General features: G+C 41.2%; 2 protein-coding genes across 2 annotated transcripts; both read right to left on the bottom strand.

The window, feature by feature from the left end:
* Window positions 1-2,506: 2,506 nt before the first annotated feature.
* Window positions 2,507-14,402, bottom strand: IYD (iodotyrosine deiodinase). The gene is made up of 5 exons (XM_068184586.1): window positions 14,136-14,402; window positions 7,740-7,934; window positions 6,130-6,289; window positions 4,764-4,920; window positions 2,507-3,075 (listed from the first exon to the last, which is right to left on the bottom strand). Exons 1-5 carry the CDS (start codon window positions 14,314-14,316, stop codon window positions 2,893-2,895), a joined length of 876 nt encoding a protein of 291 aa, XP_068040687.1. The 5' UTR covers window positions 14,317-14,402; the 3' UTR covers window positions 2,507-2,892.
* Window positions 14,403-67,937: 53,535 nt separating this feature from the next.
* Window positions 67,938-119,496, bottom strand: PPP1R14C (protein phosphatase 1 regulatory inhibitor subunit 14C). Its single transcript, XM_068184585.1, has 4 exons — window positions 119,053-119,496; window positions 79,845-79,928; window positions 78,468-78,500; window positions 67,938-69,267 (listed from the first exon to the last, which is right to left on the bottom strand). The coding sequence occupies exons 1-4, from the start codon at window positions 119,335-119,337 to the stop codon at window positions 69,193-69,195; spliced, it is 477 nt and encodes a 158-aa protein (XP_068040686.1). The 5' UTR covers window positions 119,338-119,496; the 3' UTR covers window positions 67,938-69,192.
* Window positions 119,497-120,277: the final 781 nt, after the last annotated feature.

Genomic DNA, 120,277 nt, shown 5'->3' with positions numbered 1-120,277 from the left:
GAAAGGCAAAATTTATTATTATTTAATTGTGTTTTAAGTAAAGACAGTGCACTTATTAAAGAACAGTAGCAATTCCAAGTAGGCTTGTCACAACAGGAGTACTAACATGATTTACAAAGGACTCTGCAGTATCATCAGCAGTAGTAATACTACTGAAGTATTTCCATTTGAATAAGCATTTTTAAGGGAGGGAAAGAAAAAAAAAAGAAGAAAAAAGAAGCTTATTTTACTTATATTTCATGATTCCAGAAATGCTTTTGGATAGAATCTTTCCCATCTAGTAGGTGTGAGGGCTTGAGTTTTAAACTGCTATGTGTATCTTAGTGTCCAGAATGAACACATAGAGGAAAAAATACAATCATTAAGCTTTTTTGGTGTGAAGAGGTATATTGGTATATACCAATGCTTGTTATTGTGAAAATTTTTAATGTATTTTTAGGCTGCTTTAGTTCTTTGTTTTTTAGTTATGAAACAACACTAGAAATAGCCTTATATATGCAACCTCCTGCTGTTTGAAATTGAATTCATTTAGTAAATTTTCTCTGTCATCTATTTTGCAGACTGAGACCAGGCAGAAGCAATTTATTTCTGTAGCTAAGAGTTTATTTCTGTAGGAAAGATTGCAACTTGACAGGGATTCAGTCCTCCCTTTGTCGATGTGAACTCTGAATTAAAACACAGTAGTACCAACAGGTACAAACTGCTTGTGAAGGGGCGTGATGGGGCAGAGCAGCATCTGCACAGAAGGAAAACTCGCAACAGTGACTTTAATATGTATTCCTGACAACTGGGCACCTGAAGCTGATCAGCCTTGGCTTCTTGGCTTGGTTCAGCTCATCCCTATCTCCCTTACTAGATTTTAGACCTTGACAGTGTGTAGATCCAGGAATTCTTCTTCTTTTTTTTTTTTTTTTTCTTTTTAGATTTTGTTTGACTGTAGTTACAAGAGCTGATCTCAGACTAGGCCTGCACAAGAAACTTCCTGCCATAGCTGTACCATTGAGAACATGAAACAGGCTAGTACAACAGATGAAGAGATCACCACATCTGCTAAATACAAGCAAAATGGTCTGTCAAAGAGGAAAACAGTTTTTCCCACTAGGTGACAGAGGCATTGACATGGCCAAAATGTGTACCTCTGCAAAATTTTATCCCCTCCACTTGCTCAGCTGACAAGTGATGGTAAATGGGATTTGACTTGTAGAATCATAGAATAGTTTGAATTGGAAGGAACCTTAAGGATCCTGTACTTTCAGTCCCCCTGCTGAGCCTTCCACTAGACCAGGTTAGACTTCAGATAAGGAGTGAGTTAACTCAGAACACAGAAATATCCTGAGTTAGAAGGGACCCCCAAGCATCATCGAGTCCAGCTTCTGGCCCTGCACAGCACCAAACCCAAGAGTCGCACTGAGTGGCCAAGAGCATTGTCCAAATGCTTCTTGAACTCTTTCAGGCTTGGTGCTGTGACGACTTCCCTGGGGAACCTGTTCCAGTGCCCAGCCATCTTCTGGATGAAGAAGCCCTTTCTAATACCCACCTGAACATCCCTGACACAACTTCAGGCCATTCCCTCAGGTCCTTCCTTCACCATCTTTGTTGCTCCTCCTTTGGATGCTCTCTAACAACTTTTTGTCTTATACTGTGATACCCAAAACTGCCCCAGCACTCGAGGTGAGCCATCCCCAGTGCAGAGCAGAGCAGAGTGGGACAATCCCCTCCCTTGCCCGGCTGGCCATGCTGTGCCTGATGCCAGGACAGGGCTGGCCCTTCTGGCTGCCAGGGCACTGCTGACTCATGTTCAGTTTGCCATTGACCAGGACTCCCAGGTCCCTTTCCGCGGCACTGCTCTCCAGCCTCTTATCCCTCAAGGACGGCTGAAACCAATTTGGCTGAATGTGCCTGACGTTGGATGCAGCAGAGATCGGGGTGGGGAAGCGTTTCCCAGAACAGAGAGCCCTGCAGGAAGGACGCGTGTCTCTGAGCGTTTCCCCTCTCGCTGCTGGTGGAGTCGGCGGGACCCACGGCCCCACGAGGGGACTCTGCCCGCCCGGGCAGCGGCAGCGCCAGCCCTTCCAGCGCGCCGCTCCCAAATTCAGAGACCCTGACACCTCTCGCGTGTCAGGGTCTCTGAAGCAGTTTCAGGGTGTTAAACTGGTATAGTTGTAGGTATGAACAGGATAACCAGAATAGTAGCTTCCAGTGGAAGCAGCAAAGTACCGGGGACACGACTGATAGCTACCACACGATCTAACTGTGCCCGGAACACATACAAATAAATGGTAACGAGCAAATTATTTGTATGCCTTGTTCCCACTAAATTTCCCCCAGCCTACGACACACTCATAGCCGCAATAGTTTAAGAAAGCCTGGTACAGAGAAAGTTTTTGAGATCAATCAAGTAGAGAAATCCTACCATATATGAGGAAAATAGCATCTTTCTACACACAGCTCAACACAGTAAAGGGGAAGGGGCATCTAAACAGCACACACTGACCAAGATAGGAGCTCAGTTCAACTTCTTTGTATCTTTTAATACAACCTTCATTAAAATTCTTAAGTTGAAATAACTGTGTAATGGCAATCACAAAAGTATAAGGAAAATATATATTCCAGTTCAAGAAGAGATACGTCCCTACAATGCATGAGAAAAATCAAGTGATGAGATCATTTAAATGCCATTGTACATACTCAACAATGCCCTGGCCAGATAGGTAACAGCAGCTGTCCAAGGCACAGTGCTTGACTGCTCACTGCTGTTAATAGATTACTAGCACTAAAAGAAATGGAGATGTAAACAGCCAGAGCAATGGCGACATAGGGGGACAATGCACAAAAACAGCAGTGACATCTTCAACTGTCAGCAGGATTGCTCTCCTTCTCCTGGCACTGGGCTCACATGACCACCATGATGTCTTCCAGCGGCTTCCGGCTCAGCGCAGGAACAGTGGCGTCTTTCTTGGGATAGCCAACGGGGAGCAGCAACAGCAGCTTCTCGTTCGCTGGCCGCTGGAGCAGCACCCGGAGCTGGGGGCCGCAGTTCAGGGGTGTGGAGGTCACTGTGTACAGACCCGCGTTCTGCAGCAAGACAGCAACAGTGAGACAGAGGTCTGTGCTCTTTATTTGTAGCGGTTTTTCCCACCACACCTGTACACGTCCTTCTGTCACCTAGTCCAGAAATGCTGCTTCGTTAGACCTGCTGCAGCCTTTAGAACATCTGATTTACTAGCAGCCTCAGTGGCACCATAAAAGATGCCTGCTCTGCTTACAGGGAAGTAGAGCATTTCTCCACCACAGCAACAGCACAGTCTGCCTGCCATGTCTGTGTGCTGTAGAGCCACAGCCTGCCTGCTGTGCCAGTGTGATGGGGAATCCATGGCCACAGGGAAGCTGAGAGGCAGTTGTGGGGATATGATTGGAATGTCATCCCATGGTGCTAGTGGTTGGACTAGATGATCTTGAAACATCCGTTCCAAACCAAGTTATTCCCTGATTCTATGATCTGGCTCATACAGAGAACTATTTCAGTTCTTGCCTCCATACAGCTGGCAGGAAGATGCCTTACAGCGTGTGAACACTTGAGGTCCTCCTCATGAGCTGTACCTTGCAGGGACAGAGGGCACAGGCTCTGCCTCAGAAGTTGTCACAGGAGTCTGTTGGCATCTCTCACAGTGGCCATTGTTACAGATTACATCAGAATCCCAAAATAAGTCTATGTATCACTCTTCCTCTTATTCAACATCTCCCAAAAACTCTAAAAAATCTGGACAAACAATAAGGAGCTGACATCATCCAAGGTGCGATCACACAGCTGAGTCACTTCCCGAGAACTGCACATGTGGATTTCAGTCTCTCTGTCTACGCAATGTAAGCATTTTGGGAGGCTTTGAGATACAAGTCAGCCAGGGAGAGGTGCCCAGGAAATGCACCCATCACGTTAAGTAATCTCTATGAGCTTCTCAAGAGAAGAGCTAATAGTGATGGTGCTGAATGGTGCCTGAGGAGCAGCAATGCACGAAAGAAAGTGTCATTCAAAACAGAATGGAGGAGAAATGGCAGTGCATGGTAGGAAATTGGCCTAATATAAGAGGAGGCACCTTGCTGTTATCTTGCTGACAAGCCAGGTTAACTATCAGAATAGCTTCTCTATTTAACACTTGTGTGAGTACATCAGGTACAAGAAGCAGAACTGAGCACTGAGAAACTACTGAGAAAATCTAACTGGCTGGTGTCAAACATGCTGAGCTTTACAGATCAGTTCACTTTAAGAAATGTCTCAGAAAGACTGATTGAAATAGTACAGCATGTTCTGTGGAATATGTTCCTGATTTTTTTTTTTCAGCATTGTATACTAAAAGTGGTTTGGTGTCAAGCTGTTTTATAGGGATTACTGAAAAGAAGGGGCCAGTGTGGCACCACACAGTCGTGCTTGGGTAGTCTGAAGAGCCTGTCAGCCCTGTTAGCATAAGGCAGAAACCACAGGGGCTGAAGACTGTGCCGAGAAAAGAGTGACAACTCTGAAAGCTACATTATATTTTTCTTCCCGTTAACCAGTACTGAGGATAGGAATCACCTTCTCAGATATAGACCTGTTTAGAATAACATTAAATCTCAAAACTAAGACATATTGCCAGGAATTGGAGTAATCCAGGAGACTGAAACTGTTAAAATCTAAACTAGGTTCCACCCACATTTGGGCAGAACAGTCTTGGTAGATAATCCAAAATAATATATTGACTCACAGTATGCTAGTTCTGTCAACGTACCTGCAGTGCAGCAAGCAGGATACCACAGGCAATGGAAACACTGATTTCATTGTAGTAGTGGGTCTTCTTTTTGCCATTTGGAAGCAGCCCATATACCTGCTTGAAAATGAGGATCAAATACGGAGCAGTGTCCAAGTACTCTTTGATCCAATTTGTTCTGCAAAAGAATGTTTAATACATTTATTTTGCAACCTTTTCACTTTCCTGTAAGTTACATTTACTGTCTGCAAAGGGACACTAATGGTACATGACAATTATAGCAATAGACTAAACCTTAGAACATACTGCAAAGGATTAAATATTATCAGCTTAAATAGAAACATTTCAGAAAGAAAAAAAAGCTTGAATAGAGTTCTCAATTTCAACAGATTTGGCTGAGGAGTTGATGTGCTCACTCTGAAGAGTGGAATTGCATACATATAAGAGATAGTTCTTGACCTCTTATCTATGAACTGGCCTCATGAGCATTTGCCTTTGGGATTATATAATTCCTGGAATTTTGCAGATTTGCCTGTTACCAGAAGTGCCAACTTTTTTCTCATTGCAGGGAAGACTGCTGTCAGAAAAGTTCAAAACTATTTTGTCTAAGGTCTAAACCTAAATATATTTCAATGGCAAAAATTGTTATTCTGTTCCTGGGTATTTAATCCTTGTTACAATTCATTTGGTTCCCAATTTCTTAAATGACAGTCATGATACAGGACTTAGACAAGAAAATGAGTGTTTTCTACTGTTGTCACTCAAAACATAAGAACCTCTGGCATTTAGTTGTTTGCATAGCACATAAATTTGCATAGCACCTAAGCACCTGAAAATAGTAACATAATCAAACAAGTAGGGCAAGTCAACCCTAGAAAACTTTGTGCACATGCTCCATTTGACAAGCCAAGGCTCTGCAGATATCTTCCTATTGTGTGAAGTTAAGCAAGTCAGTCAGACTTCGGAGGGAATTTGGAACAATTAAATATTGCATAATTCAGCACTTGGATAGGGACAGGCCTTGGGGCTTCCTCAGTTGGTAGCAAAGTTTCCAGTGACTTTGGGAGCTTGACTGTTTGGCAAACAACAGAAAAAATCTGGGACAAGAGTTTCAGCCGCAGAGGTTACATAGGAAAATATAATGATGGAGACAAGTGTTTGGAAAACTTTCAAAATAGAGAGCATGTAATCCCTTTTACTGGAAGAAATTTTAGGAACCAGCCACCAAGGCACAGTTCTACATATATTTAGAAGCTTTTGTTTCCAAACATAGATTTTAGAAAAACATTAAAAGTGAGAGGGAGGAAGAAATAGAAAATTATAGAAATCTTTCATCCACTGAAACAACAGCTATCTTCACACCCCTTAGGTAATTGACTTTTCATACCTCAATCTTTTCAGGTCATTAACCCATCTGTCTCCCATCCTTTTTTTGTAGTTGATTTCCTCTTCTTCTTCTACAATTTCACGAATCTTATGTTTTAAATACGGATCTTGCACTACCACAAAGGTCCAGGGCTCAGTGTGTGCTCCACTAGGTGAAGTGCCTTCATACAAAAACAGGGAAAAGTAAAAACCCAGAAAGGAGGGTGGACAATGAGAGGTATCAGCTCTTCCTTGTGAGCTTTTAGGCTGACCACCTAAGCAATGGGAAAGCAAGTGGATGAAATGGGAAGAAAAGGACTAAGTTCTGGCAGACAATCCTATTCATTACTTTCTCAAAGAATGTGAAATCCCACTGAAGAACAGAGGTTAGTCCTTTCATACTGCCATTTTACAGGAAGCCAGAGTAAAGGATTTGTAAAAAATTCCTTTTTTGGTGGTTCTTATGATGAGACAGTAGTATGGTGCAATATTATGAATGCAGTAATGCTATTACAAAGTGTCGTACCAAAAGCAGAGCTCTGTCTGAATACACAGCCAACTCTGACGTGGTTTTAGCTAAAGGGTGAAAATAATGGCCTTCAGGAAAGCAAGGCTGAGTGATCACCAGCAGGAACCTGTCAGTGACTGACAAAGATAAGGAGCTGTACAACACAGACATGTGGCATAGAGCATAAAGGTTTGAGTTTGTTGTCCCAAAGACAGTTGGTGTTCATAGGTGTGCACATATCTATTATATATGTTATATTTACCTTTAATATATATTATATTTGTACTTGCTCACCCACCAACATCACTGGAGAAATATTTTAACTGCCTAGAGGTTAAAAGCCAGAAGCTGAAGAATATATATCTGCACAGGTTCACACATATATCGATTAAGAAGACTGTTTATATCTCTGTCGTCCCTCATACACATTTTAAAATACTTGAAGAACTTGAATGCAATACTTGCATACAATACTAGTACAATACAATACTGGTTTTAGTTCAAGAAACGCTGAATAAGCAGCTTGAACTTTCTTGATATATGAAAATGTTTTTATATTGTGAACCTTGCTTCTCCTCAGGTTTGGGTAAAACCTGATGCCATTCATGCTTCCCTTTGTTTTCTTCTTCTCTACACAGCCCAAGGCTTTCAGGGTTACTAAGTACTTCATCTGCACGCCAGGCTTGTTTGCTTTGCTGCATTTGCCAAAACATGCTCAGTGTTTTAATGATGCCTAGTTAATTAGAGGGACATGGAGACTCTTTACAGTGCAGTAACAAAGCTGCTTACAGTTCTTAAAGGGAAAATAATGCACCTCAGATGTGGAGATTCTTTAGATTATTAACCCTGCTAAAGGCTACTGAACTTTTCTCCAAGGCAGCTTGGGAATATTTTCTATGGTAGCAGCAGCTGGCTCATAGAATAAGAGAAATCATGAGAGTCAATACCGCTCCTGGCTGAAGTCGATGGGTGCTAGTTCATTCCAGCTACAGGTGAATCTAGGAAAACCATAAGCAAAATTCCAGTTCCCCTAACTTTTCCACACCACCTTTTCACAGTTACACAGTTGAACAGCAATGCTGATCCTTTTTATTTCCCCGGACCTTGAACTACTCAGTACCTACCTGCTGTTCTGATGACATTATCGATAACCTCCCTGGGGACTGGCTCATCACTGAGAAACCTGACAGATCGCCTCTTATTTAGAAGCTCATAGAATGTCTGCGACCTCTTAATCATTTCAGCCTCAGAGTAGCGCTCGCCAGTGAAGTGGACATGGGCAACATTTTCTTCAAGTCCTTGCCACTCTTCCTCACCCTCTGCAAGAAAATACAAGTGGTTAGAGATTTTTTTGCTGGAGAATGCTCTTGATATCCTCGGCATTTACACTGTTAAGGCACCTTGTCTTGCACTGGCATACACGGCACTTCTACACCACTGGTAAGGCAAAGTCTGAGGTTCCAGTTGACACAACTCATTGATCCCCAGCCCCAGCTACTGAATAAACACCTTGTTTAAATACCAAGATGCTGGAGGGTCCTGGTGGGCTCTAGTAAGTGTGATCCACAAAGAAGTCATTGCCTTCTCCACTTCAGCCTGCAAGCCTGCCTGCAAAAATGGGTTACAAGCTGAAACAGCATTGAAAAAGTGGACAGGTTTCCAGCCCAATTTTCTCAGCAAGTAAATGTGAACATGTGTGTTCCTTCTTGAGCTGTTCAGTAAGGGAAAAAAATCAATTAAATTACTGAAGTTAAGGAGAGAGCTTAACTACCAATATGTGTAAAATCTCTGAAGAGCTGAATGTCAACTTCTTCAATATTTGTGTTTGATAGCAGAAACATTGCAAGCTTTGGCTCTGCAGAAATGTGACTTTGTGGTCAAGCTCTTTGGTTTCCCAATACTTTCAGCATAAGAGGAAATGGATGTCAGGCATCTATATTTAGGATAACAACATATCAAATGTAGGATATTGTTTTTCTTGGCTTTAATTTAAAAATTCAAAATGATTCTCAATTTCACTGAAATCTGTCTGTTTATATCACAAAATGAATCTTCTGTTGTCTTTGAGGCCTCTTTCTCCCCCATATTCCTAGAATCAGCATGGACAGCATTTTTTTTGCAGCTATGATGTGGAAGTTAAAGCCATTTAAATGCTGCATTTTGACTAGTCAATAATATTGAGCAATCTGCTACAGAGAGCTGAGTCAGGAAAAAATATTCCAGTTCCTTTTCTGTTGCTATTAGGCTATTTTTCCCAAATTATAGCAATCTCCAGCACAAATTCAAACAGCAATTACTTCTGTGTTTTAGTAGTATGCAGTTGCCTTAGAGACCAGGCTGGCTTTTTGTTCATTTTAAAAGCAAGGAAATATTCACAAGTGTGCCTCAGCCTGTGCAAAGGGGAGAAATAAATCCAGTTTCACAAACTGCATCTAAACAGAATGGTTCTGGTCCCCAAACCACACACATTTCATTTTGTGTACAAAGAATTCACCCTGAGAATTTGTTTTGTTTAGCATTTCATGCCTGTGTTAAGCACTCTTGGTCATAGTCTGCAAGGACCTGGCTCCAGGTTAATGGAAAGCCGTGAGCCCTTGTAAAAAATATTTTAGTGATCATCTTGTTCCTGTACAAAAAGTAAAAGGGTGCCTCTTGATAATGTTCCCTTTGTGGTTTTCACTCAGTAAAATAGTGAGTGCTTGCTTGTTTTGGGTTGTGGGGGGGTTTTCCTGTGTAAGTAGAAGAGAAGTGAAGCTGCTGTTTGGTCAAGATAGTTCAACTTAATAATAAGGTGAAAAAAGAAATGTACTTCCAAAGATTTTGAACATGGGACAAAGGCGAGATGGCTAAAGAGAATGGAAAACCTCAATACACTCAATGTGGGAATACTGGCTGAAGCAGAAAAATCTAGAAGTGCAGGAATTGACACACAAAACCAAAACAATCCCGGCAAATTCTTTTTTTTAATAAATTAATCTATTATATATTCTCTTCCACCATGTGTCTACCATTCTTTCTTAGCAGTTAACATTATCCATATGCTAACTTTAAATCATTATCAGCACCATCTGTTTAGTGCATGCTCTCTATATCTCTAATTGCTGTGTTTAGACACAGTCCTGTTTGTACAGTCACGTTATACAATACCACAAGTGTCTTGTTTATATCTCTTTGTATTCCACCACTTGATGGACAACAGACATCCTGCTTGCAAGTCTATTACCTTGTTAGCCACATTCTCAAGATTACCATCAATTCTGTTGCCCATTTACAGTAGTCATCAAGCTTCCTGCTTTTTAAGTAAATCTGGAATGGTTTTGGCTCAGACATCCCAAATGGAATCTCATTTTAAACATACATTTTTCTATCTCTATCAGAAATTCCTCTCTGGATACATTTTAGGATGATAACTATGCTCTTCCCAGCAGTCCATATGGAAGGTTATAATCAGCCTACAAATAATGTAATAAACTTTACCTCAGTTTGAAGCATGAGTTCTTAATTAAAAACTCATACTGAGAACAGTAAGCTGTCATTTCACTTCTGTTGGCCATTTTTTTTACCTATGCTGACACTTCTCTGTGTTGCTAGCTTGCAGTTGTATGTCATTAAGATATTTAACTTTTACTCTCCTCGGTTTTATGCAAAGACCACCAGATAATATTTACAATTGATCCTGAGACTGATCCTTGAGAAACCCTAGTCAAGACTACTGCATTTTCTTTCCAAACAAGTTTCTTCTCTAGAGAATTGTTTCCTGAGCATACAATTCCTCTCTATCTCTCTTTTCCAGTGTAAAGACATGATGCATAGGAAAAAAATTCAATGTATATAAAGAAAGCTTTCACATCTTTAGTATTAAATGCTGGGTAACTGACCCTGTGGGTTCTTTATCTGATTAATGGCAGACTGCTGCAAAATGGGCCACTGCAGGAATCCCAGTAGTGAATGCAGCCCTGAACTGAGTGTGACTAATAGGGAACTAAAAGAGATGGATTACCCTACTAGTGGGTTATAAATAGTGGTTAGCAGGCTGATCCTGGAAGCCTCAAGAGTGGGTCAGGGATCTTAAGCAAAAGAAGTAGCAAGTTGGAGAGGCACAGAACCCGGAAGAAAGAACCCAGCATCAAAATATTGTGAAACTTACCTCAACTGGAATATAATTGCCAAAGCTCTCTTAAGATCATAAGATAAATAGAATGGCTATTGTATAAAGAGAAAACTTATTATAAGGAAAGCTGAGAGGTAATCTGGTTGCTCTCCATAAACCACAGGAGGGTATATACCATGGTTGGAAGAGAATCCTTTAAAATCAAGAGGATGGAACAGATTAAATATATATACAGTAGTATTAAATAAGTTTGGACAGGCAGAAAGGTAGAGAAGGGGTTTTAATCCATAGTAAGAAATTCTGGACCAGCCTTTCAGCAAGGGTAAAGAAAAAGTGTCACAAAAGTCTAGTTTTCATGTTCATTCAGCTGATGACAAAGGCTGGAGATATTTGCAGCAGCAGAAAGATACACATGGTAATGCATTGTGTCCATCTAAGTCTTGTGTTCCTAAATGATACAAAACACAAACTGTCATTGAAAAGGAGGTTTAAATTGCTACTGCCTCATCCATGTCAGTGGTAGTATTACTGAGATATGGGAAGTCTTTGAAACTGGGGAGAGGAGAAATGCTTTTTAGTGGGACAGGTCTATTATAAGGAGTATCACACACAACTAGCAGCACATTTTCAGGAGAAATTGAACATTTGGGACTTTGTGTGTTGTTTTGTAGTCCTTAAGTAGAGTGCATCATCAAGTGTCCTTGCCAAACCACAGCACAACAATCTCTCATTCTGAATCTTATAAATGAAGAAAAAAGTTACAGGATAGATGGGCATGCAAACAAATCTGAAGTACTGCCAGTTAAAGCATTAAACAAATGGACTGAGTGCTTTGCACTTAACAAAAGAATTGGGTTTCTGGCTGCTACGAGAAACCTTCATCTCTTCAGCTGTGGAAAGCACAACACAGACAAACTCAGGAGCACTTGGCCCTCACCATTCTACCCTTCATTGCCAATAAGTGACCCTACTGAGTCTGCCCAAGCAGTTCAGCTACTTACAGTGAATGCTCTGCTGCTCAAAGGTATGTCCTTCTCATGGGAAACAGCCCTGAGGGTTCCACTTCAGGGAAGGCTCATGGGGCTACAAGTGAGGTTGGTGCTATTCTGTTTTTGTAGCTGAGTGATTCACTCTCTCAGCAAATAGACCTTGCTTTGGTCAGGGACATGAATCAAGAGACTTGGGTCTTCAGCTGCCTCTTCCTATTCAGGGGGCTGCTGAAAATTCAGCTTGTTCTTGCGGGGCAGCCCTAGATTCTAGCTTTAGACAAGGCTTTAAGAATGTAACCTTCATGTTACCTAACTCAAATTCTCTTCAGAGGAACTTAATCTTTAAACACAAGCCAGGCAAAGACATTTAAGTAGAACTGAGCTTGTCTGATAAAGCAAGATACATTTATAAAATAACAGAATTTACACAGCAGGTATAGTATTCTTTAGTGTTACAAAAATCTCTTTATACATCCATGTTTCTAATTCAGCATCCATGTTTCCATTTCAGCAGTTTTCATTTACTAGTGCAGTCAGTGAAAATTTTTACACTGACAACAAATTTAACATATTTTGATTTTTAATTAAGGCTCTAGCAAAGTAACAGATCCTTACTAACTCTTTCTTCTCCTTAATACTCTTCTCATTTAGGCTGGGCTGAAGAAAAATTTCCTGGTGAAGAAAAATTTCCCTATGAACGATTAAATTATTTTCATTTTTCTAGAGATAAAGGACACAACTGTTTTACAAAGAAATTAGTTTGAATCCAACACCATTAAGGGAAATATCATTATTTGTTACTAAAAGAAAAATAGCAAGAAAATTTAATATTGGATGACATGGTATATTGATAAAGGTTTTCTTTAAAAGTAAATAAAACTTATCAACAGTACCAACATGTCTACCTGTCAAAAATTTTTTGCAAGCAATTTTTTTGGTAATAAAAATTAGTACAGTTTTGAATTTAGTACCTGAACAACAGGGAAAGCCACTAACACATAAAAGACTAAAATGTTATATATGGAGCTGTGGCAGTGAGGCTCCTTGATAAGAGCTAATAGGTTTGTTTATGCAAAGGATCTAAATTTCTTAAAGATCTTATATAGCTGATGGAAACAGCTATAATCCAAGATGGTAATTCATAGATTATCATTTGAACTACCCACAGGAATTCTAATGTGCAGCAATTTAACTGAAGTCGTAAGTCATTAGTGACAAAGAAATTATGGAATAATTTTATACAGAATCTATTTCGCATTGAACAAAGGAGGATACAACAGGTGAACTGATTTGTAAAGAAATTTTATATATTTAGAAAATAGTCAACAGGGTTTAAACCCTTCTTGGTATCAACTATTTTCAGGAACTGATAAACAACAGTAGCTCAAAGTACACTGAACACTGAGAAAAGAGCTATAATAGTTCTCAGAAAAAGGTCTATATGCAGAAGAACACTAAGTTTTAAGATTCCTAGAAGCAGACTGAGGGAAGTGTTATTATGGGGAAAAAATAACCCAGACAGACCCCTCAAAAAGTCTTTGAAACCAGCATGAGGGAGAAAAAAAAAGACCTGCATTAACTACAACTTTAAGAAATTGATAAGAACAGAACTCTGTAGATTTTTGTTTTACAAAGAAATAAAGTGAGTTTATGGAGGATAGTTAGGAAGTAAGAAGAAGGAAGGTTACATTTTGAGCTTAGACTTTTTTGTCCAAGCTGTGAACCAGAAAAAACTAATGAAAATAAAGGGCATTCTGTATGGGTTAAAATATGCAGCTGAGGGACTAGATTATCACCACCACCACATTTTGCTCTTAAATATTTGATCAACACAGCTCCCATCAAAGCTGCCATTGACATTCTCAGAAACCACAAATGGAGGACCTTTGTAAAAACAGTAATAAACCCATTTGCAATTTTTTAGCTGTGCTGAGACCAAATATGTAGCACTGAGTGATAAAGTGGGATGACCACAGATAGAAACTCTCTGCTCACATTTTCCCTTTGCTCACTCTAATAAGGCCTGGGAAGAGACTGTGGGGAATTCAGCAGGATCTCCTCTCTTTCCTTACACTGTCCATAGAATGTCTCATAGGTCTGAGATCTGCTGTACAGAGTCTCTGAGTATATATATATATATATATATATATATATATATATATATATATATGTGTGTGTGTGTGTGTGTGTGTGTGTGTGTTTTGCACTCTGATCTGTGGTGTCTGGAGGGAATTTGCACCAAGGGTAACACTACATGAGGACTGCCTCCTTCCTGGGAGCTGACAAGCTCAGGGCACAGCAGCAGGGTTGTGCTGATTATTGCTGTCACTGCGGAGAAGTCCAGAAGATTGCACCTCCTTTATTCGTATCAGCAGATAAAATTCAAACAACAAAGGTGTTTAGGATAAGATTTTTCTTACCTTCTTCTTCTAAGGGATGATCAGTGCTATCTTTTAAATCTTCATCCACCCATGGGCGAGATGGATGCTTGCTTTTAGTGTCACGTTTTTCTTTCTCTCCATTTGTCTTCTTCATTATTACCCCAATCAAAACACATATAATGGCTATAAATACTGGTGTGAGGGAAGAAAAGAGTGCCATGACTGTGGAAATGTGGAGCCCTTCTTCCACGTTCAGTAGTTTCTCATGAAAAGGAGAGGCTGAACAGGAAAGAGCCGCAAAGCAATAAGCAAAAAGGGGTGGAGTCAAGGTTCAGTCCTCCATCCTATCTTGCTTCTACTTTTCAGACACCGCCTCCACAATCTCATCTGTGATGGGCTCCTGCTGTTAATAAACAGCTCCTGCAGTTAAAAAAACTCCAGACCCAGGTTTATATATTTCCTGAGAAGAAACATCTTATAAACAGCAAGCAGAGGCATTGACCATACACATAAATGCTGTCCAGTGCAAAATAAAATTAAAAACCCCAAGGTCTTTTCAAACTCCAGACTAAGGCAAAAGACTTCTCCCCTCTTATTTTTATTGTTATGGTCATCCCAGTAATCTTCCTTGTAACAGTGATTATGAGAAGAGCCAAGTGGGAATACAACTTTCAAAAACCAATGGCACCTCTTCATTGTTTAACTCATAAAATTAGCATTTTACATGTATCCCAGGAATTCAGAATATCGCCAATCGCAAATCAATTTGCAGCACCACCCTCGGCTATGTCAACAGGTCAATAGAACAGATAAGTAAAGGGGGCAGCATTGCCTCTCTATAAAGCGTGAGTGAGGCAATTCACAGAGCCCTGTATTCATCCTGGCTGTTCTGGGGGAACTGACAGGAAGAATTCAAGGAGTCAAAGTAAAATTATGTGAAGGCTGCAGTGAATTTAAAAGGCATGTTTCAGCATCTTATTGAAGATTAAAAACCAATAGGATCCTGGTATAATCTAATAATGGTCAATGCCTAAATGCTTAGTCCATTTTTACCTCAGGCAGCTTCTTGGGAACTGAGCCAACACAGCAACACTGATTTGCTGTATTTACCTGGGGCTATTGGGACATACTGGATAATGAAAAGTCAGATAGCAATGGGTGCTGAGGGCTGTGATGGAGAGGGTGCAGGAGTGCTCTCTGTATGCAGTCACCAGTGTCCATCAGCTCTTCTTAGCACCTGCTAAGCACCATCCTTGCCAAGCCTTATCTCATGCCATACAGGGCCATTTCTGATGTCCTGGCATCCATGGCAAGTTAATCACATTTTGAATAAGCCCTCCCAAGGTAAGTGGGGGCAGTTGTGAGTGTAGCTATACCAGGAGATGGTGAGTCCCAAGGCATGTCAGCACTGCAGCTGGCACTTGCAGGGGGTCATTGCAGTCCCCTTTCCTCAACATGAAAACCAGGACACAAAGGGAGAGAGAATTTGGGGTATGCACAGGTTCCATCCTGACAGGTTCTCTGTCCATGCCTTACCACTCATGCCTCTCACCCCACCAGTAATGCAGGGCTGGGCACACCCTTATGGTCCCACTTGACACTGTCACTCCAAGGGCTCCCTACCTTCCAATGCTCCAGAAGATACTGGCAGCTGCCTTGAGGATTGGTCTGTTGGGAAGTGCAGATCAATGACCAGGTTGCTGCACAAGAAGAGGAATGTGTGACCACACTGGTTTGCCTCACACAGTGATAGTCTGGCTGACAGTCCAGACCTATATCCTCTTTTAATACAAGCTCCTTGTGTGAAAAGGGCAAGGTCAAGTGAATTGCTCAGCTGTGCACATATTCTCCGTATGTGCTTAGAGGCAAAATGAAACTGCCTCAAAGCTTGTACCCAGGCTGGGCTTTTTCTCAGCTGCCCAGCTCAGATACAGAATACTTTACTGCTGTTGCACTGCATCCTACTCCAACACACAAGCCCCCAGTTCTTGTAGGTACCAGTCCTTATAGGCAGTATTTGGGATCTGTAGAACCAAGAACCAGCCAAGAACCAGCCAAGGAACTGCGCAAATCCATCAGAGATGTAATAAAGAGAACATGAGAAAGTTGTGCTTAGGTTCCTAATTTAATCTAATACAGTAAAGTTGGCAATAAACTTCCATTTACCTCTAGCTAAAAGGACAATTTTCTTGAAAATCCAAGCCATGAATCTTGTCTTTCCCACTCTCCAGTCAATTTGTGACCTGGGACATATTCTTGGGTCATTGATTTGGGCTGCACGTATAAAAAGCCCCAAAACCAGTATAGAAACAATTATCATGTGGGAGAAAAAGAAAATATGTAAGTTTATCCTCTCTCTCCTTGATTTAGAGTGGATATTTAAACTCATTTGTCCTACCTGCTGGCTGTCCAGTCATGGGAAGAGGTACTTTACCTAATCCCAATTAGAAACATTAAATTAATTAATGAGAATAGAGAAGGAACTGGCAGTTTCATCAGATACGTTTTCAACAGCCTACTCTGTGGCAAGGGAGGAAAACAGAATGTGGTCTGAATGGCACTGACTGTTTCTCCCACAGGGAATGTATTAACCTTGATTATTCACGTGCACATAAATTAGGGTCTGGATTCTTTGCAGAATTCATCCTATGAGGAGACAGGTCTGTGTTGAAAAGCAATATAGAAGGGTGAATGAGGTTGTTTAAAATAACTACCTCTATTTGCAATGCCAGAAACTTTGTAATAGCTCAGTGTTCCAGAATAACTATGACTTCCTTAGAGGTTATATTCATTTTTTCTTTTGTAGAACAAAGAAAGAAAGAAAGTTAAATACAAGTCCCTTTGGTATTAACATAAGCAAATTCTATTTGGTGTTACGTATTGAAAATTGTTAGGTTGCATTTCAAACCCACAGAAACCCCAGCCTACCTTGTTTAATTAAAACCTGAATTGGTTTAAATAACTCTATATTGTAGACACTTAAAACAGAAACATGGTGATGTCTTGAGGAACTATGGGAAAGGGTGGGTGGAAGCAATTAATTTTGTAAGTAGCTTTCAATCAGTTTTTCTAGAAATGTGATTAATATTATCATGGCAAATTCAAGAAAATTGATTACAATTATTTCTTCTGTTCTACAGCAAACCCTAAAAACTAGCAACTGAATTTTTAGGGGTTTTTTGACTCTCAAAAAAGTCAGGGGAACCTTTACAACAAGCCTACTCCTAGAAATTAATGGAGATTTTCTGAAAAACATGGAAAGAAGTTAGAAAATGTTGATAAAAAATACAACAATTGTGAACATGAAAGTACTCCACTATTACTGCAGGAAAAAAATGTAAGCACTCCTAAAAGGTACAGACAATCATACTAAAGGATTCTGGTCCCAAAACACTTTCTTTAATATTTCCCATTAAATTCTGTGGATAGCTGTTGTTGTTCTGAAGGAAAAAGAAAAAAAGTACTCTAGTATCAAATATAGCCTGTATTTTTCTTACTCAAAGTAAAAAAATGCGATGAGGAAATGCCGATAGAGGTTGGACCCATGGTGGGACAGTCACACAACGATCACCCATGGGCATGAGACTGCTGCGTGGTGGGCACTTGCACCATTGTAGGCTGCAAGGACACTTGAAGGTAACAAGTGACACCTGCTCATCACACATTTTTAGTTTCAGAAGTCTCTTTACTGGAGAACTCTTAGGGGTCCTTATTCGGTGCTGCAGAAAATTAGTAAGATCTAGGTGTTCAAAAAGGGATCCAACACATCTATTCAGAATTGATTAACTATCAAAGGCAAAGTATGGTAGTTAAAACACCTAATTTAGGAAGTCTCTGAGGCTTAGGAAAGCATAGGGAAGGAGAGACTATTTCATGCAGTCCTTAGCCTTCTTGTTTTTCCTACATTTGGCCATATACACACAGGCTATAGTATTTGATATCCTCGCATAGCTAGGATTTGCTATGAGAAGTTGTTGTGGTGTAGGAATGGAATTACATAATTTAGTGCTCCCACTAAAATGAAAGCCACAACCCACTCCCCTCCTCCCCCTGCCTCCAGTGAGACAGACGAGGGGCAGGTATCCTTAGTTGAGATACGAAAAATTTACTGGAAACAGCAATGAAATAGAAAACTTTGTTTCCTTCCTGCCTGTTGGTGGGAACACAGTTGGTGTTTTGCTGGTTTTTGACCACATCCACGAGAATGCAACAACATTCATCTTGCCATTTTACTCCAAAGACTTGAATTTCCTGGGCAGGTCCTTTAATCTTAGTTTTATGGCAGAACTGGCCTTCAGGAGGATCTGGGTTATCTTCTCCCCTTTCTCAAAAAATTTCTCTGCCATGTTGCTCCATATGATGATGTCATCAAAGAACTGTAGGTATTCTGAAGCCTCACTGTTTTCCAGTGCAGCCTGGATCTGTCCATGGCAGATAGTGGGGCTGTGCTTCCACCCCTGGAGGAGTCAATTCCAGGTGTACTGTATGCCCCTCTAGGTGAAAGCAAACTGAGACCTGCATTCTGCTGCCAGAGGAGTGGAGAAAAACATATTAGCAACATCAACAAGCCACACCATCCTCCTTGGAAGGGAGAATCCTTTATTTCTCCCTCCCCCGATGAAGTGCATGGCATAGAGTCACAACCTAGACACACACACACAGCTCCAGGCTCTGCCACCTCGTGGCTACAGCTAAAAATTAACCTATCTTTGGCTGAAACTAGGACAGAAGTCTTACTGTAGTCAAAAGCAGATCTGTATTAAAGAGAACAGTAGTAAAAATAGAAGAATGCTCACAGTGAACATACAGAAAGCAGACTAAGATGAAAGAGATACTTGCAATAAATCTGTGAGTCTGTGAGAGAAAACATGGGTTTGGGTGCTGGTTATAATTCCCATTGCAAGTGTCCTTTGCTGAACATTATCAGTTACATACCTACAAGGAACACAAAGTCCCTGTTTGGACCCTCAAGTGATATACCAGTATGAGGTGATGAAAGGGTCCACAAAAAAAATTCTCTGTTTATAGCTAGAAGCAAAAAGAATTCACTACAGGGTATTGTCTAGAGATGCAGTAAAATACTGCATTTGCTTCAGAAGTGAGTTTCACACTGAAGCTTGTATTTTCAAAAAAACTTCCAAAGGCTATTTCAATGCCATCCTTGGTCAGCTCCAAAGGCAGTATACGCCTGCTGTGGACAAGGCAGAACCATGCATGGACTACTTAATCCAATTTCCCAATCAACACATTGAGACAAATGTCTGGGATCAGCTGATTCTTATCTATTAGTATCAGCATTACTAAAAATATCATTAGCTTAATAAGTGTCTGCATCTCTGTGACATATCTAGCAATCCCCTCCTGCCTCTGCCAGTGACCAGCACACAGTGCTTCTGAGCAAGGTGACCCTCACTTTTCTGCTGCCTCTTGCCTCTTCTTGCACTCACACATAGAACTGCCCCTTGCCCCGAGACAGCTATATGATCTCTTTATGACCCCTGGAGATATCACATATCTTGCCCTGGAGCATTAGATTTGATTATCTTTTTCATTAACTTAGCTCAGATTGCCACAAATGTTATTAGTGCTTATGAACTACCCTTTTGAAATCTAACAATACAGTGGGTAATAGAATTACATCCCATAGCAACAAAAGCACAAGACAACAGAGCACCATGCAACAGAACAATTCTTTCCATTTGTCCTCAGTATAGCGCCCTTCAATTGCAAACTCCCTGTGTTTATGTATCACAGGCAGAAGAAATATCCTAACTATAGACGTGATTCACTAGTATCTTTCTAAATAGAATAATCAATTTATTAGGATCTGTCTTATCAGATACACCATTAGTTGTTCTCACAGGACAAAAAAGGGCTCCTAAAAATATTTCTGATTTCAGAAAATAAATTTAACCCAGAGACTAATTTGCCCCCAGATTCATAGAAGAACAAGAAATTTGCTGTTGCTGTACCAACGTTACCACCATGAAGCTGTCGGAGTGAGTTTCCACATGGCAGGAATCTGGTGGACATTAGTAGTGCTACTCACTGAAGTAAAGCTGCATGGCTGAGTTTTCAGAAACTCACTAAAACTCTAACCAAAGATCTGTAAATCACTGAACTTAAATGGAAACTACCAAGGGGCTGCAAATAACACAGAACTTGAAAGATATTTGCCTCAAATTGGGGCAAAATAAATCCAAAATATTGTTTTTCTACAATCACTTTTAGGCACAGACTCAAAATAGGCCATGTTTAAATCTGTTTTATTCTATGAGTAACCTTTGATACCAGCTGATGGGGAAAAGTAAAACCCATTTCTGAATAGCCCCATTCACAGGGGAGCACACAGCCTAATAGGGACTGGTAAAACCTCTTCAGGATAGGGGTGTTTAGGGAACAGGAAGGAGGCGTAGCAATGGTCTCCTCCCAATGGCCAGCAGGCTGAGAATAGCCTCTTTCAGATAAAATATCACAGGAAACATTCTCTGCATATTGGGCCAACGAGGGGAAGGCAGGGGCAAATGCAGAGACAGAAATCCAAAAGGCAGATTCTGTATGACTATACTGTCCAAGGTGTGGGGCTGAAGCATATGTATAGGTAGACTTAAACCAGCTCCATTATCAGAGCCAGCACAGTTACCACCATGCCACAGGCTTACCCAAGACCTGGGCAAAGACTCTGCCAGCTCCTCATGCTGGCACCCCTGCAGCTCCCAGCCTTCATCCCCACACCTGCTCTGCCTGGGCTTCTGACTGCAGCACAGATCTCTCTTCCCCATCAGCCCACGATGCAGGAGAATGAGTGTTTATAACAAATTTACAGTCATGCCCCACATGATCAGACTTTTCAGATCATGATGTCGAGTGAGGTAACAGCAGTAGAGAAATGATAACTAGATGTCCTTTGTAAGAAACATTACTATTGTCTTTTTGATGCTAAGAAGAAATATGGGGAGAAAAAATAGAATAGAAATATAAAGTAAAAGGTAAAAGAGGACAAAAATTATCTCCCCTATTTTTTAGAACTGTTTTTTTATTTCTAATTGCTAATATATCCTTCTTTTTGTATGTTCACTGAGAGGAAAACTGTCTTTTGTTCCATACTGCTATGACAAGACAGCTGAATGGCAGCATGAAGCATTTTAAATCAGCATTTCAAAGCTTCAGCTGTTCCAGGAATAGCTATTCCTATTACTTCACTTCTTATTTGTACCAAATCAAAACACGGCTTAGCTTATTTGAAGAGTTCCTTAGCTGATTACATCTAAGCCTCTAAAACTTTATCTAGAAAAACAGTTTCTAGCTATGAACATGAAGGAAGCCTTGAATTCCTATGTAATCATAAATAGCAATGTTCAAAGGGTTCAGGTTTTTTATGGGTTGCTTGTTTCAATTTTTTTTTTATTTTATTCTCCTTTACATGCTTTGAATGAGTTTCATCTCCTAGCCCCCTGAAGAAATCCATCACAAGTTTGAAGCCCTGTCCTTACTGCCAAGGGCATCCACAGCCTCCTCTCATCATTAAGGTGGGTCTGTCCATCATTAGCTCTACCCTCTCCAATTGCTTTTATTCACAGGAGTCACACTTTGCTGTCTACAGGGTTGGCTTGGATGCTGGAGTTGCCACATAGGCTCCTCACCCAGCCCAACAGAGAGCATCTCCCTAAGGGGACTTTGCAGCCCCCTGGAATTACCTCCAAGTGAAACCCTTCCTCCCTTCCCACAGTAGAATCAGTGGCCAAGGATCAGCTGTCACTGGGACTCTGGTTCCCCTGCATCAAGGATGATGCTGTTCAGTATTTCCCTCTCCCTTGCTCCAGCACTTGTTGCTTATGAAGGGAAGCTGGGAAGTAAATGCCTGTACAATGCACTAAGTCCAGAACAGCACATTTACTGACCCAACTCTCAGGTAAACCACAGAGACATCAGACACCGTGGGAGACATTTGTAGAGTGTCTGATAATGTCAAATATTTTGGTACCCAGGGAGGGTGGGATAGCTGGGTGGTCAGGTCAGCATGTGCCACAGCAGTCCTGAGGCTGGAAAGTCAGCCAAGGAATCCAGAATTGACAGACTTGTTCTTTTCTTGAATTATCTTCTCAAAGAGAAATCCCAAGCACACAGAGAATTTAAACAATATTTCCTGACAAAGATACTTCCACCCTTTTCCCCAAAGCCAGAAAGGAAAACATTTTTCCCACACAAATCACTGACCTAAGAGTTCAGGAGATGCAGATCTCTTGCCCAGCTCTACTGTTACTTTTACCCTATGTGTAAATATTTGCTTATTAACCTGTCACAACAGCAAATCAGTTCTCTTGGGTTGCAATCTGCCACCTGACAGGTTGCCAAGGGGTGATTAATATTCACCATATTCCCTCCTATAGTAAGAAGCTGTAGCTTTCCCTGCCTGGTCCAGAAAAAAAAGCAGCCTTTCTCAGAACGACATTTCAAAATCCCAGCACTGTTCAAACAATTCACTTTACTCAGCTAACACCTTTTTACAGACAATTGCTCTCTGAAATTGAAACTGGATATTATTGGACTTTTTGAAAAATACCACCGTGTGGGACAATTAAACTTCTTGAAATTTGCTATTCTACCAGCCAGTGAACTTGCCATGTGGTTTCTTCCAGTGGGGTCTGATCTGATTTATGCATACAGAGCTTGGAAATGGGCTTATCTGAAATTTTCCTCTGGATCTTTGGGATTTAAGTTCATTGAAAAGATCAAACTACATAGGCAAAACCCACTGTGAAACTCTTCACATCACAGATATATTATGACTGTAGTCATTGGTATGAGGAAGAAGAAACTCAGACTCCACAGAGGTTATGTTACTTAAAAACTTATGAATGGGTATTTCTAGAAAATACAATGTGCACCATAAATGAGTGAACTCAGAGATCCAGGCATTCTGCTAGCATCTTTACCCTCACCTTGCCATGTCACCAATACAGTGACAGAGCAGATTTCTGCCCTGCCTGATGCTCCCAGATTATCTTGCAGCAACAACACAGTCCCTGTTCACTGCACATGGAGTTCATCTTGGGACAGCTCTGCACACCTGGCTGATGCTCTTTTAAAGGTTGCCAAGGTGCTGCCCCAATACCAAGTGTCTTCCCACCAGTGATCAACCATATCTTACCTTGCAATCAGTGCCCTGCAGTCCATTACAGTTAATCAATGCTGGAGCATCTTCTGTGTCCAAAGAGATGAATAAGCTCATTTTTTAGTATTGACTGCAATTGTTTGCTTTTCAGTGTGGTTTCACTCGAAAATAAAAAATAATTAGGACCTATATACAGCTTTCTCTGTGTTACAGATTTGTCCTGCCCCTGCTAACTGTGAGGGAGTCTGTCATCCTGTGCTTTGCCAGCAGGTACACACATACACCGAGGATCCTACTTTAGGGCTTTTTGCAGCATGAGAACCCAATTGCTCATTTTAGTCAGGTTCGTCTCAGTAAAGGAAAAAGCAGCAAAGCTTTATTTATGAAACCAGGCGGGGCTCCTGTCCAAGCCCTGATGTTAATTGAGGTGACCTCTGAGAAGCCTTACCTCCCACCCAAAATCAGCTGCCTTTGAGGTTGTGCTGATAGCAAAAATAGACGAGATATGTGACCAGCACTTGGTTATTTTCCCTTCCTCAGCTAATGCCTTATTATACAAGACTCTGAGGGCTGTGGCTGTACAACTAACAATCTGTGAAAGCATATTTCCCCAGCGGTTCCTTCCGAGCAGCATGAAAGTGTCAGATGAGGACAGAAGATGGCATTATGCTACTGGCATGACTGAATCACAACAGGAGCTCTGTTGTTAACCATTTAACTGTCTAAATATATTGCACAGCACTGTCCTGTCTGGTTTCTGCCCAGCCTTATTCCTATTAGAGAAGGTTCAGGGAGCTAAATGTCCAGCAAAACTGTGTGATGAGCCTCTGAACAGACACCAAACTGACAGATCCAAGCAACTGTTCAGCTGTTCCAGCATCCTGACAATGGTGGCAAAAAAATGCCTCAGATGATGCTAAATCCTCATCTCTTTCAAAACCAGGTGCTTTCATTGCAATGGTTATGGTAGATCACTGTGATCTCTGAAAGTATGTCAGCATTCTCTTCAGAAGGCAAAGGCTTGAATTACCATGACCCTTCTTGTGCTAGTAGGTGGCTTAAGAAAAGGCTTCTTTTCTGTACTCTTCATCACCCTTGTATCAAACCCTCCTGAAGACACTCTGAAGACATGCTGACAACAAGCTGACAAGCTCAGCCATAGCTCAGGGGGAGGCAGTAAGTTCAGGCCTCACAGAGACAAGTCTCTCTTCCCCAGTGTTGGCTTCTGGGAGTTGCTTGGCAGCAAACAGCTCTGCTCATTACCATCAGCCTGATCACCTTCTCCATCCACCCATGCTGTCCTGCTTCATCTTCCTCTCACTTCCCCTTCCTCTTCCCTCTCCTTTTATTTTCCGATGTCCAACTTCATAATGCTCTTCCCTTTTCAGCCTCCATCACAGGTCCAAACTCCCTTTAACAGCACAAATATTGCCTTTCCTTATAATTAGGACATGAGAGTCAGTGAAACCCTAACCCAAGTTGTCTGGGTGCTGGCAGAGGAACTCACCTTCTGCAATCATCTCTCATACTATGATTGCTCTCCAGGATGCACTACAGGTTCCCCAGAGCAGAGCCATCTGGCCTGAGCAAAAGAAAGAAGGCAGCACCAATGACATTCTTTTGTGTCATCACTCCTCCTTAAACCCATGCCCTAACTTGACAGGTTAAATTAAAGGTGACATTTGGGGTGAGATGAAACAAATTTAGGGCAAATTCTCTTTTTACTGTTAACTTGGGGACCTCTATTGGTTTCAGAAGGAATTAGTCTATGATTATACTAACAGTCTGCCAATGAATCTGATAAAAAATGAGTCAAGCTCTCCTTTTTCCATGCTCGTTTACAATTATAAGTGGTCTCTCTATTTTAGTAGTGTTATTGCTTAGTGCACTGCAGTACTTCCAGCCTCAGCAAGATTAAAGGTAGTAAGAATCTTAACCTTACATTTCATTGCTCTTGTCAGATCAAGTTAGCTACACAATGTCATTATGCTTTCATATATAATACAGAAAAAAACAACTTGTACTTCTAGTATTCCTTTTAACTAAATCTATTCCTTTTCTAGGCAGGAGATAGCAAAAATTAATGTCTGCTCTCATAATATTTTATGATCTCAAACATCAAATATTCCCTGGTCGCTGAATCAATTAGGATTCATTGACTCCTATTAACGGTTAACAGGGTACTGTGTTCTTCAAGCAGACAATAATAATAAGGATTTGACTCTGTGAAACCACACTAGATAGCCAGGAAGTCATTTAAGTTACATGCAAGACTTGGTTTGCTGGAATCAAGAAACATGAATAAATTTATTTTCTTCAACACATTGATGCCAGCCAAAGTTCCCACAGCGCAACTTTAAAACATGATGTCTTAGCTTCATCAGTTTTACATAATCCCTTTTATTATTTAGTTGTGTTTCAGGAAGACAGAAAGACAATTTTTCTGATAACTGTCAGACACAAGACATGAGGAAATTCAGGGTCTGTAAATTTTCAAAGAATATTTTTAGGAAATACTGTTCTCTAATATTAGTGTAACAGCCCCATTGGCAATTTAAATTGATACTCTAAGTGATAATAGGGACATCTTCATTTAGAATTATATATTCATCTGCTCATACAGTTATACAGCCTGTCATGAAAAGGTTCTAAACAATTTTGCTTGTATACTTTAAAAACAAAAAACAACTTTGTGCTGAAGCCCATAAAACCATCCTTGAAACGTGATGCTAATAAGGAAATTTTTTGTTTTTCTACTCATAAAGTTTAAGAAGCAAATTAATTTGTCTCACTTGTGAGAACAGCATCACTGGCTCCAGCGGCTGTTAGCAGTGTAAAGCAAATAAGGTTGGGATCCCTGGACACACTGTGCTTCTCAGAAATAATTGCTCTCTTGAAAGAGTTAAGAGCCTCTGCCCTTTCTAAATGTGGCACAGTAAAAACATTGCTCTCACTAACAAGTGTGGTTCAGTAATTAGAAAGTAATTTTAAATTCTAATTCCAAGTAATTTGATTTGCAGGAAATGGCAGTTAATTACTCATGCAAATGCCTCTGTTAGTTGTGGCTGGACTAATGCACAATGCATGGAGCAGGGAGAGCACACAGTTCAATGTGCCTCAGACAGCCTGAGATATCTCTCATAATATCAAGTAGACCAATATTTTTTCCTGCAAATAACTACCTGCTGAAAGTAATTTCCACATAGAAGTTTAAATTAGAGGGGTAGTGCAACATAAGGAATAACTGTACTCTAGCCAGTTTTAACTACTCTTTGCAGTCTCGTGGCCAACATGCCCCTCTGTGACAGTTCCTTTCTGTTGTTTTGTGTTTCACAAGGCTTGGCCCTTTCTGCCATCACAGTTTCATCTCCAGGCCATGAAGAACTTCCAGTGTGTCTAAAGGTAATGTGCCGCAACATAAAGGTATGGGTTTACAACCCTAAGCAGGCCCTAAAGCTCACACACAAAGGGTAAAGTCAGACAAAAAAGGCCCTGTTTGGAAAATCCTGCCTAAGGCAATGTTTTGACAAGGGGAACCAGCACCTTTTCCATGTGGAGAGGTTGATCCTACTGTGCTCAGCCAGGGCTTTCCCACTCCCTCTTCACAACACATTTGTAGCGTGCTAGCCCTCACTCTGTCACACAAGGTTAGCAATGCTCCACTGGTCCCGTAAGTACACTCCCCCACCTATTTTTGGCTCTACTATGGCACAGATTCCAGTAGTAAATAAGGTTCTTGCTATCTGCAGTCTGCTTATCCAACCCTAACCCTGTGAGCTGGGAAAATACCACTACACCCACAGCACATGCAGGGAGAGAGGCAGAGAGAGACTGAGCTGTGGCACAGCAGGACTGAACACCCCACTCCCATGTAAGCACACAGCCTATCCTACCCATCTATGCTTTAATAATTTTTCTTTCTCCGAGCACACAGGTTTTCACTTGAGAACAGTGTGATGTGTCCTGTGTACTGGCCAAGGATGGGGCCAGGACACCAGCAGGGTGCTGAGCTCCTGGAGACCATCTCTTCAGCTCCAGGGTGCATTGCAACATTCAGTCACAGCTGTGGGTCAAAGCGGCAGCAATTCCTAAAAAGTCATCAGAAGCGACATAGGAAAAGTAGCCTGACCTTTCAACCAAGACAATTTGGAGGAATTGTAATAGTGAAAAAAAAAGAGTGGCCAACTAGAGAAGCACAAGCTACTTGGATGATCAGAGTATGAAAAGTTAGTAGGGCTTTTATAATGAGAAGATCTTTCTTGCTCTCCCTGGAGAACTGCAAAGGGATCCACAAATCTGAAGATAAGAGTAATTTGGTTGACACTGACTGCCTTGATTTTCAAAAACATCTTCTAAAGCATTAGAAGAAACCAAGCATCTATGGAAGGTCTTTGCCTGGTTAGGAAACAGAGTAGCAACATTTTCTCAATGAAGAGTAAGCAACAGTTCTAGAGGGGTCTGTGCTGTTCAGTGTATTTATGGAAAATTTAGAAAAGGGTGAAGTAAGAAAACTTATCAAGAACACCAAGTTATTCAGGATAGTAAGGACTAGACCAGATGTGAAAAATTGCGGAGGAATCTTATACAACTGAGCAAGAAAATCCCTCAAAAGCTTTATTGCAGAACTGGCAAATGTTCAGAGGAAGGCAGAAGAGAAGATCAAAGGTAGAGAAAGCTGCTGTACAAGGAACAAATGAGTGAGGTAGGACACATGTAATTTGGTTGACACTGACTGCCTTGATTTTCAAAAACATCTTCTAAAGCATTAGAAGAAACCAAGCATCTATGGAAGGTCTTTGCCTGGTTAGGAAACAGAGTAGCAACATTTTCTCAATGAAGAGTAAGCAACAGTTCTAGAGGGGTCTGTGCTGTTCAGTGTATTTATGGAAAATTTAGAAAAGGGTGAAGTAAGAAAACTTATCAAGAACACCAAGTTATTCAGGATAGTAAGGACTAGACCAGATGTGAAAAATTGCGGAGGAATCTTATACAACTGAGCAAGAAAATCCCTCAAAAGCTTTATTGCAGAACTGGCAAATGTTCAGAGGAAGGCAGAAGAGAAGATCAAAGGTAGAGAAAGCTGCTGTACAAGGAACAAATGAGTGAGGTAGGACACATCAGTCTATGAAAGAGGTGACTTCTGGGTATACAAAAAAAAGTCTGCAAAAAGACTGATTGTCTGCTTCTCTAACAGCACCAGCAATAGGGGGTCATCAGTTGAAGCTTGAAGGAGCCAAAATAACAGCAAAAAGAGCAGCAGGAGCTCCTTGACAAAGGGCACTACAGATGGTACAAGTTTTTGTGGCTTCAAGGGAAGGCTGGACATATTCTTACAGAGGGCAACTGCCTGGAACCTCATCTAGCCATGAAGTCTCTGAGTTCAAAAGCGTGAAGGCTGGGAGAACATCAAGTGTCCCACATACCTGTCTTGCTCAGACTCTTCCATAGTTCTTCACCTATGGATACTGTCAAAAATAACACTCTGGGCTGGGCAAACCTGGGTCGGGGTCTGCATCACCAATGTTATATTCTAAAATAACTAAATTCTCTCTCTTATAAGGAAATTTCAACACCTTTCTTTATGAATTTACTTACCTCTGGGGTTCTGTGTCAAATCTACCATTTTCCTTGGCTCTTTTCCCAAACAATTTTCTAATTCTGCCTGAATTGCATTTTTTTTATTTCATACCAGAGGCAAGCTTGGCTACATCTCCCAGGCTCACAAATAAGAGCACCAACACAAAAGAGCACAAACATAATTTTAATATAACTTACAACTTCTACGCTACTCTCCTGATGATTTCAAGGCTTGCAAAAAGTTTTACTGCTACTGACAAAGTTCAGTTTAAATGAAGAAAGGCCTTCCAACCAGAATATCCAGGCACTGCAAAATTCTGTCTCAAGTATGCAAAAATGCTTGAGAAAGAGCTGTGTGACACATATGAGGACAAGGAAGACATCCATTAGATGATTTGTGAAATATATTTCAGTCATTCTCTTTGTTTAAAGCTTGAAAAGATAAAGAAATTTTTGAAATGGGACACTATTTTACACATGAAGAACTTTGAGATCAGGAGGCAAAAACAATTAGATTCTAGTAGGAGTCCAGTCATGATATAGTGCTGAGCAAAGCCTGTGTGTGCTTAATAATTTTTTTTTTCCACCAGATTGCTGCCTGGATTCTCAAGCAAATCAGTATGCCAGGCAGGGGAGAAAGCATACTGCAGCAAGAAAAGAGGGAAAGGAAAAGAATGCTGTCATTTTCTATTTGCACATTTCTGATGCAAAAGGAGAGATATAGAGGTTATCCCTTAAAGCAGAGCTTGCCTGGTATTTTTGGTTCCCTTCTCACAATACTCACAAGGCAGATAAACAAAGCATCACCAGAGAGAGCTTCTGCAGGAGCAGCTGTAACTGGAAGACATCTTGTTCTTGCTCAGCACCAGCATCCTACCTTCTTGCCCTGAAAAAAACCAAACCAACCTCTGCAAAAAAACCCCAAAACCCCAAGACAAACAAAAAAAAAAAAAAAAAAAAAAAAAAAACCACAAAAAAGAGATCTAAAAAAAAATCCTGATGTAGTTACAGGTTCTGCTTGTGGCCCCAGGTGATCACCATAGCCAGCTGACCAGTGGCCACCACAGGGCCAGCGCAGCGCAGGGTGTCCAAGGAGCACCACACTGAGCTGCAGTGCCCAGGCCTTCCTGGGTGCCTCCTGCTCAGTCCCAGCTGAGCCTTCCCCATCCCACCTGCTCTGCTCTAACAGCCCAGTTTCTTCGTGACATCTTACTTTATGAGCAGAATCAGGGAAGGGGCTGAGGAGGGCTCAAGTAATGCTTTGTATTCTTGAGTGTTGCGCTACATATGAAAACCGTTGATATAAATGCAGAGATTCATTCCTTCTCTCCCTTCACACAGCACTGACAAGTTGTTCCATTCCAACAAGATTAATGAAGCTGGTTTCCTGGTGATTAATGTTCTACATCCCATGCACCCTCCTGATCTCAGCACACCACCTCCACCATGGCGGCCCCCTGGAACCACCCCAAACACCCCTGGCTCTCTCCACATCCCCCCACCTTGTCCTGCTCCCTGTTGGCTGCTGAACTGAGGACAGCACCTGCTGCAAGGGGTTTGAGCCCTATGTAGAAGCTGCATGGAGAAGCTTCTATCCTCCTGCGAGCCTTTTTGTTCTTCCCTTCCGACTAACCACCCTAACAGAACTTGGAACAACTCCATGGCTTTTGAAACCCCATGCTTCCATCAGATCTGCTCAAGCGGCTGGTGGGTTCAAAAATTACACCTGGAGGAGGAGGGATAGGCAGCTTAGAAAGACAGTGTAGCTGCTCAAACTACATTTCCTTTGGGAAGTTTGACTAATCTTTCCACATTCTAGTCTGGAATTTTCATTCAGCTGTTCATCCAATATTTAACACTCTGTGAATTTTTTAAGGCTATTATTCCGCAAACTTGAACATTTTCTGCTTCCATGATGTTTGAATACACTCTGACTGCTGAGTTCAAACAAGGTGACATTTTGGTGAGCAAGATGAAACACTGTAATTGTCCTTGTTTTCCCATTTACTTCCCTTTTTTTAAATCCCAGTAAAAATAGAATTCCCTCAAAGAGGCTTCAAAAAGTACTTGAGGTCCTTTATTATGAAATGAAAGGATCCACAGGAAAAAAGTAAAAGAAAAAAAAAAAGAAAGAAGATATTTTTCATGTAGAAAATGGCACTTATAGAAACATACATGCAAGGCTGTAAGCAATCAAGCCACATGCCCCGAGGGCCATGATTGTGCTGCACCTAACTTCAGCTGAAGCCACTTTACTGGGGTATTTGATTTACTCTAATGACTACTACTTAGCTCAAGTTCTATTAGTAGAAGTCCCATGTAACTGGGGACACTTTTATCTGGAGCTGATGGACTGTGTAATGTTTAACCAAGTATTAAACAAGTGAATAAATTTAATCTCTTTTTGATTGATAGAGGAAGAGAAGATTCACAAAACAAGCACAGGCAGAACGCATTGAATTTCACTTTTACTCTTAGAATTTTCTTAACTCATTTGTTTCACTTTTACTCTCATATTTTTTTAAACCCATTTATATTATTTTCATGACCTTCAGGCTTACTCTATAGGAGTAAGCCTGAAGTATAGGAGGTCAGATTAGATGTTCACATCAAACCCATAGAAACTGAAATCTGCATAATCTCAGAAGACATGATTCTTCCAGCACCCAGGCAGTGATGGGAAGGATCTGCATGCATTTGCAACTCAGAGATTAGGCTGGAATGCCTACACTTCAACATGAAATGGAGAGTACCTGCCACCTTCACTGAAATCCAAGGGCAGGTCAGTGCTTATGTCCCATAAAGCCTCAATTGTGTCTAAGCAGACAACTGCCTTTTAAACCTTGAAAGTTCTGTCTATATCCTAAGGAAACTGGTTTGTAAACTAGGCTAGATCAAAGACAAGCAGGGACAGAGCCTTGAAGGTAGGGGGTAACAAGAGTCAAACCAGGCTGAGGTATAAACACATTATCTAATCACTGTTACAGTATGTGCAACCAGTAACCAAGGGGAAAAAAAACAACACAAATGGGACCTTTTTCCAGATTCGCCACAAGTACTCAGAACATCACTGTGCTTTAAAGGCACAGCTTGCTTCAACCCAGTTCAATCCCTCTCTACTGGAATTGCTCCCTTCTTGTGCCACTGGCGTCTCCAGCAGAGACGGGCCCACGGCCATTCCTGCTGGCTGTAGGCAGGCAGCGGAGCCTGGCAGCCTGTGCCAACCTCCACAGCACAGCCTGCAGCAAGAAGACAGGCAGCACCACTGACTTGGTGTGGAAACAGAGAACACAATCTGTGAGTTTCAAGAAATCCATAAAACCAAGAAAACCAGAAAATTTACTGTGAAATAGAGAAGACTTGATGCATCGTTTTCAGAGAGCACTTGACTGTGCTATCGCAGTAAATGTGAATGGGACAGAAACGCCCCAAGATCTACAGGCATAGATAAGAAAGGTGTTCAAAAGGCAGAATAGCCCTATTTCTAGACTTTTAAGAGTTACATTAAATTAATGATAGTCCTGCAGACCTCCTCAGCTGGGGGGAAAGAAAAAAAAAAGAGAGAAAAAAGTCTTAACGAAGTAACCATTAACATGCTGCACGTTGCCTCTGGAAAAGGCAATTGTAAATGCAGTGCTTGTAATGAGACAGTCTGGACTGAGATCCAAGAGAGCTTTACCCAAGCATACAGGCATGCAGGATGGGTTTGCTGCTGCCAAGAGATCTGTACAGGTCTCTTCCATAAGTTACAATTTACATGCTCCTGAGTAATCACACTCGTATAGGGGTTTTCTTGGAATGAGCAAGGAAATGAAGTGACATATTGATGCTGTGGAAAGATCATATGGACACTGAGGGAATATGTCATTTTATGCTTCTCTACAGCCAAAGGATGTGAAACAATCTACAGGAGAGGTTCACATTGCACTAGAAGTTCTTGAGATGTGAAGCTTGATTTATCAGCTGATAAACTGATAAACAAAATATGTGTTAAGGTAAGATAAGGTAAGGTGGGCAAAGCTGGAGTAGTTGCCAACATCAGAGTCCAGCCAGGACACAAAAAATGAAGGAAGTGCTGGACTGATTCAAAATGTATTTCCTTCTGCATCCGCAATAATTGCACTGAGGCAAATCTCCACAAGATGCTTATAATCAAGGCCTTTGAGGCTCAACCAGATACCTGCAGAACTCAACATCAATATTAAATTCGATGTTGAGAGGTACCAGCTGGACTGATGAGAAGGGAAGTGAGCAAAAAAAATTTTTTATCTGTTCTAATGATTTATTTTTCATCCTGGCTTCAGGTCTTCCTTATTCCTCTACCAAGTGTGCCTACATGGATGCATATATATCAACCTTTTTTTCCTCAAGCACTTCTCTTCAGCTTCCCTTCTGCTTACAGACCATTTTTGTTTCTATTTCTGCTTTCCAGCTTTTTTCCTTCTTTGTTCCAGTTTTCTTCTTTGACTGATTATTCTTCCCTTCTCTCACTGTGCTTTTCTCCCATGGCCTAAAACTCTAATTTGCTCTCCTTTTAACTTTCTAACCTTTCCTGCCTTAGTGTTTCCACCTCCCACACCACACCCTCACCACACACACATAGAGCACCGTAGGAACAGCTTTAACCCTGATGAGCTCCCTCTTGATAAAAGTTTGCAAGGTTTGGACTGACTCTATTTACAATGTGTCTTTCAGATGAGAGAGGGACTTTTTCCTTAAAAATGAAAAAATCCCTTGTTCCTTCATTCTTCTTAGCCTAATCATCCATCAAAGCAGTCAGCCCTTTATAAGATGAGCTGCCATGAGGGGACTCTGTTGGCAGGGAAGCTGCTCTGTCTGGGAAGCTGCCAAAGCCTGTAAAAGCACTGACAAACATGATGAGAGAGAGAAAAGGAAGCCACAGCCAGTGTCTTAGAGACGGGTTAGTATTACAGGCGGGATAAAAGGCACCAAGATGTTTCAGAGTTAGTGTCCCTAGTGCAAAGCCACCACATTTTAGAAAAAGAGTGACTTAGAAATTATTCCTTTTCTCAGCAGTTACCAGTCCAGAGCTAGCACTGCTCCTCTCCCCCACTTCTAGATTCAAATACAACCAGCAGCTGTTCTTCAAATCCTATGATGTTGACAGAGTAATATCTTGTCAACAACCAAATTCTCCCCACTTGGTAAACCTCCTGTTAATGAGTGTTTGCAAAAACAGATGTAAAGAGTCTCCCAGAAGTAACAAATAGAATCTTTATTTTCCTCTAATTCCTTTCATACAAAATTCTACTTGAGTGTCCATCTGATCTGCCACATCATATGAGATCTAGGGAGAAAGTGAGAACAACAAGTTTAAGAGGTGATGTTTGTATGCAAGTATTACAAATCATTCAAAGCCCCTTAATTACATTTGCTTCTGGCCTGCAAATGTACATCTGTTCCCACAGCTACTTTTTCCATTCACGTTTCTCCTTTCTTTTCAGCAGTTTGCTCTGTCCATTCATAGTGTCTTGGCTCCACTAGGCTCTAAACGATTTGGCATTCCCTGCCCAGCACCTGGCAAACTGGGACCCCAGCACTGACAAAAGCCTGGTGTGCTCTAACTGCATAGATAACTGCTTAAACAGAGTGATATTTGTTCATGAAAAGGATGGATCTAAAAGCCAAAACCTGAAAGTAGAACAGTATTTAACCTCACACCCATTTTTTCCCCTTCCCTTTATGTATGTGAAGAAAGAGGTTTGAGTGAAACCCATTTTTAGGCTGCACTCTGGGAATTTTCTGTGCTCTTTACCCCAGCATCACAGAATCAGTGTGAAGTGCTCATCAGTCAAAATGGTCTGCTCATTACCACTAGCAGTATTGAGTCACTTTACCCCAAAGGACGGGATTACAGAGGAAGAGAAGCTGGAGACACTTACTGCAAAGAAAGCTCATTGTAATATTTGGGATTTCCGCTTCTCGGGAAGCTGGTTTGAACAAGCCCAGCATTTGCAGAGGCTACCCACAGAGGCTAAAGGGCTGTAAAACTGATCTGTCTTTAAACTGGAGAAACCTAAATAGTGATTTGGAAAGCATCAGGGTATGAGCCCACTTTTATCTCTACAAATAAACTCAGGAATGTTTCACACACATGCAAAAGAGACCAGGAAAAAGGTCCAGGCCTTTTGCTTCTTCCAAGAATTCACAGAGATAGTGCAGAGCCCTAAAAGAGAGCCCTAACCAGAGAGGAGCACCTCAGGGAGGGACTTCTGGATTTGCCTCATGTCTAATTAGCAGGATGTTCCTGCTAAATACAAACGTAAAGATGCTCTGTCAGTACATCAACATTCATGTGTCCCATTCTTGTAGTGCTGAATATTTTCCCTTTCAGATCTGAAGGATAGAAGTCAGGACTCAGTATGTCACCTCTTTCAGATCTTCCTCTGCTTCTGGAGCCTCTGGCCAAAGACAGCAATGTGAAGAGCTGCAGAAGCTGAGTACTGAGTAAATGTCCTCAGGGCACTTGAATCCCAAACCTGGCAATTTCATTCAGCTACTTGTACTGGAATAAGCTTTCTGCCCTTTCATAAAATATGCTGAGCCTTTTTAAACATCTTCTAATGCAAGTTTCTGAACAAATAATTCATGCTACCCTCTAACAACCTTTCCTTTCTACAAAGACTAACATCCACATTGATTTGTATAATATTTTGACTATTTTTTTTTTCAAAGTTAGTCTGTATTTAAAAGAGATCATTGTGTTTCTACATATTTAATGAATATGACTCATAAAACCTATTTCATCTGAGATTTTTTTTTGTTATTCTTATGTTATATTGATGCTGTTATTTTTCGCTACCAAACAAGACTATTTTGGTGAGGAAAGAGACTCTGAATTTTATGGACCTCACAAACGTTATAAGAAAAGATAGTGCTCATTCAGGTATACATTAATAATTCATAATGCAGCCTCATTTTTAGCACCATAAATTCAACCTATTAATTTGCAAATCCATTTTTGCATTATTCATTTTCTTCTAATTGCAGAAAACCTTAAATAAAGTAGGGAAACACTGCAGTGCTAGGAATTGTTAGAAGTTAGAAACAAATAATATTTTTCCTTTAGAAGTAAACCAAGAACAGAGGCACATTTTCCAATGTGTGATATTTGACTTCAGGGCTAAACACAGCTTGACCTTCTTAGCCTAATTTTTTGTGGAAATACAGCCAGTGCAATCCCAGTGTGTGCGTGTAACGGGTTTCTTAAACCCACAGGCCAAATTCCATGAAATTTCACAAAAGAGCAGAATGCCTTTATGCAGTCTCAGTAATTTTCATCTATTTCAAGTTGTTTGAAAATAGATAATCACAATAAATAGCCACAAAGAAAAGTGATTTTTTTCTTGCTCTGGCTTAACACATGTTTAATTAGAATCTAGGGAAGCCTCATGGAAGGAAGGTAAAAATGCTCCATTTATGAGAAAAGCTCATTCAGCTCTCTTTTTAACTTCAAAGGCTGATGTGTAGCTGAGAAAGAACCATCTATAATGGCAAGCATCAACTTTGAAACACATCTGGTTTTGTGCTACAGTACATCTGTACTGTATTCTCTGGACCAAGGGCAGCTACTACATGTAAAGGTCATGCCTATGACAGACACTTATTGCAGTGATCTTCATCCTCTGAGTTTAGCTGTAAGTAATTCTGTCTAAAGAGCACACAGATCAGCCAGGCAGCTCATATAATTACCCCAATGTCCTGACTCACCAAACCTGGATGTCTCAGGCCACTGCTGCTGAAGGAAAGGCCAGGTAAGCCAGTGGCTTCTTTTAGGTCTCTCTTGCTGGCCATCTACCTTAATACCAGATAGCATAAATTTATTGAGGCAATAAAAAAAAACAAAAGCAAACAAACAAAAAAAAAAAAAAAAAAAAAAAAAAAAAAAAAACAAAAAAAACCAAAAAAAAAAACCAAAAAATTATGTGCTGCTTTGCAAACGATGCAGTGCTCCTGCTCTAAAACATTAGTAAAGTTACTTACCTCTCACAGCACCACCTCAGAATTACTGTGTAGAGACCTTCTGCCCCCCATAAGAAGCCCTACAGGAAACCCACAAGCAGAGCACTGGGAAGTTTTGAAGAACTCCAATAACTGTTTGCAAGAGAGTGGATAAATACTAGTTTGACTCTTGCAACAGCTCATGACTTATTTAGCATCTCAGAGGCTGCAAGATGTGTGTCCAGATTAAAACAGGGCTGTGACTGCATTCAGCTACTTTGGCAGCCAGCCAGTTACCAGGAGGGATTGATATATGTGTATTTACATGCCAGCTGTGAAAACATGTTGAAGGCATCAAGGTAGGTATCAACTGCACTTGATATCTTACAGAAAAAATAACAATATTTTTAACAGACACTGAAAGACATGCCTCAGCCTCGCGACTTTGTCATCTCTGATATAAATGGCAATTGCTACGAACCTAAACAGGGCCTTACTTTGGGCCAGTCATGTGTAGCTTTCTACACACACTGCACAGTGGGGTCCAAATCAGTATAGCCCCTGCCTATGACATGAGAACAGATTTCTCATAAGACCAAAACATTCACTATTTGTACAGATTTTGGATATCATGCTCGTAATTAATATTTTGGATTTTCTATCAGTTGCTTAGTCAAGAATAATGTATAACGAGAGCGCCTGAAATGTAAATTATCCATATGGGTACATATCCAGTGAGAAGGGGTACACTACCTGGAATCTGGCCCTGTAGGGGCTTTAAAGAAATATTTAAGCTGGGAGAACTCCAGGAGGTAATGAGGCTGTCACTGCCACTGTCTTGCTGCAATGGTACAAGGACAAAGAAAATAAGTTGCCTTTCATTCCCTTCAGGGAGGCTAGAGCCAAGAAGCAGCACTAAATGCTCATGGTCCTGGGCTAAATACCCCTTCCCTGCAGCCTGGTCTCTTCCAGTTAAAAATATCTCTGGTTTCCCTCCAAGCAAATATTAAAGCTTATGGTTTGAGAAAGCATTTGGAAGAAGATAAATGCAATTTCAGTGTTGGGATTTTGAGGTTTAGCCACCACACTGATTTTAAAGAGTACTGTTATGCTAATTCTCTCCCTCACTCTGCATAGCTCACACCAAAGGGCATTAAGCCTCAAGAGACACATCTGAGGACATTCCTAAGGCAGCTCTAAAACCCCAGTTTCACCTTCTATGAGGTAGTATGAGGGCCACAACCCTGGATATTTAAAAAAAAAAATTACACGATATGCTGCAAAGACAGAGCATACCATCCACTCTGTCCTGCTTCTTTTTTCCTCAAGAACATCAGCAGGAGTAACAAACTCAGAGACCGACCCCAGCACAAAGAAAACTGTCCACCAACAATGACTTGTAGGGCATCCAGGACATTCCATGTGCACACATGTGCGAAAAATTGGGTCACCACTACTTCTTCCTCCTTTTTTTCTTCTGCAGGCGCTCTGCAGCATGAAGTAAAATCCTGCAACTAGATCAGCAGGATAACAGCATTACGAAACCCATCAAGAGATCAAGTGCTCAGGGACACAGAGGTCTAAAACACATTGTGAGAGCCTTTTCTTAGCCAGCAGCTTCCCATTCATCTTATCTGCAGTTCAGTGAAACAAAGTATTCAATCAGAATTAATTCTTACTATCTAAAAAGTGAAACACCATACATTTAAAAAACATTAACAGAGCTTTATATCAATAACAGATGCAGGCAACGGGAAGGTTCTCTACAGCAGATGCAATTAGGAAAAACAAACAAACAAACAAAAAAAAACAAACCCACAAACATTTCTTATAGTTCTTTGGAAACAGCTATTCAAACCAACTACACTGACCAGAGCTGGGGTTGTAAAAGTGCTCTCGGTTCAGGATATGTTCCATCGCCACCCACACTGGAAAAACCCCACACAAGGGCATATTTTCTCTTCCTGCTATAAAAATGAAAAAAAATTAGAGCTTGGGATGACTTTCTTCAGATGTGAAGGTTCCCTGGGCTGAACTATTGCTGGAAACATTCACTAAAGGATTGGGCAAGGGGATGTGAGAAGCTTTAGGTGGAACCCCACAGAATAGCTGAGGAGTGCACCTCATCCTGCATCAGTGAACATGACCACAGCAGTAACGCTGCAGCCCCAGCTGCAAGCCCCCTGAAAATGCAGGCAGAACAAGAACAGGGTTTCCCCCTGGAAATCCTGCCCTTCATCACTCAGTCATTGCTTCCCACACAGTCTGGCAATGTGGGGTCTTGTATTGACTAATTTCAATCTGGGTAACAGCATTTTGCACAGCTTCCAACTTTTACTTCTGCAGTAGTCTGAGGGGGAGAAAGCTCTCCATGCTGACTTAGCCAACTCACTGTGATGTTAGTGACAGAAGGAGGCAGGATAAGGGTGAGGGATTCAAGGACAATCCCTCAAAACATAAATGCCAGCTTGGGAAAGGTCAGCTGAAAGAGATTCTATACAGAACTGAAACAGGGCTGAGCAGGTAAAGCATACATACATTTTCTGCTTTGCTGGAAAAGAGCAGAACTCTAAAATTGCATCTTAAGATATAGGTATTTAACAGGCATTAAGAAAAAGCAGGTTTTCATAAAAATTTCTCCACTACACCCTTTTTTCTGCGTGTGTGTGCATGTGTGTTTTTTTGGGGTGGTGGGGGAGAAGACCGATATGGGAATTTTTTAACCATGTAAGTACTGTTTGCTGAATTTAGACCAGAAACCCACACCTAATGCATCCCAAGGGCAAGCTGAAGGTTGAGCCAGAATACTTCAATACATGCCCCTTTCCTTCATCAACTCCCTCAGCATGCACCAAACCTGTACCGTACCCAAAATCAGTGCCTGAACAAGCTTGGCACCAAAGACCAAGGTGAGGGTGGAGCTCAGCTTGCCTCACGGCAGTGTGGCACAGGTCTGCAGAGGCAAGCTACAGAGCTGCATCCCTTCCTCTTCATCATCACATCACACGGGATGACCCAGCCAGTGGCTACCTGGAAGCCACATTCTTTAGCAGAGTTACCAGCACTCCTAGCCAAATACCAAATCTTTGGTGTGGGGCTGTTCTGAAATTTTTCCTAGCAGTTTCTTCTCTCTGTTTAATTTGTCCTCTGTAGGAAAACCACCAGCAAGGAGGAAAATCTTATGCAATAATGAAAGGTGGAAATTTCACTCTTGAAATCTCTTTCAGTCATCTACTCAAAAGAAAAATAAAAGTCGTTTCAGATTTCTGAACAGTTGCATGGTGCCATTCAGCAAGCAGCATACACATAAAAAAACTTGTCACCGCATTCAAGGGACTCATTGGGAATCTGCCTTTTGCCTCACCCCAGATCAAATCAAGTCATTGGTTAAGATCTGAGTATTCTTTCTCTTTGAAACCTTTATAATTTATTTGTTATCCTAAAAATGCCAATCACAGCTAACTGATACATATGCATTTTACAAGTATTTTGAAATGAGGAAAAATACAATTCCATAAAGAAATCCCTGTACTATATGGCACAGTGTACATAGAAACAAAATTACCAGAACACTGTTTTATGATGCCAGATATATTGAAGGCAAGAACAACACTCCCATTACTTAGCATTTACAGGCTGTTCACAGAACAATCCTCACTCATATATCCATCCTTCAGGAACCTAGATATTCAATGCATAACATGAAGATAACATGGAAGTGTTTTCATCTTTTACTTGGGTAAATCACTGATTTTTCTCCTATTAGCAGTCCCCATGGTAACTAACATTAGTGAAGAAGGGAGAATTCCAAAGCCAGAGTAACCCGATATTTTCACATAAATGGGCAAACAAGATGAAGAGGAGACAGAGATGTTTCATTCAGCACTATTTGGGAGAGACAGCATAGCTCACTGCCATTGAATATAAGTTTATCAGGAGAATTTAGCAGGGGAAGAGGTCTGGTCACGTAGCTGCGTAGCCAGGCAAGAAGCTGGCATAAGGTCACTTCCTGAACACATTCAGTGAAACTTTGCCGGAAGGAGCCTCCAGTTTCATTCCCACTCCCCAGGGTGCAGCACCCTGTTACAGTGCAGTCAGGTTTTGTGGTTCTTGGATATTGCCTTAGCCCTAGACTTGAAATGCAACAGATGACGTAATGCAAGTATCATTTAAAAGCAAACTATAATAATTGCTTTAGAATATAAGACACTTGTGTAGTACATTTCTACTACCTATCCTATTTATTGCAAAACCCAGTGTTGGTGATGGCCCTCACTGCAGAGTCTAGTTATTCCTAGCAGAAAGCTAATCTCCATCTCAGGTCCTTCAAGCAAGCAAGGAAAAAGACTGCAGAAGCAGACAGGTTTTGACTGGGTTGCAATTTAATTTAAGGAGCAAGTGAATCCCAGGGCACAAGTCCATGAATAAAGCCCCATGCTCACTTTTGAATGAATGTATTTTTCAAGCATCAACAGAGAACATAAGACATCTCCAGGATGCTTCATGAACACCTTGCTTCCTGACCATTTCAGCCTCATGCTAACACATGGGACATCTGGTGTGATTTGGCTGATAAAAGGAAAACAAAAATCTAACAGCCAAGCCAACTGAATAGCAGGGAATTTCCAAGTGCCCTGTCAGAGAGCTGTGGCTCAGTAGCTGTGCAGGTCATCCTGTGACTCAGTCAATGGTTGTTTTATGTGTCAAAACAGAAAACGCTAATAGGCACCTATAAATAAGGCATCTGAGCAGGGCTTTGCCACAGGCGTTTTCTTGCCTTGCTGTACCAACTTCAAGATCTGCAAGAAACTGGAGAAGGTTATCACACAGACATTTCCATCCCAAACAACTCACTGTTTTTTTAGGAGCAGCCAGCTACCATAATTAAGCTGACAGCCTATTGCTAGCACTTAATTTACCTAATAACACTATTGTCTATCAAACATATTCTGCACTAAGTTCAGCTAGAAGTCTGGAATAGAGATGGTCTTGCAAAATCTGGAATAATTCACACTTAGAGTGGAGGGAACTACAGCCTCATTTATTTAGCAGTCATTGAGTCAATATATAGTTCACATTACTTCAGTGCAGATATTTAAGTATGAAGCAGTGTTCTTGTAATGAAAAAAAAAAAAAGCACTGAACAGCACACTGAACATTTTCCAACATGGTTAGAAAATGCAGCACCACATTTAATACAGAAACAAGTGAGATACAGGAACTTAAACAGGAAAAAGTAAAAGCTCCTAACAAGGTATAAGCATCGTATCATTTCTTGTGGACTAAGCTAGCAGAAGTTGCTGCAGAGGTTTGAGCACACCTCACCCATTCACGTGTCTGAATGTGATGAATTAGGTACAGAATGTATAACTTGTTTCTGTATTTGGCTGTACTATCTCTTCTGAAGTGGAAGCCTTCAGTGCATCCCAAGGTCAACATATAGTAAGCTCTGGATGTGCAGCAGTCCTCCTGCAAAATCACTGTCTGTCCTTGTTTCCTACATATCCACCTGCATACACACACCCCCCTCTCCCCATCCCTCTTGGATCCCAGCAGTGGCTTGCTGCTGTCCATTCTTACAGAATGGGCTGAGCCCCATATCCTGCACCAACCCCTTCCTCTCTCTATATTGAAATCTGAACATTTGCTCCTGGTTCCCTTCTCACAGAGGCAGAAGTAAGCCTTGCATGGGAGCAGGTCTGGTTAAATCACACAGAATGGCATTCTTAGCAGGAGGGATTATGGCCTGGAATTGTAATGGGTCACCCAGAAGAGAGCATCACAAAGTGCCAGTCCAGTGGTTTTATGAATGCAATTCACAGAGTCTCCCGACTTCTTGCTTTTCTAAGGCTGGCTGTAAAACACTGCTGTATACTTCAATGCACACACTGAAAGAAGAGGTCCATTTCTTTCCTACAGCACAGTCTGAACAGCATGAGATTCTTGAGGACTAAAAGAATTCATTCACAGAAGCATTGTAATGGGTACTAATCAAAGGAAAACCCCAGAATGGAGACACTTGCTTGTCTGAAATCATTGAATGAGCATCTTTTTATAACACACAAATGACTTGGGGTATTTTAGAGCTGACAGAACTGTTTCTCAAGTCAATTAAAATTATATTTATAAAGAATTTTAGAGAGGGAAATGCTTTGACATGTCTCTTGTACAGTAAATTTAAAATAGCATCCACAGAAGAAGACCCTTTCATTGAGAAATAAGGTTGTGTAGAGGGAAATATTTTATGTTGAAATGATGCTGTTCAAAGTGGGGGAGGTCTGGCATATTTTTAAACTCCCTGTCACAAAGAACTAAGCAACACAAATAATCTTCATTTCCCCAAGCTCAGACGTTTTGCTGCCAGCTGTGATCTTTATAAGAATCCCAGCCTCAGAATTCACATCTAATGCCATTTTGCTATCCCAAGTTGCTGTAATTTAATTTCTGCTGCTTCTGACTGCCATCCTCCCCACTCACCCCCCAGGACAGAAACAGTCAGAAGAGCTGATTCATGGAAAACAAGTGATCAAAACTCTCCCACTCTTCACAGGAGTTCCCACCAATTTGGCTTCTGTACTCCCATCTTGCTGGTAATCAACATACTCACTCCATCTTGGCCCTACCAGGAGTAACCTGGGTGTTTGTGCTCTCTGTACAACCTGTTTTCGGGACACTTTGGGGTGAAAGGATACGAGTCCTTTCCTTTGGCAGCTGTTTAATTTGCCTTTGGATAAGGAATACAATTGATTTGCATTTATTAAGGAAAGAAAAGGTCCCTACCCATCAAGGTCTATTATCTGCCTGTCATACTTTGATTTACTGAGGATCTTAATAGATAAGCACTGATTCCTCCCTGATTACTGAAATCATTGATCGAACGTAGCAATACGTAAGGCATCAATATTAACACTTACTCCAAAACCACAGCATCTGCTGAGCGGGTCACTCCTCTGATAACATTACCACTGCAGCGTGAAGACCAAACAGATGCACCCATACATCTACAGCAGAGCCCCTTCTCCAGTCAAAGCCACTCTGCTGAATCCTATGTGGGCCTGCCTTCAGTGTAGCTGTGCAACAAACAGACTGAGCAGAGAATAAAAACCCTTCCCAGCCCCTTCATGAAAGGCTGCCTTACCAGGACAAAAGTGGCCAGTCTGATCATCACTCCAAACCCAAGGGCAAAGGCTGCCTGCAATGGCCCCGAGGGATTTACTGGCAAATTTAACATTCAAGACAGAGAAAAGAATTTTCACAGCCTTCAGCAGTTAGAAAATTTTTTTCTGCTTATTCTATGCTCAGCTGTCTTCTTGTCCTCCCCTGAGCAGCTGCCCTTGTGCAGGATGCTGCAGAAAGCACGACACTCACTTCTTCCTGCAAACAAGCCAAATCTCATAGGGATATCCCATTCACTTCCAGAAGTGAGAAACCCTGACAGAAGGGAAAAGCAAATATTTTAAGACTCTCATCTTTTCATTTGCCTTTCTGCAAGCTTGTTTTATCTTCTATAGCCTTCATCAGCACAGAGATGCGGCTGCAGCCAGACATTCCCAAGGCTGCTGAGGTGACCAGCACCTCAGATCTTCTCATCCACACTCTGCAACACCCATCACAACTCATACAGGCACATATCTTGGTTGGCTGAGGCACAGATGTGGTTTTCTGCCCGCTGCAGGATACAGATTGCCTGTGCTTCCTGCTCACAGAAGTCCCATTCCTCTTCCATCCTTTATTTGGAATCACTCCATCTAAGTTGTGAGACACCCTCCTATGGCTTTTTGAGAGTCTGTTTAAAACAGGTGACTCCAACACAGGTTCCCTGTGTCTCACAGATTAAAAGGTGGGTTTTTTGAGAAGCAGAACTAAATGGTTGAACATATTTGGAAGCAATTTTTCCACACAAAACTTCCAGGTCATGGTGACAGGAATAGATGCTTCACCATCCTATCTCACAACATGAAGCTTTGTGGAAAGTTTAATACTTCCCAACAGAAGACAGAAACATATTGACTCACTGCTGTGTCTTCTCCTAATAAGAGAGACAGAAAGAATGGGTGGGCATATGCTTGTCAACAAAGGTAAAAAATTGCCATGGGAGTAAAACAACGCACACAGGAGACCACAGAGCAGCCTTTTATCTGTTTAACTCCTTCTGTTCAGACAGACATACAACAAACACCTAAATTAGTCCCAGTTACCAACAATGTAAAGCTCTCTCCAAATTCACTAATTACATCAAATCCTCCTTTACTTAGCCCAGGCAACACCAAGGGAAGCGGAGTGCTTAAAGAGGGAACAGGACTGTGCAAGCACAGGGAACAAGAAATGCCTTCCTAATAAACTTACTGGCTTTGGAGAACAGAATACAACAGGTAGAGCTAGAAGACACAAAGAATAAAATATTTAAATGCTTGAATCAAAAAATAAAGCCAAACACTGGAAGGTATTTCTAATTCCTTAACTATTTGCTGAGATTTTCATCAAGCACTGAAGTAATCGTGCTCTTCAGTGATTACTGTGTCAAGTATCAGGTTGTTACTGCTGACTAGGAATAAAAGTGTCATGCAAACAATTTCTGTGATTTTGAATTGGGTAAAACAGATGAGCAGAAAAGTATCCGCAGTGCTATTCAAAGAAAATATCACATCAAAGAGAACACAAAATAGAGCAGAAGGGAAGGGAATGCAGTTCAGAAAAGGTTTTTAATTTAAAATTAAGAAGTCAGAACAATGTAGGATGGGAAGAAGATGAAGTCTCAGAATAATTTTGTCCCACAGCAGGATCACCTTGTACATCTATTTTTTTCCAGGACAGATTTGGCTAATCTGCCTTAACCACTTGTAGTGATGAGGCATCACCAACACTGCCACTCTGGAATATATTCTAGTGCTTTATTTTTGGAAAGATTTTCCTGTGTCTTATTTGAATCATCAGACTGCCTCAGGGCAAATATTGACTGCTTCCATTTATTAACTACCAACGGGGTAGTACCTTGAACTTGTTCCTATTGAACTGTCTCACTGTATTTCCCAGCAATTCCTTCAAGTTATCAAAAAGCTTTGGGATCTTAAAAGGAGGAAAAACCCAATATATACTACCCAAATCTCCACATGATCCATTCTATCATTTTGACTACAAACCTTTAATGTCACCTGAGAAAATGGGTACTGTATAAATTTTGATTCTATACCTGAACAATTCCATTTTTACCATTTTTATGTAGTTTACTTATAAGGACATGTGAAAGAATATCAAATGCCAGCTCCTGCTGATTCTTTCTTACCTGCCAATGGGCTGCTATTTTAGAAGAAAAAAAAATTAAATCACTGGTTTAACACTTTGTTCTTGACAAATTCATAAAGGTAATCTTTATTTGTTATCTCAAGGGTGCCTACAAAATATCATATAATTATTTGTTTCAGAATTTGTCAGAGAATTGATATGACAGGTTAAAAATAACTCACCTGCTTCCCCTTTTTTAATTATCAGTATCATACTTGTAATTTTCTCATTGAACAGGACCCTGACTGTTCTGTCACCTCTTCTTCTCATCCAGAGGATCAGAGACTGTATAATATCATAATCACCATCATATTGATTGCTATGTAGCATAAACTTTTCAACTCTTCCTTCTAGTAAGAAATAAGTCTTCAAGTACTTTTCTCCCCTGTTGCTTTTACCACCTGGTGTCACAACTCTCCACCAGTACACTAAAAATTGGATGAACCATCTGTGTTCTGTCATGTTTGTTTTCAGCAAATGCCTGGGTAATTAAACCCCCATTAACAACACATGCTGCTCTGAAGGATTCTGTAAGTTCATTTTTGCTAGGACATCTCTGCCAATTCTTAACAGCAAGCATATTACATTTGGTGATTTGTCAGTCTGGGGAAACTAGATATAAGTTCTCAGGGATCAGATATAGTTTTTCCTCTGTCCAGTGTTCAGACGAAACTGGAGAAAGGAAGAATAAACATTTATCTGTATAATGAGCAGGTAGACTCCAAGAGGAGAAAGACTGCCATGCCGTGGAAGCAGCCCACAGCACCTCTTCACTTTCCACAGTGCCCTGCATCACAGAATTCATTCTATTTACAAGGGTTTAAATCTTGTGTCTGAGAGAACAAGAGACAGCCTGCTGGGTTAGAGCAATGGTCTGTCTAAATTGGCATTCCGAATGTGAAAGATCCAAGCTACAGTGCGCCAACGAGAACTTCTTTATCCACGGTCTTTGATGCACGTACACAACTTGAGCAGAGTAACAAGACAGGATCTCACTGCAGTGACAGACACTTTCCAAGCCAGCTTTGTTCATCCACATTTTCTGACCTTCTTTTTTTCCAACACTAACTGGCCAAGGGTGGAAATCAGACTCACCGTACATCCCTTGATCCTCTCTAGCCCCATGTCATAGGTAGGAATTACCAGGGAGACCCACTAGTCTGCTGCCACAGCAGGTACAATGTCGCACAGGCTGAAGAGCAGCAACTTCACCTTGGAGATCCTTCAGTAGTCCGGGCTAGATGCCATCTAGTCCTAGGAACTTCTTCATTTACCTGCTTAGTCAAACCTCACCTGTAACCTTCCTGCTGTGAAAAAAAAGTCGTTGGGAGTAGGAATCTCCCCAGCAGCAAAGACACATGCAAATACAGTGAGTTCTTGGATATGAAGTACTGAGAGCACCTTTGGCCAGCAAGTGGTCCCACTGATCCCATGTCTGGCTTCCCAATTCTTATGCATTTGAAGAACTTGTCACTAACAGCTCAAGCATCATTAGCAAGGCTATCTTCAAGTTTTATCTTTTCTCCTAATTGCCTATTTACTTCTCATATTTTATGGACTCTCTTCCTTTGGGCAATTTTCCCATTTTTAAATAAAAATTCACTCTTTGTGATACCCTCAACTTCTTTATTAAGTCTTGAAGGGATTTTACTGGATTTATGTTTTCTTTCTAATTGTAATGCAAAGTTTAACACAACTTCTAATACCGTAATTTTTAGAAGCCTTGACTTTCTCACTTCCTAGACTACTGTTTTCAAGGTTGTTTTATTTTCTTTTTTGACAAATTGCCTCATTTCCACAGAGCGTCCTTGTCTTGAAATTGAATATTCATGTTCTGAATTCACTTGGCTTGTTTTTGCTGAAATCAAACCATGTTGAGACAGCTGCCTCCTGAAGTAGGTCTCATGAACCACTTGGGTCCAAACAGAGATCAGTATCTTCTGCAAGTTGTTCTACACAGCAGGAAATACTGCATGCCAAACCTTTTTACCTCCACACCTTGCCCTGACAAGGCATCAATCCAGACTATAGAGGAATAACACAACTACCCCCTTTTGCTCTCTGTTTTGCAAGTGCAGCTCTTCTCACCTCACATTCCCCAGTCCTATTATGATGATCAGTCCCTGTCCTTAATCAGGGGCTTGGCAGTACAGTCCCACCGTGCCACAATTAACTAGGGGTTCCGCTGCATGCCTCTTTTCCTTGGAACATTTTTATGCCGTTGCACTTCGTATTATCCTTCAAATACAACGTCACTCCCCCACAAATATGTTCTGCTTTCTTTTCCTGTGAGATTGGTAGCTTGGCAACACCATATCCCACTGATCCTACTCCTCCCACCATGTCCCTGGGATGACTGCTCTGCCAGGGTTCTCATTTGAGTCCAGGAATGCTCATTCTCCCATCCTCATTTTTAAACACTAAGTGCTGCTGTAAGAGCATGGGCTTGCTTTTCCCTAGCTCTGTCACTGAGCAATGCTGGCCAAGAGGGACCACAGGCAGCCTCATTTCCTTGTTCATTCCAATCTGTTTATTTCCCTCCCAGCCTTTCCAGAGGCACAGCCTGACCTCATTTAAGCATGGCATAGCCTGCACAGGTTCCTCTTGTCCCAGAATTGTCCTTATTTCCTAAAACACTTTAATCCTACCTTTCTGCCCCATCACCTCCTCTGTGAAGGCTCTCTGCCAATGGGAACTGCAAGGCAAGCATCCTGCTAGAAGGCCAAGGTCCATCCATCCATGTGGTCCTCATTCTGATTCTGGCACAGATGGATACTACCAGGAGAGGGTGGGGCCAGTTTTCCTGTCTAAATATCATAGATTTGTAGAATGGTTTGAGTTGGAAGGAACTTTAAAAATCATGTATTTCCATGTTCCCCCACCACGGGGAGGGACATTAGACATTAATTAGACATGTTTTTAATTAGCAAGGACGAAGAAATCCCAGGTACCGCAAAAAACCCAACAAACTATCACTGGTGTTCAGCAGCAACCTTCCTCCCACATCTGTGCTGAAATAAAACCAAGGATGGTCTCTTGTTCATTGTCCTCCATCCTGAGAGAAGTTGAGCCTAGTGCCTTGGAAAAACTGCAGTTTGAGTCATTAACATTCATCCTACACAAATCCTCTCTATCCTAATGCCTGGGCATTGTGCTCCCTTCACAGCATCCCAGCAGCTACTGCGCAGCACAGTACTGCAGCTCAGCGCTCATCACTGGCCACACCCCTTGGAAAACGTAGCTGTGTTTCAATGGCAGATAAAACAATTATTTAATGTAAAATATTCAGCACGAAAAGGCATTTTTACTTTTCAGAGTAAAGATGCATGGATAGAAGTAATCAAATGCAAAGCTGTCTAGCTAAAACTCAGGGGTTGGATGGGTTTTTTCTTTCTGTTACATAAACCAAAATAAACCTGTTTTAGCACATAGGGGCACTTTCTTAACATTTTAAAATACTGAATAGCTTTGTTTCCAATCCAAAACCTAAATAAATCATACTTCCAAGCCAAAAGGATTGTTTTTTAGATTAAAACCACAAAGTAAAAAAGGAGTGTTGTGAGTTTTTTTCCCAGCAAGTTACATGAAATATGGTAACCAGGAACCGCACAATGCAAAATTAGAAAACCATATGAAGTGATGAAATGATGTATATAAAACTTCATTTTGCACAGCTCCCCCAGGGATAAAAGTGCTACTTCAGTGAAAGATATTATTAGAATTTGTAATGCTCTTGCCATGGAAATAGCTGTCATGTCACCCACCAGGATTATGGGTGGACAAATAAGAAAAGCAGATGATACATGAAAGCAGGAGAGTTAGAAGCCTTTTTCAGAATTAGACAGCAATGACAAGGGAAATGAAAATGACATGTAAGGTCTAATTGGAATTCCTTTAGTCACTTGGAAAGGATATTAAAAAGCCTTTCTCAAAGCATTCTTATCAACATTTTCTTCAGGAATTAGTGTACAGCATAATTTAGTCAGTGCATAAGCATATTAATTTTTCATTCTGTGAGCAGGTGGCAAAAAGCTTGCATATATTAAAGCCAGCCCGTGAGCGCTTGTTTAGGCCACAGCAGAGAACAGAGCTGGGCAGCAGCAGGCAGCCGCCTGTGCCCAGCTCCTGGGACACTGTCCTGCCACAGCCCTCAGCCTCAGGTGAACCACAGCCTTAATTTTGCCACATGAGCTCACCAGCAAGAGATGTCAGGAACACATCTGAGAGGGAAGCTGAGCTGGAGGACTAGGAAGGGACATGACACAAGCAGGGTGCTTCATTTCATTTGTGCTTCTTCATCCTGTTCAACAAACCATGCAGAAGACCATCAAAAGAAGTATTTAAGATACAATCCCGTGTCTACTGTCTTTGAACACCACCCCAACGCCCATACACGCTGACCCTCACTCTCATGACAAACCTACCTTGAAAGCAGTGGTCAACACAACAGTAAGGGAGGCTGAAAATAAATGACCCACAGGGAGCATGAGCTGGCTTTTCCAACCCAGTAAGAAGTTTCACCTAAAGCCCACATACTGCTCAGCTTCTCTGGGAGACAGCAAGGCCCAGAGGTTGTGTTTATTGGGGAAGGTACTCTCAGAGCACCTCCTGCCACTCAACAGCTGGGCAAGAACTAGCACTCATGGACAGGAAAGGCTGCTAATTTTTCTCAGCCTTCCTTCTGCAGTGCACCTGGGGGTCAGTCTTAGCCAATCACTTCTCTCTCAGGACTGGTTCACGTGCCTGAATTGCTCTGCTTGTAGCACATATTTGCCATTAACCCTCCTAGCCCAGGCTGGCAACTTAATTGTCTTTTTATCTCAACATCCTGCATAAATTATCAACATCACAGTCCCAATGAAAAACAGATAATGTGAATAGATATAAGAAAAAAACCTGGCCTTGCAAGATTGATTACTTCTTCACCAGCCTGGCCAAGACACAGTGATCTACACAGGATTCATTGCACTGGGACTAGCCCACAGCTGAGCACTGAAACCGCTCAACACAGTCACTGCATCACAAAGAGCCCCTGACCAACCTATTTTCATGTTGAGGTTAATGCTGTTTTTAGAAATTGGTTAGATTAAATGACCTCCAAGTATTCCTTTCAGTAATGCTATTCAACTCTATTATTCCAAGAACTCCTTACTGCATCTTACTGAAGATTCCCACTTTTTTAAGATAATCCTGAGCTATAACCTCACCCCAATATCAGTTTTCACCTGTATTGTCCTTACTGCATTTAACAGGGATCCTTCATGCAACCTTTGGGGTGAGATGAACTAGAATAGGGGCTATGGGGTTCTCCCCACAGCACTTGTTGGCAGGCTCATGTTTTTCCTCCACGAATTGCAAAATTGGCTTCTTTTGACGGAGGAAAAAGTCCTTGATATCAAAGGGAAATTGATGTAACCTACTAAAAGAAGAAATTTCTCCTTTATTAGCCCTCCCCATTCTCTCTCTGAGACAAAGGAATGACACAAAGGCTGTGAACACTTATCATTGGGAAACCAATCTAGTGAAGTCAGAGCAGAAAGTGCTATTTTATCAAAACACATTCCCTAACATGTTAATAACTACTAACATTTTGTATGTCAGTTTTATTTAACCATCACAGAGTACTGATCACTACCAGTGTGTCAGGTGTTTGATGTAATCCCAGATCAAGTTCCTGATTTATATGTCCCTGCTCCCTCAGCTCTTATCAGGCCTATCATTTTATATGTGGAGTCATAACTGTTTTGCTCTTACATGCATCCCTGAACATTCATTTATACTGAATGTCATATGCAATTTTTTTTTTTTTGCTCAGTCACCCACTCTTACAAGGTTCTTTACAGCTGGTTCTGCTTCTCACTAGTTTGAACAATTTAATGCCTTCAGCAAATATTGGCAGCTCACAGCCAACCCCTTTTCCAGGTCACATAGAAATCTGCTGGACTGCACAGACCCCACAAGCTCCTCTCATGATTTTTCTCCAATCCAGGAACTGCACACTTTCTTTTGCCCTGGTTCCTGACCTCAAACCTGCGTAAGGATTTTCCCTCCTGTGGGTTGGCCAAGAGTGATATTCCAGGAGGCAGCAAATGAATATCCTCTACTCTTTGCTAAGATTCGGATCTTCAGCTTGTGTGGCTGGGCTCTGTCTCTCTGACCCACTAAATGGAAACCACATCTCTGAATTCCTGTAACTACGTCAGTAACTACTGCCCCACAGACAGAAGATATACTGGTATATTTCCTGTTTGCCTGCACCCATTCCTCACATGCCAAGGGCCTGCTAAGTTAGAAAGGGGTCTACAAATACATGAGTGCTGTTTTTATCAAGATGCTGTTCCCTTGGTTTCAGGGCAAACTAAAGCCTGGTGTGCAAGACTGCTGCAGAGATCTTTCCTGCTTAAACCTGACTGCCAGGCATCAGCCACAACATGGGTAATTGAAATCTGAGAAAAAAAGACATTATTTCTGTCAGTTGTTCTTGTTTACTGTACAGGTTTTATGATGTGACATCTTTTTTTTTCCAGGGCTCTTCCTTTTATTTGCTACACAGAATTGCTGGGTTTTACTTTGCAGTTATTTTGATTTCACCTTTATTTTTCTGCATGAGGTACAGCTTAATCCCTGCTCCGGAGAAAGCATTAGTTGCTTCCTCCAGTGTTTTTCAAGACTATCAGATCTCCAAGCATGTCAGAAACCTTCAGATGTCAAATGGGGAAAAAAATACGTGCAAACCCTGCCAGAGTTTAGACATGCAGCTGACTGCTGCCACTTGAAAAAAAGCTCAACTGAGAGCCAAACCTGGTTTGCTTCTTTTACCATCTGCAGCACCAGGGAAGATGGGATATTTTGCCCACGGCACATGCTTCCTGACAGCAGAATAAGAGTCAAAGGGGAAAACCTCAGGTTGTCATCCCAGACTTAGAAGTAAAGGCTGCTTTGGTGGACAGTGTTTTGGGTCCTCTAGCATGACCCAAAACCTGACCTCTTTTGCCTTTCAAGTCTAAAATACAGAGACATTAAATCTTCTCAAATAAAATGCTTTTACCAGCATAGTCACAGCAATGCCCTCCACAACAGCTTCAGAGGAACCAAGGAGATGCTGGCTGGAAGGCAATCCAGTCCCCATTCACAGCAGGGCTACCAGTAAAGCCACATCAAGTGAGTCACAGATTTGTCTATCTCAGCCCCAAAAACCTGCAAAACCCCTCTGGGTACCTTTACTATCCAGTACCCATCTTCTTTTACCTTGGCTCCAACCCAAGCACCCCATGGTGCAGTCTGTGGGCATCGGCCCATGATATACTGGGGGGAGATTTGGGTCCTGCATTCTTTGTAACTATTTTCCAAGTACTTGAGCACTTCACCATTTTCTGCATCGAACATGGCTGCCTCCTCTTTCTGTTAGTAGATCCATATTTACCCTGAATTTCTTTTAGCAGCTACCATACCTGCAGGATTCCTTCTTTGTTACCCTGAAAAGCCTGCCTCAAGTCTTTGCTCCAGCTGGGCTTTTGTCTTCTTGATTTCATCCTTAGGCACACGGGGCATGCTTTTATACTCCCATTGTCTGTCCCCACTTCCATCATCTTCGTGATCCCAAGTCTCATCCCAGTTGTCTTGAAATGTCCCATTTGTCTTGAAATGCTGTTTTTCAGACACATTCAGCCTGGGGCAGACAGCTGGTATGAAAAATTACAGCCCAGTCACCAAAATGAGCATTTTATAATGAGCAGGGTCAGGAAATTTCAATAATTAGTAACTCTACTCCTCCCACTTGTAATTATTTACTGTCAGCTCTTGCAGCCAGCACTCACTGTGCTCTGATCATATAATCCTTTTAAGCAACCCTGAAGTGTATTTATGTTACTCAAATAAATACAGCACTGATCTATCCTAGCAAATGAGTGCTAGTGCTTGCTCTATTTGATGTTATTGTATTATATTGTATTATCTTCCACTGTTTCTGCAGCCCTGGACATTTAAAATTTATTTGTAATATTTATATATTCTTTTCCCTCAGCCACACCTCATTTTATGCTTTCTAGTCCTTGCCAAGATTTTTACTACATCTGATGTCACTTTCCACTTTTTTTCATTTCATCTCAAGCTGTTCCCTGCTGCTCACCTGCTTCTTCCCTGCACCCCTCTCACACAATCAGTTCCTATCTTCATATTTCTTCTTAGACACAGCTCTTCTGACTTGACACAAGCTCATGTTCACATAATTTTATTCCAGAGCAATCCAGTGTCACACATTATCTTCCCTCCTTCTGTGGGGAGAGGCAAAGCTCAAGCACAGTGTTTCCCTAGGACACATTTGCTCTCCCCTTTGCCCTCTGTGCTAACCTCATCCCTGACCCTTATGGCTGGCAGCTGTCCTTGGCATCCTGTGTTTCGCAGTCCAGACCCAGGTGCAGAGATGTCCTCAGCCCACCCACAGAGCCAACAACCTTTTCTGACTCTGGTGGAGCTATTCCTGGCCCTTGGCTTTAGTGGACAGAGATGAGATGCTCTAAACAGAGTTGTTCCTGCATCCATGCCTCAGCTCGGTGTTGAGTTTGGTTTTTTTCCTCCTTCCCTGCAGGGACCCAAGATCACTGCGTTACATTCTACAAAAGTCATTGGCCTTTCTTGGAAGATTGAGGTCAGTAGGTCATACCCACTCCTCCCACCCAGGTGCTGTAAAGCCGTGCAGACAGCTGCCCCTTACTGTTTCTGGATGCCATCAGCAACAGTGGGAGGGACACTGTGCCGAGGTCCTGTGGCAGTAGCCAGGAAGAATACCATATCCAGCAAACTTGGAGGCAAAGCCCCCTGCCCTGTACTATCTGTATCATCTTGGGCAAGTCCAGTTGCTCCACAACCCCTACTGAGAGCAGAGCTTTCCTGAATCTACTTTGTCTCACACTGGCCTACGGATACCCTGAGAAGAGCGAGAGCACCATGAGTATTGATAAGATAAATAAACAAAAATTTGGAATAAGAAATCAAGAAAGCTGCCAGAGAATGTTTTCTATTTTCTTTGCCTGGGGGAAGCATGATCGCTATCCATTCGCTTTGGCAACATCCACCCACACAGAAGGGAAAATAGAGGGAAGCTGGCAGAACGAGAGCTACAGTGTAGGTCTACAAGGACATACCCCAGCAAGATTTGCCCAGAGCAGATGCATCTTTATAAAGGAAAGTGCCTGGCTCCCATTGTGGCTGATCAAAAGACAGACCCAGGAGCTGCCAAGCAGCTGAATCTACAGGATCATCATTCTAAGAGCACTGTCCATTTAACAGAGCAGTCAGCTCCACATAAAAATCCAGATCAGCCAGATGGTCTCATGTCACTGTGCAGACCACTTGGTATGAGGCAAATGGCCTTTGCACACTTTTCTTCTGAAGTGTTGCCTAATTTGTTTTAACTGTTTAAAAATTGAGCGCATCCTCAACACTTTAGCTACTCCTGCTTGTTTGCTTCATTCTGTTAGTAAGTATTAAATATTTTAAAAGGTCTTACAAGATACCGTCTAACAGCAGGTTCAGCTGTTGCTGTGCTGCACATAAATAATTTAACTCCCTGTGGAATAAAAATGAAGCCTGGAATGGTGCAGTGGTATAACCTTTATATTACACCTCTGTGTGCTGGCAGATGGGAGACTACAGCAAGGGGCTTCAGAGGCTGCAACAAGACTGCTCAACATGTAAGGACTTTTGTGCTCCCACTTCCTGTCCCTGAGACCCCAAAAAATGACCTGCCTCCTTTCCCTTCAGCTCTCCCCCTTCCCTATTTGCTCCACACACCTGGGAAGGCTGCTTGTCACTATAGGAACACAGCAGAAGTCAGCAGTCCTGCCGCCTCCAGGTAAGTGATGCTTTATCACGGCACCAACAGGCTGACAGGCAAGGGATGTGCTGGAATCTCCCTATGCATGGAAGGGATAAGAAAGAGCGTTTCTGCAGAGGACAAGCTGTACTTTGGCTTTCCCCACTGTCATAGAAAAAGCACTTTCTTTCAGAGGGACTCTCACAAATGTTTCATCTTTTATTGCTAATAACAGCCTTGCCTGCTCCTCCAGTAGCTCTCCTTTCAGGGGCATCCTCACAGCTGTCGGTACATATCACCAGAGCCTTTGCAAGGGAACCAGATTTCCCAGACAGCTTTGCCAGCAGAGCAGAGCCTCCACCAAGCCCCACAGCAGCAGAGCAAGCCTCCTTGCGAGCCTCCACTGGGGACCAGGAGAGGCATGCAAAAAGCAGCTTTGTACCTCTAATTATTTGACCCATCATCTTGCCTGAACATGTTCAATGGTGTTTTCAGAGACAAGCTGACTAGGAAAGCATTGAGCCATCAAGGCAAAAGAATTCACAGAAGTTATTTTGTGTGCCCACAACTAAGGTGAAGGGTGCTGGGACTCTGTAAATACAGCGCTGAGTATTTGAACAAGACAACCAATTGAATTTCGTCAACTTCAAGTTTCTGGCTACAAGCTTATCTTTTTTTTTTTTTTTTTAATGTACAAGTGCTTCAGACCATAATGAGGGGACGGGAAGCAAACAAAAAGCAAGTAAATTAATACAGATTTAAGTGCAAACACCAACTTTGCCTGAAATAACCTGGCATTGGGAGGCACTGCTGGGTAACAGTGCTGCAGACAACGCAGGCAGAACTTTAAAAATAGTAACATGGGAATTATTAGCACACCAGCTTGCTATTCCCCTTCAGCTCCGTAACTCGAGAGGGCTCTGCTTCTGTTAAGCAAAATGCAAGGCACATCCCATGGGTAGCATTAGCCTTGTGAGTACAGCACTTCCCACACTGTTAAAAATAACCTTTCTTGTCTCTATGCGCCGGACTTTGGGGTTGGTTTTGCTTTCTGCTTTATAATATCAACATAATTTCTAGGCAAGCTAAGAAAATCTACATTATCAGGGTAAAAGTGAGGTGTCCTGTGATGTGAGTTAGGTGACTTAGACATCCTGTTTTTCAGATGCAATCAATCAAGACAGTGAAGTGTTTCACGCCACCACAATGCTTTGTGGACTCAGCTGCATTTATCCTGGCAATATCCCTTTGACAAAACCAGCCCTGGACCATTAGTGCAAGGGGAAGTTGATGCACAGAAGCAGCTGTCATAAGGCCACACAGAAGATTGCTGGCACAAGAACAAGCCTAAATTACAGTTTGAGGAGATAATATTCTTTATCAACTGCATTTTTTTCTTTATTGCAGCCAAAGCTCATTTGTATTGGGAGTTCCTCCCTGCCAAACAGGAAATCCCCAGAACACCACCCAGGTGCATCAGAGCAGTAGTAGCTTGGGAGATCCCTGTAATTGCTCACAGGAGGATGCTGTGCAGCTGCTTTGCTGTAAGCACCAACCCTCAGCTCAGACAGAGACCTGCGCATCTTCCTCGCAGTGTTGCACAGCACAGATGAACAGAGCCCTGGGGACAGGAGTGGGGTGAGGCAGGAGGCAGTTCAATCACCCTCCCCTGTGGGCAAAGAAGAGCTGCCAGAGCATGAGGGGTCAGGGTATGGATGAGGAATGGCAAGGACAGCCACCAGAGCTTGAACGCTAAAGGGACAAACAGTGGAGTGTCCCATGGGGGCAAGCACAGCAAGGAGCAATCTGGGACTTTCTCTGTAACAGGTCAGGAGTATTTTATTTTACTTTTCTACTGAGCTGGATCAAGCCGTGGTCCACTGCATGCTACCAACATCTGAAGGCAAGTATGTCAAGGCAGCGTTACCTAACCACAGCAGCCAGTTAAACTAAAGAGCAACACATGAATCTAAAACCAGACAAAGCACTGGAGAAACCTCACATGTGCTACTTCCTTCCCAAAGTATCTATAGGGTTTTAATAGTGCATTTTAATAATCCAGTTCTTTTCAGGCTACTCACTGGGCTGGAAACCTTGCAGTCAGGCACTCGGGTCTCTTCTTACCCACCAGCTGGGTCAGAAAGAGCTCCACAAGGTTTTCTGCCATCTCCCAGGCAAAACCAGTGAGGCTACAAAATCAAGAGATAATGGCTTCATACACAAAACCCTTTAACAACACTCAGAGTCCAACGTTTCTTATTTCATTCAAGTCCATTAAAGCCAGCTCACACAGCAACTCATCTATTGCACTTGTCAGCAAACACTGTTTGAAGCTGACCTTCACTCAGACCACAGCATCCCAAGATCTGATAACAACTCCGCTTCCTCCAAGCCTGTCCTGAGCTCAGAAATTCACCATTTGGCTTGAGGATTTCAAGCTCTGTTTGCTGACAGTGAACATTGCATAGCTGAGCCTGACTCTTTATTCTTAGCTAGTTACCAGTAACTGCTTTTGCTTGGTTCATTGATTTATTCCCTGTCTTAGACTGCTCCAGATGACCTTGCTCTGCTCCACACACCAGGAAGACTATCCTCTGCAGCAAAGAATATTTATATGTCCTGAACTAGACAGGCAACCACACCAAAACACCTCTCCCCACTTCAAATAGCAGAAAGTGCTGCACACACACCAGGGAAAAAGGAGGAAGCAGTGGTCAGTGTAAAAGGAGTATTTTACATAATGCTACCTTCTGAATTTTTAAGAGTTCTTGGGGTAACAGAAATTGGTTTGAGAGGATGTTTTTTTTTTTTTAATTTAACCCAAGATTTTTATGGGGGAAAAAGCTTTTGGCCTGCCCTAAAAATGAGATGCTAGCATTATCCTGTCAGAATATGGCAGTTTATTTAACCATAACGCCTATCTTATTTTTTTTCCTCTCTTAATGCTATAGCACCAAGCAGTCACAGACCTTCTTACCTAGGTATATGTTATTTGTTCATCCATCAGTATTCCAAAAGTTTTCAAGAATGGCCAGCAAGTGGGGAGCCTCAAATTTATATTGCTCCAGGTGTGAAACATTGTGAAGAGTATTATTCTAACAATAAAGGTCGATTAAATTGTCCCATGTGGAACACCAATAAATCAAGGCACTTCAGTCAGTAGTTCTTATGAATGCCTCAGCCTTTGGCCTTAACAATGTTGCAGCAGAATGAACAGTGTGTGTTGCTAGTAAGAGAAAATCCTCAGTCTGCATAAGCTTCAAGCTGGACTATTTAGACTACAAGAACCTTGTATTTGCCCATAGAATATTCCTCTATGGCATAAAAAAACAGCAAAACTCTAATGTTCTGGAAGGATAAAGATTATTTTCCCATTAGTAATAATAAATACCTTAATCCTATTTAAACCTTTGAAATATACCCAAACAACAACAGTGCCTCAGCAGGATTCCCACTTGTTACATCTGCCACAGCTCCTCCTCCACAAGAGATCTTATATTACACATTTCCATTTTTTTGAGAGTTATTTTAAAAACACTACATTATTTATGACTCCTGCCAGTGAGTCATAACTGAGAGATGACGGAGGATGGAAGAAGACAGAGAAATATGAGCAAAGCTTCTCAGCATTAATTTAGGTGTTTACCTTAAGCAGTAAAACCTCATTAATCCTCAGAAATTAAAGAGATCAGTGTGCTGTCTCTGATGTGTTCAGCCTAGACAGGGCCTTTGCTACCAGGAGGCAGGTCCAGGTGGAAGGGAAAGATGTTAGAAAGCCACTGAATCAGCCAAGAGATTCCCTGCAGATTTGCTTTATTTTTCCGAGCCACTGCCAGCTTCCTGTAGTTTCCTCCTGAATGCTGTTGACATATCAGCTGCTCAAAGGACTAACTCCACTCCTTTAGGGAACTAGAAATCAGGGAATAAGGAAGGAAAAATACTGATACACCATTAGATGTCTGTCCTGAGAAGCACTAACACTGAAGTTTATGAGGGGCATGAGGATTTCCTGTCCTTCCTTCATAGAGATTGATCACAACCTGTTTTGACAATGTGATCTAATTTTAGATACAGGAGAGTTCACGTTTGTTTTCCTAAAGGCAGCAGTCTTACACAAAGCTTTTGGCACATCAACTGTCCAGAGCTCTGTGAAGAGGAGAGCAAGTGCTGCTTCTTGCTCCTGACAGGCCCACCTCACATCTGTAGGTGGGAGCATCATCCATGCCCAGGCTTTCAGCCATGGGACTTGCTGACATCACTTTAGGTGTGAGCTTGTGAGAATCTGTGTGTTTTATCTGAGTCCCAGCTGGAGCCAGTAGGCAGGCTGTGCTCACTGGAGTCTTTCTCTTTCCCTAAGTGGTGATGGATAGCACACTGTCATGATCCATGTAGGGATAATGCAAGTAGTAGGAATTAACATCCAGTTTCACAGCAGTGGGTAAATGCAAAATGCTGTCTTATATCCTCTTGCGGTATACTTCTCCAAGATCTGCAACACAGGAGACAGATGACAAAATGGCAGACAGTAAGAGATTTTTAGGTTGGAACAGGATAGATGGGGCAGAAATCTCAGTCTTGACCAGGTCAGCAGGCACACCAGAATAATAGATGAAGTAAATAACTAAACTCTGTTTAATTAATGCCAATGAGTAGGGAGGAAAGTATTTTGTGGTCTTTAAATACAAGAGCTCAATCAATTGCTATGTCTAAGTAAATAATTTCAAGTCTTTCATGCACTGTTGTGGCACTGACCTCTGGCTCAACTTCGAATTGTCTGACACCAGACAAACCAGTGGGATCACCTTCTCTTCCATGCAGACCTGGTCTATCTCTGGGAACCCTTTAATTCCCTGCACTGCCCTAAGAGGGGGAGGGTTCCAGTTTAATTTCAATAAATCCCAACAGCACTCACACAAATCTTGTAAGAAAATCCCTGTCCAAAGCTCTATACACAAGGTAACCGCTGGTTATCTGTTTCCCCTCAGTACTACTGCAGTCCCAGACCATGAGAGAAAGATCTGTGGATAACTGAACCCCACACCTAATCTGTCATTTGCAGAAAAAGGATATAATGAAAATGTTGTCATTTCAGTTTGCTCCCCCTATGGAGCTCCCCAGAAACATGGCATAGAAAGCTATGTATCCATTTCCTAAACACCATTTACACAGCTCTGAAACCTTCTGCCAAGTTTTGAGCATCAACTACTATTCATTTATTAGAGTTGTTTGCTCTCAGTAAGTGACCCTTTTAAAAATGAAGACAACTCAAAAGACTTTCTTGATTTACAGGGAGCCCAGCATTTGACAGCCTTCTTCTGTTCCCAAAGGGCAAAATTTGGAAGTATAATTGCTTGGGGTGTTAGCTAGGCTCCACTGCAACTCACTTTCAATCTAAACACATATTAAAAATGAGCTTGCTTCTCTCTGCCCTCAACTATTTATACCAAAAAGAGAGAGCTGGTTGTTTCTAGTACTCACTGAAGGACTGCTTTTCTTTCACCAGGGTCTCTGTGTACTGCAGTAAAGCAGGGATGAAGTGATATATAAAAGCCCCCATCACCAACTACTTTAAAGAAAGGTTGCTTTCCAGCTAATGAAATGAGTAGCCTGCATTGAAATGGATAAAGAGTAAACCACATGTAATGCCGAGTAACACCAGCATATTTTAATGTTACCTAGCTTGTCTGCCTCATAGGGTTTTGTGCATGAGCAGACCTGAGCTTCTACCAGCGCAGGGAGAGCTCCATGGGCTACATGAGATGCATCCAAAGGGCACTGTAGCAGATCAAGAGTAAGGTCATCTCCAGCATCTACAGATGTTATTTCCCTGATTGTCTCTGACTTTAATGCTTTTATCACAAGCCCAGCATCTTTCCAATGATTTCTGTTCCTGAAATTGCTGCAGCTGGGAAAGGAAGTTTCAGTCCCCCATCAACAGTATGAACAAATTACAAGTGCTCCCTGAGAAAACAACTCAAGGAACAATCAAAGCATTATAAAAGATTCAGGTCTCCTGCCTCAGAGTGCCTATTTTACTTGTCTTATAATTCTTGAGCATTTGAGATAAGCAAGGTTCAGACAGTGAGGGAACTTTGAAAGAAGTGAAAGAGCAGCATATTCCATGCCTGCTGTTTGATCTGGGGTCCCCTGCCCCCCTGCATATTTGACAGTTGCTCCACAATTTCTAATTAACAAGACTGGGTGGTTGGATACAAAGGACAGCCCCAAACTTATTTTTTTTTAAGCCAACTTTAAAAATTAGTTCCATCTGAGATTTTTGAACCAAATCTGAGTTTTAAGTGCTTTATTTTGGACGCTTAAACAACTAAAATAAACACACTCTCCTAGGGAAGAGTCTGGTTCTGTGAGAAGGAGAAGATGTGAAATTCAGGAGTGGGCTGGGCATGACAGCCTAACTCTCTCCTGCAAAGAAAACACAGCAATACTGTGGGTTAGTCTGATTTATTTGATCTCTCTTGAATCCCTGCCTAGTTATCTTTGCTGGTGCTGCAGATGTGGCATAATTTTGACATACCTGAATTTCTTTTACAAAAGGATGAGAGCAGAAGAGAAGAATTCTGAGGGAGGGTGGAAAGTTGTTAGAGCAGATACTAAATGCTACTATAAATAAAAACTGTAAGAAATACAAGTACTAAATTAATTAGGAAGCAGCTAACAAGTTTAGAACTGAAAAAAATCACACTAATTTCAGGAAGCATTCAGGTTTTTCAGATTTCAAAGGTAACCAGGAGAGGAAAATGTTAAACAATTATCACTTCACTCAATCCTGGCATTAAAACTTTTAATTTTGAGAAGTTGATATATTTTTAAACACATTGTCCATGTGCCAAGCGCAAAAAACCCAGTCTCAGACTGATTAAGTGCTGAGCTGAATGTACAACTTCACAGATGAAGAAATAATCAATACTTCAAATATCAGCTCTTGGCCAAGGCACATCAGAGGACAAAAGAAAGAGCCAACAAATTAGGTAAATTATTAAAATTCTAAGGATTTACCATTATAAAACAAGCATTACTGTGGTACATTGTTGATATGGAAACAGAAGTACCTTTGAGACAACTCTAAGGAAGTGAATTTTACAAACAAGTTATAGCCTTTTTCCAGTATCAGATCATTTTGTGCCTGGTTCTAAGTCTAAACCAGCACCAGAAAAATTCCCCAAAGGTGCTAAAGCTTTTCTTATTACTATGAAACCTGTATTAAAAAGTTAACTGGAGTTTAGGAGGCATAAATTAAATTAGTTCAGAAAAAAGAACATTGAACAGCTTCATTTTCTCACTAAACCAGACTCTGCCACTTGGTAACAGCATATTTATAGCTATACCTATTAGAAAGGTGTGTTTTTTAGGTACCTATATCAGAGGAGCAAAGTTATCAGTATGTGTGGGCTGGTAACAAACTAGTGCACCTCCCAAATGAAAACATGCTCTTTCCTAATTTAATGCCTGAAAAACTGCAGTATTCCTTAGTGGCAGTGGCAGCAGAGACTGTACACATCACAAATCACTGTGAAATGGAAAAGGGTGATGATACATCCTACTGCTCTGCCTGAAACACTGGCTTCTTAACAACCCAAACACTGGATTCAGGATTAAGCAATTTAGCTGGTATTGCAATAAGCAATTTCTGCAGCTACAGAAATGTGCTCATATCTGCAGCATTCTTCAGGGACCAGTACTCATCACCACAGGGTACCTGTCTGGACCCAGCACAAAGCCCAGTAACGCCTAATAGAAGTAGGTTAGTTTCTGACAAGCACTGAGTACAGGAGACATGGATGTGGGTTTATTTTTTCTTTTGCTAAAGGACACAAGGAATGTGTCCATTTGGTGAGTTTGTGTGTCTGCCACCAATCAGCCCTTGTTTCATCACTTACACTACACCCTGAGGTTTCTAAACAAGAACATTTCTGTAGCACTGCAAATGCATCTTCCAGATATTTGGGGGAAAAATTAAAACCACTTTTATATTTCTTTCTCAGAATGTAAGAGAAACTGATTACTTCTAGGAGTCCTGTTCTCTTCCTATAGTCTGTGACTGAGTTGCATACACACTCTGATGAAATCTTACTCAAGGAAATAAAGAAATTATGCAAAAAGTGAGTAAACTCCAGCAGTATGAGGCCATAAAACAGAAGACACTGAAATTATCGGCATCTTTTCTAGTCTTTTTGATTGACTTGGTACTGACAGCAGAAACACTGTGGCAGAAATAGCACCATGACACATTTCCATTTCCATATAGTAGTAAACAATCCCTAAGAGAAATAATCGAGCTGTTAAACTTGAAGGAATGGGGGAAAATAATGCAGACTGTTGGCAAACACACCATAAGGTACAGGAGACAATGGGCACCAAAACTGACTTAGTACCTACTTCTTTTGCAGGCTTAAAATTAAGTCTGGAAAGACACAACAGAAAATATGCAGTTTGTTGGGTTAGGGGCAGAAACTGGGTACAAAACTGTTGCAAGAGCCAAAGCCTTGCTGACACTGATTGTAGCATCCTCCTTTCGGAAGGCAGGAAAGCCTCTTGTGCTCTCATCCCCTTTGCCTCTAGAAGGGGTGGTAATACAAATCTCTGTCCTTGAAGAGGATCAGCTGCTACATTTTTTGCCAAGTAATTATGGGCTTCAAGTCCAACCCAGTAATATACAGTTAGGCAGACTGAAACCTCTGCTAAGGGCTACCACGGGATATTTTTGATTTTGATCTTAGAAGGTAAAAAGTTTAACTAAAATACCAATTCAATAAGACATCTGAGTTTACTACCAAACAACACCTTTTAGTTGCACCTCCAAAAGAACTTTCAGTCTTATATACATTTTTAGGATCATTTTTTAAATAGCTCAGTTTCATTAAACAACTGATGTCAGTTTTTGTTGGAAAAGAAGAAAAGTCTGTACACAGCGTAAGTTCACAGAATTTTGTCATTACTTCCACCAAAAAAACCACAAAACAAATAAAACCCCATCAGCTCTAAGTTGATTATTACAAATAGCAATTTTAAAACTTCAGAAACACTCTATTTACACACTGATGACAGAATCCTCCAGTGGCAAAAATAAAATTTACTGCACTAAGCACTTATCACATTTTCTCTTCTTCACTTCAATTTCTCTCTAGCTTTCAACAGCAACTTTAATTACATTCGCAATTCCTATTTGCTTACTTCCAGAAAAAATAAAAGTAGTACCATGAAAGTCAAGTAAAAAGTACTTGAGTTATATATAAAATGTGTAGCTAGTATTAGTAATCTGATTTGATCACTACATAAGCATGTCGTTACATTGCCATAATACATAGAAATCAGTTTCCTATTAGTTTCCTCTGCTTTAATAAAAATCTAGAACCAACCAAAAAATAAAACAAAAAACCCAAAACAAAATCAAAAACAATCATAGAAAAAAATAACACCAAACAAACAAAACCCCATGAAGCAGAAGTCTAGAATTTTAAGGCCTTTGATTACCTTGACTGAAACGGAATAACTGATGCAATGACAACTTACCTAGAAAAGCATCCAATTTCATTTTGGAGATACTAATAGATGTCAGTCTCACCTATTCCCACAGTAGCAAGCTCAAAGGGCTTATCACCATCAGGATGCACTATCTTCTTCAACACTTCAAGTTTCCTTCCTTTATCTTCTAGGTATTTCTCCTCTTCAGGCTTTTCTCCCATACATGAAAGCATTGACATCTCTCATTTTCTTTCCATACAGAAATACATGCAGCAACACAAGACTCTTCTGTTTTCCTAACAGGAAATTTTCTTAGTGATGTTTTTTTCCTGGACTTCCCAACATCCAATTTCTTTTCTGGCTTCCCCCCTAAATCTCAACACCTTTTGAAAAGTATTGCATGTGGTTACTCAGTATGTGTATACAATCTGTGAATGATGTTCGCAAGGACAAATCTTATGCAGCCCAGAAGCAATTGTTCCTTCTGCTACAGCACTTCACCAGAGTTTTAAGTTCAGCTGTTTGTTCAGAATAAGACCTACATTTTCTTCTAGCTTCCACTCAAATAGGTCTTCTGTTGACGTGGCTGGCAATATTTTTTTTTTTTACCCTGAAGCTTCATGTTTACATTAAGACTGCCTTGAATCTGAAAAACCATTTAGAAATAAATTGCTGAGTAATTTGAATTTCACATATGCTATTTTACCTACCAGCATAAAGTACTAAGAATTCTTACTAAGACTCTGTGTCAAAGAGTTTCAAGTGCACAAAAAGGGATATTTTGCTCCTGCTTTTCTTGGCCATATTCTCTGAGAAGAGAGAAACTCTCCCTTCACATTCTGCATTATGTTCCCTGCATGAATGGCAACTTCAGGAGTAAATCCCATTGTTGGAGGGGAGGAACAAAAATAAGGCTGGCAGGCAAATGGCTCATGCCCTTTCTTCTGTGCCACAGGAATACACGTCCCTGTCACTGCAGCCTCCTGAAGCACACGAAGTATGATTACACAAGCGCTTTGCTTTTCTTTCTAAGCCAGCTGTCAGGTCCTGCTGTAAAACATGCAAAAGCTAACTATGTCATGAAGCAGACTCCAGAAACACATGCTCTTGCAGGCAAGTTTAGAACACTGCAAAGGCACTTCAATTCCAAAACAAAACCTCAGCTTCACTATGTATTTATAAGAAGGAACTTAAGTTTCTTTCATTAGCCCCTTAAAAAGCCCAGAGGAAGCTCTTATTGCAGCAACTTGGCCCTTCTCACGAAAGCTCTCCAGCCAAGACAGTGAAGAGACTGGGCTGTAAGATTTAATTTCAAGTTGTTCCAGTAACAGTGTGCTATTTATATGCTCCTTGAATTTTGCCCCAGAGCCAAGAACACCCACATGGTATAAAGACATAAAGCACAATTAAATCTTTAGTGAATGGGTCAATTCCCCCCTCACTAACACCAAGGCCAAGAGTAGCTCCTCCATTAACTAAAAATTAGCAAGAATGAGACCCCAAAAGTGCCCAGGAAAATCAGGCCAGCTGCAAACAAAAGCTCTTTAGAGCTTGGTTTTGCTCACTGACACTTCTAAAACAGCAAAACCTGTGGTGCTGGAAGAAACTCTTCTCAGAAGTGATTTAGCCCATCTCCATGAGGCAATAAAACAGTAAGGACTGCCCCAGCCTTCACCGTTTCTAAGTGTACCATCAAACCTATTGGTTTTAGAGGGGGTACACTGCTACTTTGCACAGCTACTTCAGTGCAAGATGAATAGGATAAAAGACACAAATATGTCATGAGTATAGTTAGGTGGGCAGCTTTTAGTCAAAAAACATGAAAGAAAAAAAATTTGTGGATAGTATTTTTTGCTGCAGGTAATGAGAGAACTGGTACAGTTGCCATTAATTGACATCTGATTTGGCACACCGTTATTATAAAGGAAAAAAAGTTATATTTGAAATTGTCAGTGAAGTCACAAATTGCATCTGTGAATGTGAAAATTACTAAAACCCTTAAATTTCAAACTGTGGGCTGTTTCAGACTCCATCTCAAAACTCTGACCATGATGATTGCCAGCAAGCAAGTCCAAACCAGAGATAAAGTGCAACTTCAGCAAGATACAAGATTTAAATTTAAAATGTTGCAGGTGAGTCTTTTCTCAGGGGTGCTGGAATTTCTTGAGATTTCAAAAAGGCGCCTAAAGGAAGAAAGGTAGAGTGTCTCCTTCTGAAAGATCCCTTTCTGCCACACCTTCACTAGGAAAGTGAGAGCCACCCAGTGTAAGCCTTCCCCTACAGTCCATCTCTGGTGGACAAAGAAAATCTGAATTTATCAGCATTTATCTGTAAGAATTTCCAAGCTTTTTTTCCCCACCCCTTTTTAAATTCCCTAGGGCACAGGGAAGGAAGGTCTCATCTGGAGGAGGCTTTCAAAAGTGAAGTTGTGCACCAGGTTACAGAAGTGTGAGTGATACTGGGCAAGGGCTGAGTGACAGCGAGTACATTAAAAGCCAGTTAGAGTCTATACAGCAGAGTTCCCATGTACTTGCCACCTTACAGGCTTCTCTTTTTGACAAGCAATTCCATTTACAAACCTACTCAGCAACAGTAGTCTTGTAAAGTGTACATGTAACAAGTCACAAGTTGTTCCATTTATTTGAGTAAATATCTGGTAAATAAAATCATCAGTAAACATTACAAAATTAAATACATTAAAAAAGCTTGCCAGTATACATAAAATTCACAAACATGTACTTCTTTTGAAAAATAAAATATGTTCAGAGCACCCTTGATATAAAATGCCTGACTAATGTCACCTACCAGTAAATGGTAGCTTATCAAACATTCTAGCTAGGACATTTTCCAGAAGGGAGCAGGGATCTCTGCTCTTGCTCTTACAAGTAAGAGAGCCCAAGTTAAGAAGTCTCCCACTTCTCAGGGCAGAGCCATAAACAAAGGCTGTATTACTCCTTGCTTACCTTTATAGAAGAGGAATCTGCATTTGATTAAGACCACATTATTAAATGCAGTACAGTACTTGCAGTACAGTACAATTTGGTATCACTGCCTTTCCTCCAGCATGAATCAGCTTTTAAATGGTCATGGACATTTCTCTAGATATCACTCCAGGCCCAAATTCAGTATAGGTTAGCACAGCTCCCAGACACCATGAGGTGGAGAGGAAGTGATCCTGGCAAAGCATCAAAGTCAACCAAATAACTTTTAAGTCTACAAATTAAGCCCTTAAAATTCCCAATTTTCATATGCTGCGGTCTAAACAAGGAGATATGATGAGATTCTTCACTGGGCTGCTTTAAGGGTATTTAGAAAAAGGCAGCATTCATTTTAGTAGTCTAAATTGGTACCTTTTGATAGCAAATTTGCAATAACCACCATTTAAATAATTTACTATAACAAACTTCTCCTTCCATCCATGTGAAGCAGTATTCACAACCCACTTTAAAATTTATGTACAGACAAGCACAAGAAACTTGACATCCATGAGTTAAATGTACAACCAACTTAAGAAAAGTTATCCAACTAGTTGCAAGGAGAAGTCTCCTAGCTCTGTAAATTTACAAGATCTTCTGGTTCACCACATAGGCTTGCTGCCCCTCATCTCTAACTCTTGGATTCTTCACTTGCTTCAGTAATCCTCAGGTGAAAGTTGAGCAGCATCCAAATTGTTGATATTTTTGATAAAAAATAATTGACACTTAGAAAAGAACCCTTAAAACACACCAAAAAAATTCCTTGAGTCAAAACTGAATAAAATCAAAAAAGTTGTGGAGAAAGACAATTATTTTAATAAAGGTCTTGTATTCAAAGTCCCATTTCCCTTGCCATGTCTTTTACAGAGTGCTATTACTTTGAGTTATTTATATACTCTTCTTTTGAGGGGGACTGAGTTTCCTCATTCCTCTTATCCGAGTTAGCAGCTCTTTGATAAATTCCTAGGAAAAAACCAAAAAATATTAGTAATTTTAATGATCACATAATACTATAATCTTTTTTTTTTTTTTTTTAATGGATGATACATTTTTATTTACGCTTTCACTGCTAAGCTGGAATTTCCCTGACCTGATCACCAGGAACCTTAAACACATCCTTCCCATCCAGCAGAACTGTGAACAATGAGCTTTTCCTTGTGACTGTGCTGGCTCAGTTATAACCCATCTTTCAGGCTTTTACTGCACAGGTCCTTAAACCAACTACTGAATGAAGCAAAACCTATGACTGGATACAATGCAAACAGTCAAAGCAGACTTCCACAGTTTAAGCATGCACAGAAATCAGCATTCTTGCCAAAAGTGGTGTTTCTCCTGCCACTCTCCATGCTGGAACCAGTATTTTGGTTGGCTGCATACTGAGCTGTACAAGAAAGCTGATCTGGCTAAAAAACTCAGCTGTTTTTCCTCTTGCCCTGCTACTTTCCAAGCTGGCTCAGCTCTCTGACCCGGCCCACCACCCAGCCCACACTAACACTTGTGTCAGTCCAAGGCAAGGCAGGAACAAGGAGCCAGAGGTAACACCACTGGTATATCATGGGTTAAGCTGGTTGCAGAACTAAGTGAATGACACCTCTTTGAAAACAAACAAACAAAGAACTAACCCAGCCCTCCCCCCACCCCAAAAAAAAAAAAAAAAAAAAAAAAAAAAAAACCAAAAAACAAAACCAAACAAACTAAAAACCAGAACACAACAAACCATTTCATGGACCAGGCCTTTAGTCACAGTGATATTTTCCCCAGTTTCAGCAGATTTCCTATCTTTAAACTGTGTGAGAGCAGAAGCTTACAGATTTGCATCTCTGAAACTCTTTTGGTATACAATTTCTTGCAGGTGCATTAAAAGCTAAATGACTTCCTTACTGTCCCATTGCGAAAATAATGTTTATCCACAGTGCTGTGTATACACCTACAAAATGGTTCTTATGAAATCAGCTAGCTGCAAACATGGAATGTAATTATTCAGTTAGGTTGATGTGAAAAGCCAGGTTGGAGAGGGCTTTGAGCCTCACGGATGTTGTCCCGGCCCTTGGCATTCAAGCTAGATGATCTTTAAGGTCCCTTCCAACGCAAAACATTCTATAATTCTATGAAAAAATTAAAAGCATGATTTCCTGGATGAATGAAGTTAAAAATACCAGTGAACAAAGTCACCACTTGAATGACAACACAATACCTTTCAAAAAAGGTCAGGCTGAAACATGTATTGCAAGGTGCTACATTTTGCATAAGGAAAGTCTATGTAAATGTGTATTTTAACCTGAGAAATATGTCATGTTTTTCTGGTGGGACCATGGTCTAAACAAATCAATTTCCTTTCCTGACAGATCATGCACCTCTATAGTGAACTGCATATACTGTTGCACCATGGTTGTTGTTGTATCCACACTACCTGTGGCTGCAATGAACAGCAGCAAAGGCAGAGCAGCTACACAACAGCGGGGTTTCCAGCCTGAACTAGGTGAAGGCCTAGTTCAGGAATACGTCTATACATATCAGTATTATGCTTCCCATCTGGACAGAGAGCCTAATAAGATGGTCAGAAAAACAGGTTTCCTAAGACCCCCAAATCCTTTCCCTCCATCTTCTTGAAGCTGTCTTACTTCATAAAGGCACAAGCCACTGCAACAATTTCACTTTAAACTTGTTACAGTCCGGTACTTCTCCACTGAAAAATCAGAAGGAGGAGGAAGACATGCTTACTCAAAAAATTCACAGCTTTCAACAAACTTTGCATTAGTTCTGTGTCATCATATCATCACTGTAAGGATCTGATAGATAATGCAAAACTATATGGCATGGTGCTGCTTGAAACACATAAACACACTTTAGGATATTTTTTCCTATCAAATTTATATAAAGCCCTGCAGTATAATCCTTAGAGAAATACAGCAATCATAGAAGAATTTTACTTGGGATTAGTGTCATTTGTATTGCCTCTCAGCAAATCTTTCCATTTAAAAAAACCAACAAACTGTAGTCCCACCAGATTAAGACAGCTTTGAAGAAGAATGGGCTGAAGTGCAGTTCTTCCCTTAGAAAAAAAATTTAATTGTCTATTCAAGTCACAAATACTCCACAAGAACTGCATCTGGAAACTCTCCAGCAGCTTCACAGAAGTGAGAGCCTTATGGGAAGGGACATCTGCAGAATGGACAGGAACACCTATGGTACTCTGTAGTCATTAGGGATATCCCACCTTGCCATTCCACTACCCATTCTCCCACAGCTCAGTAGAGTCTGGAGCAAGTTTCCCTTAGATATGAAATGTAGCCAAGGGTCAGTTACTTTTTAATATGACATTATAGCAAAAGAGAGGAATTCCTCCCCTTAACTTTGAAGAGGTATCAAAAGCACCTTCTTTTGCAAAACAAGGTATTTGCTTGAAGTTTTCAGGCAAGTTTAACACTACCCAGAAACTTCTTAATGCTGCCAAAATAAGCCAAACTTTAAGGTTAACCCCCTAAAGGAGATCTGAAGCAACTGCAACTATTCTTAAGGCAGAGAAGGCATTCATTTGAAGAAAGTACATTTAATAATTTTAAAGGCTTTATCCCCGAGGAACTTTTTTTTTTCCTTGAAAGAAGGGTCTGTGGTACCCAACAAGAGCATTTTGCATGTGGCAGGCATTTTGCATAATGCAGTAACGCTGTTGTGCACTTCCTGTAGACACACAAACCACAGCACTGGTTCAGCACATTTCTGATTTAAGTATCACTTTGCATCTGACACTCGCATGGAGCTGGCTGTCATCCACACAGTTGTGCTCTGGTACTTGTGCCTTTCTTGCTTTGCTTTTCGTTCCCCATGAAGGAAAGTTAGTGTTCTAGAAAAGATGCACATTTTCCCTCACGAAGGCAGCAAAAGAAACCTCACAGTGTTTCAGTAAACCTTCACTTTATAACTAACCAACTCAGGTTTATGTCACCAATACCCATTTTGTTTTCTTAAACCATCACTCAAAAATTGCAGTGTTGTTCCTTGTGGGCATTTGAGTCAAGACTTAACGTCCACGTCTATCTCTACCTTTTACACAAAAATCATTTTACACAGAGCATTTTACTGAAATCCCCCCTAACAAGATACGCTGAAATTTAGCATCAGACATTTGAAAGCTGACCATGTATTAATCTATGTTAAAATTACTTCTGTAATACAGGTTGAATTATCTACCTATATCTACTGATTTATTTCATGGAGTTAAAAAAACAATAATTCAGTTAAGGATTTAAGAACTTGTTCATTATTTCTTGAAGGGTTATAGCCAGGAATACATAGGCTACAATCACTTCTAATACAAGAAAAATCTCACATCAGCACTTTGCCTTGGTAAATAAAATAAAAAATAAAGTTTTTAGAAAGTGCAAAAATGTATGCAAACTTAGTTAAAACTCTTTGTTACAGATTTTCTGCAACAAGGCACCCTTATTACAAGTATTGAGGATCTTGTTAATTTGTAATACTAAATCCTTGTTTCTAGAAGACATCTTTCTAATTCTAAAGGCAAATTTTAATGAGAGACAGACTAAATCTATAGTTCATTTGAACTCATCTATATTCAGCCTTTGGCAAAAAAAATAATAAAGGCAAAAACAAAGGTGAAATGATAATTCAGGAAAGGGGAAGAAATCACTTCACCTCTCTGCTTTGGTGGTGTGACTCATTGTTTTAATGAGGTCATTTGACAGACAATGAATTCCAGGCTTCCTATTCAAGTCTTCCAATTAATTCTGGACACTAATTAGACTCTGCCTCTCCAGATTTCTCTTCCTCAAACAGTACACATGTAGTAGGACTAGTTTTTAAACTAAAATTTAGAGTTTCTAGTCCTCCTGCTTCACTAGAGCATGAAATGAATCCTAAGTCAGCTTTCCTTCACAGCTTTACTTCCCTATAGCCAGGTCAAAAAACAAGATTTCCTTAACTGTTTGCCCAAGGCCATTTCTTGGAGATGGCTTCATTAGTTGGATGTAAAAACTAAAGTCAGCCTGGAGAGGGATCCCACAGCTACCTGGGAAAGAACCTAAATAATAACCCATCTTACTGCCAAACACCTTCTCTTCCACATAGGCTCAACCCCTGCTAAAGTCAGTTGTACAGAGAGAAGGGAACTGCTTTGGGAGAGCAGGACCAGGATATGCCTTCTATTAGCAAGAACCAGCACAGAATCTCTGTAGCCTCACTGAATGATGCCCTTGACATGCCCTCTCCAATGAGGCCACAGCACCATCAGTGTCCAGAGCATGAAATTTTTGCAGCAATTCAGCTTCTTGGTGAGTTCTGTATAAAATACTAACTATATACCACAAAGCTACAGTAAAGACTTGCAGCCCAATTATTCTTCAATTCGGCAGCATGTAAACAAGCACAGCTTATATGTGTCAAATCACCATTTGATCTTCCCTTCTGATATTGCTATGGGTATTTAGAAGTTGTGTTCATGAGTACTTGCAGAAATGAAAACATGCAAGCTTAATTCCCTCCAAAGCTGTAGTACAATATAGGGCAGATCTCAGCAGGCACATAAAAAGTTTTAGTTCACTGAATTCAGTGGTCAAACGGAGGAACAAGAAATCATGTTTTACTTGAAATGCACCTGCCTGTATTGCTTTTAAACAAGCACGTTTTCTAACCTTTTTTCGCTACAAATTCTCCTATTTAATTTCAAGTAATATGGATATAAAATACATTTGCTGTGACTTAAAAATTTACCACCCATCAGCTGCCCTGGCTTGCCCAGATGTAAGGCAGCACACTGCATGGAGGCTTTAGTACACATCTGCAGCGACTATTGCTTCTTGTGGGTATCCCTACATATTGCTGCTTTTCAATTACATAGAAAAAACAAACAGGAACATTAACTGGAAATAATTCATAACATATTAGGACAAAAATAAACATAAGGTCCTTAAAAAGTTATGGGGTTCTGTTTCAGAAGCATTGACCTTTCTATTAAGGCCTGTGTACTAAAAATATACATTATGTCAATACATACACAAAACAGCTTTTATCTTTAAAAAACACAGTGCCTTGACAACTCTAAAAGTTGCATCACAAGCCTGTCATTTGCTCCGACTAGGAATTAAACTTGGAGAAACATACAGTTAAGCAAATGCATCTCTACCTTTTTCAAGTGTTAGAAGCTGCTGAAATAGTCCAACCACTGAAGTAATTGAGTAGTCAGTAACTTAAATCTCTGCCCAAGTTATCCAGAAAATATGCACAACAATTCAACATAGTTTGTTTGCAAGCCATATTAAAAATTATTACTAGGAGTTTCCAGCAATGCAACTTCCTTTAATGATGCAACTTCATCTCCTTTTTCTCCTATTTTGCACTAAGTGAAGAATTATACTAACAAAACAGATTTAATCCTGTCTGAATGAGAGAGATCTCCAGCCCATTCAGCTGAAGCTTTGTATATTTATATAAGAAAAGAAAGAAGTAAATAAACTGCAAATCTAATTTATTCAGTTTTCTTCAAACACTCATTATCTGCAGACCTTGTGTTGCTCAGCTGCATCTTTTGGAGACAGTGAGCATAAAAATTACCCACTCATTGGATTTCTCTCCCATAGCAGTTTAAGAGTTTCTTTGCCATTTTTCCTGTCATCACTTTGACTGTCCCACTGTTGGAAGCTCTAATTCACATCAGCCACAAATATTTCAAATTTTCTCCAATGCCCAGTCTAAATAAGTGGCCTTACTGTTACCAACAGCAGAGATAACAGCAATACAGATTTAGTCAGCCTTATTCAAAATATATGTCTTGAAAAAACCTCATGGATTTCACAGTCACAACTGTCTTCCTATCCTAAATAAGACTATTGTGAAGTATCTAAACATCATCATCAAGATTGCAGATTATATTTAAATCTGTTATATTCACTGTGAACATTAAGATTCTCCACTATCAGATGATGACAGAGAACATCAGACAGAGCTGAGACAGCAACTCAACAGAGGCCAGAGTGGGATTTTCCACAAGTGATGTGTGGGACTGTATGAACTGACTGCTCTGGCACACAGATGATGCAGGAAGAGGATGCTTCTCCCTGCTCCTCTTCAATCACAGTTCATATCCAAAATTTGATTATGGCACTGATTTAGGAGATACTAAATCCTTTAAGTTTGTGTACACAATAAGTCTTTACAAAAAGGTCCCACATTAAGTATATTTCCATACAAATTAAAACAGCCATAACTACTACCTAAGAAAAGCTTTTAATACTTTAAAGTGCATTCAACAGTCTAGCTATATTTCCATTAGAAGAAAGGTTTTGTAACAGTTCCTCATTAGTTACTGTCAGCTACTATCTTTGGCCAAATTATTAGAGGTAGGGAACTCTTTCCATGTTTTAAGTGACCTGGATAACTCAGCTTCCTGATGAAAAGTCAATACAGGATACATACAAACATTCCTCAATTTTTCCTTAACCTTTAGTCTAAATGGAAGATACTGAGCAAAACTGACTTCAGATATACATTTGCAGGTTTAGAGGGTTTTTTTTCACAGCTGGGTAACAGCTTTGGGTTATTAAGCTTTTTGCCTGTACTATTTTTCTTTGTTCTGAATAGCAGGGACATCATATTACATAACTTTTCTCCCAGTTAGGGATTACTATCTTTTGCAAATTGTATAACTCTTGATGATAAAACCCCTAGTGCACTTGACAGACTGTATTTCATTGGTCAGGAGAAATTCCATTAGCTCATACCCATTATCCACAAATCTTCTAAAAATAATTCCACAAGCCAACTTCCTCAATAGCTTTGAATGGTCTGCAAATATAAAAAGATTGCAGATTCTCTAGACAAGGTGTAGATCCTTATATAGCAAGTTTAAGCCAACTAAAAGGCTCCTTACTCCACATATGACAGGATAAAAATTGCTATTTTTAAGTGGCCTAAGCTAGCAGTCATACAGTATTATTGGGCTCACCATGCCATAGACGAAGAAAAGTTGCTGTCATAAAGCACATCCTGGGATGTGACTCATTTTGGAAACTATCCTCACAGAATCAATTAAGTTGGAAAAGGCATCTGCGATTGAGTCCAAACTATGACCAAACACCACCTTGTCAACCAGACCATGGCACAAAGTACCTTTCCTTGAACACCTCCATGGTGGTGACTCCATCATCACTCCATCACCCCTTTCCAATATCTACCAACCCTTTTGTGAAGAATTTCTTCCTAATGTCTAACTTAAACTTCCCTGCTATAGCTTGAGGCTATGTCCTCTTCTCCTATCACTAGTTCCTGGGAGAAGAGGCCAACACCACCTGTCTACATCCTCCTTTCAGCTAGTTGTAGAGAGTGAGTGGATTAAGTACCCTCTCAACTTGGCTATCTCTAAAGATTGTCAAGGAGGATGAAAATTCTCACAGATAAGGGAGCTGCCCCATCCCATCCACAAAGGACTGAAGACACGGGTCACCAGTTCAGTATTAAAATCTCACCTTGATCCAGGAGCCTTGAGGGCAGACAATGATGTGTCCAGGATGTTGTTTCCTGCAAACTGCCACACCAACTTAATTTACCAGTATGGCACAAATCTTTCCTGTCGTTCTACAACCAAGGTTTCCAGTGGAACACTCACTGACATCTGTCATGTACCCTTATCAGCTCTCTGAAATTTGTCCTTGCATTGTGTCAAACTTCACAGCTAAAAAAAAAAATCATTCATATGGCATGTTTAATGAAGAAGGAAGAAGAGTAATTATTGGATCTCTGCCTTCTTCCTCTGCCTTCAGATAACACAGAGATAAGAGGTCAGCACATGACTGACTCTTAAACCCTTGGCAAACTGTTTCTCCCACCTAGTCACGACTCCAGCTTTCTCTTACTAGTCTGTGACAAGAGCCACGCAAGGCTCGACATGCCACATCCATCTTCACACCTATCTTAAGAAGAAGCACCAAGGTTCAATGGCACTTGCTTAGAGAAGGCTGGAGAAGGCTGACAGGGTCATTTGTAGTGTAGCGTTACTACAGTGAGACAGCTTAAGACTTGGTATTATGGCATCTGCATAATGGAAGATGTGTGTTATCTGCTCTAAGGCAACCAAGATACAACACACAACAAACTCTACAGGTGTTATCAGCTGAGTCTTTCTGGGTCAATTCCCCACTATCAAAATGTTTGTACCAGCAACTATAATAACAATTCTGGAGAATCTTCCCAATCTACCATAGAAATCAATAAAAACGTAAAAGCCTTGAAGAAAATATCTCATGGACTGTGAAGTGCCTATTCAACTGTACCAGCAGTTCTTCTTGATAGTCTGAATATCCTTAAGCCCCACCAGTTTATGTGGCTACAGCTGCAGATATCACAGAAGAACCAACCTATTTGCAGCCTTATTTCAAAACCAAACACCTGGCTTCTAGTCATGCACAGTTGAAAAGTCTCTGACAAGAGGAATTCTGTAAGCCAACCCCTCTATTAAATACTATGCAGCAGTCACTTCTGGGAGAGAACTGACTCTATAAATGGAACTAACAAAGTGACCCATGGCATATACTTTTGATTTTTACAATGAGTCAAAGGGGTTTTTTTTCAATATTTACTGCTCCTAGTAAGTATACATTACTGTATGAAAAGCAGGCTATATTGGCACTGGACACAATAATAGATACACAAGCTGAAAGCTGAGTAACTAAATCCTGCTAGTACAGGTGACCTCACAATTTTATTCAAGTCCATTCACACAAACAATTAGCTGAGCTGCATATCTGCATAAAAGTTCTCAGAATAAATTTTACTGTCCTAGATAAAATTAAATTATTTCACAGTGAAGAGCATAGTCCAACATGCAAATATTCTAGCCATCTGATGATACCTATATTTAGATTTCTTGTAACATGGCAGCCTTAAAAGTCAGTATAGTCAGTAAGGACATTACAGCAAACAATACTGATAGTTCAGCTGGAATGACCAGCAGTTCCTCCACAGGGTACCATCACATTCCTATTGCAGCTAAGTGACAGGCACAAACATTTTAGGATATAAAACGCCAAGTCTATCAGCTAGTCATTAATATTCATCTAATTACTTTATCATAAGAATTAAAATAAAGTTACTTTAGCTTGAACATAACTACAGTTTCCCCAGGTAAATAGCATTTTAAAAAAGTCTTTTACCTCTGTTGGTTTGTAGCAATCTACAAGAGTTTCCTAGAAGCAAAATATGAAAGTGTCAGTATCCATACAGAGTAAGAATGAACATAAACAAGTCATGGTATGAAACCTGGCAAGGGAGGGGAGAAAGAAGCAAGAACAGGAATCACTGAAGTTACTTAAAACCCAAAGCTATACAAGTCACCTTTGCTCCCTATGTGGATCAGAATGGATTTGTACCAGGAGAGAAATAATGGCTTCTTTCTCCAGGTAGGAAGTTACAAAATCCCTGTCTCCAAGAAAAACTGAGAAGAGGAGGAGAATCCAAGAATATTTCTCCCAGGAGCAGACATGTGAAAGGCAGCTTTCTGTGAGGACATGAGAGTCTTTGCCATGCAGAAATAGAGATGTTAGTTATTCCTAGCAGGGCAATCCTAGCAGGGGACTGCAGCAGCTAGTTTAGGCAGAAGCAGCAAAGCTATTTATGAATGCTGAGCAAACAGCCTGGGGCCATGCCCCACGTCTCTGTGGCTGGCCAGCGGGCACCAGGAAAAGGGTGCTAACAGGCACGAAAATGAGATGTGCTGCAGCAAAGCACCACATTAGTCACCTCCCAGGAGCAAGCTGAGGGCAAACCACGACTCTAGAACAATTTTCCTTTCCTCAGTGCATCTGAAAATATTATAAATGGAGACATTTCCTATTGGTTTTATATATTGATTTAGAGAGAAATTTATATTAAGGCAATAATATTTCTTTTCTTCTCCCCCTCATCCTTCCATTCATCAACTCCTACCTCACACAAGATTCAAAAGTTTAGAGAGCTGGTTTAAACTGCTTAATTTCAGCAGATAGCTTTTGAATTTCCCAACTAATTCCTGTTGCTGACCATCTTACCCTTTTTTTGAACTTTTTGATGGGTTCCAATTTCTTTCTAGTATAGACAGAAATAACTGCCAGTAGTCTAAGCACAAGGGAGGATTTCTGGTCTGTATACACATTTCTACTGCTGAAGTGAATCACAGAAACTATCTGGTCATCATAACTGACTCTCAGTCATATAGCTTTTCCCATATGCTGTTCTTCATTTTCCTATGTTTTCTGTTCTTTATTTTATATACTTGTACAAATTAGAATAAGGCTAATTTGGCTTAGCATATTTCCCTCTATTACTGGGCTCTTTGAACTTCTATTGACTAGTGTTATCACATACCTTCAAAAAATTTTTTATCTAAAAGGATTTTGATTAACTTTGAACAGTCTGGTAGACTATGCTAGACTGGATCTAGGAATCACTCCTTTCTAATTCTACATTTACAGTGGATTCAATCAAACACAAGACATCAATCCAGATGCATTACTTCAGCCACCTTCCAATTTAAAATTATAAAATAATATTACCTGTAATTTGAGAGCTCTCTCCTCTTCATTGGCTGCATCAAGAAGGTCATCAATGTCAATTTCTACCTCTGGCATTTCTTCTTCCTGAAATGCAAAAATACCCACTGAGTCCATAGAGCTATCTTTTAACTAACCCCAGAAGCAGCCTAGTGATAGCACTCAAACTCATCTTCCTGGAGGCAGACAAGGAAGTCAGTAGGGGATGGTGGCTTGATTCCTTGCTCCCAGGCCAGCATCAGGCCAAGCCCCAGCCTCACAAGAAGTGACAGCTCTTAAGAAATCCTTTGCTCTCAGCCAGGACGTGTTACTAACTGATGGCCAGCAGGACAAGTCATGCTACTCTCACAGTACTGGGCACGAGGATGAAGAAGAATAAGTAGAAGGAAGACGAAGTAAGTAACAACTGCAGCAAGCCACAAAATTGTTTTGAAAGCATTTTGGATTGGACTGCTTTTCTTGGTAACACTGTGGAAGATAGCCCTTGCATAAAGCTGGCTTACAAGGATGACATACATGCTCCACCAGAACTCAGATTTTCAGTACCTGCGGTGAAGCACAAAGTCTAAGGCATTGAGTACTTTAGAGAATTTTTCTTAAACCTCCTCCACCCACACACTTCTCTCTTTGCATCACCAACACATCAGATGCCTTGTTCCCTGAGTCAGAGCAGCAGTCCATACATTTTGAAGGACCTCTGAGCTCTAGAATCTCAATGAGAATTCATCATCCACAGATATCACCATGTATTGCATTTTCAGTTATGAAAAAAAACATTCTGCTGGCCATTTTATACGTTTTCTCACCAAAATTGTTATGCAGCTCCCTGCTGCACATACAAAACCCTGGTCTCAGCCACTCTCCCACACCAAGTCCAGCCTTGACAGTGGCCTCGGTGCCATGGCACACAGCTCCTCTGTTGCCCCTCCTCCATCTAAGCCAACACATGGGCACTGCAAGACTCTCCTCTCCCGCAAGTACACTGCCATCAACCAACTCGCTGATGTGGCATCACTTTGGCACCTACATAATGTAAACAGGGACCTGAAGGCCTCCAAAGGGGAGGGTGGATTTAAGAGTAAGGATGAAACAAAAAGATCACAGCAGCAGCTGCTGCCTTCTTGTACCCAACCAACACTTCTCAAGAGCCTTTAAAGAAGCATTTTAAAAAAATGTGGTGGTTCTAGCAAGTTGCAGAAATTTCAACAATTGTGAAATAATTTAACAGCACCAATAGCAACTGCCTCAGGTAATACCAAAATTATTCTTCTACTAGCTAAAAGACAGTCCAAACATTAGCAATGAAGATAAGTTAGTTCAAGTTAATCTAAGCGAAGCTAAGCACCAAAGTGGCAAACAACAAGTTGTACCAAACTCCAGCTAAAATGCCAACTGTTCAATATCTTTTTGAGCCTGAGGAGGAAGGACAGAATGTGGATGATTAAGTCCCCCATCCCCCATCTCTGAAGGAAAGTGTGCAGGGACACTATAGCATAGTCATGCAGGCAGTTATACTCAATGAACAAAAATACACAAGGCACACCCTTTGCCCAATCAGCCTGCTCAGAAAGGAAGAGTGGACATTTGCTGAGATGAAGTAAATATACCAATTACTGTAACACAGTCTGGCAATATGGGAGCTTCTAACCCAATGCAACAGATTCACTAGCAATTTAAACAAGAGGAAGAGAAGTCTTCCATGGGCTATATATTCAGTAAAAGCCATCAGAATTGGAAAGGATAAAGAACAATCCATAACAGTGGTACAGTTACTTAGTAGTTTATAATCCCAACTCTATGCTAATTCACATATCACACAAGAACCAGAAATTCCCCACATAGGTAATAAACCTCCTGAACATTTTATCTAAGCAGCTCAGCCTAAATACTGTTAAGACAGGGTGCCTGGAGTTACTGCTAGTATTGTAAACTTATCAAAATACACATCCACTGAACTGTGTAAATAGCAATTGTGCATATGTCTGCATTCAGAAATGCTGTTCAGCACATTGAATATTTTGTCAGTTACACATTTTGAACTCTGTCCCTTGGAGTGCTATTCTAGCAAACTGAAACAATGTTGAAAAGCATCAGTGAGGGGAAATTGCCTAGAAGGTATATAATGCTTTTTTGTGATCATAGTTCATTGAAATTGAGCGCTCCTGAAAGGTTAGTTTTACTCTGAATGGTACCAGTTAAATGGAAGTAATCCTTGCTTCTTCCTTCTTCTTCAAATCAACTTTCTCCTACATCTTCAAGGTTCACAGTGCCATCAATTCAGAGGGCAACTGCACCAGCAGTTCACTGAAATTTCAGTATAAGAGGTAACACAGCTCCTGTACATCACAAAAAGTGATAACACAAAATAAATTACAAATGTTTATGAAACAAAGAACTATAGTTGTATCTGGCACAAAAGGCATTCAATTAAGTTACATCTTCTGCAAAATATCATGTATATCTTCTTCATTGCACAGCAGATTTGAACTCTGATACATAACATAAATGGAGGGGGAAGCCCAAAAAAGTAACTCTTGTTCTTATTTTTGGCTGAATGAACTAACAATCAAAGCATCTTTTCTCCATCTGAACTACTGTGCCTGCACGATCTGAAAAGTTTTATGTAAGGCATGAAAAACATGTCCTTAGGTCAGGAGCCTGACCGCTCTATAACAGCTGTAATGACAGAGGGAGGAATGACAAAGTCATGCCTTCTGTTTGACAGATTTTATTGGTGAGATTAGTCTGGTTGCTCCAATTACAATTCAGCAGCTAGATACAGATTGGGCTGGGCCAAGCCTGAAAGGGTCTGTGCATAGCCAAAGGATGGTATTTTAAGGGTCTTGTTACTGTCATGAGGCTGTGCAAAAAAACAAACACTGCCACCAGTTCTGTTCCAGTAAGAGGGAGACAAACTGATGCACATAGCAGATGTGGGGAGCAAGAAACCACTAGCAGCATCTGACAGGGCGCAGCCTCCAGAAAAGCTAAAATAGGGGTGTGGGGGTTCTGGGTACAAACATCTATCAACTGAAACTCTTGGGGGAGAGGAGGATGGACACTCTCTTTACAAGCACCCTCTGCAGTCTGCATTGATAATGTAGGCAGGACATGAGCTGATTTGTGCTTAATCATTCAAAAGTCAGAAAATATCAAAGACAGCTTCCATGACATTTAATAAAACTTAAATTCAACCTTGCATTGAAAGACAGCCCCATTGCTCTTTAGATTGCATGAATTCTTTGCAGGCTACTCGCAAAAGACCTTGGGCACAGACATGCATTAAGTAGTAAATAGCTGTTGCAGTTTAAGACATTACAAGCTCTCCAGCTGGCAGTGGTGAATGAAACAAACAGGTGAACAACCACTAATGAGACCAGAAAAAGGTCTTCAAAACCAGTTCCCACAACAGCTTAAGCCAAAGGGCTGGATTTTGCAGGAGCATCTTGAAGAACGCTGGCACACTCCAGCCTGCTGACCCTGAGGACAGCACCTCCAGCACGGCAAAAGCAAGTCTGACATCATTCCAAGTATGTACTAATCAAATATTTATTGGAGGCTTTAAAATTTAAAGGACAATGGTTGCCCTATGGATAACTTCCCACTATAAATCCAACTGGTAAATTAACCTATTATCCCACATGCTCAACTGTCAGTCACTGTGCATCATCACATTTGCAATGCTGGGAAATAATTAAATAGGCTTGTTTGATTTTTACTTTATATTATGAATCTAGGAAAGAAAGGAGAAGTTAAACACAGCAAGGAAAGTTAAAATCATCATTTGTATTGTGAGTTTGGAAATAGCAGGAAAGGATAACAAGAGAAAAATGAAGGAAAAGGAAGGAAAGATGACTTTACAATTCAGAGGTATGAAAGCTTCAGATTGTATGAATCAGGAATTTCTCTCGGAGTCCTGGAAGATTGCCAGTAAGTGATCAAAGTCAAACTAGAAAATAGGACCAGTTTTTCTGGAAGTATCAATTTAATATCTGAAAATATTTAATTATTTTAGAACAGCTCTAAACCAATTCATCTGCAGACATGGATGGCACTGCAAGACAGGGGTGCAAGTCTCAGAATGATAAATAAAAAAACCCATAAATTACCAGGACTAGAAATCATTTGTTGCATATGTAACCTAGTGGGATTACGAATGGATTGCACTTAGCCCAATGAATATGACCAAGTAGTACTTTTCAAAAAACACAAAACAAAAACTAATGTGCTTCTTGTTTCAAAGCATTCAGTTGTTTTGGGGGACTTATGCATAAGGGTAAAAGTAGATAAAAGTGAAAACAAAAAAAAAAACTTAAGTGATCAAAAAATATTAATCCAGAATTAAAGAAAGCTCTTTTTTTGTTTAAAGCCATTCCTAATTAAGTGCAGAGTCAAAATACACAGCTAAAATAAAATTATTTGCAAGACAAAAAGACAGCTGAGTCTATTGATTGGTGTGAGGAAAAGAAGATTAGGAAAGGATGCTGAAGACAGCAAGAAGGTACTGAAAAGTGCCAGGGTTCATCAAATTTGCAGAAAGAACAAGAATCCTCAGTGGTAAAACCCAATTACTAAATGACAGCATGTTTTCTCCATTCCTAAAATATTAAGAGCAGTAATGCCATAGCAGACATGATGATCTAATGTTAGACATGGAAAAAAAAAAATTAGCTCTCATTTTTTTGGTCCAGGTGAGGCAGTTCATGCAACAGTGAATATTAGTTTGTACTGCTGATAATCAGTGAACACATTCAGGATGCTGCTCCCAGTATGATACAATCTTTAGCAGGCAGTTACACATTATTTTCTCCCCCATCAGGCACTTATCTCATTAGCAACCACTCACTGGTGAAATCTCAAAGGCAATACAAAGAGCGAGGCCCCACACTCCTGAGCACATGCCATTCAGTCTTGGCTCCAACTAAGAGGAGGAAAAACCCGTGTTGTACCCAATCTGTTCTAACCAGAGCAGCAGCCTCTTCTACCAACAGCAAGCCTATCTTCCTCTATCACTCGTGTTTATTGAATAAAAGTGCAGAGACATTCAAGGCAAAATTACCAGATTTCTTCACTCATTTTGAGTCAATAATCCTATTGTTTATGAATAATCATAATTCATCTGTGGCAGTGTGGCTCTTTAACAGAAACCTTCTCTGTGCTGAGCCTGTCCTCAAATCTGACATCACTTGGGTCCAGTTAAATACACAAAAAAGGAGGACCACCAAGTGCACATATGTCAACAGAATGGCTTATTCAAGCTGCCCAGTATCTTACTGGTGCACCAAATGCGTCTACATCTACATAACATGGTATGAAGAGCTGGATGAAGTCAAGGACACGGTGTTTTATCTATATGGTCCAGATCTGACATACCCTCACCCAGGAGCTAGCAGTCCATAGCCTTGTGCACACGCCACTAGAGGGAGGTAGCAGTTTGCAAACACAAGGGCCCCTGAAGTTGCTGGTAAAGCACGGAAAGCTCTTCTGAGCCCTACATTCAGTTCTTGGTCTGGAGAACAAGTCTAACTTTTATTACACTACACATTGCCCTCTGCTCCTGTTCTTAAAAATGTAGTCCTCAGCTTTTACTTTAACATCTTGTTTCCTGCAAAATCCTATCTCTGCTCCTATAAATATAGGATTGGGTATTTGCTTCTACATCCATCCTTTGTAGCCCTTCTCTGCAACTGAGGGCCAGAGAAGGGACTGCTGGAAGCAGAAAAAGGAGCAGCTCAGCTCCCAGGCACCGTGATGAGGGCTCCCTGCCAAGATGAAGCTACAAGAGCCCAACCCCTTCTAGTTACCCACAGAGCAAGCTTGTTCACATACGCCAATCTTTGAGCTTATTGCCAAACTTTAACAAGTTCAGGCACATGACAAGCACAAGTGAAAGAGGAGGGGAGTTGCTTCATTAAACTGAGAACACTTTCATAAACTGGCCACAGGCATCTCCGACACACAGGTCCCACCAAAATTTCCAAGATCACACATACCAGAGTTTCAACTTGGCTGTTGAAAGTCCTCAAGCAATGTAGAAACCACTTTTTTTTCCTTCCTGATTTTAATCTCAACATCAGAAATAACTGAAATCTTACCTAAAAAGCTTTTCAAGATATTCCAGCTGAGTCAGGCACATACTGAGAACCTTCTCAGCTCAGATTATTTCAATTTGGACAAGTTGAACATTTTAAGTGTGTTTGCCAGTTGTTAAATCAAGAGTAATGCCAAGAACAATGCTTACGGAGCTCTGCATGGGGGACTACAAACTTCGCTGTGAAGCAGAAGGGGAGCTTACCTAGAAATTTGCAAAATCTAGCAATATAGAGGATGAAACAAAGCTGCAGAAAAGGTGAGAAAGATGGACAGACACTTAAACACACAGTGATAGTGTTTACACAGGCAGGCACTGCTGGACCACAGCTTGCTCAGCCAGTGTGCACAAACTGCATGGTCCAGAAAACATAGCTGCATTAGGGCAGCTTTCAGACCAAGAGAACAAACCCTGTTGGCAGAGCATTTATATTCAAGTGCCATAGTTTATTAACACAGCAATTAGATTTCCAGACCAAAGCTTACCCACAACCACCTGGCTCAGAGAAGAAAGAAACTGCTTGTAAAAATCCTGTCTGCATCTGCCAACTTACCCTATGTTTGTTAGTAGATAACTGGGAAAGAGCCTCAAGCTTATATTGGAAGTACACATAATATTACAAGGAAATCTCAACTAGGAAATCTGTTGGAAATTCATGTCTGAACCCACAAGGAGCACTCTCAAGCTCCAAGATCTAAAACATAACCTAACAGCATCCCAGATCCAGGTCAGTATGCAAGTTAGGTGTGTGTTGCTCCTAGCCAGAGACACATTATAAGAAAAAGCGTAGGATTATATGTTAAAAGGATACCACCATACTCCTTGGATAGTTGAAAAAGCATACCTATCCCACAGCCTAGTCAGCCTTCCCTGAAAGAGCACTGTTAGGAATTCTTGGCCTCCTCCATAACCATCACCATCATCTTTTCATGTCATACAGTTAGGAGACCAGTTTGAGCAATATGTTCCTTACAGAAAAAAAGAGGGACACAGTTTTGATTTAATCAGTCTACATAATGGCAAATTTAGAGATTTATAGTCAATCAACAGGACATGCTCCTGTGAGCATGAGCCATGTTACCTGACATGACTTGTCAATCAGTACTTTTCCAAGCTGCCTAGAAAGAGTAAGTCATGAGGGTCACAGATTTGTGGGGTTTGAGGCAGTGGGAAGGAGGAAGGAATTCAGATCAGAACGATCTCAAGCAGGGCAAACCCTATATAAGGATATCACACTAAGCAAACTGGAACACTAATCCTCTATGTTAATGTTACTTAACAATAGTCAAGAACAGCTCAAGCTTCCTTACTTAGAAACAATTGCAAATAAAAAACATGGTGTAAGACATTTGAAAATTTCTGGGAATCCCTTATATAAAGGATAAAGGCATCTTAATGTCCATGTACATGCCAGCAGTTAGGTACAGCTGCAACTTCAGACTTCAAGTGGAAGTGAAAAATAAATTAACATGGCAATGGTTATACAGTACATACAAAACACATTCTAGTTGTGAACGTCATTAAAGCAATTAACAACTAAGATTTTTAATAATCAGGGGAGGATCATCCATTCAAGCCAAGTTCTTCCATCTCATTACCCAAGTGGGCTCCTTCTCTTGCCTCAGTCACTGTAAGTCATTGTTTCAAGCTGGCACTATCATAGATCAGCCTCTCCTCTTGGCTCTCAAGTGACAGTAGAGCAGAAGAAACAGACAGATGCTATTCCAATTACAAGTCCCATTCAAAGAGTCAGCCCCTCTAAAGCAGCAAATGCACTCCAAAGTTTTTACTGTAAAATTGCAGGCAAGTACACAAAAATGGAAACAGCACAATCCTGGCACTCAGGTGATACAAAAGGAAACAAGTCTCTTGTGCCCTTATTCCAGGTGGGGTCCCTCTATCAGCAAGGAGGGATCAGGGCTTTGGGCAGAGATAAGAACATCAATCCCGCAATGCAATTCCTGTGAAAGCTCCCTTTATGGGCAAGCCTTTGTGAAAGAGTGCAGGAAAAGGACATCCACATCCAGAGTACAAGTCTCCCCACACCATGATTCCCCCCAGACTCCTTACAGTTACAGGCGCTAAATTTAAGTCAGAGGTTAGGTCCTAAATTATAACATGGTTAGCATAACATTTTAACCTGTATAAGGAGTAAGGGGAAAAATAAGACAGCCAACTGTGTCAAAAAGTCAGCTGAAGGAGCGGGTAGGGGAAGTTAAGCTAAAGCACAGTGAGACAGGTACAAGCACTGCCAAAACCCTTACTCAAGTTACTCAGGGAAGGGGAGGCTGGGCCAGTTTCTGAGAACTCAATATATAGAAGCTGTGCAATTCTGGATTTTCCAGATTAGAACAATGGAAAATCTGGACCACTCCCCTGCTACTGTGTTCCATTGCATCACAGACAGATGCTACCCATCACACCTAAACTGCCTCAGTGCCACACAATTATGCCAACACAAAGCTTCAAATAAAACATGGCACCACTTCCCAAACAACAATAGAGCAAGTAGTTGAAAAAAAATTGATATATCAACTTGAAGGTAGAGCTTTATAATATCAGCAGCTTGCAACAGATGAAGCATCACAATTTCTGCAAGGTGCTTCAATGTAGATTCAGGCCTACCTACACCCAGAACTGGTGGCAGTGGGATTTTCAAACTCTTTAATCAGTACAGGCAAACTAGACATTAAAATTCACTTTACATTTCTGCACCGATGTGACCACTACTGTCAGAGTTGCCTCTGTGTTTATACAGAGCATATGAAAATGGTGACATGGTGACCTCAAATACTCTTGAGTTCCTCTGCAGAAGAAGAAATCTTGGTTCTTCTCTTTCCACAGTTCTCCAACCTGCTTGCTAGCAGGGCTACAAAGCTGCAATTGAAAGAATAATGTGTTAGGAGAAAAACTAAGTTTTATTGCACTTTGAACTCTGCCAACTCAGCTGAGGCCACGCTTGCCTAGCAGACACACTGCCTGCTGTTGGTCACCAGCACACCCATCAAGTTCTCTTGCTGGAGAGAAGGCTTTCTGTGCCCTTTCAGAAGACCATGCCTCTTTATTTAGATGCCTGGGCTGCCTGCCACATTTCACTGGGTGCATTCTCCCATCAGCAGCAGGGAGGTAACTCATACAGTGTTGGATGCAGCCTGCAGCTCCATGAACAGCACTGGAGGCTTGTGCAGGTGTCTTGGCCAAGAAAGATAAATAACAGATCCTTTTACTTTAAATAACAGATCTTTTTACTTTTCTTTTTGCCACTTCTGTTCGAGATTTTTTCCTTCTCAGTTTTTTTTTTTAATTATTATTTCTTTATTCATTACTATATGGAAGCTAAGGAAGGAATTTGCAAAGAATCAACAGGAGTAAATTTTCCTCTAATCAACTGCTAAATGGAATTTTGTAAAGGTAAAACAAATGCACACACATGCTACTTATGTTTTTTTTAATCAAAACAGTTTCTTGGTATCCTGTGTTTTAACAAGTTTCAAAAGAGCCTATTATGTCTGTGACTGAAAACACTTATCCTGGGCCCTGAACTTGCTATTTTTAGTTTGGTATTTTTCTGTTGCTTGAATGGGTGACTGAAACACTAGTCAGGGGTCACACACTTGCAGTGCCGACTCTGGTCTGTCCATACACAGTAGTTCTTGTATGAGCAGCTGTTTAGGAAGCACTTGCTCAGAGCCCCTGCCATAAAGCATCCAACACTGTAACCAAAATTGGCTCTGACTTGGAATGGAACAGCTTATAGGGATCCCTAGCTGGCCAAAAAAACACAGTTTGGCAAGAGCTGCTTGGTTCATGGCCCCATTATTCATTTAAATACTTCAATCAGTTTATTTGGGAAATGGAAGTTGAGAATCAGATACAACTTATTTACTCATCTTTTACCATGTATTTGACAATTTCAGCAAAAATTGTGACAGCTCTTAAAAATCATGATGGCTTTGACTGTGACACTGATGCAACTGCCCAGTACAACAGAAAGATGGCCACTCCTCTTTAATATGCAGAATATCTCTTTGTGCTTTCCTCTCCTGGTTGGGAAATTCTTGCCTAGTATCCAAGGAAGAGTCATCATGATACCAATGCAGATGCTTCTCTTAAGTTAGAAAAAGCCAGCTTTGCCCAACATTTCTCTGCAGAGAAAATAGGCCAAGCCAGTAAGAAACATACAAAGAAAGCCCCATTTCATTACCACTTCACAATTTGATAAATGTCTCATCTGAAGATTTTGTATCACTGGAAGGTAGAGAAAACAATTAAGTGCTGGAAGGTGAAGCTGAACATGTAAGTTCAGACTATATTCTATGTCATTGTAATGTTTTATTAATTCCTTTCAAAACAGGGATTTTCAATGGAATCATTCAGATCTTTCTTGCACTGAAGTGTTATCGTCCCAGCTGGTTTGTTAACTGGGATTTCCATCATGCAGAACAGCCCTTCCTTCACACATTTCACAACCTGACATCTGCGCTTATGGGTTCTGTGTCATTTTTATCTTGTTTTAGTCAATATCTAATTGCCATCAAGCTTTGAACCACTCACTTTCTTTCCAAAATCCTTTTATTGTATCCAAATGTAGCATGCTTGAAAGGAATTTAAGTTCTAGTTACCATTTTAGGGTACCTCCATTTAAAAACTCTCAAGAGTCTATCAAAATGCCTTGCCATTCATTTGGTTTCAAGTATACACATTCACACTTTCCTGAGAGTCTCCAAAAATGGGCTGTAAGGAGACACTCTATTTCCACATCAAGAGCACATCCTTGCCACCAGCACACAAATGCAAGAGAAGAATTCATTGCCAAGAAGTCCAAAGCCCAAGCAAAACAAAAGCAAACCCTTCTGACTCCCAGCTCCTCCAACATTCTTGCACCCATTTCACTATAAAGTCCCCTACGGGCACATTTACTTACCCCAAGAGAAGCTAACTTTTGCTCACTGCCAAAGAATTGCTCTCTAAACAGTCAGCAAACCTTATAAATTGCATTGCCGTCTTGAAAATGCAGACTGAGCAAGTGTCCCTTGGCAGACTGCAGATGATCTGCAACAACTGTTTTAAGAACAGATATCAGCCTAATGGCCTTCCAAGAAAGCCTGTGCCACCAGGAACTCCCATTGCAGCTCTCTTGATCTCTAAACAGTACACTTCTCAACTGAACTGTCACTTTGCTGTGGTCAGCCTAAAATTTGTTCTCTTCTCCTACTTCACTTCAATATTTATCTTTCTTAAGCAAATGTCAAATACATGTGAAAATATTTGCATGCATTTTTCAGAGAGACACAAACATGCAAAGTCAGGGATTGTCAGCAATCTCTAATCATATGCATTTTTGGAAATTGTCACGGGCTGAAGAAAAATTGTGTTTTTCTTCCATATGGCATTCCAAAAGAAGTTATTATGATATGCATATATTAATTTTTTTTAAATAAATAAAATCTTTGTAGTTCCATAACCATAGCCTGAGAAGTAATTTAAGGCATACAGAAGCAGAAAAGTATAATGTAAGGCAAGATGTTTGCTGTTTTGGCTTTGTATAAAAGTAGAAAACCAAAGTAATTCCTGAAGCTTCTAATTTACTTACAGCTTTACTTTATAAATGCTAAAGAGCCTATCATCTTCCACAACATACTCTCTTGCCAGCAGCAAACATGTGACAGACCTTTTCATATTGGGTAATGAAAAATTGCAGTGAGATACATGATCATGATATTGTTAGCAAACCCAAAGCAGAATGGAGTCAAAGTACTGAGGTGTCCCTCTGCTCCTCAGATACACAAACGGGCAATATTTTCCAGCACACCCATAAAAATTCCAGATGCTCATGCAACAGCTGCTAGTCCTCACAAATCACTGTAGCAGAAAGATGATGTAGGCAAACAAAGAAAGTCCAGGGCTGATGAAGGCCCTTAAAATAGATGACTTTGCAGACTGGCAATAGCAAAAACAGAGAATTTGCAATTGGGCTGAAGAGAGAGCACTCCAACAGGCTGCTGAAGGGTGAGCACATATTCCCCCCACCCTTTTTTCTTAGTAGTACCGCTCCCATGTATGTGCTGAAGAAAACAAGTGCTTAAACTGTTTCCTATGACTGAACTACAGCTCCTGGAAAATACTGCTTTTTTAAAGCTGTATCAAGCCTAGCCCCTCATTTTCAGGGTTGGAGCCCTAGCAGAGGGACTATAACCCTCACATTATCAAGTTAACAAAAGAGTCAAAGATTACTCTTATGTATCTTAATTAACGCATAGGAGGGATAAGGAAAAAAAAAAAAAAACCAACAAAAAAGAAAAAGGAGGAGGAGAAAAAGATTTTAAGAGGAATGTAATTTTCTCAAGTATACCCTAAATGCCGGAAGGCGCCACTTTCAATTATCAGGAATACCAAAGATTCCCAGAAAGGAGAGAACTCGCATGCATACTCAAGATCTCATTTCTTAAATAGTTTCCTGGTTCTGTAGGGCAACACACACACCAAGACTACCTGGGTGTAGTCTTGCAACTCCTGGAAGCCCCAAACACAATCAGAGCAATGTTTCTGGTTAGCACTGAGTTTCCAGAGGCCAAAACACAGGTGTGTTATCAGAAGCTTTGTCTGCAGCCAGCTTGACACAGCTTTTCAGCCAGAATCCAAATGATTACAGCAGTCTGTCAGTAGTCTCCTGAAGTTCTTTCCATACTATGCAAAGCCTTTCCAGCAGCTTAGGTATATTAAAAATAGAGCCAAACAGTAGCTTCATTGAGACTGATGTTGCACTGAATTGCAATACTATTTCATGTTACACCATCCAAGAGCATACTATATACACAGTGCACACATACATATACACTAACCCTTCAGGACCATGTTAACAGACCAGAAATATGCACCTACATCTACATATGCATGAACAGTTATCCATCGTTACAAAAAATTATCAGAAGAAAGAGAATGTGCATAAATTTCTGCAATGAAAGTGTAGCTAGCAATGCCTTGAAGAAGCATGGCTTGTCATAGCACAGCAGAACATATTAACAAGCCATCTGTTCATTATAACAAGCTCAACAGGATTCATCTTCTAGATGCAGAGACGCTACCTACAGCATGTGCCTTGATCAAGCAGACAGTTGTTGGATATTGCCAAAGTCTTATCATATCCCTTTCAGAGAGCATGTTACACATCTCTGCCACCAGCACAGTCTGGATTTAAAATCTGTCTTCCCAGGGGGCTGTGCCTTTGAGCAGAATTAGTCACACTAACAAGCAGCCCACAGTCAGGTTCCTCCAGCTAGGTACATGCAGACAGAACCAGTGCTATTTGCTTAAAGCTCTCAACTTCTCCTCTCACCTTGCAGAAAGATGCATTGTATTTCCAGGAACACAAACACTGAAGAACAGGAAATCTGTTCACAGAGGGGTTACAGGCTCTCTAAAAAGAGACAAGAATGATATTTCTCTCTAGTCTTATGCAAACAAGATGACTGGTCTTTCAGACTCTCCCCCCCTGCCCCATTGCTATGTTTCTCCCTTCAAACAGAAAAATTATGAAACAGCTGTTGCTTTGCCAGCTTTGCGAGAGGCAAAGAACAGCAGTCAGAAGTAGCAGCAGGGGAACAAGACTGTAATATACTCTGGATCCCATCTGTTGTGAGTGGGTTAACAGAAGAGAGAGGACAAGGAGACAAATAGGGACTCCAAAATACAGTCAAACATCTCCTTCCTCACCAACTATCCTGTGGCCTCCAGCTCAATACCCAGCAACTGCAGCAAGAGAAAGGACAAAACTCTTCAAGTTAAATGTACAACATCAATCAAATTAGTATCTTGATAGTGTTCACAAGAAAGTTTTTTAATTAATACACTGTCCCGCCAGTATTTTGGCTTAGCTGTTACTCTGCCATGTGGCAAACTAGACAAAGCAGATGGTCAATAAGCTCTGTTAAACTGTCAGGGCCAGCTATTATGAAGATACATAAAACGGCTCTCTGCTTTTTCCAAAATTTTTAAGCTAAATGTCAGCAACCTCAGCTCAGTTTCTCCTCCTAGAAGAGCTGGCATCAAAAGAGTAAAGGTTAAACTAGTAACTTTCCCAAGGCTCCGATCTTGAAATTCAGAGCATGCCAGACACCATGCTAAGAAATGTTCAAGTTCATTAATAGCTGCAAAAAATGTGAAAACAGCCAGTATCATCTGCACTACACCAAAAAACCTCGTGGTCTGCATCTTAAAAAATAATTAAAAAAAAAAATTAAAGAATGCTTGGCAAGTAAATCAGGAGAGCTGCAATTAAAATTGAATATTAACTCATCAGCCTTTGAATTCCAAACAGGAAAACCAACACGGCATAAGTCTTATTAAAAGGAGTGCTTAACAAGTCAAATTTCAAAATACATTCTTCTCTTCACTAAAAATGTTGTTGTCATATAAACTCTGAAACAATCTCAGACACTTTACCTCACATGTACCTCCAGATAGTACTTTGATCCTCACAACAAAGACAGATGCTCCAAACAAATAACCAGAGTTGAAGTCTGGTTCAGCAAAGAGCACAAGCTTTGCCACATCAGAGGATGTGTTACTGGTAGTATGTACAGCTACATCTTGTTTTGTTCTGCTAAAATCCATCTGTTTGTACTACAGTAGCCTCTTTGCTTACTCATCGTGTAGGGGCCTTGCTCTGAGCCATCTCCAGAGCTAACCTGGAGCTCTGGAGGTTTTAACCTTTTTTAAAAATTCCATCCTGTTTTGCTCACAGGGCCAAAAGGAACCCAGGCTAAGCCTATGTGTACTGCTCCCTGGCCAGATAGTAGCTAAAAACAACACATATCCTGCTTTAGCACTACACCTAGCTACAGGAGCTAAATTTTGCATATGATTAAAAAATTTTGAACCCAAATCTCTGAAAATCCCTATGAGGAGAGGTTAAAAGCTTAAACATGTCTTTCAGACCCCAGAACACATGAAAGTGCATCAGAAAAATACTGTGATTAGTAGTTAAAATGCAGTATTTTACTTAATAGACAAACTGGGAACTTTATTATACAGTCTTGAGAAGATGTTCAGTGAGCTGATTCCCCTGTCTCTGCAAGCTCATGAAAGGCAAGTGTCCTTTTGAAGTGTCCTTCTAGAAAGCCACCTTTGTGTTCACCAAGTATTATTAGTTAAGTCTTCTGCCACCCAGAATCTTTTCAGGGTCCAAAATGGTGCTCATCTTTAATATCCTATTTTGAGGCCAGCCACCTCAGATGAGAGCTGGAGACTACCAACAGCTTTTGGATGGATTGAACACTGTCTCACTTGGGTGCATTGCAATCACCATCACTAGACATTCTTCAGGCAGTACTAAATCGCATTTGCAATTAAGTGCCTATCACAGTAGGGCTCTAATAATGGTAAGTTTGTCTTGAAAAAGGATCTGTAACAACAGCCAAAGCCTTTTTAATAAGTTTTTTGGCATCATTCAAAAGCTTCTGGCAAGAGCAATTAAGAGTAAAGAGACAGGCCAACTCTGTTTTTCTAAACTACCTCATGATTTCTGTAATATGGGCTCAACATTTCTAGTTCTTGAACTCAGCCAATACAATATATTTACAGCAAGGAGCCAGAATAGCTTGAGCAAGCCATCAGGTGAGACTAACATGTGTTTTGTCCTTCTGGACAATACTAGCTAGTTTCTAGTCTGGCACATTCTCAAGGAACCATTCAATGAATTTACCTGGATTCACACTTCACTTGCTCATTCCCAAGTCTCACTTTCAACTGTCTTGCTTCTTGGAAACACTTGGAGGTTAGTTAGCTTCCTCCAGTCTTCACCTTCCGTGCTATCAAATACACACATTCATCACATGACAACTAAAATTCATACATACAAAGCCATTTAACATGTAAAGAGTCATATCTAACTCAGGAGCAGACATCTTCCAGAATGAGAATTTCATCTGGTCAAAATAATTTATGTTGGACAATATTTTAAAGCTTAGCTACAAGTTTTTTTATTTATTTTTTTTTTTTAAACCAAGGCCCAGGGCTCAGAAGTTCGGATTTCTCTCATCTGGCTTTCTATGTCTACCATAGAAATAGTATCATGCCCCATTCCTGGAAGTGTTATGCCCCATTCCTGGAGTATTCAAGGCTAGGCTGGATGGCACTTTGAGGAATCCAGTCTAGTGGATAGTGTCCCTGCCCACAGCAGGGGGGCTAGAACTGGATGGTCTCTAAGGTCCCTTCCAAACCATTCAATGATTCTGTGGTTGAGCAACCATCCATCTGCAGCAAACAACAGGAGACTGCTAAGGGAGTGTCAAGCACTACAGCACAGAGGTCTGTCTCCCAGCAGATTAATCTTACCAATGATATCTCTCATATAACTACAGGGAAGACCTACATGCGCCTGTTACAGGAGTAGCTGAAGTTCACTGCTGCTATTTTTGATCCTGAAGGCAACATACAGCATCAGTAGTCCAGGAAATCTGGACACAGTGCTTTCCTTCAGACCTTGATAAAGTTAACCCATGCACCATGATAAAGGTTGGGTCAGGACATGGGACTAAGGACAGACTGTCTTAAAGGCTGTCTGATTGTATTGCTCATAATGCTTGAGCAGAAGACACATTATTGCAAATCACTACTAATGTAATTTAATTTTTCCATCTGTTACACTGTATTTTAAGACTAATTATCTTACTACCATATCAAAAGTTCTGAAGTTGGGCACTACCAGCTGATTACCTGAACAACTGAAAAATGTTCATTTCAGTGACCAAAAAAACCACACACGAAAAAACCCAAACAAACAACCAAACCACAACCATAACCTTTCTCAAGTCAAACATTCAACTTGGACAGATTTTAATTAATTTATTCAATATAGTGCAGTAGTCTTTTCTGTTGAAAATTATTTTCTACTTCCAGATACCAAGAAATGGAACTAATACAATCTGAGCATACTTTCTGCTCCAGTTCTTAAACATAGTTCAGCTTTTCATCACTGGTACATCTCAGACAAAGAGCTGACTATTTTGTATTCTTTTCACAATACTCCACCTTTGAAATAAAAGATAGGATTGGAAATGTGGGAGAAGAAAACTTCAAGCAGTCAAACACCTCAACTTAAGATAAAATGGTAGGTGTAAAGGACAGCAGTGTTCTCACTGCCACAGTACTTAGCAAATACTCTGAAACCCAGAGTTTCAACTGCCAGTGAAGTATACGTAAGAAACATAACATCATTACCATACACAGCATAGCTGAGGAACTAATTCCAAGGAATCCAAAATAACGTCCTTCTGTAGAGCTCCTTCTTAATTTGGCCCATGCCTACAAAATGCCTGTATATAAACCAAATACCTGCAGCAGCCTATTTCCATTCTAGGGACATGACGATAGCCATAAGCAATCGCACGCCTTCTGCAAACATTGAGCCTGACCTTACAGTCATGGTTACAGAACTGCTGCCATCAAAAGGAATCCAGAAGCACTCCTGTGCATTTTTAAAGTACCAGCTGTGTGATAGTCTATGTCTGATACAGAATAGCCAGATCAAAGGAACTTTGAATTTGAAGTACAATACGCTGTTAAACGAACAATCAAGTTATTTTTAATGGGCTACTTTTTTTACAAATATACAAAGTCTTAATATTTGAAGCCCTTGTAGAGATCAGGCTGGACACAAACATGTTAAGAGGAAGACTCCTATAATCTCTGCTCCTCCAGATTCTCACAGGGTTTTCTAACTCCACCTACAGATTATCTCAAATGAGAGATATTTCAGGAACACCAGAAATGATAATCAAGTCTGCAGACATGAAACTGCATGAACACACACGGAGAATCAGGTGGAAGGAAGGTAATAAGATCAAAGTCAGGCACTCCCTTTCCCCCTCTGGGAAAAAAAGATAAGAGAGGAAGCTCCATGCTGCTACTGTCTCATGTTTCTGTTGTTTTCCATTTTAAAAGATTTCAGTTGTCAAAAGAGTTTTCAGTGCAAACTACATCCAATGCATCCTAAAAGAGTTGACTTCTACAAGATTTCTTGTAGACGAAAGCTGGTACTCCAAGTGATCCAGGATCACTAGGGTTTGGGGAAGTGAGGTGGTGTATTTCCAGGTGGATCATTTTATTCCATTTGTGGCTTGCTTTTTTACACTGTGGCACACCAAAGAGCAATGAAATGGCACATCAACAGAGAAGATCCAGGGAATGACTGGTAGCTTGACAATGTTTCACATCAGCGTGGAACTTGTTGCTAGCAGGTCATTTTCTTTAATGAAACATACACTTTAGAGTGAATAGTCTTCCATAAACAAAACAAAAACCAACCAAACAAATATAAAACTGCCATGATTAGTCTGTCAGTATCCAACAAAGGAGCTACTCAAAAGAAGGCTGTGTATCACATTTGTGTTTGAATTCCTCCTGTCTGTTCTTTTACAGAGCAGAAACAATGACATGGATTGGGAAGCACCAGTGTTGAGGAAGTGTGGGTTTCCTGTAATTAATGTCTTGATTCCCAGGTGCCAAAATAAAGCCTTTTCCTTTTCAAGAATACAACAGAAGCTATAACTTACCTATGTGGATTCAGTTAAAAAAGCATGAAGTTCTTTGCTTTAGTGAAGATACTCAGCAGGTGTATAAGTTTTGTGAAAATAAGCAGCTTAAGCCTACAGGTATCATTGTGTTATAATATCATTATCTCTCCAGTCAATTTCAAGCTAGGGCGATAAGAGCATGGCAGAAGACACACACAGACATATTTTTCTGCCAAACATTTCTAACATGTCATTTTAGCTCAATAATTGAATAAATAAACTTTATGCCTTTAAAATGCAGCCAACCCTGATCTAGTTATACAGTCCAAACTCATATAGGCCAGAGAAGCAGCTTTCAGGATTTCTATTTGAATGAGTTCAGCAAGCTGTCCTGAGCTTAGAAATAGTGTTTATGCCCATTTAAAAAAAAAAAAAAAAAAAAAAAAAAAAAAAAAAAAGTACTCCTGCTCAGCTTTTAAATACCTTGTAGCACCAGTTCAGAAGAGTTTCTGCAATAGAAGAGGACCTGTTTAAAACGGGTAGTGGTAAATCTGTGTTCAGGTAGCTCTAAACTCTCTTTTGCCTCCTATCAAATCAAAAGCCTGAGCTGTAGTGGACTCCCATGCATAGTCATGGTTGCATGTAATCACTCTGTCCAACCTACATTACCAGATTCCTTTAAAACTCTTTTCAGGCATTCTAAAACATGCTAGCATACCACATTAGCCACAAGCTGCAAGGGATGCACATTTCTTTAATATTTTCTCATATCAATGAACAAGGAAACAAAACACATAAAGAGTAAGCATAATCAAAATGACAGGTGGATTCTGAAAATCACTTCAGGCTACAGCTAATAATAGAATACCCAGTTTCAAATTATAAAGTTTGGATGAGCCGACTGACACCCTCGAATTCTAAAGAAACACCAGCTCTTTTCCAAGAGCTGGTCAGGATGAGTGAGCATGTGAAAATACATGAGAATGAGAGTTTTCTCATGCAGTAATTGGCCTGAATTCAAGCTTCTGGATAGACTTTTTGCTCCAACTAAGCAGAGCTGGGCTGCACACATATGCAGCCTCCACAGGCAAGCTTTGCTTCAGCAAAACAAATCAAAGCATTTGAAACTGAGCTCAGAGAAGGCAGTGTCTGGCACAGGGACCTACCAGTCAGCACAATGTTGTATCATCAGCTCCTTCCCACTGACCTTTACTTGGTGCCAGTCCTCTTAATCATTCAAATGTCCAATGCAAGCAGAGTTTAAAGTTCACCTCACCACTTTTAGAATGTCTCTACAATGAGCACATCTAAACATGAGAAATTCCTCCAGTGCAGCAAACACTTTCCACCCCTGCATGCCCCTGTTTTCTGAATTTCACTGTCAAAGCAACAGCTTAGGAAATGTCTGACTCCTCTGGTAGAGGGCTTAGAAAGCTTGGGCCATTTATGAGGTCCCTATCTGCTGGTTCAAAGACAACATACAGGATTGGAGGAGTGAGAACTGTTTTCTGAAGATAAAGAAGAAAAAAAAAGGTTGAGATGTTTCTAAAGCTACATTTGGACACTGTTTGAGGACTACACTTTCTCATTACTGCCCAAAGCTGCCAAATATCTACTTTTAATCCTTCTCTTATTCTTCCAAACCCAGATGGTTTGGAAGACAGAAGATGGAGCAACCCCCTCAAATGCATCTTCACAGCTTGTAGAAGATATGTGTAAAAGACACTGTACCCATATTCCTCCCACCTTAGATAAAGCACAAATGGTTCAGTTCTGCACACACAGTGCCAAGCACAGAAGTCAGGACACTAATAAATCCCACATTCATAATAAACAGTGCTGCCTTCCATAACAAAAGCTCACAGGGTAAAACCCACTGAATACAGAATGAGTGTAGCAATCCTTGCCTGGTCATTTCAGCACAGCAAAATACGGGCAACCAGGCAGGATTGTGTGATCAGAAAAGAGGCCAACACAAGCTTTCTAGCTGGCCTATGGAATAGAGTTAAAAGAAGGTAGCAGAAACCATTGCCAGTCACTGAAATCAAACATAGCCAATATCCCTTTGTTTAAAATCCCCATTACCTTCAGCTGCAAGAAGATCACTGTGCCAAGAGTACTTCTATATTTATTCCACTTTAAAAATGCTGAAGAAGCTTCATATAATGCCTTTGGCATCTACCACTGAATAAAGACAAGCCAAGGCATAAGATACTTTGCAAAACAAAAATATTCAAAACCAAAGTACACAAATTTACACCACCATTTTCCAAAGGGATTAAACAATTATGTAGTTAATTAGAAAAATTAGGACATCAGTTTCACCTTGTTTCTACACAGACCAGAACTCATTTCCTACTGTGGTTTCTGCTGTAAATCTGGGTAACTAGTTATGAAAATACACTAAGGAATGCAGGTTAATTTTTAAGTTCCTTTATGCTGTTGTTTTTAACAAAAAAAACAGAAAGTACACACAAAGAAAAAATAACTACTTTTTATAACTGAAAACCCATGTATGCACTCAAATAGGGAATATTCATATGAAGCCCTGAAACACTTCAGATAGAGCCAAAGGAGAAATAATAGCTGGTTGAGCTTCCAATCTACAAGATTCCAAATGTACAGAGAAACAAGCTGCAGATAAAAATTACCAGTCTCTCAGTAAGAGCAGCTTGGTGGCTTATGCTATCTATACATTCAATCTGGCTTAGGTGAGAGGAACACTGGGCCAAAGTTTTACATCAAAGCATCTTCATATTGCCCTAGTAGCCAAGGCAACAGCACCAGTCTTGTTTAACTTTTTTATTAATGGGAAACTATTCTGACCTTCTTGTAACATTTTGTTTTATAGCAAGTCAGTTTTGGCCTTTACTCATGCACTGCTCCAAAAAAGCTCCCACTCACATAAGTAGTCAGTCCACCTTGCATTCAGTGCTCCACTCCCAGTCACCCTGGCCAATTTGGAGCTACAGGCAAAACCCTCACTGCTGCTTTCTTGTGGGCAAGTTCTCTTCCACCTTTTGATGATTACAGCCCTTTGATTTCAGCCCTAAAGCAAATTCAGTTATTTGATGCTTTCCCACAATATCTTTTTCCCTTCTCCCTCAATATATGCCCCAAGAAGAGACAAGTTCTTACAATTCCCTGGGAAACAGAAAGCAGCTCAGTTTAATGCAGGAAAAACTCCATGGGAATAAGACACCAGCAGTCCTAGCAACAGGCACATGGGACTGAAGTGGCTAAATAGACAGTGATCGACTGCTGCTTATGAGTGCACCGGATCCAGGAGCCCAGGTCAATGCACCTGCTCTGCATCTGGCTGTTTTACATACAAGGCTGTCTTGCACACAAAATAAACATGCCAGCTGAACACCAAATTCATTTGTACACTACAAGCTTGCTATCCTGCAGAAGTTCGCAATTCACAAGGAAGTTTGTTTCTGAAGAGAATGAGGAGCTCCACTCTTAGGAAACAGGAATTACAAACCGTAAATGGAGGTGGTCCTACAATTAAAGACTGCTTAAACAGATGAATCATTCCAACGACCTTCCAGTAGTATCTTACCATCAAGCATGTGTGTCAAAGTGATTGTTTCCATCTCTGACATGGAGGAAATTCTTAGCTTGCCCTTAGTGCTGAAGCTTTGTTCATAAATCTTTGAGCACTCGAGACTGTGCTTCAGAATTAAAGCAATGTAAATATTTATCTGGGAAACAGGAAGAATAAAATTCTCTAAGAATCAAATGAAAACTAATCTCAGTTTTAGAGATCTGTCTTCCAGTTCTTGACTGTCCTCAATCACACAGCCTCAATGTTACATTAACATGCTTCTTGCTTTTAAACGGCATATAATTTTTTTCTTGTGTTTAATCTTGGCAGTTAAATGGATCATTAGGATTGGAAATGTGCATCTCTTTGGATATGAATAGGATGAAGCAGGGTAAGTTTTTGTTTTCAAAGCTGCCATTAGCCTGCTGATAGTTTTCTTTAAGGCACCATTAACACAGCAGCAGTCAAGACCAGCTTACACTGCTGCAAAGAAACTATTATCCAGCAAATTTAATCCTTTTTTTTCTTACCTACAGGAATCTTTGCAGAAATCTTCGCAGGTCAAGTAGTACTCTAAATGTTATGAAGATACAACCAGAAAAGTAATCAGCTCCTGTACTTCCTTGAATCCTGTGTTACCTAATGCACTTGCTTGAGAGTGATGGGAGGAGAGTGCATGGCCAGCTTCTGGAGGAACAGTGGATCAGACATAGTACTCATGCCCTTACCTTCTTTTCTCCTTTTAACACCTCCAGCCAGCCCCCAGTCCCTGACAGGACTGCAGGGCCTCCAAGCAGCATTGATGGACTCGGGGCTTAGCCTGCCTCTCTTCTCCCTTCCTGTCTCCTGCTCTGCCTTTTACAGCTACTTCAGCAACAGACTCTGTAGCAAGCAAAATCTTTCAGCATATCAAACTGTTCTGATGTGAGGAAATTAAAATAAGAAACGTGGTTTCAGAAGATGACATTTAAATGGGCTTTGTGGTTGAACAAAGGCTCTTCAAAAAACAAGTCTTTACATAAGAACTAAATTAATGGTGCAACACACACCTTCTCATCAGGGTCCATATGGCCACTTTGGTTATGATAAAGTTGGGTCTGCACTGACCTCTTCAAACGCTCAGTCACGACACACATGCTAACATAACCCACAGCCCTGTGTTACAGTCTGCAGTCCAGACCTGGAGCTCTCCCTTCAAGGACAAACTTCCTCTATTTGCCACAAACAGCCTTAAGAAACACCCAGGCTCAAAGGCTCCTATAAAAATGTATCCTAAAACAGGCTCTGCCCACAGGCAAGCCAGATCAGGAAGCCAAACTGAGAGCCTGGGCCGCAGGGCTGTCCCCATGGTCCCCATGTCAGCTCCTGGGGCCATGAGCCCCTGCCCCAGCCACGTCCCAGCTGCCACAGCCCTGCCCAGCCACCAGCCCTGCTGAGCTGGACCCACATCCCAGCCTGCCCTTGACTCAGCCACAGGGAGACACCCAGGGCTGAGGCTGCCCCAGTGCCCTCGGCTGCCTGCTCCTGGCTGGGGGTGGAACAGGCCCTGGCTGCCATTCCCTGCCCCAGGCAACGCCCATGGAGCAGGTGCAGCAGGTGGGTGACTTGCAGCAAGGTCACCCAGGGCAGCATGCTGCAATGAGCCCCACACAGCACTGCCAGACCACTGCATAAACCAACACTGAAGAGCAGATCTCCCACCAAATACCATTTGTGCAGTCATTTTTGACGGAGGCATCCCCAGCTGAGCTCACGCAGGGAACACTTCCTGCCCAGCACCGGGGAGCCAGACACAGGCTGCCACTGCTGTTGACCATTGACCAGTCCCAAGTAGTGTCCCTCAGGGCTAAGTACTGGGATTAGTCCTGTTCCATATCTTTACTGATGATCTGGATGAGGGGATGGAGTGCACCTTCAGTCAGTTTGCAGGTGACATTAAGTTGGGAAGGAATGTTGATCCGCTGGAGGGTAGGAAGGCTCTGCGGAGGGATTTGGGCAGGCGGGATTGTTGGGCTGAGGCTCAACAAGGCCAAGTACTGGGTTCTGCACTTGGGTCACAACAGTCCCATGCAGCGCTGCAGGCTTGTGGAAGAGTGGCTGGAAAGCTGCTGATTAAAAGAGGACTTGGGGGTGCTGGTCAACAGCAGCTGAACCCGAGCCAGTGTGTGCTCAGGTGGCCAAGAAGGCCAAAGGCATCCTGGCCTGTAGCACAAATAGTGTGGCCAGCAGGACAAGGGAGTGATCATGGCCTTGTACTGAGCTCTGGCGAGGCCACACTTCAAATCCTTTGTTCAGTTTTGGGCTTCTCACTACAAGACATTGAGGCGCTGCAGCATGTCCAGAGAAGGGCAACAGAACTGGTGAAGGGTCTGGAGCACAAGTCTTACAAGGAGCAGCTGAGGGAGATGGGACTGTTTAGCCTGGAGCAAAGGAGGCTCAGGGAGACCTTATTGCTCCCTACAAGTATCTGAAAGGAAGTGTTGGTCTCTTTTTCCAAGTAACAACTGACTGGGCAAGAGCAAACAGCCTCAAGTCATGCCAGGGTAGGTTTAGATTGGATATTAGGAAAAAATTCTCCATGGAAAGGGTTCCCATTCATTGAAACAGGCTGCCAGGGAATTGGTTGAGTCACTGTAGCCAGAGATATTTAGAAGACATGTGGATGTGGCACATAGGGACATGGTTTAGTGGCAGACTTGGCAGTGCTAGGTTAATGTTAGGACTTAATGATCTTACAGGTCTTTTCCAACCTAAACAATTCTATGATTCCACAACCATCCTCCTTTCCCAAGGGTGCCCAGGTTTTTCTTCCCTTACTGCCAGACAACCTCATCAGCAACACCACTGCTCTGCAGCTGAATCTTTATCAGAAGTCAGCTGCAGCATCACTGTTGCTCTACACTGAGTATTACAAGAATTGAGAGGGGAGAATTTGTGTATAAGAAGAGAGGAGACAAGAAGTCACACTCCTTTTCTTCCAGCTTCCACTCCATGTCTCATTTCCTGCAATATCTCCAACACAATGTCAGAGTAATGCCAAACAAGAATATCTTTGCATATATTAGTTCCTCTCCAGTAACACACAACCTCCACTTGCTATCATTCTTCCCCTTCTCCTTAGACTACAGCAAGCAAAGACTCCTTATCTACAGCAGCAGAGCTGAAAGCCAACTGCTCTGCACACAGCTACCCTGCAAGTCAGTCTTTGCTAACGCACAGATGGCTTCCCTTCTTTTGCCTTGCCTATATATGTCAATGTATTTTGTCTTCCAGGGCAAGAAACTCCCAGGCTAGGTTTTCATGCAACTTTCTTAATGTTGATTTGCTAATTGATCATTTGAAAATCAAAGCCAAAACCAAAATCCACATAAACATGCATGACTCCTAAAAGTAACAATCATATGATGTGAAAAACAAGCCAGTGTGGGAGGACAGAGTCAGACATACCCTAACTTCACCGCTTTTATGCTTAACACTGCAGCTGTGAAAATGAAAAGGGAAGAAATATGCTTTTTCAAGGCATAGTCAGCCAGTCTGTTACAATGCTTCCAAAATACACCCCTAATTCTCCTGTTGAGTGCTATGGAAATAATTGCATTTATTGTTCAGGTTTTGCCTTTTCATAACATTTTTTAAAGTCAAAAGAATGAGAGAATAGTGGTGTTCTGTAATAAAAGCAGATGCCATAATGTGACAGGGTGAACAGGTCACTTCAACAATAATGGTGGAAGACTGCAATTTTCTAACACGTGTATCAGAGGTGGAGTACTAAAATTAAGTAAGCGTTTAGCTGAGTTTCATGAGTGGAAAATCTCCTCTATTAAAAATTTGCCTCATAACATGCCTTTAAGAGGTACAGAGTGCAGAACATCAATTCAAACCTGTCTATTATTTCATTTTTGCTGCAGCCAGCACCTCAGACCTTTAGACCTGGTTCCTGCTCCATAAGAAAGCCCTTATGGCCATGGACAACTTATCTCATTGAACACCTATCATCCCAGCACTGTCTGAGGAAGAGCCATCTACAAAGACCATTTCATCTATTGGCAATAGGCTCAGAGTGATGGCGTGACTGTACAAATGTAACTGAAGACACTTGTCCAGATCTGATGTACAAGTTACAAAAAATACTGGACAAATGCTTTAGAAGCATTTCAGTACATCATATGTCTTCAGAGTTAAATGTACAGACATCCTTACCAATTGTAGAAAATACCAGCAGTTATTGATAGCGACCAAATTACTTCTTCCTCTAATCCACCCCCAACGGACTCTCCAAAAATGGCACTGCTTTAAACATTATTCAAACAAGTCTTCCTAAAATTCCAGCTCCTACTTGTACGAAGAACAACATCTAGAGGAAGAGAAGCAAACTTATAGAAAACTACCGTCAATCTCATTGATCCTCCAACCCCTGACTTCTGAAGTTCTCTCTTTCACTTCCATGAATATTTCTGTGAGTCTTTACTAGACAAAAACAGAGGGGACAAGTTCAATCAGGGACTTGAGGGCACAGGAAGAAAGCAAGCCAGAAGAAAAATTACTTATATTTATCAAACCGGCACAAGCAAGCCAGCAGAATTTGGCCAAAGAGATATACACCTACAAACCTGGATCTGAAGTACATGCTAGTGGAAGAAATAACCTGGAAAAACATGGAAACGAGGCAGGTAGCCTACTATATACGTTATACATGCATACTGCCATCTCTACCTTAGTTCTACGTCTCCAGGAACAATTTTCCACTTTGTTCTCCAATCTCTTCCCACCTGGCCCTGATAACCCAGCACTTCCCATTCAGAGGCAGTGGATATCCTTCTACTGCCTATTACAGAGACACAGAAGCAAGCTCTAGAGGAGAGAGATGTATTTGTTCTCTACTAGTAAAAGGCATGGTGTTTATGACAGCTATGACTTGCTTTTTAAAAACCCTTCACAAGGGTTTTTTAAAAAAGTTACCAACGACTACAACTTCTCAAGCACTTACACTTCAGAGCAGTTCTCAGGGCAGGAGATGTGTCCATGTGGTATGCACCCTAAGAGGATAAATTACCCTAAAGCCACGGGCAGTGAACACGGGGTTATAGCCAGCAGGTGGGGGTGTGGGCAAGACACAAGGCAGAGCAGTTCTCTGGGATTCATGCCATTGCTACTAAATGATGAAAAACAAGCATCACACGAAATACAAGGGCAAATGCCACAAGATTCTGAATTTTGAGAACCCTCCACTCATTGTGCCCGTAACTTCAATAATGAAAGTCAATCCCCTGCTACAATGGCTGCAGCTCTATCATTTTTAGCACAACACAGAAAAAAAAATTATTGGCAAGATGATGTGATTACGGGGAAAAGATTTTATGATACCAAAATACCTGTTTCTCCAAGAAGGAACTGCCAGTCATAGTAGAGCATACCAGGTATTCCATTTGTCCAATTCTGTTTGTTAATTAAAAAAAAAAAAAAAATTGCTGGTCATTGTGCAAAGAACCTTGCACTCTGCAGCTTCAGTGTCACTAGTAAGCACAGAGAAGAAACTGATACCCAGTCACAGACTTCATTTCATCTTCTTCAGTACTAACACCACTATTTTGCTGTTTTCATAACTGAACTGTCAAAACAATTTATCCAAATATATCCAGAACATGCTGGTTAAGGAATTGTTGTCTAATTTGTGCATCTCTACAGAAGTCTAAAGGAATCACTAGAGTGTGAAATTTCTAAACCAAGAAGAGGCATTGATCACAGACTATACTGAACAGAGGAAGAGAAGCATTCAACACCTCCTAACCATACCCATAACATAGATTCAATCTCAACAAGATATTTGTTGAAAATCAAGTGCTATCTCCAGAACAAATGCTTTGTGTTCTCAAAACAAAAATAGGACATGCTAAGTCTATGCCTGGGTGTCACTTATGTTAAACAAAACACTCCAAAGCAGATAGGAAGGACACATCATGTTTTTTGTCATCATCCACTTTCACATCAAGCAGAAATAGTTTGGCAAATAGTTTAGCAAATACATGTGGTACATCAAATCATTGTTACCTAGTCACTCTTGAAAGGCACAGAGCTTAAGCCACCAGGCTTAAATGTTGCTACCTTGATGACTATGCAAGTGGAATGACTTTCCACATAGTAGTCACAGGATATACCTACCTTCTGCGATTCACAAGAGCAGGTGACTCTCCATCTCCAAGCAACAACAGGCACAGATGACTGCTTCCCTGCAATCTGTACATAATTCTGCCTACAGGAAGAATGAAATAACAACTAGGACCATGCTGCACTAGGTCAAATTTAACAGATTGATTGCTTTTTTCTAAGAGAGAAAATGAAAAAAACCTAAGGAATATATGCTCCATGAAAAAATTTTGATCAAACAGGATCAACACCAGGTCCTTTGCAGTCGGAGAATTTAGGCTAAACAGCAGTGCAATTAAGTAGGTTTGCCTCTTGGGGCACTTCAAGGATTAATTACTCCATCAGATTGTTTGAAAGAACACAAGGAAAGAGCACGTGATATAATGAGGCCTCTAAATGGTTCTCCTCATCTCAGTTTCAGCAGCCCTGTAAAAACAATCTGTTAGTCTCCAGTATTGATTTTCTTTACACTGAGAAGCTGCGTGTAAATTGACTTCTGCAATAAAAGTCATACAGTATGGGTACATCAAGCATCTGACACACTCAGTCTTCTCACCACATTTTTGTCTTACCAGCCAATTAAAGTGTTACTGGTTGGAACAGGAGACAGTTTTCAGTCATTATTATTTCTTTAGCCAGAAGTATTAGGTCCTTTAAGATTTAACATGAGAGACAAGATGTCTGTTTTCTGGAGGGGGGGGAGGAATGTTTAATCAGTGGTATCAAAACAAGTGCACTCACATCCTGCAATGTAATCTTTTTGAAGAAATTTAGTATGCAAGAGATACACAGAGTTTCTCATGGTTTGTAACAAGTCATTCCTCCAAGTGGTGCCTGGGCATGGGAGTGTGGTCTACACAGTGACTACTCTCCCTCCCCCCAGATACTCATTTGGAGCAGCAGGCAGGCCAGGGACTGGCAGTCAATGCATTCTGGCTCTGGTCCACAGGTGTCAAGAAATATCAGCAGGAGTTCTAACATGCTTTAAAGCAGACACTCCTCTTCCCTGGGGGCCAGAGACACCACTCGGCTACACAGGCAAGTCCCTGAACTGCAAAACATGGAAAAGTGCCTAAGGGATCTTTAAAACGAATTCACAAACAACTCCAGATCCAGGAGGTGGCATAACCTGCTGTGACTATCCCACCAAGGATGACAAAAAGAGAAGGGAACTAGAGACTATATAGGACCCCTGTTTGATTCCAGTGCTGCTTCTCACTGTCAGATTCCCAGAAAAGTATTTTGGCACATAGTCCTGCCTCCTTCCACTTGCTACATTAAATGCACTACATACTACTCAACAAGAATAAGAGCTAACAATTCTAATACTAAATGTAGTCATTACATATTTTAAGGTGAAATCTGATAAGAATCTAAAAAAAAAGAAGATGTAAAAGTGTTCAGAGACCTATTGGGAAAAAAAAAAAAAAGACAGAGATGTTGTTTAGGTGTTGATTTTTATAGAACTAGTCCTGGAAGCCTCTGTTGCCCCCAACCTGAGACAAGACAGTCTCCAGATCACACAGTGAAAGACTGATACTTTGATTCCTCATATAAATGAATTCTCTGGTTATCATAATTACTTCATGACACTAAACTGAATCTTCTGCCTAAGAGTTTGGGTTTAATAAACAAAAAGTAGTTGGCTAGCTATAAGCAAGTTGATTAAATCTTTAGCTAAACAGACTAGGCAGTACTGCAGCAACAGCTGAAGTAAGACCTGGAATGTTTCTGGTTGCCAGTGAGCTAGTTACCACCAGCACTCCCTTCCCCTAACCAGTTTTTGCACTCAGAAAGGATTCAGCTTTCAATATCAACATAATCCAAATTCTAGGGAGCTTTGCTAATGTTTTAAGAAAGAAGACTAAGCACTTTTACCTCAACACACCTAAAACAGGAGTACAAAATTTGACTGTAAACCTAAAATGGCATGATTGCTACCAGCATAACAACAACAAAAAGACACAACAATTTATTCCATAACATCTGGAATTCTTTTCTGACCAAAAAAAAAAAAAAAAAAGCACTATGTGCTTCAGGTACTATCTTTTAAAATGTGTCAAAATGTTATATAACTAATCACTTGTATCATGCTAGAGTTAATTTAGATATCTACTTCAAAAAAGTTATCATTCAAGTGCTAAAATAAGTTAGGATCTTCAGCCACTAACGTTTTCTAAGGAGTGCTAAATGAATTCCATTAAATACTAGTAAGCATATTTCTCCCAGAGTCTGCAGATGTAGTCAAAAGATGGATTTTGTTATAAGGTAGTAAGTAACCTACAGAAGAATCACTGTCTTAATACTTCTGCCCCTTAGCTGTGGTTATCACTCGAGTCTGGTGATGCCCAGAGTAAGAACAGGCAGTAAAGTACATTTACAATCTGTTTAAACTTCACCCCAGAGTGAAAGTCCAAGCAAGTATTGGTCTTTTGTTTATGTCTTTCTATATTTTATGGAAGGAATGGGAAAGATTCGAGTGCCTAAAGGGTTTAAAAGTAATATTTAAATACATAAAATAATGTGGAAAGAAACATCATATAACCAAGTTACTCCATTAAAAAATTATATCAAATGCAAAGAGTTTATCTGCAAATAAGAAGGCAAACCATGTGACCTAGGAGATCCTTCCCAGTTCTGTGTTCTGGAAAGTAATCCTATTAAGACAGTCTGGTAAGAGGATTTTCATTAGGCATTGATTGTGCCATCATTTGCACTTATGAAGTCCAACACAGAGGACTGAAGTGTGTGCGATCTTCTTGTTGGCAGCCTATTTGGACTGGTGAACTCTTCTGAACCACCACTAGAAGTGTCGCCTCTAGACTAGCACCACTGCACAGACTAGGCATTCACTTACTTACCATTAGGCCTCTTAATTAATGCTATCTTCTATGCTACATTTGCTTTACAGGCTGAACAGTATTGCACTGAATTAATAATCTACAAGTGTTCCAATAATTAAAGACTTATAGTAACATGTTATGATTTTTCTCTATATTTAGATCCACTAGATCTATGCTACTGATAAATAATCACATGGATTGAAAATATACAAGATGCCTTCTGGGGCTGCAATCTGTGTGTTCCCTGAAAATAATTTAAGATGCCCTGCTAAACTGGTTCCTAGAATACACATCATGCTTCCAGGGTGGGAGGGAGTGGTGGGGAGGGGAGGTAACAGTTCTGCTAATGAAATGTGATCCTCAGAATTAAATACTTATCACTTCAAAGAAGATTTGATTTGTTTCAGTGTACCTCTGCCCAAGCAATTCCTTATTCCAAGAAGATCTTTAACAGGCTAAATTTATTCTATCCTTTGAAATAAAGTTGTACTGCTGCTGTAGGGACTGCATACAATTAAGATTTTATACCCCTTCTCCAGAATTAATAAGTTCTAGAAATCTTGACTTCCATAATTCCATGTGTCACACGGGAGAACAGCAAAAGAAGCTGCTAATGTTTTACAACAGGCAGCCAAAAGTTGCGGTGACAAAGATGGATGGCCCTGTCTAACCTACTCAATTTGTGCTGTCAAACAGAAGTTTCTGGAGTTAGATGTAAGGCAGGGAAAAATGAGATCTTGGCTTTTGAATAGTGCAGGCAAGACACAAGACTGAAAGAATGTATTAAAATTGCCGTTGCTGCTTTATCACCTGTAGTGACAAGAGACAAGGGGACCCTAACTCAGGCTGAATTAGGTTAGAGATGGGATAGCTTTTTTTTTTTCCCCACTGCTATCTCCTGCACTGTCAGAATATTATGTAAAGTATGTACACATTTTGTACCATAGCATGCTCTACAAACCACATATGTTTTTTTGGTTGGGTTTTAAGTACCGCTACAGTGTTTTTAAAGTGGTTGATAACCTGTTCTAAAGGGAGAATTATGAGAATGCCACCAGGAGCTCAGCCAGTCTTTGCAAGGTATGAACCAAAAGAGAATGAGTTTACGGTGGTCATGAGAGCCAACTATCACACTACTTGTTCTAGTTGAAGTAAGACTTAATTTCACATATTTTTATTTACATACAAGACCTACCTAGAATCATTCCCTATGCCTTATATGAGAAGTAAAACATTCAATGAAATAGATAATTCCCTCATTTAAATAGGGTTATTTTTCTTTCAGGCATTTGCATAGACAGCACAGGTTAGCACAGCTAATGCAAAGCACAGAGAATAAGGAGAGACTGTCATACCACAGGGTTACAAGGAACCAACAATGCTCAAGTCAGCCCAGCACCTTCAACAAAGCGCAATATAACCTGCTCTCAGCAATCTGGGGATGGATCATCCATGTTGTAGTTTAATTGTGCTACAAGTACAGACACATCCAAGCTACACTCAAGTCCAAAAGCAATATAATGTATTTTTGTTATAAACCTGAATGGTTAAAAGGGGTAGACTAATGACCAGTTCCCCTTCTTCCCCTGTAAATTCACTGCATGATTTGTAGCAGAGTTTACCTTTTTTTTATCTACAGTTTTTCCATTGTATCCTCATTCTCCCACCACCCTCCCCTTTGTTACCCTGGATAATCAAGTACCAGCTCTATGTAAAACAATTTGCCTGAAGGCACAAGAGTCTTTGTAGCCACAAAGATTGGAAGCTACTGTTAATAAGAAGTACAATTTTAAAATCTTAAGTGATGTAAGCAATCAATTATTTATTCACCTTGTTATAAAACAACCACACCTACTGCTTCAGCAAAGAGACCAGTTGAATCTTGAACAGAGAGGAAAAGGACAAAAAAGTTGCTATGGAATAGCTGCTGAAAGATAATCTGCATTGTGAAGCTTTAAATTGGAAGTCAAGAATATTGCTGCTGATTCAGATAAAACAATGAACCATGACCAGTGCAGAAATGACATCAAGACTAAACAAAGATCAAATAGTAGAAAAAATAATTTTCTTGGAGTCATAGAAAGGTTTGGGTTGGAAGGGATCTTAATGCTCGTTCATCTAGTTCCAATCCCCCTACCATGGCAGGGGGACATCTTCCACTAGGTCAGCCACATCCAACTTCAACACTTCAAGGGATGTGAAATTCACAACTTCTCTAGGCAACCCATTCTAGTGCCTCACCCCCATCACAGTGAAGAATTTCTTCCTAATACCTCACCTAAGGCTGTCCTCTGTCAATAAAAGGCCATTCCTCCTTGTCCTCTCACTACACATCCCTCTCAAACTGTCTTGCAGGCCCTCTCTAAGTGTCCCTGAAGCCTTCTCCAGGCTGAACAATCCCAACTCTTGGCTTTCACATGAGAGGTGCTGCAGCCCCTGATCGTCTTTGTGGCCCTGCTCTGGACTCACTCCAACACGTCCATGTCCTTCTTATGACTGGGGCCCCAGAGCTAGATGCAGTACTCCAAGTGGGGTCTCACAAGAGTGAAGTAAATGCTGAAGGACCATCTCCCTTGACCTTCTGGCCATGCTGCTTTTAATGTGGCCCAGGATGAAACTGGCTTTCAGGGCTGCAAGTGCACATGGCCAACTCATGTTGAGGTTCTTGTCAACAAACACCCCCAAGTTTTCTGCTCAGGGTTGCTTTCAATCCGTTCTCCACCTCATTTGTATTTGTGGTTCGGACTGCCTTGACCCATGTGCAGAACCTTGCACTTGACTTGATGAACTTCTCTCCTTGAATTCCTTTGCACTGTTGTACACATTTTGCATGCAAAAAGAAGGCAAGTTCAGTAGCTGAACTGTGGTACTAGTTTCCTACTAGAGTAGGGTCTTTAGAACTTAAGGCAAGATCCTAAGAAGTTCATTTAGAAACAAAAGGCTCTGACTTTGTCACAACCAGGTGCTTTCTACCCTCACAGATCCTTCAGCCTATTCCTCTGAAAAGAGCTGCATGCATTTTACAAGGTTTGTTTCAAAACAACATGCATTTCTTAGGCTTCCCATTTTCTGCTCTTGGGATTCAAATACCTTTCTGTGATTGCTACACGACAGAATAAGCCTTTGCTGCGCCTGTCTTCTCTGTGTCCTTTACAGGTCTCTGATCAAAGCAACTCTTCAAGTGACACAAGTATGTTACACAGTATCCCTACCCTCAAGAGAGGACACCAAAGTTCGTGCTGAGCAACATGAAGATCTGTAAGAGCTGTCCAAGATAAATAATCCAAAGAAATTTCTAAGCACCTTGGTGGACCTACAAGTTCTTTACTCCAATGTATCTGAACTGCAACATTCAATTTCTCAAAGAAAGAAATCCTTTATTACGCCTCCTACTAACTTGCATTCTTTTAAAGGAGTGACACTCTCTCTAGTTCTCAGCCTCTTTCCACTTCTAATCCATTGAGAAAGAAATCCACATGCAATTACCATTTCTGAGATCTTAGTCCAAGTTAGAAGTGTATTCAAAGAGTGAGACTGTAGGCAAAAGTTTGTTTCTGTAGCATTTTATTCAGTGGATTTTCTTACCAAACACCCTTCTGAGAACTGAATAATGAATTTCAAACATCATCTCACTAAAGCCTGAGGCATAAGTAATACCTGATCATACCATCAGGTCCACATCACCACATGGCAGCCTTAGCAGCATGCTGACTGGGCTGATTTGGAAAAGACAGTGTGTGTGGAGGGAAATGTTAGCATATCCCAGCAGCTTCAGGAAGACAAAGAGGGTGCTCTCCAGCTCTGCGGTCACTGAGCAAACCAGGCAAAGGGAGTTCTTGGTCCCTGCAGGACTGAGTTAAATTGCTCCTTTTCCTCCCATACTCCACAGCCAACATGCAATCCCCTAACCATTTCAGTGCTTCATGCCTCTCTCGTCATTGCAGTATCTGTACCAGAAATGGAAGAATATCTTATATATAACAATTCTCAGTCTGGTGTGGATTTGTACTCTTAAAGGAAATGCCTGAAGGGCCTTTATGGCCAGCTCTTCCAATTGCATTTTATTGTACAGTGAATTTTTAAACACAATCTCAGGGTATTTCCATTCCTGGAATGGAAAAATAATAAGCTTGGACCTAACACTCTGATACTTCCAGACCAACATCATATGCCCTGCCAAGTACTGACTTCCATACATCACTAGACATACTCTAATAAAGTATTTGATTACTCAGCTAAGCTCAGCAATATCTCAGAAGGCAAGTCTTGTATTCAGCTTTTAGAGTGTGAAGTCTAGGGGCTCATTTGATTTGCACATGTAAATCTCTACATTAAAAAAATATTCAGCAACAAATCCATAGCACAAGCAAAACCTTTCTTCATTTTTGTGCAAAAATCTGTGTGCCATTTATAGCAAATACTATCATTCTGTATAGACAGGACCCCAGAGCACAGAAACTCACCTGCAAAATTGAATGGTTTCTGGGGACAAGTCCAGGGGTCTCTTTTTTTCATACACAAAGTCGTACAAGTTTGTCAGGTGCACACAACATAGATTTTACATCTGGAAAACTGGTCTGTCACCACTTTCATGCTGAACTACAAGTTGCAAACCATCAGGGAATGAATAGTGATGATGTAAGTTGTTCTCTGCAGCATTATTTTGCAATTCTTAACCAATAATGGACTTAACCCAAAACCCAAAGCATCTGTGGAGAAACTATTTTTAGTACCAAGATACCTAATAAAGGTCAACACTGAAGCCAGTTCAGGTTCTGAAATTAAGGCATTGCATTTTCAGTATACTAACCTGCAACTATAACCTCAGTTTCAGCATTCACAGAAACCAGAACAAACAGGTTATAAAACTTTTTTTTTTTTTTTTTTTTTTAATGAATCAGTCCCAGAAGCAGACAGACAGACTGATACTCACCTGAAGCACCTGACCTGAGTATGTTAGCCTGGCAGGTTCTGGTGCCAAACATATCCTGCTTAAGTCTCTCTGGTCCTATTAAAGTTTTCTACCTTGATAACCTTTACCATTCAGGTAAAGGGTCTTTTATCCCCAGAGTCTGCATCATGTGAAAGCAACCTTTCTAAACCTAATCTCTGTGTGATATAACTGAGGTCTGCATTAAAAATAGTCTCAGATAGCTCCTTCTAAGTCACACCTCCAACACCATTATATTGCTTGGCATCCAATTTTTAAAACTAAAAATGTACCAATAAAACAAGATCCACTAGAAAAAGAACACAAACAAACCTGTCTCATTATTTCCCAACCTCATCTCCTAAACTTTGTCGCCATGCCAAGACAGGCTTATAGCTGACTTAACTTGCAAGTACTTGAGAGACTATGAGTACATGTTTAGTTTTGAATAAAGGGAATCTTTCTGCAAGTATCCACTTACTGACGAATCTCAGCATAATAGCAAACATTATTTAAATGTAAAACAGTGAGAAGGCACTGCCTTTATGCAGTCCAAAAAAGAGACTTGCAAGTCTTCTTACAGACTTTCAGTCCACCACATTGCAATCACCCTCTACTTATTTCTGCTCTGTCCAGAAATTAAGTGCACTGCTCCTTAGAAATAGAGCTCTGAATCAGAATAGCAATGAAACAATTACACTGGTTAGCTCTTCCAGGATTAAAAATTCAATGGCTATTTCTGACCACCTGGAAGATTTTAGATCATTACAGAATTTAAATGTCATTGCATTGGGAAGTTATTGTAGATCTTCCACAGAAGTTGAAGTGAGCAATTCCCAGCCCCCTCCCAATTTGCCCTCAGACAGGGTTATTAACTGTCTGCATAGGTGATTAAATTTCAGCCTGAGAGCTACATCTCTAAGCCTGGAAGTAATTCAAGCAGATTCAAGCAAAGCATCTTGCATTAAATTGCTATTGTCTTTAATCACTACAGTCATCATATATCTTCAACTTTATTCTGATAGCATATTAATAGCTTGATCTTTTCACTACCATCATCTGTGCTGACTCTGGATAGAGTTGAGGCATCATAGCAAAGAAGAGCAGAAAATGACTTAAACATTTTGCCCTTGGCCTTCAAATCTAAAAACATTTTGTTCTATTAAACCCCTTTTTCCCCTAAAAGTCACCTCAGAAAACAAATCATCAAATAAGTTATTTTCATTCAGCTATATATGGTGTCCACCTTAATGGAGACCTTCTTAAGCATACATCCTTCTGCTTTAGTTGGAAGCAACAACTATAAAAAGGAAAAGAATTAACAATTTTCCTCTAACAAGCCTGTGATTTGAATACTGTGAAGAGCAGCAGCAATTCCATTGGGCTTTGCTTTGGTCCTATATACCACATCCTTTCTTATGAACAGAACAAGCTCAGCTGTATGTGAGAAGCACACAGCCCAAATAGGTGCTTTTGAACAGCAAGAGTCAAACCAGAGGACAGATCCAGCAGGCCAGACACTAACTATGTTATCAGCTTGCACAGGCACAGAATCATCAGTTCACACAAACAACTGTAAACATTTCTGGCCTCAGAAAAATCCTCACAGCCTACAGGCTATGTGGCCAAACAAGTCATGAGACTGGAGAGACAAGTCACACCAAGATGAAGACTAAGAACTGCTTATTTTTATTATTTTTGACTGGAGTTTCTATTTGTATCTTTCCTTCCCGCTGGTCATGGATGTGAACAGTTAAGGAGGTTTAACTTGACACATGTACATTTTTTATGTGTCATTCTAATAAATTTGCCAATAAATCACTTTTGAGATTAAAGGAGTTTCTTTACACATTTGTATTACGTGTGTGCTAGATATTCCATCCAGGTTATTTATATTTTCACATCCACCCCTCAAGGACTGTCAAGCTCTTGTCTTCCTAGCTCCAGCATCCTCAGGAGCTCCAGTTGGCTCCTGGACATGCTAGCTGCAAAATTCACATCTGGCTTCAACAAATTTCACATCAGAAGTCTCTAACAAAAGTGAATTAGACTACTGATGGGAAAAGTATGTGTGAACCGCAGTTTAGCCTTAACGTTTTGCTAAGACAAAATACCCGAGGTGGAAGGAGATACGATCATTGGGGATTAGAAGGTCTACATTTTTAATGAAGCTTTGACAAAACAAAGTACTGGTACTTCCTTTATTTACAAAATCGTTATCTCCACAAGGAAGACAACAGTTGCCATTTCTTTGAACACTCTTGAAACATCCTCCTTCTCATCTGTCCTCTACAAAAGAGAATTCAATCTGGCAACACTCGCTCTTTACCCAGAGTAGCAGTAAAACAGATTTCATACCTACAAATCACGTACATACAAGCCCCCAGCGTTTTCGATTCTCGTCCTAATGATGCCCGAATTGCTCACCGAGATTTCCTGGCCAGTATCTACCCCGCTCCTGTAAGTCGGGATAACGCAAAACCACGATCCAGAGGGGACCATACCCGCACTAGAGTGTTCACAACAGCCGCCTCCGCACAGGTCCCGCTCCCTCCTCCGGCTCGCCCTGTGCCCAGCACACCGCTCTGCTCTCCGACCCGCCGAGCTCCCGGCGCTGGGCCAGCTCGCCTCTAACGGAGACTGACGCCCGCCCAGCCCGCGGAAGGCGCCTCGGAGCGCCGGTCCGCCCTGCCCTGGAAGGCTGCGGGGACAACGGCTCCCGGGCACCACAGCCGGGGGCGACCCTCCTGGCATTCCCGGACCTGCCGCAGCCGCCGGGGTCCCCCCGGAGGAAAAGGACCCCTTCATGCCCGGCCGTGCGGCAGCCACCGCCCGTCCCCAAAGGGCAGTCCCCTCTTATTCACCTCGGGAGGGCACGGGGGACACCCTTTCTATAGGACATGGGGGACCTTTCACCATTCCCTGAGCCGAGGCACCACTGAGGCGCGGGGCAGCGGCAGGGTGGAGGCGGTGGACCGGGAATGTCATTTGGAGGTGGCGGTGACAGCGCTCCTCTGCCCACCGCCGAAATGCGACTCGAGGCAGGAGGAGATTGCCGGGGGTGAGGGACACAGCGGCGGGCGAGGGGACTGAGGCGACAGCAACCGCGCCGGGGACCCCGCGACCCCGTCCCCGCACCTCGCAGCCGTAGAGCTGCCCCAGCTGCTCCACGATCCACTCCTCCAGCACCAGCCGCTTCCGCAGCTCCTTCCGATCGTATTTCACCGTCACTTTCCCCTGCTGGTGGCGCCGCTGCTGGACCTGCACCACGGCCGCCGCTGCCGACACCGAGTCCTCCCGGGAGGAGCTGCCGGAGGAGCCGCCGCTCCCGCCGCCGCCACGGGGGCTCTGGAAGAAAACGCGGTTCCCGCCGCCTCCGCCCGCTGCTGCCGCCGCCTCGCTGCCCCCGGTCGCCACCGACATGCTCCGCTCCGCCGCGGCTCCCGCCGAGCCGAAAGGCGCCCGCCGCCGCTACCGCCGGGCCGCAGCAGCCGCCGCTTACGCGTGTGCTCCGCTCCCCCGCACCTGCCGCTTAAAGCCTCGCATGGCTCGGCGGCGCAGCGGCCCCGCCGCTGGGGGTGGGCCCGGACCGGCTGGGGCGGGGACAGAGGAGGGGCTGTGTGGTACGGCACGGCTCGGCACGGCACGGCTCGGGTCGGCGTAGAGCGGCACGGTCGGAGCGGCTCGGCACGGCACGGCACGGCACAGCACAGCACAGCGTGCCTGGCGTCAGCAGCTAGGAGCGGAGTGTGGAGCACCCCGAGAGTGCCGCGGGGCTGCCCCGGTGCCGGCGAGCCGTGGGCGGCCGCTCCTCGCCGTCGGCGGAGGCGGAATGGCTGTGCCCACGGCAGGGCGCTCCCAGGGAGCATACGCTCGCTGGGTGGTTTATGACTTTTTTTCTCTATAAGGAAATGCAGTATTGCGCCGTCACACACACTACGTTTATATACATTGCATACCTGCAGCTCTAAAACGCGGAATGCGATCGTTTTCTTCTCTTGGTGGTGTGTGTGGGCGTGGGTGCGCGTGAATGATTTCAGGATAGTGAACCCCAAGAGCTGATATTTCAAGCTATCAGCAATCAGTGTAAAATTAGCCACGTGGAGATGGCTTTCTAAAACACCCAGGTTAGCATCAGTGCTTTCAGCAGCTTCTTGTCTCTCAGGAGATACTGCGTGAAATCACTGATGGCCCATCCTACACACAATAATGTGCCTATGACTGCAAGTAAGCAGCCACATAGCACAGGCGCTGGTTAGGGATGCCAAACCATCCCCTTTAGCGACGCGGTTCGCCTGTGACAAGGGGCAGAAGTCGACCTCTTGCATGTGCAGAGTGGGGACTGGGAGTGCTTGGTGTCCCA

This window comes from Anomalospiza imberbis, chromosome 3 (genome assembly GCF_031753505.1).
Source record: "Anomalospiza imberbis isolate Cuckoo-Finch-1a 21T00152 chromosome 3, ASM3175350v1, whole genome shotgun sequence".
Taxonomy (NCBI): Eukaryota; Metazoa; Chordata; class Aves; order Passeriformes; family Viduidae; genus Anomalospiza; species Anomalospiza imberbis.
The sequence above is the reverse complement of the archived record's forward strand: the minus strand, read 5'-3'. Positions and strand labels throughout refer to the sequence as shown.

What these genes read in the sequence shown, in the direction of transcription:
- IYD (XM_068184586.1), bottom strand. Translation starts at nt 14,316, where the DNA reads ATGGCACTCTTTTCTTCCCTCACACCAGTATTTATAGCCATTATATGT. An exon ending in TAATGTCATCAGAACAGCAG is followed by an intron (nt 6,290 to 7,739) that starts GTAGGTACTGAG and finishes TTTTGTATGAAG; the next exon opens with GCACTTCACCTAGTGGAGCA. An exon ending in TCCTGCTTGCTGCACTGCAG is followed by an intron (nt 3,076 to 4,763) that starts GTACGTTGACAG and finishes GTCTTGCTGCAG; the next exon opens with AACGCGGGTCTGTACACAGT.
- PPP1R14C (XM_068184585.1), bottom strand. Translation starts at nt 119,337, where the DNA reads ATGTCGGTGGCGACCGGGGGCAGCGAGGCGGCGGCAGCAGCGGGCGGA. An exon ending in GGCAGCTCTACGGCTGCGAG is followed by an intron (nt 79,929 to 119,052) that starts GTGCGGGGACGG and finishes TTTGCATTTCAG; the next exon opens with GAAGAAGAAATGCCAGAGGT. An exon ending in ATTGCTACAAACCAACAGAG is followed by an intron (nt 69,268 to 78,467) that starts GTAAAAGACTTT and finishes GTTTTTTCCTAG; the next exon opens with GAATTTATCAAAGAGCTGCT.